Source organism: Anser cygnoides, chromosome 8 (assembly GCF_040182565.1).
Source record: "Anser cygnoides isolate HZ-2024a breed goose chromosome 8, Taihu_goose_T2T_genome, whole genome shotgun sequence".
Classification (NCBI taxonomy): Eukaryota; Metazoa; Chordata; class Aves; order Anseriformes; family Anatidae; genus Anser; species Anser cygnoides.
The window spans coordinates 15,023,684-15,145,579 of record NC_089880.1 but is presented as its reverse complement, the minus strand read 5'-3'; the positions used below and the strand labels follow the sequence as shown (position 1 = coordinate 15,145,579).

At 37.7% G+C, this 121,896-nt stretch overlaps 1 long non-coding RNA gene across 1 annotated transcript; it reads left to right on the top strand.

Annotated features, from left to right (window-relative positions):
- Nucleotides 1–1,351: 1,351 nt before the first annotated feature.
- LOC125183853 (uncharacterized) lies at nt 1,352–74,949 on the top strand. The gene is made up of 5 exons (XR_010833277.1): nt 1,352–1,700; nt 3,471–3,606; nt 4,478–4,601; nt 73,976–74,078; nt 74,331–74,949. It is a non-coding gene; the product is annotated as an uncharacterized lncRNA (long non-coding RNA).
- The last annotated feature ends 46,947 nt before the right edge of the window (nt 74,950–121,896 follow it).

Here is a 121,896-nt window from a genome sequence, read left to right as displayed (position 1 = left end):
ACAACAAATAAACACAAGTTGTTATTCTAATGTATCATGACTTGATATCAAGCCCCTGAGAAACTTGTTTCTGAGTATGACAGTGCTGGTGTAAGGCGAAAAGCTGGAACTGTATTCTGTATCTCAACCCAATATGCAGCAGTTTATAAACAGTTTCTTGTGACAGTCTTTCTTTCATGTGGACATTCATGACAAAGAAGTAGTGTAGAGGTTCCATCCAGATAATGTATGCCATAATATTGGGAAAATAATATCTACTACAAGTTGTCTCAGATTCTTGACTAAATAAACTCTACAAATTAGTTTAAGTTTGGATAGCTCTTAGGTCTCTGGTTCAGAATTGGAAAAAGATATTCAAAGGTTTGCATGGACTACCTGCATATCTAATGATATTGCAAGGACTCTTAATTTAGGTTTGTTTGATTATTTTTTTTTTCCATAAAATGTCTAACAACAGTTTATTAATTTCTGAATTAAACAAAAAGGGCTGGGAAAAAAAGAAAAGAAAAAAAAAAGAGTTGGACTTTCTAATTATTGCTTACCTTGTTAATATTTTGCTTTCCATCACTGAACTCTTGTCACTGATCTTTTTGATTAAAAAAAAAAAAAAAGAGAGAAAAAAAAAAAAGAAGTAAATATTGCTATGGAAAATAGTAACATATGTGTGAGAAGGATGGTTAATGCAACCAAACCCAAGGTAAGCAGTACCCACAGTAGAAAAGATCCCCTTTAAGAGAGAAACCAGCAGGATAGGAAATCAAGAATAAGCAAGGATGGATGGAATAGAAAGACAACCCATTTCTCTTCCAACTTTCCCAACTTTTCCAATCACCTTAATAGTGATGACTAATATGCGGTGACATATATATCAGTGCTACAGAGACATCAGTGCTAATTATACAGCATTAGCTCTGTGGTATTGTAAACACAGAGCTAATTTAGAATATGAGTGTCAAAAATAGTCATTTTTGTGTTTGTAGGGATGATCATTAAGAGCTAGTCACTCTTTTTTTTTTTTTTTTTTTATATATATTAAGTGGCTCGGTGAATTTAAATACTCCTATCACAGAGATCTCTAGCTGGTATGTATATGTGTATTATAGTTGCAACATCCTCTTAAAGTACTGCCAGTCATTTGTACTGGCTTTAATTCACAGCCCTTTTAATGGGAACAAACAATCTACTGTATGAGCAGACACTATAATTACCTGACCTAGCCTGTCTCTTTTGCTTAAATGACTTATTTCAGCAGCTGTAATATCTTCTTCCTAACAGGCAACCCTGTGACTTGGGCTGTAGTAGCCTGTAGGCCAGTGGTGGCTCTAATACATTAAAGATCATGGGATCGCATTGTATGGAGAAATATTGTCCAGATGCAGTGTACTGCCTGCTGCTGTCTGCTGAGGTGCTGAGCTCAGTGTTAGTATTTGCACTGTCAGTGTTTGGAGCAGAATGTAAATGTGATTTGAAAGACACATAGCTCTTCATAGTTCAATTCTGAAAGCAGTGGTATAGATCTGCAGATTCCTGTTTGCATATCTAACTATAGAAATCAGTTCTTTGTTCTGATGATTAGCGTGTATTTTTGTGTAAGGAATACCACTGCTGCACTGTCAGTTTGTCATTGCAGTTAGCTGGTGCAGAAAATGGCTCGTCAAAAATTTATGCAGCTTATCAGCTTTGAATAAATACTTGAAAAGGTATGTCATTAAAATAAATGTTTAATTTGATAGAAAAATAGGGGCTTTGTTTATTTGGTTTGGTTTGTTCTGGTTGTGTTTTTTGTTCGTTTCCTTGTGTCTTTGCTTTTAACATTTAGGTTGCCATATCATTATGATGAGACAAATAATTTAGAGCATAATGTAAGTGCAATTAGAAATAACAAACAAATTAACACATAGTATATATCTAAAATATTGCTTCTCCAATTCCTTTGCATTCTCTGGATTGTTTAATTTTGAAATACACATTTACATGTTCTTGATTTACATCTTAAAGACCAGTTAATATGAGAAATATGGATCATATTAGGAGCTTTTTCAGAACAAATCTTGTAGCTCATAAGAACTGGTGATGAGTGAAAAATGAATGTGGAAATTCTTTCTTTATTTTTATTTTTTTAACCATTTCAAAAGCCACATCATTGCTTATATTACACACTACATGGAAAGGGAAGGTTTAACACAAGAAATGCCAAACAAAACAGACGATCGGGCAAAGTCAACAGATTTACCAACAGCAAATCATGCCTGACTGAGCACATCACTTTCTTCTGTGGACATAGAGAGAGCAGTGGATATGGTTTACCTGAACTTCAGCAAAGCATTTGACACTGTTTCCCACAGACTGGCTGTGTGGTCTGTGAGACAGGCAGGAAGCTGACTGGCAGACTGCACTCAGGGTTTTTGCTCAGGCTGGCAGCCCATCCCCACACTGGGAGCCACACTGTTCAGCATCTTCATAAATGACCTGGATGGTGAGATTGAAAGCACCCTCACCAATTTTGCTGATGACACTGAAATGTGTGGTGAGGTAGACACATCAGAAATAAAGCCATTTTACAGGCAATTTAAATTGACACTTTTTACTTCTCAGCAATCGCACACAATAAAATGGGAGTGGTTGAAAGACAACTTACATACAAGCTAAGAGCACATAGCACATGACTAACAAAATTGTGCTTCTCATGACAAAATAAACCATTTTGGGGAAGGATAGCTGCTTGCTGTGCCTAAGGACTAGCTAGCCAATTAATGAATGTTTTAAGGTCACAACATTGTCAAGAAATGGTAGCCTTGGCAACAAGATGGTGCCTGCCATGGAAATGGCACCGTAAAATGGAGGCTGAAAGCAAATGGCAGCCTCTGAGAGGGGAGATGTGGGAGGGGATTTTTGGCCTTGATGTGCTTCCAGGGTGATCAGGAAGGCAGAGACCAAGCTGCTATCCAGTCCATGCTATTCCAGTCCCAGGGTGGCATAAGGACGTTGTTTGTGGCAGTGGCAGGAAAATTGTTCTGTGGGGTAAACGGAGGTGGGAAACTGGTCGTGTGACCAGCATGGGGCTTCCAGGTCCAGAAGCATGGGCAGCGAGGAGTGGGATAGTGAGTTGGGCCAGTCTGACCTGGGCAGGAAGTACACAACTGAGTGATTATTAATTCCTAAAAGTGATGTTCAGTGAAAGCTGTTTTTCCCATATATGTCAGTTAATTTTTTTGCTGATACCTATATAATAAGTCAAGTAACTCCAGTGAAGGATTTTATGTATGCACGAGTACATTGACTTCATTTATGAGAGAAAAAAAGAAATAATAAAAATCTAATTAACTGTTTGATATTGCTTTTGTTATTTCATTTATGATAGTCATAATTGCATTGCTGATTTTTAATTAAACGTGTATTTTCTGAAATATGTCACATAAATAATCCTACTGAGCCATACTTCTAATAACTATTCATCATTCATTTACTAGGTACAAGGGGCAGTGGGAACAATTACTGAAACGTGCTTCTACAAGGCAGAGCAGAGCACAGGAGACTTTATAGAACATCTCATTATCTGGTTAAATACATTGATGGGCTTACGGTGGATCCAATTTTAACAGATGGGTAAATTTAGTGTTGTCTTATTCCTTGTTTTTTAGAACAATGTCCTAATTCTTTCTAGTAGGCTATTTTCTTCCGTGTTACTTTGAATGTTGATAAACTAAACGTTTATATCCATGGTAACTTCTTTTCCTTATTTTTTTTCCCTTGTTTTGTGGTGGGAGATACTGGAATTCACTAAGAAAACAATAGTTGTAGTAAGTACATTTGACTGACCAGATCTTAAGATAGTTTATTAGAATCTATGCTTCTTGATGTCATGCAGAACCTTAAGATGGACAGATAAGTTATCTGTACTTAATGAGAACCAATTACTTTTTCAAATGAAGTGAGCAATTTCTGTATTCAATATAGTTGAATTAAATGTAACTTCATTCAGTGAAATGCTTCGTGCTTCAGTACTGTTCTGTTCAGCCCACAAAATCTATTGCGTAAAGAGGCCACAGAGGTGCCATAGGGTTGATTTTTCTTTAACTTCTAAAGTTTTACTTTTTAAAAATTTAACTATCAAATATTTTGTATTCAAAATCCTTTTTTAATTATTTTTTTTTTAAAGAAAAAATACGTTTGGATGTATTTTCAAACCTAAACATAGATTTAGCTCACATTCAAATCAAGAGTGTCATAGACATTCCTGAAGGCTTTTCTGAATAGAGAAGGACTTTAGATTAGCTTACACTTCACTCCTTTACCAAAGCCGTACTCATCATTAAATATTGGTTTTCACAGACATCTATGTACTTAAATTGATCATTACCCTTTTCTTGCTGGGATGAATAACAGTTTCATTCATTCTCAGTAAGGCTGCATAATCAATAATGAACATTGGAAGAATTCTCTGTTTATGATGAATTCAAATAGGATTTTTTTCCAGGGTGGTGCTGACAGATGATGCTGGACTAAAAGACCTGGGAGAAAGGGCTTCTCTTCACCTCTGTTTTCCTACTGACTGCAACTATTTCACTGGGACAAGGAAGAGACAGATGTACACTAAAGAGGTGACCAGTCTCTATTAAACAACCTATTTATAACATCCTGATTAATAACCTAGAACCAAATAGATCCTGTATTTTAGAAAATGCTCATGTTTTCATATATATCTTGGGTATTTGAAAATTAGTCTTTTGGCTTTCCAATTTGAGAGGAGAATTTGTGGTGAGTCTACTGTATATAACCTCTGTGAGAAACTTGTGTAAAATATACTTTCTGAGACGGAATTATTCCATATGTTAAATACTAATTCATTGAAATCTAAGCCTTAGGAACAAGTCATCTGGAAGGCATTTATAGAACCCTTCAAAAAAGAGTTTGGTGGAAAATCACCACAAGTGTTGGCAGAATTGTATGTGGACACCCAAAACTAAACATTCCTCTGCAAGTATTCTACTCTTGAATATTTTCGCCCATGCATTTTGTTTCCACAGCAAGTATTATTAAATAAGCTGAATGAACTAAAGCTCTTTTTTTTTTGCTGGGATTGATGGTTCTTCAACCTTTTGTTTGATTGCAGGTGTCTCTGGGAATAAAATGGTTCAGAATTAATTTCTTTTCCTTGCCTTTTCAGTACATTCTTAGCACCTGCTGATTTTATGGCCTGTCCCAAGCATACCTAAGCATCTGGCAGTTTTCCTTTTTGTCCTACTGTATAAAACTCTCCAAACTGCACTGAAAACTTTGTCTCAGGATCCCTTCCATTCCAGGCTTTTTAGAGCTAAGGTAGAATCTATTTTCATAGCACAGATGCTGCACTATGAAGCACTGGGTAGACTGCTCAAACCTATGTTCCATGTGGATCATTTATATTTATAAACAAGTATAGGTTCAGATTTAGAAGGTAGGTCCAAAATGGAATGACCCTTCCCCCCCTGAAAAAAATAAAAAAAAATAAATAATAAAAAAATCTCTGAATTTTACTTAGCCAACTAAACCAATTAATTTAGCTTAAAATAGCACAAGGATTAGGGGAAGAAATAAATTTCACTTTGAAAATCAAAGGGAGCTGAATCTCATTATGTTATAACACTATTCAATTAGTCATTTTGTTTTAAAGCACGACTATGTATGCAACTTGTATTCCAAAGTGACAGCCAGACAGTAAATCCCTATCCAATGATGAAGTACATGTTGTTGCTTATAGGGTGAAAGTAATGAAGAACATGCAGCCTTCTTGCTAATACTCATTCTTGCTGTCTTGACACCTGAACTCTTAAAGGTTGGGAGAAAATATTGATGTAAATGTTATGGATAATCCTTACTTGGAGTGAAATAAGAAAATGTACAGTTTGACAATGCTTTATTACTACTGTAAGATGCAAGAGCATCTGACAAAACTGTCAAAATAGCAATTAGACTCTTTAGTCCTATCCAGCTGAGGAAAAGATGTAATAAAGAAGCAAAATGATTTGCACAAGGAAAAAAAAAATATATATTTTTTCTACCTACCTCCTGTCAGTTTCCTACCTACCTCCTGTTAGTTTTAAAAATAACATTCCAGAGCTCTGAATCAAGCTGGAAATATAAAAGTTTCACCAGTTTAAATGAGTTCAGAGGGCAGTTGCTCTTTTGTCTTTGATCTTGTATTTACAACTTGAATACTGCCAGAACTGGCAGAGACAGTGCAGATAATTACACTGCTTTATCCTGGACGTTTGACTTCTTAGCACGGAGAAACACAGATTTTGAGTATGTGAACTGAAAAGTAGAAAACATCTGTAATTCAAGATGATCAAATAACTTTCTATTAAGTGATAGACTATAATGTGAAAAATATGTTTCTGAATGGAGACAGAGTGAATGTCCACATTTCTTACAAGAGTTATCTTTTAACCCTAGATAATATATCTCTGGACTTTTATTCAGAAATATTTCCAAGTGAATACAGAAATTTCCTTTCCAATAGAAGCATCAATACTATGATAGTCTGTAAATAAGTACAACTTTCTGCCTGATGTGGACCTGCCATTGGGTGAACTGTCATGTTAAAGGCATTCAGAATGTCATTTTTTAGTTGAATTTCTGTGTGAATGTAAGAAGTGAAATGAAGCTTGGAAAGGCAGATAGCAGGCTAGAGGAGACTGTTAGAGGCGTTTTTTTTTTTTTTTTTTTTAATTTATTTTTTAATTCAAGATTGACTGTGCCTTATGTGGTGGACATTGATCCAACTAATTAAAGATAAGTAGAGAGAGCTCTTAAGATATCAACAATCTATACTAGTTCATCACTATTACTATGTTCAAAATAAACGGATTCTTTTCTTTTTGTAGAAACTTTATGTACTTGCAGATCACAGTGTTCTTTCTTCTTTCTTCATCTGTGCTGTGCTGAGCAGCCCCAATTTATTCAATCTTTCTCAAAAAAATAATAATATATATATGTGTACTGGACAGGAACTAATGAGATAGGACAAAACATTAAGATCACAAATTAGGAAGGTAAGTGGGGCTCATGATAAAGAGTAACTACAAACAACAGTTCTTCCATTGTTTTCTCTTTAGAAATGAAACAGAAGGAGGAGAAGAGGAAGGAGAGAAATACTCAGAGTAAGGTCATGCCTAGCAACAATCTGGAGCTGCATGTCACTGACATCCTTTTTAGACTTTCATTAGATCTGAGTGGGACAAGATTTATAACTTCAAGTCTCAAAAATAACAGCACTAGGATTGAAGGCATGTCTTTCTTGCTGTGGGCATTAGGTGAGCCAGCTAGTGATGGTCTGTTGAACATTCTACACGCAAACAAGGAAGAACTTTATTTGAGATGGGTTGATGGCAATGCCGGTAGCAGCAATCATAGAACTGTGAGAGAAGTGAACAAGACAGAAAATTCATTGAGAGCAGCCAGCACTGACTGATCAATCTGACAGTGTTTCAAGATGAGATGACTTCCTCTATAGGTAAAGGAGAAAAACAGTTGTTAGATGCCTGGACTTTAGCAAGGTATTGACACGGTCACATATAGGGTACTTAAAGCCAATTTAGAGCAATGTGGTAAGCCAAATATACTATAAGGGGATGGAAACTTTCCTGAAATGCCAGACATAAAGAATGGTTATTTTGGTACAAAAATCTATCTGATGGTTGGTTATTAGAAACATCTCTCTGAAATAGATACTGCAGCCAATACCATTTAATATCTTTACTAACAACCTTGGTGATGGTATATGTTCACTTCTCACATGACACTGGTGAAGAGCAGTCAATATATTGCTGCAGCTGCAAGTCAGAGACACTGACAGGTTGGAGAAATGGGCTATCAGAGACCTTATGATGCTCAAGAAAATCAAATAAGCAAATAAAAAAATCATACAACAGCATACTTTGGGGGCTGCCTAATCAGAAAAACGTTTTAGAGAAAATGAGCTGAGGGTCCTGGAGGACAAATGGAATATAGATCAGCAGTGTGCCCTTGTGGCAAAGAACAACAACATCCTGGGCTATGTTAAAAAGAGTGTTAAATAGCAGGTCCAGCAAAGAGAGATCATTCCCTTCTATTCAGTTGTGAGACCATGTCAGAATGCTGTGTCCAGCTTTGGTCTTCCCATGCCAAGTATGATTTTGAGATACCAGAGTGAATCGAACTACCAATGTAGCTGGGTGTGTGGAACTCTTGATGTACAAGGACATGCTATTTCAGAGATTTTTTTACAAGAACTAGGCCATTTTAGCCTAAAGAAATAAAGGCAATGGAGAAGCAATCTTATTGCTGTCTAGAAAAAGAGTAGATGGAGACTGACTCTTTTTGAAGGTTTACTGTGACAACACAAGGGAGAACAGGAATCTGGAAATTATTCTTCCATTTATGAACAAATGATTGCATAGGTTGTGCAGATATCCAGGAGGTATTCAAAATTTGGCTAAATGTGTCCCAGGGCAATCTTGTCTAACTGGACAAATCAGGAGCCAGGGATTGGACTAGATGACTTTCAGAGTTTTTTTGTAATCCAAACTGTACTGTTTTTGTATCGCTGTTCATAAGAGGCTCATTGGAGCAATGTAAATTAGAAATCTGTTACATTCCTTTTCACTTTTTCTTTCTTTTTGCATCACATTAAAATACTTCTAGCTAAATTATAATGTTTTGCTGATCCTTAAATGAAGAATTTTATCTTAATCTGTGTTTTCACCTCCTGAATTCTTTAATTTTTGCTTCAATATTCTTAAAAGCAGATCAGAAAGAGCCATGTCAGGATGTGAAGACCTGTAATCTGTAAGATGCTTTTCTATTTTTTTCCCATGCAAAGCTAATAGTGAAATAGGGTTAGACTCATAAACAGCTTTGTTTCCGCTTAAGATTATTATGAAAAATTGCTGTTTGCTGAAACAGATTAAATGTAACATCATTGTACTCTAGGAAGAACTGAAATAACATAACTTGCCTATTAGAATTCATTTTCCAAAATTTGGAAATTTCATTTGGAGATGATATTGTGTGTTTTGACGTCAAGGGAGAAGGTGACCAAGCAAAGGCGGGTAATTGCTTCAAACATAGAAATGAAAATGGTGGGGAGAACCTACAAAGAGATTTTCACTGTTTTTAAAGCCTCCTGTTCTAGTGCCCCCTGATGGCATGATGCTTAGTATATGAATGTTGCATGATATGTAGCATATATAAAAATTCAGCTGCCCTTTAAATTTCAGGAGATTTTATTGTTAACTTATGAATAAAGGAATGTGTAAATTATCAAGTGGAATGAAAACCTCATTAACATAGTCCCTTGAGTTCTATGTGCTATATCCTTTCTTTATCCCAGTACAGTTGGCATGGAGTTTGTAGCAATGATTTTTTACAGGAGGGTGCTTTGCACACTGGTTAACAGGGAAAGGAAAAATCATATAAACAAGAATACTAAATGTCTGACAGTCTTTTAGTTCTTTGTATCAAATGTAACTATCTGTATAATGTCTGACTCTTGTTTTCTGTATCCTGATTTAAATTAGCTAAACATTTTAAAGATAGCTGTATCAACATAAATGAAATATCAAAGGAAAGAAGACCAAGTTCCAGCCATGTATAAATTTGATTATTTGATTATTTTATTTTATTTATTTTATTTTATTTTATTTATACATCCACAACATTTCTTGGTCCAGAATTTGAAATGATTGCCCATGCCTATAATAAACTAGAATACTTGAAGATTGTAAATTAGCTTTTACAATCTCTACTGACATACTTTTCAACTGAAAAATATATATATATCTATATTTGTTAGAATTTCTGCTAAGTTATGAAAAATTAAACTGCTTTTAGAACTGGATGAGCTCAATTATCTTCTTTAGGTGAACTAATGCACCTAAACAACCATATGTATAATCTCTGAACTGCTTTAAGCTCAGGCCCTTGTTCTTGATCTGTGTTCAAAGAATATTGTAGATACTCTGTGCCTACCCTTGCATTTTGTCACTTGTGGCCTTACCTTGCTGGCTTGATTTCAAAGCTTGACTTTGCACAGAATTATCTGGTGATCCCAGAACTTTTGGCTGAACTTCATTACCATCCTCAGACCTCTCTGTACACTTGCATGTATCTGGTGGGATGATACTTAGTCAATGGGACACTGACCTTCTGGTCTTGCTGTTACACCTATTCACCTTCCTGTTCCCTAAAATAAAAGTCTAGATTATGTCAGAAATTACTGTCTTTTGCTGCTGAAAGACAGTGTGTTGTTATTTCAGGAAGAAGTCTAAATCTAAACAGTTAAATAACAGATGAAAGCTGGGGAAACAAAACAAAACAAAACAAAACAAAACAAAACAAAACAAAAACCTGGAAACTGCTATCTTGAGAAGCACCAAAACTTCTAGAACAAAAATCACATTCTATAAAAAAGTGGCAAAAGAAGTTGCGGAGTCAATTCTTCCTACTCAAGTACTGAAGCCAGTTTCAGCATATCTTCCTCTTTTATGTCTTATAACAATGCAGTTCCAAACTGAATCCTGTTGATTAATGTGTGGAGGATCTAAACTGAAATTATGCATATGAAACAGAAACAAAGGACAAATAGAAGTAAGTATGTGGTATCACAGATAAAACAGGAAAACAGATAATTGGCAGATAGATATTACCTAAAATGAGGAATTGCACAAAAACAGCTCTTAAAAAAAAAAAAGTAAATAGTCATATATACAATTTATTGCAAGAAATAAGAAAGAAACAGCAACAGATTTATTTATTTATTTATTTATTTATTTATTTATTTATTTATTTATTTATGTGATTATGAAGGATAGTATAAGTGGCCTGGAGATTAGTCACTGAAATTCTCTGTAGAAGACAAGCTTATTTGGAGACATAGATTGTTCTAAAAAGCTGCAGTCTACTGCAGGATTAGGGGTTACTTAAACTATAGAGACATTTTATTCTTCTAAGAGCAAAAAAAAAACCCACCTCAGATCTAGCAGAGGTGAAGCTGTGACAGGTTTTATTTCTAAGTTCCATTTTAATTACTGGACAAAAGCAAGAATTGATGTCATGAGTGTTAAAATTTAATTTGTCAATGACTATTTTGTATTCATTTTTTCAACAAGTTATGATATTTTGAAATAAGATTAATTTGATATATGTTTTTTAATATAAAACTAAAATTTGTAAATACATAAAAAATGGTGGGAACCAGTTAGATCCTCATTTGTCATCAGTGGAAAAGCTGATCAATATTTTAGATGTTGATGGTGTCATTGATATTTGGAAGAATTTTATTCCAAAAATTAAAGAAAATACATGGTTTAGTAGTCTAGTGCTGTTTTTTTTTTTTAATCCTCTAATACTAAGTCTCACTTATGCCTTTATACACCATTGAAGATAACTACATGCTCTATTATTTTAAATAGCCTCTCTGACCATAAAATGTCTTTTATTTTTTTCTAGTATCATTTTTTTCCTCCAATTAAATACTTCCCATTTATTTTTAACTGTCACTTTGCATATAATATTTTTTTCTTTTTTCGCAAATGATGTATTTTTTATTTCATTTTCTTCCTGAGATATCTAATTTAAACTTATAATCTCACTGCATGGAGGAGGGTAAGAGGGTAAGCGTTAGGAATATTGACTGTGTTAAACTTTCATGTCACAGAGATTCCTTTTAGAAATTCTTTATGTGAGTGGTCAATTAAGGTGTTGAGGAACGTTCGTTTTTTTTGTTGTTGTTGTTTTTTTTTTTTAATAACCCATACTGCATAACTCCTAAAAAGAAAATAAAACAAGCAAACAAACAAAGAAAACCACTTCTCAATTTTCTACATCTATATAAGGCTGACATAGTCTAATCATAATCTAATTATTGTGACCTTTCAAAAAAAATACTGATACATCTGGTTTTTTTTCTCTTTTTGCTGTTCCCTGTAATTTTGATTTATTACAGCATCAGTTGTCATATTAAAAATTACAGATAAATGCATTGGGGAATAGCTAACATGGCAAATAAATTGCCGTGATCAAATTTCACAGCAAACTCAAGGTAGAAGACATTGGAAATATTAGTCAAGTAAGTCAGTTCAGTCATTCAGCCTTTTTAAGGTCATACACGTCCGTTCAAACTCTTATAATAAATACAATAATAAATAATAACTTAATTTCAATAAATAATAAATATAAACTACATTTTTCTTTCATGTCTTTCATGTCTTCAGGAAACTTTTCAGAGTATCTCTTGATAGACACCTGATAACAGTAAGCCTTCCAAAAACTTGCTAATTCACAATTCCTGTTCTGAAACTGAAGAGACAGGGGATGGGTCTGGATAGATGGTACATATGAACTAAACTGGTTATTCAGATCTTCTTAACAGACAAAAGGGATGGTGAATTGGATAAAATTAAATTCTATGTTTGTAATTGTTCTTTCTACCAATATTGCAATTAGGATCTATTTTCTGTTATTATTGCTCTTGCACAGAATTAGTGTTTAACAGTTATACGCTGTTACAGAAGACTCTGAATTCATATAACTTGCCACAATTCATTTAATATTATGTAAAAATTATGACATATCACCGTGCTTATAATTTATTTATTAATTTATTATTAAAATAAAAGGGTCATTTTAAATATAGATAGCCCAGAATTCAAACTACTGTATTGCAAGACTTTACCCTGGGAGGCTGACAGTGGCTTAATGAATTTTAAGCTATTACAGTTACATAAACATATAAATTCCCAGTCACTGAAGTCTTTCAAAGATTGTAGGAATGATTTGAGTTGATGGCTGTGGTAAATTGCTCTGTTAAAATTACTGTTTTATGAAAAAAGATTTTTTTTTTTTCCATGATATTACTTGAGATCTGCAAAAATAGGTAAAAAATAAAATGGCGAATTGGGGAATAGCTGGGCTTTCTTGTCATGTTTGTAAACTGTACTTACTGTGTTTTCCGGAGGAGGTGTGACTAGAACGCAATAAACTTGGCTCTTTGAGGCCTCACTTTCTTCATTCACATTTATACAAATATATCTCCTATACAAATATATCTCCTATACAAATACACTCTACACTCCTATACAAATACACTCTACAGTCTTACAAATAAAATAAATAAAATTATCTATCAATAGCCTGCTTTTCCTTCCATTGCTGTGTTCTGAAATTGACTAAGTAATTAGATGAGAACAGACAAAAGGCTTGTAATAGGCATAACAAGAAAACTCATCAAAGACTAGAAAAATTGGAGTATTTCTTTCCATTACTGATCAAGAGCAGTTAACTGAAGACATATCTAAAAACACATAATAGCTGATCCCTGTTGATTTTTTTTTTCCCAGTTTAATAATTCTAAGACATTATCAGCATTATGCCATTATGCTTTCAAGTCTCATTTCAGAAGAAGCAGCTGAATTTTTTGACTATACATTTTGTTTCACCCTTTTCACTACTAGTGAAAATTTTGTGAAATTTTCAACACTGTAGTCTTATTTTAAAAAATATTCAAAATAGTAAAATAATCTTTTTCAAGCTATTTCGGTCCTCTGAAACCTCCCCTTTCTTATATTTTCATTCAGTTCACGTTGATTTTACCTTTCAGAATACAATTACTTAATACCATTTCAAAGGGAGCAAATATCTCCAGGTTTATTGGCATCTTAAAGAAATAAGTTAATAATCAATATCTATTAGTAATCCTTTTGGAAGTAGTATAGGAATCCTTTTGGAATTAGTATCCCTTTGGAATAAACTTAAGTGGAATCACAAAATAAACTCACACAGTAAATTAACTTTCACTAAAAGCTGAAGGCTAGACAGAGCTATACTCCTTTACTCTTAGGATACTGTATCTTAAGTATCTACTGGGAAGAAGACATCAGAAGGAAAAATAACTACTTTACTCTGCAGTTACCTGTGCTATTTAACAAAGATGATATGTAGCAAACATTTGAAAGGCAGCTCTAAATAGTTATTATAGTATACTGATTAAATTCTCCTCTGGAAATGAATTTTATTTTCTGAGAGAAGATTTAAAGATCCCAGAACCTGAAAATCTTTTGAAATCCCTTGTTTCCTAAAATGTTTACAATGTAACTGTTCACAGAGTCCTTTCTTACATGCAGATTACAAGCCAAAAGAGAATTCTTAAATGAATGAATATTTGAAACGAAACAGATTTCAGCAAATAAAACAAATGAGCTATCTTCCTGAAAAAAAAATAATCTAAAAAGTAATGTAGGTGCATGGAAAGAAGTGAAATACCCCCAAATCAGCAGTGAAGTAAATACAGTGACAGAATTTGCCTCTGAAATTTGTCCTGTACCTGTTTCTTTAACATGGATAATGGAAACAATGTTGATAAAAACTCTGAATGCCAGCTACGGTTTCTCATCCATAAAGCTTCAAATGTAGTTTTATTTCATGCAGGTGTGATACACCATGGAAACACTCAGGTTAGACGTATAGTTATATTTATGCTACCAAATAGTGCAGTAAGATAAGAGCAGATATGTACGGCAAAGAAGTACTGATCAATAATAAACAGTCCTCTAGTATTTTGACAATTTTATTTTAGACTCACTCTAGTCTTGTGCCATTGATTGAATGCCTATTAGTGACTGTAATGCCTTAGACATAGTCCTGGCGAGCGTTTTATTATCATTATTATTATTTTCTAAAAAGAATCCAGTTCTTGTGCTCCAGAATTTCCAAAATGTGAACTGAATTGCTAAGTGGGGGTAAAGAATTACTTGTAATGCCCTGTCCTGACCAAACTTGAACCTAGTGTTGATATTCTCTAGATAAAGTCGTCACTATTAAATTACTGCGTAAGGAGTTTAAAGCTACCAGAATCTAGTCTTTAAGCACTATGCAGTATGGTGTAAGTAAAATTAAAATTATAAACTATGTAAGTAAAGCCATACTTACACTAAACATTGGTTACTACTTTTGTAGAATTTAATCTGAAGGAATTCACAAAATCATCTGTAGCAATTTTGCATGGATTAGGATAACAAAGTATATCTACACTTTTTATTTTTATTATTTTGGAGATTTAATATCTACTGTCAAAGCACATTGCACAGAATGACAGTAGATAGTGTGTGCAAAACAGCCTACAGGCATACACTGAAGAGCAAAGAAAAAGTAATTACAAACACTTCTCAAAGAACTAATAAATATTTCCCAAATCCATTTTAAAGGAAATTGGAAAAGGACTTCGTCAGCATTCAGACAGGCCTCCAGGAGAATGCAGCCTCTGACATTTTCATTGAACCGGGTTACCTTCAGGAAAAGGGAGTGTTTGATTCAAAATGTCAGATTTCTGATCACTGCATCAAAAATGTAGCTCCAGAAAATTCTTTTGCCACACTTTTTTCTCCTGAATTGAGGAGATTTTTTGAAATTTTGGGACTTTTGAAAAAATAGAAATGAGACCAAAAAAAAAAAAAAAAGTAACTGTCTATAGAACAGTGTAGCTTCTGTTGAGTTGGAAATAAGGTAGTATCATATATCTCAGGAATAAATTACACTGATGATATATTTTGTTTTCCAAATCTCTCCTGGTTGAAATGCAAATATCATCAAGTAAAGAAAAAGCTTGCACCAGTAGTCTAAAAGAAAAGTAATTAAATATGTTTGAAGTTCTAATATTATTCAAGAATAGAAAAAGTTCAAGTTCTATTCTTGTTCAAGATCTAAGTAACTAGTTCAAGTTATTGATGTGTTACTTGTATGGGATAATCAAATTTCAGCCTGTACTTTCAGATTGTACATCCTTCTGCACTAAATACTGTTACTGTGGTGTCAGTAGAGCTCTAACTTTTTAAAGTCAGTTACAGTGGTGCTAGATAGTGGGCAATAATATTAATTCACTGTTTCATCTAATGTGTGTTAACTAATGTTCTGAAAACCATAAAAACAGAATGATTGAGATCTGAAGGCACCTCTAGAGATCATCCAGTCCAACCCCCTTGCTCAAGCAGGGTCAACCCAGAGCCATGTCCAGATGGCTTTTAAATACCTCTAAGGTGAGGGACTCCACAGCCTCTCAGGGCAACTTGTTCCAGTGTTTGATCAGTATTACAGAAAATAAAAGCTTTTCATTATATCTAATTGGAATTTCCTGTATTTCTGTTTGTTCCCCTTGCTTTTTCACTGGATACCACTAAGGAAAGTATGTCTTCTTTACTCCTTCCCATCAGGTACTTATATAAATACATAAAATTCCCCCTGAGCCTTCTTGAGGCTAAACGGTCACGGCTCTCTCTTCCTCTCCTCTTACGAAAGATAGCTCCTTTAATCATCTTCATAATTCCTTGTTGGACTCATTCCAGTATGTCCATATCTCTCTTGTACTGAGGAGCACTGAACTGGACACAGCACTGCAGGTGGCTCTCACAAGTGCTGAGCAGACATGAAAGGTCACCTCCCTCAAGTTGCTGGCAATAGCCTTCCTAATGCAGCCCAGATAAAATTGGCCTTTTGCTGCAAGGGCACATTGCTGGCTTATATTTAACTTGGTGCCCAGTAGGACTCCTAAGTCCTTCTCTGCAGATCTGCTTCCTAGCCAGTTGGCCCACAGCCTTTACTGGAGCATGCTGTGCCCTCATCCACCAAGCTAGTAATCTCATTGAAGAATGTTACTGGACTGTCAAAGTATGAATTCCTGTTCATGAATCCAACCTGACTACTCCTAATCAGTTTCTGCTCCTTAGTATTGGTGGAAATGATTCCTGGATTATTTGCTCCATCACTCTCCTAGGGACTGAGGAGAGACTGGTTGTCCTGTACCTCACTTTTTGCTCTTCTTAGAAATTTCTTCCTTAGCAGATGGAAATGTGTACCTATTGTCTATCTTCAAATCCTACGCATCAGCTAATCATCTTTTAGGATCTGCTAAATATTGGAGATTCAACAATCACACAATTCTTGTTTTTCTTGGTTTTCTCATAAATCAAGTTGCTATTTTCAGAAACTACATGAGTATTTTTAAAATAACTTAAAATAAGTCTCTTGTTTTTATATACATTCAATATATTTGTCTCCTATTAATTTCTTTGCTTCTTTTTCCATTTCATGCAAATATGGTAGTTTCAATATTGTGCTTACTTAACTGCTGCTGAAAATGAAATTCATAGGCTGTTAGAAAGGGAATAAACCAACAGAATTGAGAAGGTACAAAGCATCTTTGTTTCACTGTAGAACCTGTTAAATAAGGATAAATGAGACAAAAGGATAAATGAGAGAAGGATTTGGAAAATAATAGCAGGTAAGAGATTTCCTCTTCTTTTGTGTTCTAAAGAGGAATGTGCTCTAGGTATTACACAAACCAACCAGAGGAGAAGTGTTACTAGACCTGGTGCTCACCAATGCAGAAAAGCTCATTAAAAAGCCCATTGGAGGAAGCCTAGGTAAAGTGACCATGCCCTGGTTGAGTTTGTGATCTCGAGGAATACAGGTCTGGCTAAGAGCAAAGTCAGGGCCCTGAACTTCAGAAGAGCCAACTTCCAGCTGTTCAAAGAATTAGTGGATGAGATCCCATGGGACACAGTCCTTAGGGACAGGTGGTCTTATCAGAGCTCATAACTCTTTAAGGATATTTTCCTTGGTGTGCAAGAGCTCTCTATTCCCATATGTAATAAATCAAGCAGGGAAGGTAGGAAACCAGCATGGTTGAACAAGGACCTGCTGATCAAACTTAGGCAAAAGAAGGAAATGTATAGACTGTAGAAACAGGGCCATGTGCCCTGGAAAGAGTACAGAAACGTTGTCCAGGTGTGCAGGGATGAGATCAGGAAAGCCAAGGCACTGACGGAGCTAAACTTGGCGACGGATGCGAAGAATAACAAGAAGGGGTTCTACAGGAATATTAGCCACAAATGAAAGACTAGGGAGAGTGTAGCGCCTCTGACAAATGAAGACAGAGAACTTGTAACAACAGATGATGAGAAGGCAGAAGTACCTAAGAACTTCTTTGCCTCAGTCTTCACTAGTGGTCTGGCATGCATTAAAAGGAGTGTGTCCAGCAGGTCAAGGGAGATGATCCTCCCCCTCTACTCTGCCCTGGTCAGGCCTCACCTGGGGTACTGTGTCCAGTTCTGGGCTCCCCGGTACAAAAAAAACAGGGATCTCCTGGAAGGAGTCCAGTGGAGGGCCACAAAGATGATACGGGGCCTGGAGCATCTTCCCTATGAGGAAAGGCTGAGAGACCTGGGTCTGTTCAGCCTGGAGAAAAGAAGGCTGAGAGGAGAGCTCATCAATATGTACAGATACCTGAAGTGTGGGAGACAGAGGGATTTGGCCAACCTCTTTTCAGTGGTTTGTGGGGACAGGACAAGGGGTAATGGCCACAAGATGGAGCACAGGAAGTTCTGCACCAACATGCGAAAGAACTTCTTCACAGTGAGGGTGACAGAGCACTGGAACAGGCTGCCCAAGGAGGTTGTGGAGTCTCCTTCTCTGGAGATATTCAAGGCCCATCTGGACGCCTACCTGGGCAGCCTGCTCTAAGGAACCTGCTTTGGCAGGGGGGTTGGACCCGATGATCTCTCGAGGTCCCTTCCAACCCCTACAACTCTGTGATTCTGTGATTCTTCCCACATCTCTCAAGTCCGTGAACCTCCAGGTGGGGGCTGGGGGAGCAGAGTCCCTCCCACTGTCAGTGAAGAGTAAGTTTGGGACCTCCTGATGCAATTTAACAACTACAAGTCTATGGGGCCTGATGACATGCATCCCAGAGTCCTGAGGGAATTGGCTGATGTAGTTGCCAAGCCACTCTCCATCATATTTGAAAAATGGCAGTCAGGCGAAATCCCTGGTGACTGGAAAAAGGGAAACATCACTCCCATTTTTAAAAAAGGGTAGAAAGGAAGACCCAGGGAAAAATATATTTGCAGAGAATGTGAGAGAGGAAGTACTACAGGAAGATGAATTTAACTTACACTGCTAAGTTTCTTCTGATCTTTCCACCTCACTTTTGAATACTTTGTATTCTTATCAGGAGCTTTCCAATACTTCTTTGTATAAAATATATAAGTCCATGAATAGCTCAATTAAAATAAAACATATATTGTGTTATTCAACATGAATAAGCACCTGGAATCCATCACTTTTTTTTTTTTTTTTTTTTGTAGAATACAGGGTGTGAGCTTTCACACTTATAAAATCCAGATAGATATATTTATGAAGTGAGTTGGCAGACACATTTTCAAAGAATGTCGGCTCAAAATTATTGCTCTGTCTCCAAGTATCCAAACAGAACACTAGAGGGATATTACTTGGGATATTATTATTATTATTATTATTATTATTAATTTTTTAAAGAAGTTGGACTCAATGATTCTCATGGGTACCTTTCAACTCAGGATATTCTATAATTCTGTGATGTTTTTTTAAATTCTTCATCAGTGTTAATCTTAGTCACAACAGAGTATGTAGTTGATGGGATTAAGTGTTCAAGTAACTGTTGATCTGCCTTAGCTTACTGATGCTGGACTGAGATATAAATTTATATGATATTATGATAAAGAGAGTAAATTCACCTTTCTGGTGCCACATTGCAGCAAAGAAGAATGTCTAGAAACTATAATGTTGCAATTAAAATTTTATTATTTACCTGTCTGGCTGTATTCCTTTCTAGAACACTGTTTTGGGCAGTCTGGTCTAGTCTTGTCCTCTTCCATCTGTTCAATGGGAGAATAGAAGCTTTATGTTCTAACAGTTTGGCAGGTTTGACAGTTTTCTTAATGTTGTATTTAGAACTTTAAAATATCAGTGCAAATCTTACAGCTGGAGGAAGGTCATAAACAAGCATGTTCTTATAATTAAATTACATGAAAAATAATGTAACAGTTTGTAGGCAAATTGTACTTCAGTGGGAAGCCAGACTTTAAAAAAATAATAATTATTAAAAAAATGATTTGATTATGTGAATTTGTAAGCAGGTGTCTAATGACCTTTAATCTCAAGAACTGCTGCCTGCATTTCCTGTTTCTGGAAGTAATAGGTAGAAATTCACTACCTAAAATCAAAAAATATATACTTGTAACATTTTATTCTTGTTTATTGCTTTCTATACACACACTTTCTACTGATTCTATGAAAAAGTTTCTTCATATCAGTCTCTGAAATCTTCCATCAGGAACTTTGCATTTTTTGATTTTGAGAACATTAAATAGTTAATTGACATAGCTCTCATTTTTGTTTGGTGTGAGACTGGGGCCAAGCCAAATTACGCTTGCATAATACTCTAAATTATTTTCCTTGTAATTTGTCCAATCTGTTCAAATAATATTGTGTCCTTTTCAAAATTAATCTATAAATAGTAAAATATCCCAGATGAAGTTTCCATCCCTTATTCTCCAGTACTCCTCTCAGTTTGGGGGAAATAAAATATTACATTAGCAGAATCTGTGTATATCCCTCCCAATTATTATATCATTTTGTAATTTATTTTAATTATGCAATATTTGAAGCAAAAAGATTCTTAATACTTGTTCTTGCTCCTTAAGTGAGTTAAATTCACACTCAGTGAAACTGAACGCTCTACCTAAGCAAGTTCTTTCAAACTTAAATTAATCAGATTAATCACTGGAGCAGTGTGAGGTTATAAGATGAGGGAAGATATGTGACTCTCATAATAAACTATAGATGGGCTATTATAAAAGCTAAAAAAATATCAGAGAAGGCATAGTTTACCAAGAAAATCTGGCCTTTGATGCTAGTGAACAAATGTCATTCCATTATGTCTATACTGTAGAAGTGCTACAGGCTGTTTTAGGCTAATGGTAAATAGCAACCAAAATGAAATATCTACCTGAAGGCCAAGCAATTTAAGAGAGCTACAGATAGGACAAATACAAGCAAAATCAAGGTTTCCCTTATTAATCACTCTTTGTACAAAAAATGTCCTCTTCTTCTCCCCCCATTCTGTTTATTTACAATGATAAATTTTATTCAAAACTTTTACATTTAGGTAAGACAGAAGGTAGGAAGGAGATGGAATTTTACTGATTAATATAAGCCCTATCTATTTTTCTTTCTCTCTCAAAAACAAACAAACAAACAAACAAACCTGCCATTTTTGTACTGTTTTATATCTTGCTCATATCTTTTTTAAAAAATCATATTTTAGAATTCTGACATTTGCTGAGTTTCTTCTGTCCATTATAAAGAAAGTGACAATAATTTTATTAGGCTGTTTTATTATATTAGAAAGCAAGAAGAAGATGGGGAGGTAATCGATTGAATGACCAATGAACCAATCCTAGAGAAACTGTGTGAAATATTACAGGGTTGCTTGTTTGTTGGTGTTGGTGTTTTGTTGTTGTTGTTTATTTGTTTTAGTCAATAGAATATGTCTGGAAGTAAACTGGACCACTTCTGATTAGCTTTAAAAATAATAGCTGTGATTTCTTCATGTTAATTGCTATATAGAGCATTGAATTATCACAATCACAGATGCATAAATAGTGCAATTGGCACTATAAATCCAGTCACATTAATCACAGTCACAAATTCACAAACAGTGCAACACACTTTCAGTCTAGTAAATGACTGGTGTAGTTTACTGAAGCAATGGGAGTAAAAGTTCTTTTGGTTTGCCTGTGATAAATATATTGTCTGCAAAGCATTCGCAAATACCAAGAATAAGGCAAACACAACAAACTACACATGTGCTAACTTTTGAAACAACTCTATAGAGAATGTTAGGTTTCTCAGGGAAGCACTTTGTATAACAGAGGGTTTGAATCTCACCCAATAGGTGTCCCTATGGAGGGGAAGAGAGGTTCAGCCTGCCAACTGATCCTAGAAGTCAGAAATGTCCTTCCAACTTGTCTATGATGGTGTCTTCCCTCACATTTTCCTTCTCTTGGGCCATTTTATACTATTTTCTTACATTTAGGTGGAGCTTGAGTGACTTCAGTCATAATTGTCTTTGTTGTGATTGGTATAATTTTTTCTCACCTTTATTTAAAAGTATAGGCTCAGAAAAATTCCGAGCGCATGCTAAGTGAGGGTGCACACTGGAGGCATGTAGCCTTTGGGTTGAAGGTGTGTTTTGGCATTATAATGCGATTATAAGGAGCAAGGTTCACCCAAGGGACAGGATTTGGTTATCAGTTAGAGTCAGGGCTGGCCATGCGATCTATCAGTTCAGCAACACCATCCAGTTCCCCATCCCTGAAGTGAGAGCACAGTCTGGCTGTGTTGTCTTCACTCCGCTTTACTCTCCGCGCTACCCTCCTCTCTTGAAATCAGCACACCAAGCTTCCCTGGTGTCAACAATATCTAAGGCTGCAGGCTATGTTGCCAAGGGTCTATTGGAACAGATTGCTTGCATATCTGCCACATCTCACCCTGGAATTTTCCTCAACGCTGAAGCTTCTTTTAAGATGTGGACAAATGCTTAGCCTCAGTAAGTGACCTCCAGCAATTATTCCAAAGAGAATAATTTAATGAAACTTCATTGTTTTATTATAAGTTGTTTCTTTAAAACTAGGTACCAGTCATCTTGCCTGAGAGAGGGCATCTTGAGAGAGGGCATTATTAAATGTCTTACTGGAGTGTCTGTAAGTTGTTGGAGCATTTTGTCATGTTGTGGGTCAATTGGAGGGAATCCTGCTGTGTAGCACACCCTGTCTGATAACCAAGCTCCACCCCCCCCCCCCCCCCAAATGCCTTTACATTTATTTCTCTTCTGTCACATGGGATGATATTTTGAGAATATATGTCTTCTGATGTATGGTGTTACTCCAACTACGGAACTTAAGTTATAATTCTGGTATGAGTTACAATGTTGACATAAGGATAAAGTCTTTATGGGATAGGTGACAAGACTGTCACAACTAGTTCAGGTATGGTTTGTACATAGATTAAGCTAATCAATACAAACTCATAAAGCACACATTTATGTAGGGCCATCGGCTAGATTAATGATATGAAAAGAATGGAACAACAGTATGGTGAGTGCCAGCTGACCCAGCAAAGGTGCAAAGATGCTTTTGTCAGAAACGGTGGAAAGCACAAACTGGAGCGGTCATCTTTCTTCCCTAGCTTTCCTTTCCCGACCTCGATGTTTTATGTTCTTCTCCCCAGAGAAAAAGTGATAATCTCATCTGCCCTTCACATAATTTGTATAATTTTGAAGAACAGGACCTTTTCTGTTTTTGCTGTACTCCTTCCCTTTTTATTCTTTTTCTAGCACACAACCCTCCTGGTTGTTCTCAGTTCTCTATTCTTACCTTGCTGATTTTACTGTTTACAAGTGTCTTCTTTCTACTTTCTCTTTGCAGCTCTACCACAGTTCTCTGATGCTCCCTTTGTTGTTACATATATTTATGTATTTATGTATATATATAAGTAAATTTATATATTTATGCCTAGCTGTGTTACAAAAGACTGAAGAACATTACACTCTTACAGACAAACAAGCAAGCAAACAAACAAACAAAAAAGCTAAAAGAATTTTGTAAGGTTACCAGTGGCACTATTTTAGTGTGCTTATGCCTTAAGGCAAGACAAGCAAATACTAATTAAGTTTTACTTAACCTGCTTCTGTTTTTGCATGAAGCAGGCCCTGTTTTGAATGACTCAGGAATTGCATTGTCACTTGGTAAAAGTGATGCTGATCTGTCACAATTGCACATTACATGGTTCTTATTTCAAAACAGAAAAGAATCAAGACAACTTACCACTGTTAAGAATTTTAAAACTCAGTGACCACAGTGAAGCCATTAAATTGTCAGCTTTGGAGATGACCTACCCACTTGAAATTATAATTATTTAGCAAGTACACCTCCAACTGTGACCATTACTATGGTCTGGTTCAGTATTTTAACCTCTTTTAACTGTCTAGATTAAATACAAAGACCTCTCAACCTTTTAAAAAGTTTACTTGGCTTTATCTTTAATGTCATGGAGAGGTGTGAGTCAGTGTTTTCTCTGCATCATGTATAGGTTTTCAGTTTGCTTTTCTTTCACTGCTGATTTTTTCACAGTAAGATATATTTTTGGAGATGCCTAAGTACTTCAGATTGTGTTTGTTTTAAATAAGTTTGTTTAAAAGAGTGATATGTTTCCAGAAGCTGTTTACTGTTTTGTTTGTTTGACTGGTATTCCATATAGTTCCTCTGGCAGTGAGACTGTTGGATAAGTAATCATTACTTTTAGGACTTTGAAGACAGTATGTTTTCACAGACTGTGTTAGCAGTGTTTTGGCTTGAAGGTTTTGTTTTTCAAATAGTGAACTTCATGTAAATTCCTCATTTCCAATGCGTTTCCCTGGCTGAAACTTCCTTTACTGTGTTTTTAAAAGAAACATTTCTAGTTTATTTTTTGTTGTTGTTATTCTGTTTTGTTTTGAGGTTTTGTTTCAGCAGCTTTTGCTTTTCTCCTTAGTTTAATTTTTGACACTGAACTTTTTCAATGATTTTTCCATGCCAGCACTGAAACATTAGTTTTTAAAACATTTTGGAAAACTTTGCTCAGTAGATGAAGGCTAGTTTTGCCTATCCTGTTTTGTGTTTTTGAGAAGAGTTACACCAAAGCATTACAGATATTTTCTGTTGTACAGATATTTGCTTCAGTAAACTGAAGCATAAGACCTCAGTGTCTCTTCAACTTTTTAATTAAAAGAATAGGCAAAAGTTTTGCTTTTTCTCGTGACAAGTTCTGTGCTTGATGGAACACATAAGGACCCTTTCACTTTATTCTTAATTTCTTTCTACTTGTAACAAGGTCTGGTTAATAATCAAAGATTAAGCTGGTTAATGTTCAAGGACCACCGCCTCCAAGCTCAAGAGAGGTCCATTACAACAAACATGGAAAAAATACCAGGAGGCCCACATGGATGGACAAGAAGCTCCTGGCCAAATTCAAACACAAAAAGGAATCATACAGAAGGTGGAAGCAAGGACGGGTAACCTGGGAGGAATACAGAGGCACTTTCCAAGGATCCAGGGCTGAAGTTAGGAAAGCTAAAGCCCAAATAGAACATTATCTGTCCAGGGATGTCCAAGACAACAAGAAGAGCTTCTATAAGTACAAAAGGAACAAAAGTACGTGACAAAAGGAAGACTACAGAAAAATGTGGACCCGCATCAAGATGGGACAAATGGATACATAGGAATGACTGAGGTACCAAATGTCTTATTTGCTTTGAATCATAGAATCATCGAATGGCTCAGGTTGTAAGGGACCTCATCTAGATCATCTAGTTCCAAGTCCCCTGCCATAGGCAGTGACACCACCCACTAGATGAGGTTGCTCAGGGCCTCATCTAAACTGGTCTTGAACACCTCCAGGGATGGGACATCCTCAGTCTCTCTGGGCAACCTGTTCCAGTCCCCACCACTCTCTGAGTGAAGAGTTTCCTCCTATCCTCTAATCTAAATCTCCACTCTCTTACTTTAAAACCGTCCCCCCTTGTCCTGTCATTATCTGATTGAGCAGTCTCCCTCCACCTTTTTTATAAGACCGCTTTAAGTACTGAAAAGCCACAATGAAGTCACCCCACAGCCTTCTCTTCTTTAGGCTGAACATCCCCAGCTCTCTCAGCTTTTCTTCCTAGGAGAGGTGCTCCAGCCCCTTGATCATCTTTGTGGCCCTCCTCTGGACCTCCTCTAACAGCCCCACATCCACATCCAAAAAAAACAAAAACAAAACAAAAAAAAACAAACTGGAGGAAAGCAAATGTCACTCCTACCTTCAGGAAGGGCAACAAGGAGGACACAGGGAACTACAGACCCATCAGCCTCACCTCAATACTGGGGAAGGTGATGGAGCAGCTCATCCTGGAAACCATTTCCAGGTACTTGAAGGACAAGAAAATAATCAGATGTAGTCAGCATGGATTCACCCAGGGGAAGTCATACCTGACCAACTCAATACACTTCTATGATGAAATGACCAGTCAGGTAGATGAGTGGAGAGCAGTGGACATTGTCTACGTGGACTTTGGGAAGGCCTTTGACACTGTCTCCCATTAGATTCTCATAGAAAAACTGCTGATATATATTGGCAGGGTGGGCTGAAAGTGAGGTCAATAGAAAACTGGCTGAATGGCTAGGCTCAGAGTGTAGTGCAAAGTCTGTTTGTCAGGAAGTAGTGGTTGACCCTAGGAGTCAATACTGTGTCCAGTCCTGTTTAACATCTTCATTAATGATCTGGATGATGGGGAAGAGTGTAACCTCAGCACATTTGCCAACAACACAAAACTATGAGTAGTGTCTGATACACTAGAGGTCTGTGCTGCCTTCCAGAGGCTGGCAGCACAGGAGAAATGGGCTGACTAGCAGGCTGGAGATATGGGCTGACTGGAAGCTCAAGAAGTTAAACATAGAGAGGTACAAAATTGTGCACTGCAAGAGGAACAACCTCATACACCAGGACATGCTGAAGGCCACCCAGCTGTGAAGCAGCCTGGCAGGAAAGGCCCTTGGGGTCCTTCTGGACAGCAAGTTGAACATGGTTCATCAATGTGCCCTTGCTGCTAAGAAAGCTAATGGTGTTCTTGGTTGGGTTAGGCAAAGTGTTGCAAGAAGGTCAAGAGAGGTGATACTACTCAGCACTGGCAAAACCCCACCTGGAGCACTGTGTCCAGTTCTGGTTTCTCCAGTACAAGACAGACATGAAGCTACTGGAGAAAATCCAACAAAAGTGATTAAGGGACTATAACACCTGTCTTATGGGGAAAGACCAAGAGAGCTGTGCCTGTCTAGCCTACAGAACAGAAGGTTTAGGTGGGATCTTGAAAATGTACATAAATACTTGAAAGGAGTCCAGGAGGAACCTGATGTTCCATCTGAAAGTCAAGAAACAATCTTTTGCTGTGTGACTGGCTGAGCAATGGAACAGATTGCCCAGATAGGTTATGGAACATTTCTATGGAAACGTTCACATCCAAGTTATGCTTTGCAGACTTATTGGAAATATAACGTTCAGCATCATGGCAGTATGTCTGTACCCATACTGAAGAAGCCTCCCTAAACTGTCCAGGATAGATATATGTGTAAGTACATACTTTAATATCAGATCATGAGGGAACAATATAGCAACGACAATTAAACTATTAAGAAATAAAGCAGTGAGGACACTGTTTCAAATAAACATTTTTCTCTACTCCTGGGGACACTGTGAAATTATATATCTAATATATAATCTGTAAAGTGTAACTGCTCAATATTAGATCAGTCAGCAGTGAAAAACACTTTTAAAATGCAACTATGTTAGCAAAATAAATCCCAATATGCTCCGATTAAAATATTCAGCTCTTTCACTGAAATATCCAGGTAACTGCCAAACTGTGAATATTTTACTTTGTAGGGACATTGTGGCGTGATCATACTTGGCTATACCTGGGTAAGATGACGTGAGAGCTCTAGAACTGAAATTTACATTGCTTTAACATGTTGTCTTGGGGGAAGCATGTTCTTGCAGTTGAGGTGTTTCTTTCTGACACATAATTCAGCTGAACATTATTCACAGATTTTTCAACACTACTGTGGAGTGCTTGAAGAAGTTATTTAAGAACCCAGGAGTGGAGAAAAATGTTTATTTGAAACATAATAGATATGCTGAGAAGGAAATAAAAAGTAGGTTAGATAATTCTTTTTTTTTTTTCCTTTTTAATAGATTTGGAATGAATGTTTTAATCTTCCCTTCCCTTCCCTTCCCTTCCCTTCCCTTCCCTTCCCTTCCCTTCCCTTCCCTTCCCTTCCCTTCCCTTCCCTTCCCTTCCCTTCCCTTCCCCCTTCCCTTCCCTTCCCTTCCCTTCCCTTCCCTTCCCTTCCCTTCCCTTCCCTTCCCTTCCCTTCCCTTCCCCCTTCCCTTCCCTTCCCTTCCCTTCCCTTCCCTGCATGGGAGCATGGAATTCAAGCAATAATTTTACAAAGTTCCTTATAGTAACTAGTTTAAATTGCTACTCAACTCTTTAAATAGGATATATTATTATTTTTAAATGTGAACATTTAACTGCATGACTAAATTCAAGGATATAAATTTCAACTAGAATTTCCAAATAGAAGGTATATATTTTCTGGTTCAAGAATATGTATAGAATATTTAATATTAAATATTAAGAATATTTAATTTTGTTTCTGCATAAGTGAGATATCAAACCAGTTTTCCATTTTATGTTGAAAAAGGAATCATAACATTAATTTGGTCCATAGTCTCCACAGGACTGAATATGGATAGTTAATATAGACACTTACTGCAATTAGTCATATTGATTGTATTTCCTATTCTCCACAATACTAATTAAGACATTTTAATCATATCTAGGTATCTGCTCATAACATACCAAAAGTACAGGTGTTTTCAGCTCACAATCAACATAGGTCTCCAATGGTTTTACCGGGAATCGTGGCAAAATTTGAAAAAAATAAAATCATTTAAATATTATCAATATTACAAGTTAAATGCCAAATAAAATATCTCATAAATCATAATGCAGAATATTCATTATATTCTTCTGCTATAAATTACTCTGAGCAGTGCTTCTCATCCCACCAAGCTTGTGCAGTACCCAAACCACAATGGTATATGACTAAACATAGGCAAATTAATGTGGGAATGTAGACAGCCCTTTCTACAGGTCTCTTATATTTTCCTGCAGAAGGTATGTAGTTCACTTATGGACCACTGAACAAGCAAGAGACTGGTTTCTATACTAGGCTTACAGTGTCACTGGATTGCAGCACTCTCCTTTGACATAACATTATTACATGTCTTTGTTATATCACGGTCAAACTACTTCAAATGTACACCAAACTATGCTGTTAAAAAAGCTCAGCAATTACCTCCAACTTGTGTAGAATACAGTAGGGCAATTACTATAAAGTTTGGGTGAATGTTTTTTGATCCTTCTCACTGCTTTACTGTGCACTAACTGCTTGTTGGCGTTTTGATGTAGTTCAAGGTTTTAGTCTTAACTTTTAAAGCCCTTAATAGAGTGGGTCACACTCTCTTGTAGGAATTCTGATCTTTAGGAATCTTTCATCTCATCTTTGGAGATCTGAGGGAAAAGGTTAATCGTTGAGAGGGGTGGAAAGAAAGCTTCATTGTGGCTTACATCTTAGTGGCTGTGCTCTCAGATCTGTGGAATTGCTCCTTCAAGAGCAATAAGTTGTATGGACTTGGCCTCTTGAAAGAGGCATAAAGACTTCATTTATCTTACAGATATTGGGGAGGCACTTCTGAATCCTCTTGTCATTTTTTTTTTTCCTTGACGTTAAAGATTGAAATAGAAAGAACTTAACACAGTTAGATCTACACATCTGTATGTTCAAGGTACATTCTTCGTGTGGACTTTACGGCAATTCATCTTCACACAGCTGACACCATGGTTGCTATCAAAACCAGAAGATCTCTATCTTGGGAAGAAAATGTCTCATAAATCTTTATGTGGCCCTACATCCATACCAACTATTTCTGCGACTTTCATACCTTCACAGTAGAAGAGGACTTCTATTATTAGCAGTTTTAGTAGTAGCAGTAGTAGTAATAGTATTTCCTCTAATAACTGAACTACTTAATTTCTCTTTGGTTCCTAGCATATGTTTTGATATGCTTTAGGCTAAGAAACCAATAGAGTAACCAACCAGCAGCATAACTTGAAATTTCTTCATTAAGATTTCCTTAAGGGGTAGAGTTCTATTTTTTATGCCCTGTGTTTTTGTTTTGTTTGCTCTTAAAATCTGGAGAGAAGAATTCTGTGTGAACCCACATACTTGGTGAACAGAGAAATTCTCCAGACAACTAAAAGCATGCATAAACTTAAAATAGAAGGCAATTTGACAAGGTTTTATTTTATTGGGCCAAATACCTAGAATTAAGATAATGAATTAAGCCTGACGGACTGAAGTTATTTCCATTCTCTTCTCCAAATTCTGTTGTAGGTTCAAGCCCCTGTGACAAAATATCCCCACTGCTAAATATAGAAATCAATATAGAAATCATGATGAACGTAGTATGTCAGCTTTAGGATTTGGTGTTGATTTTCAGATTAGAAATACAGTATCTAGCATTTAAAAGAATGAAAAGTCCTTTAAAAGTATTTTTTACAATACCAGTGCAAAACACAACCCTCAGGATTTGCATACTGTATAGACAGACTTTTATGGAAGCAGTTGTTATAATCACAATGAAGGTCTTTTCATTATAAACAGAATGCATAATAAATTAAAAAAAAAGTCAACTTACATACACCTTGTCTCCTTATATAAAATACACTTAATTTTAATATGGTGCAAATAATATCAAATTGAGATAGAATTGAATGAGGAATTTTGAGACTGTGCAGTATTTGCAATATGAACTGTCAGTAGCCACTGGCCATTGGCATTATGTGTACTATTTACATTAAAAGTTTGTTGAAATTCTTCTGTAAACTAGCTGTCACCACTAAAAATTTATTTAAAGTTTTTGCATGTACTTTATTTTTTTTAAATATGGTTAAAACAAAACAAAACAAAACAAAACATTGTTCTCTCAATTTAATATATTTTTTTTATTTCCAAACTATTATCCAATTTCCAAACTATTATCCAATTATAACTCAAACCTGTCTGTGTGAAACTTTCAAGGCTACATAAAAATCCATTCTGGCCCAATATGGCATGAAAACAAATGCACTGGATAATAAGCCAGGATATAAGAATTATTTTTATATATGCAAATGAGTATTTTATTGCAATGAATGCAATCTGTTTATGTTCTGTGTGGATTTAAATCAAATTTATTTCTGTTGGTATCAGGACATAAATTAAATCTTATAAGAAATAAAAGATCAGTATTCTCCCTAGTGGTAAGATTATGCGGGTTTTGAACAAATGAGCTGAAGACAGGATAATTTACAACTTCTCTGCACCAAGCAGTCTGTAAAGAGTGTGAAAGACACATTACTTCACTTAAAGGTCATCACAGAGCCTGATGTTAATAATATTTACATATGCACTCAAATGCCTAGTGACAGATGATTAAAGCAGTCATCTTAGAAATGTTAATCTATCTTGTTTAAATAATATTGCAGAAATTGTCTTAATCATTCTTAATATTATTATGTTATGGGAAACTTTCATTGGTGAAGGAGTATTCAGATAACTGCTAATGAATATGCAATATAATAAATAGATTAATATTTCTGTTACATGGTTACCATTTTAAAGACTATTTCTTTCAATTTTATAAGAAAATAAAAAAAAAAAAGCTGAAGAAATGGCTTCTTGAGAAGAGAGAGCCATATACACTTAAATATTATTTATTAAAGATACTTTAAAGAACTATATATTGGTTAAAAATGTTTTGGAGAAAGAATTTCTGATGAGAAAACATCTTGAAACCAAATGACTAGAAAAAAAATATTACTCAGATTCACTAAGGAAATTTGATGAAAGCTTCTGCTTTCATCAATCAGCAATAACTTCTAAGGGCATTTGAACAACTGTCTTAAGGTTATGGTAGTCTTATAGCTCCTTCATAGAATCACAGAATCACAGAATGGTTAGGGTTGGAAGGGACCTTAAAGATTGTCTAGTTCCAACCCCCTGCCATGGGCAGGGATGACACCCACTAGATCAGATTGCTCAGGGCCTTGTCCAACCTGGTCTTGAACTGCTCCAGGAATGGGGCATCCACAGCTTCTTTGGGCAACCTGTTCCTATGCCTTGTCCTATCATTGTCTGCCTGAGGAAAAAGTTGCTATACATCTTTTTGATAAGCCCTCCTTAAGTACTGAAAAGCCACAACAAGGTCTTCCCAGAGCCTTCTCTTCTTCAGACTGAACACGCCTGGCTCTCTCAGCCTTTCTTTCTAGGAGAGGTGCTCCAGCCCTCTTCTGGACCTGCTCTAACAGACCCACATCCTTATTGTGCTGGGGGCTTCCATCCTGGACACAGAACTCCAAGTTGGGCCTCACAAAGGCAGAGCAGAAGGGGACAATCACCTCCTTCTCCTGCTGGCCACTCCTCTGTTGATGCAGCCCAGGATGCAGTTGGCCTTCAGAGCTGCAAGCACACACTGCTGGCTCGTGTTAAACTTCTTGTCCATCCGAACCCTTAAGTCCTACTCCACAGAGCTGCTTTCCATGAGTTCTTCATCCAGATTGTACTCATGTCCGGGATTGCCCCGACCCAGGTGCAGTGCCTTGCACTTGTACTTGTTGAACCTCCTTAGTTCACTCCTTAACCTCTTTAATGAAGTCACCTCTGCATTGGTGAACACCAGGTCCAGTAATGATTATCTGCTTGGTTTGTCTAATACCTGGACCAGGAAGTCATCCTTGACGTACTCCAGGAGTCTCCTGGGCTGCACACAGCCTGCTGTGTAGTTTTCCCAGAAGACATCTGGGTGGTTGAAGTCCCCCATCAGGATGAGAGCATGTGAGCATGACACTTCTTGTATTTGAAGCAAGAATGCCTTACCCACAGGCTCCCCTTGATCAGGAGGCCTGTAGTAGACTCCAACAACAACTTGTCCTTTATTGGTGCGGTTTTTAACTCTCACGCACAAGCTTTCAACCTGTCCATGGCTGTTTCTCAGAGATATCGATCAATTCCTTCCCTAATGTAGAGGACAACACCCCATCTTCATACATGAATATATGTGTGTGAATACATATTTATATTAATCATGATATATACCAATATCATGATTTGTTAACTAGTTGTTATTACTATTTTCTTACAACAATATAAATGATACATTATCAAAATTGCTTACAAAGCATATAATCAATTCATTCAGTTCCATGAATAGATTTAGTAAGATAACTGATTTAGAAACCATTTTGAAACTTTACTCCTTTAAAAGTTATAAACTTTCAATTTCTGGTATAAGCTTTGTTCAGTTAGTTCCAATATTTTGTTCTGCTCATTTCTCATTATCATAACTGTTTTTCTTTTCTTTCTGTCTCAGTTTGAATATTCTTTCCTATTAAAAATTAATTGGGATAACTAGCAAGGGCCAAATGATTTATCTTCTCAAGTGGTAGAGATTTCTTTTTTACTTATTTCTGTTACTGAAGTAATGAAAAAGAAGTATGACACAACATTTTCTTTTTGTTAAAAATACCCCAAATTTATTCATAAACTGTTTTCAGACATTACTTACACATTGCACTATTTGAGAAAAGGTATATGGTCATTCATTGAAAATTCTTGTTTTCCACATCTTTTATTATTATTATTATTATTATTATTTACAATGAAGAGTCTAATGATTGAATATAACAAGTATTTTTTAAACCCTGAATGACTTTGTAAAAATGGAATAATAAATATGTTAACAAAATATACCAGTTAAACATAGCACTAAAATCAACACATTTGTAGGCATTTTTATACAATCACATAAAACTTCTAACATTGATTTAGTGTTACAGTGTATAAACATTCAAAGTTGAATCTTGACTGAATCTTGTAGGTTGAGACTTAAATTCTCCAAAATTTCTTTTGGAATTTTGAAATAGTGTTTTACAGCAGACAGTATATAACCCAGATACACTGGACATTTTCAAGTAAAAACACAGAGAACATCCTTTTAATAATTGATTTTGCAAGCAAGCATATTATTTGAAATCTGTGTAACAAGCATGTCCATTTGATTTGAATTCCATAGAAGTTTGTATGCGAATGGGTTAATGATGTAAAACAGCATTGTAATGAAAAAAAAAAGAAAAAAAAAGAAAAAAGAGAGAGAGAGAGAGAGAGAGATAAAACTTACTAGAAAAAATAGCATATACTTTACTTGCAGGAGAGAAAATAAATACTGATAAGAACAATCTGTTTTCCAAAGAACCTGATTTGATATTTAAAGGCTCTGGCAAAGAGTGAGGAGGCCTGTCCTTTTTTGATGACATTTTAAAAGAATCATAGACAACTTAATATAGAGACTGGCAAACTGTTTTCTCAGTGGAAGTAGCTTTTCTCAAAGAAAAATATGCTCATGAAACTATAGAAGAATTTAGCTGGTATCAGTAAATTATTCATTATATACATTTAAATATATAATATTAACACAGGATTCATGCTTTGATTTCATGATTTATTTAAAGTGAACCATATGTGAGTTATTCTCAATGGGAAAGGTTGTTCTCTTCATTTCAGCTCTGATCACATGAATTGTCCCCATCTATTGTGCTAGCAGTGTCACACATGCAGGAAGCTGTCTGAGAAAGTAGGTCTATCTGATAGCTAATGAGTTAGCGTACAAGTCTCAGGCAGATGTCCACATTTACATCAATATTCAGTCACTGGTGCATTGCACCCCCATCTGGAATTGTTGCTAGGCAATGATTTATGTAATTGTCTATGCGCTTTTGTGTACACATAAAGAATACGCTTATACCTGGAAATCAAAAATGTCCAAAATTCTGCAATGTAATTGTAGTGGTTTTTTTTAATGTTTAACTTTTTATTTTTTTTCGGGGGGGGGAGGGGGCAGGGGGGGAGGATGTTCCCAGGATGCTAAACTTTCTAGCTGGTGAAGAAATTGCTTGAACTAGCAGTACTTTTAGGAGAAGCTCAATAATTCAGTATTAACTAAGGCAAATTTTCTACAATTAAGCTCTAGAGACTTTTTAGTTACCAGACATTCCTTTATGGTAGAAATACACTTTTTCAAAGAATGTAATAATTTCTGATTAGTTTTTACTTTTAGCAATTCACTTAGTGGTCACAAATATATTTAATTGCAAAAGTTAAGAAAAGAGTAAAACAATAAAATTAAATAAAAATTAAAAATTAAATATAAATTAAAAATAAAAATTAAAACCAATACCATTTAACAGGCAATACCACACTGTTATCAAAAGCTAACCAAATGAAATACAAATTAGAGCTGAGCATGATCAGTTACTGAATCTGGAATGACATATGGAGGCTAAGGAAGATGATTCTCTAATTCTGAGACATACAGAGTGCTGCTATATGAACAGACAGATATAGCTGTGCATTGCATTGACAAATAGCCTGTCAACGACCCTCACACTATGACTTCAGATGTCAAACTCCTATCAGTATAAATTTCTTTATAGGTTGTATTCAGACTAATGAGTGACTCCTTTCCAGTTAGGCAGCAAGACTTCTACATAATTTACAGTGAAACATACGTATGGGAAAAAATGAAATTGTAAAAAAAAACAAACAAAAAAACATGATTATAACTTAAAGTCCATCTCTAGAATTCAATCTCTAAAACTTCTGGCTTAAATAAAAATTAAGTCTTCTCTACCTACAATTGTTAGCAGACTGTATTAAATTTTGTTGTTAGTGGTGGTTTTTACTATTATTATTGTTTTAAACTATTTTTAAACATGTAATTCATGACTTAAGGTTGCTTTTGAATGATATCTTTGGTAATAAGAAACTAGTATTCAATGGATTTCCATCCTTTAAAACCATTGAGTTGCAGTTACCATATGAAAAATGTAATTGATTTCCATTTAGCTGTAATGGAATTTATATCTACATTGTACTGAATGGGGTGAACAATGTGAAGAGTGCTGAATCACAATTCTGATACTCACTCCGCCTTGTGTGACACATGGAGGGATGCAAACCCCTTGGAAATAAAACTCCCGTATTTACCTTCAGTCAGTTTACTGCAAGTATTGTCTAGCAGAGTGAGTAAGACATGCTTTTTAAGCAGAAGTGAAATGTAGAGGATCAACCACAGAGCTCCTCTAATAAATTAATCTACACTAGTGATACTTTCTTATTGTTCCAGACAGTAGTGGCTGATATTCACTAGCCCATGGGCAATAATACTGAGCAACTGTCATGATCTCAGTTGATCTCAGTTATTGCTTTCCTATTTCCCACAACCTCAAAGGATTTGAGAGCCACAGATTGGGACTAGTCTCAAATCCATTTTAAGAGGTCAAGAGGAGTTATTGGAAGTCATCTGGGAAAGATTTCCCTCTCCTATCAAAGACAAGACAGATAAATCATTGCTTTATTTTAAAGTGTGTTTCCTTCTTTGTTCATTCAAAAAACAAATGTTTTAAAAAGGTCTGAAAGAAAATGTGAGCAACTTCTGTCATGTTACTGTTATTGTTAACTTGTTGTTATGTTATTGTTAGCTTTTGTTGTTGGGTTTTATTTGCGTACCACCAGCACTTTGCATATGACGTGGATCTAAGCTTTGAATTATGTTAACTGATTTGTTTATGATTTTTGTTTAATCTATTGAGTTTAAAGTATTAATCTATTGAGTTTAGTACTTCAACACTCCATCTAGAATTAGTTTGAAATTACTGAGTAGAAACCTTACTTTATATTAGTGTAGGTCCACCTTGGATACAGGCAACTGCATAGTAATATTACTTTATGTTTTTTTTTCATTTTTTTTCAATTTACGCACTAACAGTACAGAAGGTTTTACCCTAGCAATACGTATTTTCCATAGAATCATAGAATCATTAGGGTTGTAAAAGATCTTCAAGATCATCTGGTCCAACTATCACCCTACTACCAATGTCACCCACTAAACGATGTCCCTAAGTACCATGTCCAACCTTTCCTTAAATACCCACAGGGATGGTGACATGACCACCTCCCTGGACAACCCATTCCAATGTATGACTACTCTTTCTGAGAATAAATGTCTCCTAATTTCCAACCTAAACCTTCTCTGGAGAAACTTGAGGCCATTCCCTCTAGTCCTATCACTAGTTATCTGTGAGAAGGGGCTCACCGCCAGCTTCCTACAACTTCCTTTCAGGTAGTTGTAGAGAGCAATAAGGTCTCCCCTGAGCCTCCTCTTCTCCAGACTAAACAACCCCAGTTCCCTCAGCTGCTCCTCACAGGACTTGTGTTCCAGGTCCTTCACCAGCTTTGTAGCCCTTCTCTGGACATGCTCCAGGGCCTCCATGTCCTTCTTGTAGTGAGGGACCCAAAACTGAACCCAGTACTCGAGGTGCGGCCTGACCAGAGCATAGTACAGGGGGACGATCACCTCCCTGGTCCTGCTGGCTACACTATTCCTGATACAGGCCAGGATGCTGTTGGCCTTCTTGGCCACCTGGGCATGCTGCTGGCTTATGCTCAGGCAAAAGTCAGTCAGCACCCTTACATCCTTTTTCTCTGCACAGCTTTCAAGCCACTTTTTTTTTTTTTTTATAGATTTTTTGCTTTTAATTTTCAGTCCATGCTAATGCAGTTTCAGTTAACTTTCATTTCATTAATGAATCAGTCATTTTTATATTTTTGCATCTCCATGTTCAGGAAAACTATCTATCCGTAGACATGAGTCTTCAATTTTACACATTAAAAACAAACAAACAAACAAAAAACTATATTCCTTACCTATATTATAAAAGTAACAGCTGCGTGTGGTAAGAAGTTTTTTTACAAACTAGGATTTCTCAGATGCCTGGATAAACTGACATACAAACATTTTAGTTTTCCACAAGTTTCACATTTCCATAGGAAACATAAGCATTGTTTATAGGTCTCTCACACTAGATAATGACCTCACCTCCAAGCTACATACCTGTTTCATGCAAGTAAGGGTCTTCTAGAAGCCATATATATGCCTTCACTGGAAATCATAATGATATTCTGTTTGAGATCAACAGACTATGCAATTATTAGGGATTTGATGCTATTAAAAAAAAATAAATGCCAGAACACTTAGGATTTTTATTAAAAAAATATATTAAAAATGTATTCCATATGCTTAAAGTAATATAAAATCAAATATCATGATTTTATGTAATCTTATTTTTCTGGGACTTTCTACAAAATTATACTCTGTTTTGTATCAATAATCCTTTACTACTTGCTTTTCTGTGTCCATAGCTTTTAAATTTTATCCAAATTATTTCTGAGGAACACGTTGGATTTTCCCATTGTCAGGGTTATAATATACTTTTATAGAATCCCCAGTGCTCTTTTGTATCAACAATCTATTGCTTTGATGACATTTATGTTTGAGATTTTGACTTAGTTCTCATTTTTAAAAGTTCTTCTTGCATGAATGGTCCCATTAGTTTCATTATATTAAAGCAAAAGAGAGAAAATGAACATGATGGAAAGTACAGTTGTTTCCGATTACCAGTTATTCATTTGTACTGTATAATGTATTTTATTTTGAAAGGTGTTGTAAGAGGGAACGAAGGGAAGGTTGCCAGTTCTTCTCTTGGCTACCGCACACTGTTGGGTGGACCTTCAAGAAAGAGCTGGGGGGAAGTTTCAAATGCTCACTTTCTTTGTGAAACAATGTGACTTTGAACAGGAAGATCTGACAGTGATTTCCTTGTACTCTTAGCTTTTCTCCTATGGAATAGTGATTTGTATCTGAGGCTGATCAATGTTTCTAGTTAGCCTTACAACCTGAATTGTTAGGTACTTAGGCAGCCAAAGACAGAGAGCTTTGCTTCCCCCTTAATCAATGTGATTGTCCTTTGGATGCAGTCGGTGAACAGAAATTGCATCCTGGACCAGAGGAAAGAGAACTTGGTGTCATGTCCCACCTGCAGGAAGCTGAGGGGAGTGACTCAGATTCTCAAATCCCCTCGGTGTGGCCATAGCATTTTGTATGGTAATGCAGCATTCTGTAGCTGTATGGTTCAGCACTCCACATACGCCTTGTTCTTTGACTAACCGCATGTCCATAACCAAGTGGTTCCGTAAGGCCCTCTTTGACAGCTGTTGAACTTGCAAATTCAGTTCTCCAAAAGCACATGCAGTCAAATTATTCAAAACATGTCCCACAACCCTTTATTAACTCTTGGGTGTAAATGTCAGTCCTTAAGAGGGTTGTATTCTCCTAAGAGAGCATGGCATAGGCTGCTCATGAAAATAATGTGTTGCATAATTCCTTGGTTAGAGAACGCTGTCTGCTTACTGCTTCTTTGAACAGATCCTTGCTTCCCAAGTTTTGCCTCATTTTACATGCAACCATTCCAATAAATGCTCTTTTTTTTTTTTTTTTTTTTTTTTCCCTCACTCTCTACTGCCACCCCTGTCAAGCAGGTCAATAAATCCACCCGGTTAATGAAAAGGTGAGCTGGATGATTTCTTGTCTGGTGTGCAGCAACCCATCCTACTAGAAAGGAATTCTGTTTAATGACATTTAGGATTTCCTACCACTTTTCTTATTGCCACACCAATACTCAATTGACCTCCCATTGGTTTTGTTCCCAAAATGGGAGCCATTCAGTACATCTTTTGAACATGGCATATGAATGTATAAACAAACACTGGTTCTTTAGTCTCAGCTTCTCTAATTACCACTTTCCACACAGTTATCAATTCTCCCACCTGAGCACTTCCTTCTCCTTCTGTCATGATTTTGTCCCCTGAATTAATATGCAGGGCTACTGTTCAGTATTTCCATACCTTTCCCTCCCTTCTGGAAGACACATCAGTGAACCACATGTTCTTTAAGTGGGGTTGAACAGGAGGGGCAGGTTTTATGTAAGAAGGGGGAGGTCCCTGGTTCAGGTGTTTGCTGGGTGGTTCTTCAGGTTGCAAGGGCCTTCTGGGGCCATACATCCTCATACATACTGCTCATACATACCTCCTCATACATACTGCTCAAAAGAAAATCATATTAGATCAGGTTGCTCACGGATTTGTCCAGCTGTATCTTGAATACTTCCAAGGATGAAGACTCCACTCTGGGCATCTTTCAGCATTTGACCACTCTCACTGGCAATTTTTTTTTTTTCCATATATATGAACAGACTTTCCAATGTTCCAGTTTATGTCCATTGCTTCTCATCCTATTGCTATACATCTTGGGGAAAATTCTTACTCCATTTCTCTGTATCCTTTGGTTGGGCAGTTGTAGACAAGAAGTCTCCCCTAAATCTTCTCTTCTACTGAGTGAACTGAACTATCTCTTTCAGCCTACTTATGCATGACCTGCACTCCAAGGCCTGCTCTGGACTCACTCTAGTATGTCAATATCTCTCTTGCAATGGCAAGCCCCAAACTGGACACAGTATCCCAGATGTGGTTTCACAAAGATCAGATCATTTTATTTGACATTCTGACTACACTTTTACTACCACAGCCATGGGTATGGTTGGTCTTATTTGCTGCATGAGCACCTGGCTATCTCAGGTTTATTCTGTTGTCAAGAAGACCATCAGATACTTTTCTATAGAGCTGCTTCCAATATAGCCCCATCTTGCATTTATTTTTGTTGAACTTGATGATGTTCATGACAGACTTTTTACCAGCTTCCAGCATATTTAGTTATATTTAGCCTGAACAGCAGGCCTCTAGTATATTGGCCTCCTCCAAAGTTGGTGTTGTCCAATGGTGCCATTCTGGTACCTTCCAGAATGTACAGTTCTGGTAAATCCCAGACTGGGCTATGATCCAGGCCACAGAGACCAATACATGATCAAGAAGTGTCTATTCATACTGACCTATTATGTTGTAATGGAAGGTGTCCCTCCCCACGGCGGGGGGGGGTGGGGGTGGGGGTGGAGGTTGGAATTAAATGATCTTAAAGGTCCCTTTCAACCCAAACCATTTTATGATTCTACGATTTGCTGCTGCTTACTTCTAAGAGTACAAGTATTAAAATACTTTTCATGTATGAAATATATAATATCAAAGATAAAATCTTTTTACCATTCTCGACACTCACCCTTTTAATTGACCTTGCACTTTTAATTGATGAGGTTTTATAAAATCCTAATGGAATTTGATGCATGCCTTGTTGATACTAGGGTAAATCTGGGATAAATTGTGTACTTTCAATGGAACAGATTCCAGTGTAGAGGTCTGCAGTGGGGAGGAGTAATAGCATTTCAATCACTGTCAGAAGTTAAGAGTGGTTAGTCCAATCACTGCCTCATAGTAATTACATTGAGAATTGGGCTAATTTTTGATTGGTCTCTCATTTACTCTAAGACACACTATTTTAATGTACACACTGACACATTGAGACAGACTGTTTATGAGGGGTGATGGACTCTACTGCCATTAAATTTTAATACATCATTAATTTTCTAGGCAGATGTAAAACAAGGACTGATATTCTGTTCTTCATTCCCAAGTTTGACTTAAAGTCGGTGACCTCTCGTGATTGAGTGGTCATTAAAATAGTCTATACTGCAGTCATTTTAATTTTCAGAGCATATAAATATTAAGTTTAATTAAAAAAAAAATTGCAAATTCTGTGTGAGACTCCAGCCTATTAATTTCTACATTGAAACAATGCATAGAATTCTCTTCAAATGTACCTGAGAGAATCTTTGGATTTCTTTGTCCCCTTTGCACAAGGTGAAATTCTATAAAAATGACTGTGTGATTGGAAGATTGTTTCAGGCACTCAATCTGCAAAGATTTAAGCATATTCATTTTTCAGGTATTTAAATTATGCCCCTCAGCTGGAAATTTTTGTGGAAGCAAGAAAAAACTTGTGCTTGACCATAATAGGATTATATGTGGGGTAAAATGATAATGTACTCACATATATAAGAACCTAGAAAGTATGATACTGTGGTGCAAAGCTGAGGATTGTGTTTCCTGTCACTTTTCTTTACTCTGAGTACAGCTTCTATTATGGTGTTTCTTGGACAGACACTCACAGATGGAGGGTTGACTAGAAAAACCCACACAATTAATTTATTAGGATCATCTGTACAAGATTAACTTTCACAAAGGGAATCTAATGAACAGAATAGCCAGGTGCTCTCAAGATGGTGACAGAATCTCCACCACCAACATCCTTGCAGTGATATTTTCGTCGGAGTCATCTGAGACTCTCTAGGTTGTTGTCCTAGTCCAATCCAGGGATTAAGGACTATGTGTGTTGGGTGTGCATTTAAGTACAACCCTCACACTCTACTACATCACAATTGTAACTACACTGCAAATTAAAAACTCCACAGGTTTTGCTACAATGTACGTTTAAATGACCCAGATTTTGCCACATCTCTTAAACAAAAGAATCTCTATCCAAGGCAATAAACTGCAATGCATGCAATAGGTGCTTAAATGATCAGTTTAATTTCAGATCCTTAAGAAAAAAATTAAAAAAAGTTTAATTGTACACATTTATTTACAATAAATAATTTTTTTTCATTAGCTACCTAGAAAGTAATTATTAACATCTGTATACTATAGCAATCTACCATAAATACTTCTGAATATTTTTTTTCTAGCGCACCCATCTGTTCTTAGAAACTGTGGTTGGATTTGGATAATGTAGAATAATGTGTTGGAATATATTTAGAATAAATAATAGAGAAGAGGAAAAGGTAGATCAGCTTTTACCATTGGAGAAAGAATCCAAGATTCTTTCAGTGAGAAGAAATAAAGGGAGGTGTAGAGTGCTTTGTTTTAGTTCTCCCCTCCCCATCCCCCCATCACCCCCATTCCCCCTGTTCTCCTCCTCCTCCTCCCCCCCCCCCCCCATTTCAGGGCAATAATATTGTTATTTTACAAAGACAAATTTAATAGAAATGTAAGGAGCAAAAACAGAAGGTCTTGTGACTGTTTACAAAAAAACTAATAAAATATTGCTTTCTTATTCTGGACATGTGTTTACCAATTTAGTTTCTACTTTTTTTCCTCTTCCTGAAATGCATTAGAATTAGAAATGCATTAGAATGCATTTCAAAGTACTATTGGCTGCTGTCCTCTGAAATTTGAAATTTACTTGTTTGGTTTTTGTTGTTAGTACTCCCTTTTTACTCTTTTGTGATATAAAAATCAAGTAGATCTTGTTTGAAATGCATAGGGCTAGGGAATCAATGCTTCCCTGAAGGCTATGTTGTATTTTAATAGTATTTTAATAGAGGATGAACATCACTTCTACAAGTGTCAGGTAATTGCCTATAGGCTTGTGTTAGGGATTCTTTCCCATGCTTATGTTTATAGAGCAATTTCTAAATTTACTTATTGGTATGTAACTTTGGCTGTTGTGAAATTACTCATTTGTATCTATGTATTGTGTGTTCTTGTGAAAATTTCAGCAATGGAGGGGTTAGAGGGGAACATTTGAAAAAGATATGGGGGCCTGGACACAGCAGGTTCCAGTCAGCTCTGCAATGGCCTCACTGTAAGCACAGCTGAGGCCATCAGTGAAGCCACTGAAGACTTTGGGAAAATACATTTAAGAAAGGGAAAAACAATGAATGTCATTAAAGAGTGAGGGAGGAAAAAAAAAAAAAAGTGAGAAACAGCTCTGCAACTCCAAGGAGGGGAAGGATGTGCTCCAGACACCAGAGCAGAGATTTCCCTGCATCCTATGGAATAGAACCAAGGTGAAGCAGGTTGTCCCCCTACAGCCCAAGGAGGGTCTCGCGCTGGAGCAGGTGGATAAGCCCTGAAGGACAGGAACCATGGGCAAGACCCACAGTGGAGCAGGGGAAAATTGTTAAGAGGAAGAAGTGAAAGAAAGGAGCTGTTATGGGCTGACCATAGCCCCCATTCTCTATGCCCCTGCCCTTCTCAGGGAGAGGGTCAGGCAGACAAGCTGGGAATGAAGGAGAGTGTAAGGGTATGTAGAAGGAGGGCATCTGCTCTAATGGTGCCTTGTCAAGGACTTTTTCCAATGCAAGAAGGAATAATGATAAAGGGTGGTAGTGATGGAAAACAGATATGGTCAGTCACACTAACTTACAAGAGCATGTGAGACTGTTTATTCCAGCAGGGTTACTTGATGGAGGACTTCTCATGTGGATGACAACCACAAGAAACAAACATTTCTGTCATACTAACTGGTGGGCTAACAAGCTGCAGGTGCCACTTCCAGGAAGGATAAATCTTGCAGCAGATAAAATTGTAAACCAAGGGCCTTGGAGGATGAAGAAATTGCAGAGCTCTGCAAAACCATGAAGGGTGTGTAGGGGAAGCAGGAGGAATAAAGAAGGAGATAAGCAGAAAAGGGAATGAAAGGTCTGGTTGTGTGTAAAACAGGACAGGTCAATATGTGTGTCTGTCTGAACCCTGTGCTCAATCACTGCAGTCTGTCCTATCGCTTATATCTCTTTTCTTATTAAATATTTTCTCAGCTCTCTGTTTGCATATTTGCACTCTCTCCAATGTGTGTGCATGCTGCAAGGCAGGCCTGGGATCTGGGCAGGGGTGCTGGGCAGACAAAGGGGTTGTGCTGGTACTCAAAGGATCCATGAATGTGTGTTTGTGAACCTGGAGAGTGCTGTGTGTCTGCCTTCACCAGTGAACTTCTATCTCTGCTAGAAAGAGAGGAGGAAGAGGTCTCCGTTGTCCGTGTTTATGTTTATGTGAGTCCTGTGTGTAAGTGCTGTTGAAGCCCCTGGCTGGGACAGCCTGTGTCACTGCTCGTGTCAGTGTCCTGTCTCTGTGTGTCTCTGGGATACCTGCTCAACTTTGCTACCAGTTGAACCTGCCGAGGGAAAGCAGCAGCTGCAGCCCCCAGCATGGGCAGAGACCATGGGCGCTGGGTAGCAACCCAGCAGCTGGACAGGGGCAGTCCTGAACCAGAGTGGTTAGAGGAGGTGCCTGTGTGCCGTCTGTTTTTTACCTCCGTTAACAGAGTGAGATTGAACCTGGGAAAAGGAGAAAAGGAAAATGTTGTTTTAACTTATTTTTGTTTTTCACTATCCAAACCTCATCAATCAACTAAATTAACTTTCTTCAAGTCATATCTCTTTTGCCTGCGACAGTAGTTGATATCTCTGTCTTTCCTTTGACCCATGAGGTTTGTCATCCCAGTCCAAGAGGTAAAATGAGAGAGCAGCATAGGAGTCTGGCAGCCAGCCAAAGTCAGCCCACCAGGGTATCATATCTTTATGCTGATATATCAATATTGATGTAGGAAAAAGTACCACTTTGAAATAAGCTTTCAAAAAGTATCAAGTCTTACAGCATTGTCAGTGCAGAAGAAGATGATGGGAGTATTGCAGTAGAGGAATTAGAGGAGGGTGATACAAAGGGAATTTGTTCTTATTCCATTCTTTCATGAGCATAAAATGGCACTGAATCATATTAGAATCATAGAATGGCTTGGGTTGGAAGGGACTTTAAAGATCATCTAGTTCCACCCCTCCGCCCCCCCCCCCCCCCCCCCCCCCCTTAGTTTTGAGATTACACAAAGGTCTCTGGTAATTGAGGCAGGTGGATTTTTGAACAGCCTTATAAAATTGTGGGCAAAAACTTGGTTAGTTTTAGAGCATTATATGATTTCATTAACTGCAATTGCATTAGACTCGATCAGTGATCCACAACAGGAGCAACATGAGCTCCCATGGACTGTTAGGATGTTATCTCCATACATGTTATCTCCATACATATTATCACATCAGATTGTTGATACATAAAGTAGAACAGATATTGATATTTGGAACAGTACTAGCATAAGGACTCCAACTGTTATCAGACCATTTTCTGCATTAAGTAAATGGGGAGCTAGAGACTATTAATTCCTTGGACTAGGTTTAGTTATAATATTACTTTTTCAATAATTATTGCATTAGATAAAGAAGATGTTATTTGGATGCATAACGTTCATTCTAAATTAAACAAAACAATACATCATTAAAATTTGCAACAGCTATTAAATTTAAAATTCAAGTCTCAAAAATTATTAAGGAGTCCATAAACCAACCCACTTGTTTAACCAATAGACTTGGTATGTAGATTTGCTAACACAGCAGTTTTGTGCAAGTGGGACCCATCTTAGTAATTATTAAAATGTATTTGGGTTGATCAATGAGACTTTTTTATTGTGTGCTCACATAACAGAAGGACATACAAAGCTTCTGTTCACAGGCTGTATAGATGGTGGTGGATAGAATTTACAATGTATGTAGAGTAATTGCCTAAAGTAACTAGGAAAATTAAACTAATATTCATATTTTAAAGAAAATATATAGTACTGAAGAAGCTTCCAGGGTGGAATGTATCTGCACTACCTAAGTATTCCCTAGGCATCCAACCTTAGATATTAATCACACTGGGGGAACCTGGTGTGCTGACTCTAAGGAATACCATGGAGCATAGAGCGGAGTGGAGACACCACGGCTAGGCTCTCTGACAAGATGGGGACTCGATTGTTCTTGTGCACACCGAGACTGGTAGGTTGCACATTTGCTACCCTGAGCCAACAACCTGTCATGTTTTTGACAAAATGCTGTACTCTAGTGAACTTTGCTCATTATAATATCATTATAATACCAAAACACACCTCCATCCCAAAAGCCACCCACCTCCAGGTGCGACCACCCCTCACTGAGCACATGCTCTGAATTTCTAAGAGCCTGTACCTTTGAACAAAAGTGAGAAAACTTTTCACCAGTCATAACCATGATATGCATGATTAGAGTCACTCAAGCTCCACCTAAAGGGTAGAAAATAATATAAATTGCCTTAAGAGAGAGGGGATGTTAGGGAAGATACCATCACGAAGGATACCTTCTGACCTCTGGGATCAGTCAATGGGCTGAGCCTCTATTCTCCCCCCATTGGGACGCCTTTGGGTGAGATTTGAACACTTGGTTATACTGAGCATCTCTGCGGAAACTTAGAAAACTCTGTAGAGTCTTTGTGCCTTTTAATGCGTTAATAGCCAGGCTGTGTACCTGTGTATTTCCTGCATGTTAGCTTGCTTTTGCAGACAGTAATTATCACTGGCAATCCAAAGAACCTGTGTACCTGTTGCTGTAATAAATTGCACTTAATTACATTGTTTATAGCCATGATAGTTCTCATTGAACACAACTAGAGTGAGGGCATGCTACGTTGTTGGTGAATCCGTGACCGTGATAGTTCAGTACCCTGAATCCGACCAGACCCATAACAGTTAACTGGCTACACCCCTTAACGTGACAATGTACTAACCAAATTTCATTATGAGGGAGAAATCATAATCAATAATATTCCTGAAAAGGAATTGAATTGTGTTAGCTTTGACTGGTTTGCTTTTCAAGGATGTAACCTTAAATATAATATCAAAAAGGAAAAACACGGGGTTATAATAATAATTAAAAAATCATTATTTTTAGATCCAGCCAAGCAGAGATGAGAACTTTGCCTTGCACTTTGACAGCATAAAATAATTGCTGTTTTTTCATATTCAGTTTGCTTTTAAAGGAAATTCTAAAGAAGTAGCAGTTAGAAAAACATAAGAAAAAAGGTATTTCAGTTTATTCAAAATACTAAAATTTGGAATTGAATTTTTAAATATGAAATTTGACTGAAATTAAATGGTCCATTATGAGAATATTGAAATGGAATTAGTGAATTTACCAAGATGTTCATGTACTTTTCTGAAGTTCAGTTTTGCTGAAGCGACAAGAAATTATGACAAATGTTCTATTAAGGAATATTTTCTGTGTCTGTTTGGCACTATTCACCTGGGATACTAACTTGATTCTTAACCTCACTGCCTCTATGTTCCTAATCTGTATTTATAACAGCTACTTCAGGCAATCACAAACTTATTTGTCATAGTTGAAAAAATGTGTTCAAACTACCAAAGGGATTAATGACATGAGCAATTTCAATAACTGATTACCTAAATCAAAGAAATATTAATTAAAGATTAGTTAAACTCAACGTTTTTTTCTTGGTAAAATGAAAACACAGCAACTGATCTGACCAAATATAAAACATTAAATTTTCAAGAAGTGTTCTCTTTAGAAAGTAGTCTGGCTTCAGTTTTTCTTCTTTTATTCTATTTTTCTCCCTTTTTTATTTATTTTTTATTTTTTTTTGCTTTCAGGAAAATTTATTCAATAATAAATTCTTAGTCTAGTGGATGCTCCAAAGAGGAACTTAAGAACAGGGTAAGACAGGGTACTTTTTACAGTTATGGTCAATTAAATAATAAATAAAAAAGGATATATATAAATTAATTAAGATGTAGCAGTAAATAACAGTAACTATTCTGACTGATAATATTCTCGATACAGAGAATAAAGAAGACATAAAGGGAAATAAGAAAGGGAATAAGAAGACAAAGGGAAAACATACATTTATAGGTCATCAAATCTTTGTACACTATGACTACTGTTTCTTTGTATTCAGTTCTGAGGCTCAGATAATGATAATTTGGTAATGGTTTACTCCCTTAAAATTAAAAATTAAAAAAAAAAAAAAGAGAGAGAGAGAGGTTTTTAATATCATTTTTCTTTTTCCCAGATTTCCTTCAGATATCAGAAGGCTGCTATAAGGTCTCCATAGATCCTTCTCTTCTCCAGGCTGAACAATACAAACTATCTCAGCCTGTTTTTATAGGAGAGGTGTTCCAGCCCCCTCATCATTTTTGTGGCCCTCCTCTGGACTCGTGGTAACAGGTCCATGTCATTCTTGTGTTGGGGGCACCAGAGCTGAATGCAGGGCTCCAGGTGGGGTCTCATGAGAGCAGAGCAAAGGAAGAAAATCACCTCCCTCTCCCTGCTGGCCACATTGCTTTTGGTTCAGCCCAAGATATGGCTTTCCAGCTCATGCTGAGTTTTTCATAAACTAGCACTCACAGGTCCTTCTCTTCAGGGCTATATTCAATCTACTCTCTGCCCAGCCTGTATTTGTGCTTGGGATTGCCCAAATCTAGTTTCTAGAGGCTGGAAAGATTCTGGGTAGGTAGATCCTACACTAGTGCCCTTGGCATCACTAGATGAAGAGTTTATAGACTTAATTACCATACTCTGAAGCTATTGACTGTGATTTCTTGAAGAATATTGTGTACATACTGAAGAGAATCCCTGTAATAGAAAGACTTCTCAGGAAAATTTTAAAATTATGTGAACGGGGAAAAATTGCATTTTTGCCTACAGTAATTTCTCATGCAATAGCTGTCTTGTGATTCCAGAGAACTGTAGTTCAAGTGATGTAGCACATATACTGCTGTGTCTATTACATGTCCTGTGTTGCTAATGTACGTGACACAGATGGACACGCTTTGCTGATATTTCCAAATCACTGCATTTGGATTTGTTAACTTTTGTTTGTTGTTGTTGTTGTTTGTTGTTTTGAAAGAAAACTGTAAAAATGTTAAACTTATAGAAATCAAAGAATATAATCATAATGTGAATAGGTGTGGTTGTCCAAATTAACGCATGCATATACAAATTGTTGTTAAAATTACAGCACACAAGTACCACTGGAGAGGGAAGGAATATGACCTGGTCATGCTCTACCTGAGTACTAACAATGACTGCATGCTACTAAAACCCTTTTTTCTTTGTGCAGTGTGGCATAGTTTTGTCAGTGGAGTAAGCTCCAGAAATATTCAATGATTTTTTATATTTAAGTCAAGACTTAAGACTTAGGTGTATACTTTCCTGTTTTCCTGAACTTCATATGTACCTCTGATAGGGAGAGACAGAAATATGAGAAATTACACCTCTCTCAACCAAGAAGAATGCAACAATGCTCCACAGATATGTTCATTTGCCTAAAATAATACATATTTTTAAAATATATTTATGAAGCACGATACAAATAAGTTATTTTATATTTTCTTGGGTGTATAGTTTGTGGAAAATGCTATTAATTTGTGCCTATAACAGCCCAAAGCAGTAGTAAGTATGCTGAACTTTAAACATGGCGGGCACCAATAACCTATGCAGATATTGTCTCTTGTACAAGATATCATTTGCCAGGACAGGTTATAACTCCTTATAGTCTACTTGGTCAAATATGGGTTTGGTAATATACATGGCTTGAATGAGATAGGAAAGTAATTTTTAAGCAAATATGGTTTAATATAGAATTCTATAGGAAAAGCATCTTCTGTATGTATTTTCCAGTCAAATAGTGAAACATACTGGAAAACTAGATATTTATAGGCATTTGCAAGTTCTAATTGGACAGAAAGCAGAGAAGGATGTGGTTTTGAATGTATGAGTCAACATTCATTTGCATGAAAAAAAACTGAATACATTGCTTATACTTACACATAACTATATAATTTTGAACTTATTCAAGTAGTTGTAAGTAATTAATAAATATTGTAAGCAGTACTTAACCAATTCGGTAAGGGGTCCTTGTGAAGTTGAGGATAAATCTACTGAGGGTTTAGTTGAGATATTTCCATAGTTAGATTCTAGCTGATCGATTTTACTATTGAATACTTGAGTATGAAGAGCATAATGTAAAACCGAATACTTCAGTTTTAAGAGCAGGTTAGGAAAATGTTTGTTAAAAATAACCTGACTACAACTGATATTGCCTTGCAATGTAAAAATTGAAATAGATTACTAGTTACAGTCTCTTCTAGCTTTGTTTTGTGTGATTGCACATCTCTGTGATGGTCTTAGAAAACAAAACAATGCTACCCAGCTCTGGAGATCTTGGCTTGGACGAGTGCCAATTGGCACATAAATTAATACCCCATAGTCTCATTTATATTTGCATTTACACATCAAAGAGAAATATGCCTGATGATGACAACCTCTGCAATAATTCACCTATGGAAAGTCTGAAAAAGGCTTCAAACTTTGGCCATCCTCCTCCCCCTCTCTCTCTCCCCTGCCCCCCCCCCCCCCCCCCCAAAGGGGTTATGCAATTTCCTGACTTGCAGGTACTCCAAATCTGAGTGGGCAAAAGTTGCCCTGAGCAACTTGATCTCTTCTGACCCTGCACAGAGCAGGGAGGTGATTTCCAGAGATTCATTCCAACCTTTATCATTCTGTGATGCTATAATTTGAAAGTGCATAGTAAAGTAATCCTCACCTTGTTTCATCTTCTAATGTCTTAGTATGGAAGTTGTATTAAGTCAGACACTCTTATGCTTCAAAGAATGGAGATAATACAACTGTATATTTCCTTTCTAAATCTAAAGTATTGAGTCATACAAAGTATATACAGGATCCTTGACTAAAGTAGCTTGACTATGTGTCAGTGTAGGTGTATTGACATTAAAATATTTTAGACAGAATTTCATGGCCATGTTATTAGTTATTGTTAGTAAACTGATTTTTGTTTTTTCAAAAAGCAATTTATTGACAAATTACTGTATTGTACTTTAGACTTCCTAAAATAAGCAATTTGTAATGTAGCTGAAAAATTGCTTATTTCAGGTAAGTTTTCATCACAGGCATCAGCAGTTCTCATTTGTATGTGGTTTTGTGGTTTAATGATTTTTTTTTTTTTTTTTTTTTTTTTGTGGGTGAATAAAACCCTTCTGTGAACCACAGCTAGAGATAGCAGCTAAACCAGCACTGCAGTTCTAATTTGGTGGAGAGACAACTAGAGAGTTATAAATGAGAACTTGGACAGAAAGTTCAAGTCCAAACTATGCATGTGAGGCAATCAGGACAAAGAAAATAATTCAGGTGGCCTGGCTCTTGGTTCATATCTTTAGGGTGTTTTTCTCCTCTGATGGTATATGCTCTGTAAAAATGTTTTGTTCTAGGACCAAAGTTCATTACAATTGAAGATATTTTTTATATTGTTTTACATAGGATTAAGGTATAACACAATATCCTGTGTTGTCAGTCATACGTAGATATACATAATATACATAATGTCTCATATTGATGACTTAAAATGTGCTCCTATGACTGTGAGCATTGATGCAGGTTAACTTACAAAATGGGAAATCATAACACGGAAGGAGGTGTAGGGGCCTTTGTAAGAACTTAAGTGTGAGCGTCCAAGTCAGATTTTTGAATGACTTGTTAGGAGAACTAATTTAATCCATCTGTCCATACAGGAGGATGAATAGGAGAGGACAGTATTTGATGGGTCATTTTCATCTGAAAGTACAGTTTCAGCTAACTTCCTGTTGAAATACACTATACAAGTACATTTTCTACAATGCAAAGAAAAAAATGTGGAAAATATGAAGAACGTGTAGAACCACAGAAAACATTAAAAAACAAACAAAAAAATTAACATGAGACTTTAAAAATGTGATCACTTCAGCTTATCTGAAAGACAGCTGAAATGTGACTCGATCAAAAAGCCAAATCCCTTTCAATAATATTTATAGGGACTCTTAACTTAGTAGAGAAATTCACATTGAAAAGGGTGCTGAATGCTCAGGTCTGACAGTCAAATTGGAACTGTATTGGGATTGGGAAAGGAAATAAGAGCAAAAAATACTTAAAAAGGAAAAGATCTATTAAGAAAAATAGTAGAGTCACAGCTATTTTTCATTTCAAAATTTCTTCAGAACTAGTTTTCCAGGAACATACGGTTCAGTTGAACACAATATTAGACTCAAAGAAATATTCAGTCAAAGTTAATGGCCTGTGGTTTAGGTAGAAAGTGATTTCCCCTCTCCTCTAATCATTATATAGAACAACAAGGACTGTATCCACCTCATGCAAGAAGTTTATGTGGCTTCTGTCTTTAATATATTTTCAAAATGATATTATTCCTGTTCCAGAAAATCTACCATGGGGGGTGGGTGGGAGAGACAAGACAAAACAGACCCTGAAACTCTGAAAAACTGTAGAAATATCAGGGAAAATAAATGTCAATTTCTACCAGAATACACATGAAGAAATAATTTTGCTAGGCAAATTTTGAAAACATTTCACACTTGCTTTTTACTTTCTTTCTCTCTTTAAAACACATAACTGTCTAGAAGATAATGATTATCTGCTTGGTTTGTCTAATACCTGGACCAGGAAGTTATCCTCGATGTACTCCAGGAGTCTCCTGGGTTGCTCACAGCCTGCTGTGTAGTTTTCCCAGAAGACATCTGGGTGGTTGAAGTCCCCCATCAGGATGAGAGTCTGCAAGCATGACGCTTCTTGTAGTTGAAACCAGAGTGCCTCATCTACAGGCTCCCCTTAATCAGATGACTTGTAGTAGACCCCAACCACAAGCTGGCCTTTATTGGTGTGTTTTTTAACTCTCACCCACAAGCTCTCAACCTGTCCATGGCTGTTTCTCAGAGGCAACTCTTCACAGTCAATCACTTCCCTAATGTAGAGGGCAACACCCTGTCCCTTCCTTCCCTGTCTATCCTTTCTGAAGAGTTTGTAGCCCTCTGTTCCAATATTCCACTTATATGATCCATCCCACCACGTTTTGGTGATGGCAATCAGGTCATATCTGTCTAATTGCAACATGGTTTCCAATTCTTCTTGCTTGTTTCCCATGCTGTATGCGTTGTTGTAGAGACATTTCAGCTGCCCAATCAGTTGTATTGCCATTCTAGAATCCTTCTTGATCGTACTGGGACAATTCAGAAGTATTTCCCTGCCATTACTTAGAGTGATAGTGTTCTCAGGTATGCTTTCTTCACTCAGACATACATCCTCTTCCCCCACCACACCTAGTTTAAAGCCCTCCACACAAGCTCAGACAGGTTACTGCTCAGAACACTATTGCCCCACTTGGACATCTGCGCTCCATCTGGCGTCAACGTGCCTGGTCCCTCAAAAGTGCATCCAAGGTCGTAGAACACACTTTTCTCGTGAAAATGTGGATAATAGGGAAATGGCCATCTTTGCATAGTATCATTGCAGTGGACATCCAAATGTTGGCTCTACTTTTCACATTGTATTATAAGAGAATACAAAAATTGCTTTTTGGCATGAAGAGAAAAAGGTATGTTTCTAACAACAGTCCTAGATAATGATCTGTCAACAACATTATGAATTCTATCATTCCTGAAATGGGTTTTACCTTTAAAAAGGCAAAGTAAAAAGTAAAAGTAAAAAAGTAAAAGGCCCGAGGCTTTGTAAAGACTGCATAATTCAGGGTCTTGGGACTTTTTCAGTTCTGTCTCAGTCTGAGCAGATTTTAGCTTTGATAACAGTTGTTTAGCAAGCAGATAATTTTGCCTTTCATATATTTATTTTTCAGTTTTATTTTAGAGGAAAAAAAAAAAAAGTTATTCTGTGTATATTGAGTTGTCTCTTTCTTCCAGAATAAAATGTTGTGCAGAAGATTTTAGGTATGGAGTGATCCCAAGGATCTCACAAAAGAAATGTAAATCACAATGTACCGTCATTGGTTACAGGGAGGAAGCCTCATATTGCTCAGGTAAAACCAGTTTTAGAGATAACAATGAGAACAGAACAGCTGAAGAATAGATAGCAAATAAATAGAAGGAGCGTGTTGGCAGACTCTGCTAGGAAAATGTATAAAAAAATAAACAAAATGGATCTCAAGAATGAGGAAGGAAATGAAAACATCATCTTCCTCCTTGCAAAGAGGAAGATACCATGAATATCCCAATCCTCCCAGTCAAGGCTTCAGGGTGTTGAAATCTCCCAACACTATCTGAACAGAAACCATCAACCTTAAACCCAGAGGACCTTTGGGTGACCATAATATTCAAGAATGTAGGTCAGTCTTAGGAGGTTGATGTTTTGTATAACACCTTAAATTGTGTTATTAAGTCATTCTTAATTAATTTGGGCTGTAAATCTTTATTTAAATGGACTAGAACAGGCATTTTTTGTAATTTGAATTATGATTTTAATTAACTATATTCTTGGCTTTCCATACTGCATTTAGCCCATAAGTGTGAAAACCTTTGCAAAATTCAAATGTCTATGTCAGGAACTTTCCACTTATATACTATTAATAAGGTTCAAAGAAGCATTTAACTACTTATAATTCTATAGTGAAACAATGGTAGGACTGTGGATTAATATTGGTATGTCTCATCAGATTCCGCTTTTAATGATTTGCACTTGTTTACATTATTTTATGATGCATCTATTTCACACAGTTGTTTGTTTTGTTGTTTGTTTTATTATTTATTTAATAAAGTTATATTATGCTTTGCAAATATGTGTCACTGGTGAGCTGCTATATGGTAGCTAAAGCTGAATGACTAAACCAAATGTCATTAGAAATAATCCATTTGTAATTCTTCAATCCCCTACAATAAGGAAAGTATTTAATTTCCTCCCTCCCTCTAACCTCATTGCCAAAGGAAATCCACATTAAAGGGAGAACAAGAAGAATATTGACCTTTTCTCTTCAAGTAATACCTACTAATTATGACACATTCTGACCACTTTATCAGTGTATTGTAAGATAATTGGTCCCTGCAAGGGACAACGATGTATTTTGCTGCAGGCGACATTATTCAGCAACCATCGACTGCTTAAACTGTGACATTTTATGTTCTTGATGTGCATTCAAGGACTGAAAAACGACTAACCTACATAGGAGTGTTAAGTCTGTGACCAAGTAGCAGTACAGTATTTGTGTCATATATAAAATCATCAGGAAGCAGCAAAAGTGGGACTGCCCCTCAAAGGAAGGGGACACAAGTTAAGGGAGATTGCAACACTGTCAGGGCAGTGTTTTCCCTGATCAAGGCACAGTCCTGCTGTGCCCAATCAGGGCAAGAAGAACAGGTTTGGTGACAGGTCCAACGTTCATCTGACAAATGAAGGATAATGAGTTAGGTCTGAGCAGAGCCCAACCAATAAGTGAAGACAAGAAGGTGCCAGGGCTTGACATAGGCTTTCCAACAAGCATAGCTCAGGTGAAGGTGGGGATTAGGGGGCTGAGCTGCAATGGAGATCTTGGGCCACAGGCAGAGAGTTGAGGTGAGGGGTCCCATGAGAGGCTGGTCATGTCAATTACAGACTATTGATGCAGTCAGGGCCATGATGTACATTTAAGTTGTCAAAAAATATGCCAAGTAATTGTAGAATCACAGGATGGTTGAGGTTGGAAGGGACCTCTGGAGATCATCTGGAAGGATCCTCTGGAGTAGAGGATGAGGATTACCTCCGTTTACGTGCTGGCAATGCTCCTCCTGATGCGCCCCAGGATACCATTGCCCGTCTTGGTCACAGGGGCACATTGCTGGGTCATGGTCAACTTGCTGTCCACCAGGACCCCCAGATCCTTCTCTGAAGAGATACTTTTCCTGCAGGTCAGCCCCCAACCTTAACTGGTGCATAGCATTATTCCTCCCTAGGAGAAGGATCCTCTTTAAGATGAGGAAATGGACTTAAGTTGTGCCAGGGGAAGTTTAGGTTAGATATTAGGAAAAAATTCTTCACTGAAATTGTTGTGGAGTGCTGGAACAAGCTGCCCAGGGAAGTGGTTGAGTCACCCTCCTTGAAGGTCTTTAACAAACGTGTAGATGTAGAACTTAGTGACATGGTTTAATGGTGGGTTTGGCAGTGAAAGATTAAAGGTTGGGCTAGATGACCTTAGAATTCTTTTCCAACATAAATGATTTTATGATTCTATGATCCTGCACTTGCCTTCATTGATTTTCAAGAAGTTCCTCTTTGCCCATTTCTCCAGCCTGTCAAGATAGTTTTGAATGGCAGCATAGCCCTCTGGGGTATCAGCCACTCCCAGTTTTGTATCATCAGCAAACTTGTTGAGGGTGCACTCTCCTCCATCATCAAGGTCATTTATGAATATTTTGACCCCCAGGAGACACTGCTAGCTACAGGCCTCCAACTAGACTCTGTGCCACTGAGCATAATCCTTTGAGATCTGCCATTCAGCCAGTTCTCAGGCAAAATCTAATTCTTAAACTGTTTTGACATTTTTATTATTGGAACTGTATTTCTTTTACTAGCATGGTAATCTAGGTTCCATTTAAAATAATCTTTTATATTTTCTCATTGTTCTTTTTTTCTGAATTTAATTACAGTGTTGCCAGGATTGAAAAAAAGTTGGGTTTGAGGGGGAACTTGTAAGACAAGTTGTAGCATAGTGGAGAGATTATAACCTTGGGCTGTTTTAAATTAAATGAAAGTGAAGGGTAAAAATTAAAAGTATGGTGTGCAAGTAATAATCTCACTTCAAGCACAGAAATCCATAAACTGAAATATTATGCAAGTCTTGTTAAAAGTTATAACAGAGTTGTGTAGAGTTATTATTTCTACTTCAGTGTACTGTCCTTCAGCTATTCCAGTAATACGATTGAGCATTTTGTGTCTGCAGAGTGTTTTGAATTAGAAAGCTAATAACCAAGCAAAATATGTAATGGTAAAACTTCTTTCTGTGTTAAAAGTACTGCTAGGAATCCTTTCAAATTCGCTCTTGACTTTCTGAGCTGTTACCCTCTATACTGGAGGGAAAAATAGCATTAAATATATATATATATATATATTTTTTTTTTTTTCCCTGACAATCTCCACTTTTATCTTTGCAGTAGCTTTTTATGGGGTTTTGGTTTTTATTTGTAATTACTGCATGGAGTCCAAATGCACCACAGAAATGGAAAATTATTTGTATAAGCATGTTTATCATTCCCCTGAGGTGTCTCAATAATGCATCAGTTGAGTTTGGTCTTGAAATTCAAAGCAGACTGTCCTAAATTCACTTTCCAAAATTTTATTCTCACCAGTATACATCCATGGTAAATTCCCCCATTTTTCCAGCACCACTGAAATAAAAATTATGTAGACCCTTTTCAATTGGAATGCTACTATGGTGAAGTCAACCTGATGCTCAAAGAGAAAAAAAAAATAAAAAATCAAACAAGCAAACAAAACACTTGGCATGTCACACAATCAACCAGAAGATTTTGGCCTGTAGAAGGAACCACATTATAGTTACTAAGAAGATGTGACAATTTAAAGAGAGGACTGAAGATCATGCAAAAAGGACATTATGGTGATTATGCATTGTTCATTTTTTGTTAAAGATGGGGAAAAATATTGAAATCTGTCATAAGCTATAAGGCAGTGAATATCAAGTGGGGGCCTATTTCTTGGACAGCTGTACAGTAATTGATAAGTTGCAGCTTTTAAATTCAACCAGTGACTTTTCCAGATCAGTGTTGGATAGTCACTGGAATCCTCTGGCAGGTGCCACCTCTGGATATTTGACACAACAAACTGTGGGTTACCTGAAAAGACAGGGCTTTAATATCATCTATATATGGGAGCATGAATGGGCTGTAATGGCAAAATCAGACAGGGAGCTTCCAAAGCTCTTAGCCACGACCAAAATGTGTGCAATGCTTATTCCCATAGACACTCCTTTCTGTGACAGGAAAATGCCTGTGATTTTAGTAGTTACTATTCCTTCATTAATAATTAAATAACTAAATAAATAAATAAAGCCCACCTTCTTGGACTTCCCAAATTTATATTTGAGAATTTCAACAGTGGCAGTCTATTTTGAGATTGTCAAAGTCAAAGCAGACTCTTTTTACCCAAGCTTCCTGCTATGGTGAAAGGCAAGCTCATTTCTCCTTCATGCTGATCTTGTACTGCAATATTCCAGGCTGTCTAAACCAACAGTAATGAAGAAGGAGCCCTTGTGGGCACCTGGTGTTTCCTGTGACTGGACTCATTTGTGAAAAAGGAGTACTGTGTCTGTGATACTTCTGGGTTATGACATTTTGAAGAGAGGGACAACAGCCTTTCCTCAGATTCTATAAAAATATACTACCACCAGAAATGGAAGTTTCAGGCTACCCAAAACAGATAGTGATGAAACAATATCAGAGATTACAGACAGAAATAATATTCTTTTTATGCTCATAGCTTTTTAAGAAGACAAACAAGCAAACAAACAAAATATAACACACAAAACACAGAATGCAAAATAGCCAGCTAGCTTTTAAATTGTCAATGAAATAAACTAGTCAGTGGTCCAGTTTTCCAATATCACCACTGTAAAATCCATTGTCACAATTTCAGATAGAATGAATAATTAATACTTGCACCTACTCATAAACTTGCAGAAATCTCTTTGTTCTATCACCACTAACACCACCAACTGTATTAGTGTCCCCCTTTCTGTGCAGAGGCACTAATACACTTCCAAACACCATCATATTTTTTTTCTAGTAGGTCTATCACAGTGAGAACAGAACTGAACAGACTATATTGTCAAAACACTGATTTATGTTTAAAATGGTTTGTAAGATGAATCACTCTAAACCGTTATATACATAAATTAGCACAAGAGCTTGGTAGTCCAATGCTTAGATGATCCTTAGTTAGTCATTTACACCTCAGTTTTTTTTTTCCTCAGTGTATGTGAGACCTCTTCAAAAGCTGGCAGACATGAAAGTGGACCAATGGGAAACTTACAGAGTCCAATGGGAATTCCTTACAGAGTGACAATTACAGACAAGTCATTGCCTTGTCCACTGCAGTCTGTATACATTGAAATAGTTAAATTATGTGTGTTTGGTGAAACTCACCATTTTCTTCTTTGGAAATACAACTGTAAAAATTAGGAAAATTGTCAGTTATTAATAGCATTAGTAAGAAAGTGAATTAATGGAAAATATTTTAAAGGTTTCTTGGAAGGCTAAAATTGTTGAGCTCTGTGCCACTTTTAAACACAGAAAATGGAGAATTAGCATAAGACAGTGTCCTTATAAGGACAGTAAAAATTAAGATCTAGGTATTTGTCTAGGAAATGGAGAGCTCCCCTCTCATTGAGGAGGGAGAGGTTCAGGAGCATCCGAGTGGGATTAACGCACACAAATCCATGGGCCCTGACAGGATGCATCCAAGTGTGCTGAGGGAGCTGGCGGAGGTGATCGCAGAACCACTCTCTATCATCTTGTAAAGGTCTTGGAGAACAGTAGAGGTGCCTGAAGACTGGTGGATAGCCAATGTCACTCCAGTCTTCAAGAAGGGCAAGAAGGAGGATCCAGGAAACTACAGGCCAGTCAGTCTCACCTCTGTCCCTGGAAAGGTGTTGGAACAGCTTGTTCTGGATGCCATCTCCAAGCAATTGGAAGAGAAGAAGGTTATGAGGAGTGGTCAGCATGGATTCACCAAGGGGAAATCATGCTTGACCAACCTCATTGCCTTCTATGATGACCTCACCAGCTGGGTAGATGGGGGTAAAGCAGTGGATGTCATCTACCTTGATTTTAGCGAGGCTTTTGATACTGTTTCCCACAACATCCTGCTAGCAAAGCTGTGAAAGTGTGGGACAGACGAGTGGACAGTAAGGTGGGTTGAGAACTGGCTGACTGGCTGACCTCAGAGGTTGGTGATCAGTGGCGCAGAGTCCGGCTGGAGACCTGTGACTAGCGCTGTTCCCCAGGGGTCAGTGCTGGGTCCAGTCCTGTTCAACATCTTCATCGACAACCTTGACGAGGGAATAGTGTCTGCCCTCAGCAAGTACGCTGATGATACAAAGCTGGGAGGAGTAGCCAACATGCCAGAAGGCTGTGCTGCCATTCAGCAAGACCTGGACAGACTGGAGAGCTGGGCAGGACCAAATGAGGTTTAAACCAAATGAGGTTTAACAGGAGCAAGTGTAGAGTCCTGCACCCGGGAAGGAACAACCAGACGTATCAGTACAGGCTGGGGGATGACCTGCTAGACAGTAGCTCTGCGGAGGAGGACCTGGAGGTCCTGGTGGACGGCAGGTTGACCATGAGCCAGCAGTGCACCCTGGTGGCCAAGAGGGCCAATGGTGTGCATTAAAAGGAGTGTGTCCAGCAGGTCAAGGGAGGCGATCCTCCCCCTCTACTCTGCCCTGGTCAGGCCTCACCTGGGGTACTGTGTCCAGTTCTGGGCTCCCCAGTACAAAACAAATAAACAAACAAACAAACAAACAAAAAACAGGGATCTCCTGGAAAGAGTCTAGCAGAGGGCCACAAAGATGATAAGGGGCCTGGAGCATCTTCCCTATGAGGAAGGCTGAGGGACCTGGGTCTGCTCAGCCTTGAGAAAAGAAGACCGAGAGGGGATCTTATTAATGTTTACAAATACCTTAAGTGTGGGAGACAGAGGGGTTTGGCTAACCTCTCTTCAGTGGTTTGTGGGGACAGGAAATGGGGCAATGGCCACAAGATAGAGCACAGGAAGTTCTGCACCAACATGCAAAAGAACTCCTTCACGGTGAGGGTGATGGAGCACTGGAACAGGCTGCCCAGGGAGGTTGTGGAGTCTCCTTCTCTGGAGATATTCAAGGCCCGTCTGGATGCCTACCTGGGAAGCCTGCTCTAGGGAATCTGCTTTGGCAGGGGGGTTGGATCCGATGAGCTCTTGAGGTCCCTTCCAACCCCTACAATTCTGTGATTTTTATTTATTTATTGTTTTTTTTCAGTTGCTGAAATCCTTTCTTTATTACTTTAATATTTTAATGTGCAATGGGAAAGCTTCAGGTTTTTAGTCCAGCATATGTTACTCACGTCTCCAATTATTCACCAAAGCATAAACCATCTGAAGTTAGAGCTGACTGCATTCTTTTCTGTTGTAATAAAATTTAAATGTGACAATGACAAGTTCCTGGAATCAAATTGTCTTCCAGAACCATGTTTTGGTAAGTTGTTTCTGATATGGTGTCAGAGACACGAATTATGTTACTATCCCGAAAGGTTTCTTGTGAGCCTACAGCATGAAAAGAGCTCTGCTATATAGCTTCCACTTGGATACCAAAGTATGGTCATCTGTGCTCAACTTCATGCCAGTTTTCAGAGACAGAAACTTAGAATCATAGAATCGCAGAATGGTTTGTGTTGGAAGGAACTTTAAAGATCATCTGATTCCAATCCCCCTGCAAAGGACAGGGACACCTCCTATTACTTCAGGTTGCTCAAAGCTGCATCCAACCTGGCCTTAAAAACTTCCAGGGATGGGGTGAGCATAGTGGAATGGTATTTTAATATTCCCAACTAGAAAGGGACTTCTACACACTGCAGTAGAAAAACAACATATTAGTGACAGATTTCTAGTTTTTTCTTTATTCTTTCTGTTTCTGTTTCTGACATTCTGACATTTCTGTTTCTGTATTCTGACAATATACCTTGTCAGAGCCTTGATGGAAAATAGAAATGCCATCTATTGTCATGTCCAGACTAGAAATGCTTGAAGACTTCTGTCATATTGTTTTCTAAAAATTACTCTGAAGCATTAGCTAGCTTAGTGTGAGCTATTTTTATCAGTCTAAAAGCTACAAAATGAATAGCAAAGAATTTATAAAACATACAAAAAATCTGACCCCATTCATTTAAATTGGTGTATTTTAACCAAGTCATTCAAGAGTTCAGTTTATATATGCTACAATCACGGGAGAACATAAAATTATATATGAGAACCTTTAAAAGGGGATATACATATATCCAATAAAAATTCAGTCTTAGGTTCAGTGGAAAATCGTATTATCTCAAGATGTGCAGGGAGAGGAAAACTAAAGGAAACTATTAGTTCCTTGGCACTACAGGTGTTTCCTAAGTATTGCAGACTCATCTACTACTTAAATGAAAAGTGCATAGAAACAATTTGAGATTTGATTGTCTTCTGGTGCATTTTAGATCCCCTGGGTTTTTAAACCATAATCTGGTTTGTTTTGTTTGTTTGTTTGTTTGTTTTTCTTTTACTTTTCTTACTATCCCTCTCTTGCCACTTAAAATGATTATTGAAATTACTCTACATTACTAAATATTTTTTTCTGCTGTTTATAAGCTTGTGGCAAAGGGGAAAATATAATTAATAATTCCAACTGATGTATAGAAAGAAAGTACACTTTTTAAACCCAGATTAAGATGGGCATGAGTTTTCAGAGGTGCTATGAATTCCCATTTTTTATCATATGCAACACGTTCCATTGAAGGAACACCCTCCTAAGAACCTACCTTTCAAAAGGTCTCTATTGATCGTTTCCTTTATTATTATTAGTATTATTATTATTGTTGTTGTTGTTGTTGTTGTTATTGTTATTATCGCTATTATTTGTTAAGGATTCACAGTTTACCTTCTGCTTGCTAGAGAGCTTTTCTTCTTCAAGGAAAAAAGCTCTAATTAACAATTAGAAATATCAATTGTCATGGTTTTGTCTGGGATAGAGTTAGTATTCTTTGTAGAGGCTCACATGCTGCTGTGCTTTGTTTTGCTTTTTGTTTGTTTGTTTTCATGAGAATGGTGGTGCTACACCAATGTTTTTAGTAGTTGCAGAAAACTGCTTACACAGGAGCCTGTGGATGCATGAGAAACTGGGAGGCGACACATCCAGGACTGCGGACCTAAATGGACCAAGGGGATAGGCCGTGCTGTATGAGGTCATGCTCAGCAATGAAAGCTGGGGTAAAAAAGTAGAAAGAGGGGGGTGGGGGTGAGGGATGGATGGATGTTTGGAGTGATGGTGTTTGTCTTCTGAAGAAACTGTTAGGTGTGATGAGCCCCCTGTTCCTGGAAGTTGCCAAACACATGCCTGCCGATGGGTAGAAGCGAATTAATTCCTTGTTTTGTTTTGCTTGTGTGAGCTAATTTCTTTTAAATACTAAATTGTTTTTCATAGAATCACAGAATGGCTCAGATTGGAAGGGACCTTAAAGATCATAGAATCATAGAATCATAGAATATCCCAAGTTGGAAGGGACCCATAAGGATCATTGAATCCAACTCCTGGCACCACACAGGTCTACCCAAAAATTCAGACCATGTGACTAAGTACACAGTCCAAACGCTTCTTAAACTCTGACAGATCATCCAGTTCCAACCCCCCTGCCATGGGCAGGGATGCCACCGACTAGATCAGGTTTCCCAGGGCATCATCCAATCTGGCCTTGAACACCTCCAGGGATGGGGAATCTGTAGCTTCTCTGGGCAACCTGTTCCAGTGCATCACCACCCTCTGAGTAAAAATTGATTTTTTATATCTAATCTAACTATCCCCTCTTTTAGTTTAAAGCCATTACCCCTTGTCCTGTCACTGCACTCTCTGACAAAGAATCCCTCCCCAGTTTCCCTATAGGCCCCCTGTAGGTACTATAAGGCCACTATAAGGTCTTCCTGAAGCCTTCTTTTCTTTAAGTTGAACATCTCCAGCTCTCTCAGCCTGTCTTCATAGGAGTGGTGCTTCAGCCCTCTGATCATCTTCGTGGCCCTAATCTGGACTTTCTCCACCAGGTCTGATTCTTTCCTATGTTAGGGACCTCAAAGATAAAGACAATACTCCAGGTGGAGTCTCATGAAAATCCCTTGCTGTTGGCTTTGAGTCGTTGGCTTGATTGTCTGAGTTCTTGATAGCTTGTCTTTCACATTTGCCCTAGAAATATGGGGCATTTCAGTTCTGTGTAGTTAATGAGTCTGTTCCAGATTTGTGATTTCCACGCACTTTCTTTGAAGAACAGTGATAACTAGTGAGTAATTTCCTACTGACTTTCAATGAAACTGCAAATTATCACAAAGCTCTAAAAGTTTAGACTTGCAGATCTTCATGACATTTGACTGATACAGACACCTGACCTGAAAGACTTATGAATGTTTTTGTAAACCTATCCTTCATTAACTCTCATTCCTGAAATTTCATATATTACCTAATAAAACTGCCTTCTGATTGAGAACAGGAAGCTAGATAAGCTTTCTTATACACAAACTCATTCCATGGAAATTATTTTTCTTTTGTAAGTTAATAATAGAAAAGTGTTTTTTTTTTTTTTTTAAATATGACAGTTGCATAGTATTTTAACCCCTTACCTCTTAATAAAACATCATACCTGCCTTAAAATTATTGTAGTGGGTTTATGTGGCAAGGTTTTGGTAGCAGGGGGCTGCAGGAGTGGCTTCTGTGAGAAGAATCCAGAAACTGCCTCACGTTAGATAACGGCCAGCTTCAGCTGTCTCCAAAGTGACATGCATCTGGCCAGAGCCGAGCTAATAAGTGATGTTGTTTGTGCCTCTGGGAGAGCAGACTTAAGAAAGGGGAAAAAAAATGCTGCTCAACAGCAGCTGGGAGAGCGAGGAGTGAGAAACAGCCTTGCATGCACCAAGGTCAGTGAAGAAGGAGGGGCATGAGGTACTCCAGATGCTGGAGCCGAAGTTCCCCTGCAGCCTGTGGAGAGGCCCCTGGTGGAGCAGGCTGTCCGCCTGCAGCACATGGGTCCCATGACAGAGCAGATCTCCATGCTGCAGCCCATGGAGGAGCCCCTGGTGGAGCAGGTGGATGTGGCCTGAAGGAGGCTGCAGCCTGTGGAAAGCCCCTGATGGAGCAGATTCTGGGCCAGATCCGCAGCCCATGGAGAGGAGTCCACGCAGGAGCAGGGGGTCTGGGGGTCTGTCTTGAAACTGGAGGTATCACATTAAAATATTATGTTTTTCATATTTTAGGAATGGCATTTGGTATTCTCTCCGTATTCACCAAGGTTTTTTTTTTTTTTTTTTTTTTTTTTTTTTTTTTTCAAACAGAGCTAGAGCTTCCTCTGAGCTGGGCTTTGTCACAGCTTTCTGTGTAACATTACTTATGAAGGCAACTTCCAGTGACATAGTGAAGGATTCAGACTTGCCACTCCCCTGGAAAATTGTTGTGGATTTGGTCTAATAACTGACTTGGACCTTCAAAGGCCTACACTGTCACTAATACTTGGGAAAGAACAGGTTTCTGATTTATGCAAACACAGAAAAATTGATAGCAGCAACCCTGCTGTTTTCTCCCAATGTCATAGTGAAATAAATCCTCTTACATTCAAAAACTTGTTACAGGAAAAAGGGATACACCATATACATATCCTAGAGTGAAAAATTTATATTTAGTCTGATTAATGTTTTAGCTGTTTAACAAAGTTTAGATAATCTAAATTTTTTAATAGTCCAGAAGGTCTAATCAGTACAGAAAAGCAAAATTAGTAACACAGTGAAAATCGTTAGATAAAAAGCCTTCCTATATACAAAACTTTTTTTTGTGTGTGTGGTGTGTCTGTGTGTGTGGGTTGGTATGTGGGTGCGGGTGTGTGTGCACACGCACACGTTATTATCACAGCTTATACTTCAGCTTTCCTTAGGAAGAAAGTGTTGGGATAGATTGTGATCAGTCTTCATCATCATCCCAATGTCTCTGACAGAATGAATGCAATGTTAATATTAGGTGTATGAAGGGAGTTTCTTGTCATGTAAACTGGAAATTGTTTTTATAACTTCTTTCAATACAGTCTACCTCCTTTTCACTGTTTTCTCCCTGAAAATGTAATGACAAACACTAGCTTCTCAAGCCTTCATTGGCATCAAGGGCTTACATTTTGCAGTGATTAGTCAGATCTGTTCTTTACAAGCCATTCCCTAAGTTTGACAGAAACATTTAGACAAGTGGCACTTGACCACTAGAAAGTTCATAGAATCATAGAATCATAGAATATCCCAAGTTGGAAGGGACCCATAAGGATCATCGAGTCCAACTCCTGGCACCGCACAGGTCTGCCCAAAATTTTAGACCATGTGACTAAGTGCACAGTCCAAACGCTTGTTAAACTCCGACAGGCTTGGTGCAGTGACTACTTCCCTGGGGAGCCTGTTCCAGTGTGCAACCACCCTCTCAGTGAAGAACCTCTTCCTGATGTCTAGCCCAAACCTCCCCTGTCTCAGCTTGACACCATTCCCGTGGGTCCTATCACTGGTGATTAAGGAGAATAGATAGGCACCTGCCCCTCCACTCCCCCTTGTAAGGAAGCTGTAGACTGCGATGAGGTCTCCCCTCAGCCTCCTCTTTTCCAGGCTGAACAGGACAAGTGACCTCAGCCACTCCTCATACGTTTTCCCCCCTAGTCCCTTCACCATCTTCGTTGCCCTCCTCTGGACATTCTCCAACAGTTTTACATCTTTTTTGTACTGTGGTGCCCAGAACTGCACACAGTACTTGAGGTGAGGCCGCACTAGCGCAGAGTAGAGTGGGACAATCACTTCCCTCGACTGACTAGCAATGCCATGCTTGATGCATCCCAGGATACAGTTGGCCCTCCTGGCTGCCAGGGCACACTTCTGGCTCAAAACAGTTGAGGTAAAGGCCAGCACACAAACTACTAAGACTTTGTACTTGTCATATCAATACAAAACCCTTTCATAGTAACATCAAAAATCTTGTTTAGTGTGCTACAGTAGCAGATTGGGTTTACATGGCAAAGTTTTTGTATCTGGAGTGGGAGAAGCTGCAGGAGTGGCCTCCGTGAAGAGAGCCCCATGTCATACCAGAGCCAGCTCCAGCCAGCTCCAAAGGGACCCACCGCTGAACAGGACCGAGCCAGTAAGCGATGCTGGTTGTGCGTCTGGGAGAGCAGAGTTAAGAAAGGGAAAAAAATAAAATAAAAATGCTGCACGACAGCAGCTGGGAGAGAGGAGTGAGAACCAGCCCTGCAGCCATCAAGGTTGAGTGCAGAAGGAGGGCAGCAGGTGCTCCAGGCATGCAGTAGAAGTTACCCTGCGGCCTGTGGAGAGGACCCTGGTGGAGCAGGTAGATGTGGCCTGGAGGAGGCTGCAGCCCATGGAGAGCCCCCGCAGGAGCAGGCCCCAGGCCGGAGCTGCAGCCTGTGGAGAGGAGCCCACACAGGAGCAGGTGAACTAAGTGTTGCTGCCACCTGTGGAGGACCCGTGCTGGAGTAGTTTGCTCCCGACAGATGGACCCCGGGGTACAGTGCCATGTTTGGAGCAGTTCCTGAAGAGCTGCTGCCTGTGGGCAGTCCACACAGGATCAGTTTGGGAAGGGCGGCATCCCGTGGGAGGGACCCCACGTGGAGCAGGGGCAGAGAGTGACCATGAAGCAGGTGCAGCAGAGACCAAAAGTTAGGGACTGACAGTAAACCCCATTTCCTGTTCCCCTGTGCTTCTCAGAAGGAGGAGGTAGAAGAGGGTTGATGTAGGGGGGGAAGGAAGGTGGTTTTAGTATGCTTTTAACTGCTCTAGTTTTTTAGCATTGCTCTAGTTTTTTATCAGTAGGCAATAAATTCTGTTACACTCCCTTATGCTGAGTCTGTTTTACCTGTGATGATAATTAGTGAGTGATCTCTGTCATTATCTCAACCCATGAGCTTTTCTTTAATTGTATTTTTTCTCCCTTTCCTTATGAGGAGGGGAAGTAAGAGAGCAGCATGGTGGTGCTAAGCTGCCCATCGGTTGCTAAACCACCACAGACAGGTGCCTGGCAGTGGTAGTAGTGATTTTTATTTATTTTATCTATTTTTTTTTTCTTGAGTGCAAGCTAAGCGTTGCAGATGCTGCTGGATCTGCTTCTGGAAAAGGCAGTGGTGTTTGAAAAGCAGTGAAGGAACCTTTCACTAGGAAAGAGCAGTTGTTTAAGAACATTGTCCTGGTCCAATCTCATTGCTTCTCCTTGAGTTTTAATCCAAGACTTACTGCTGGTAGCACAGAGGCAGTGTGACAACAAGGACGGTGTGTAATAGGCTACAGGTATCTCTGAGGCATTTTGAAGAACTGACTCTCAAAGGGAGAGATCTTGAAATGCTTTAAGATCATATATTCACGGTGAAAATGTCTTTTTTTTTTTTTTTAAAGTTCTGTTTCATTAGCTCTATGGTCACCTGAATATATTTCTTTCTGAAGTCAAACACAGAAAAAAAATAGACAAGGGTTCTGTAAATTGGACTTTCAAACTACTTTCACCAAGATAACTAAAGTAGAAAATATCAATTTTTGTGCATAGGAGGTCTTTTCTAAGCTATGAAGGTGGAGGAGTGTCATTTTATGTATAAGCATATTTCCATCAAAAATATTCCAGAAAACAAAAACAAACACAAAAACATCATTTTGATTTTCCATATGAAAATTTGATATATTTTTTTTTCTTATGAAAAGCTTAGGTTTTGTAAAAAACGTGCTTTAGCCCCTGTAGCTACTACATGTTTTTCTTGCTGAATTTTTTCCTTGGACAGTAGAACTTAGATTAGAGCACAGAAAACAGTTAAGCGGAAAACATAAATTCCTTATCACCTTGTCTACCCATATAAATTTCAAAAATATAGTGTCTTTGTCATTATTTGTAAATAGTAGTATTTTCTGCAGCAGTATCTTGCTGAATATTTGCCGAGCTTTTTCTAATTTTATAGTAATTAAAATAAAATTTAAGGAGTTCATAGGTATGAGTTAAATCAATAGATAATAAAAAGCTATTCATCTTCTGCCCCTTGAAATAATTGAACGCTTTTCCTTTTACTTCCCCAAATTCCTACAGCAGAATTGAGCACACAAAGGAGACTCATTGAATTAAATTGTGGTTGACTGAAGAAAAGGGCTTATGTTGTTTAAGCTGAAGTAGGTATTTGGGGAGAAATGGGACACTTAGAAAATCCCATTATTGTTGTATTTATTAAAAACAACAGGTGACAGCCCTCACAGCTAATCACATTTATGTCATGCATACGCTGATACACAATATACTTGCATATTTTGTTAATAGGTTTGCAATTAGGATAGTTACAGACATTTATAATACCCAGAGATAAAATTTAAAAATCCAACAGGTTTAACAGCCATTAGGTTTTTCTAAATATGTGATTCAGCAGTAAGTAGTTTAGAGAGTTGTAATTTATAACAATATCTATATGATTGGTCTAGATGTGACAATTTTAGACTGTCTTGCATTATTCATTTTCATGTTATCTGTTACAAAGCATAGTGCACTTCAGTTTTCTTATGCAGCATATTTACTTCTTGTGTACAGTACTCTAGTTTTTAATATTGTCATTTTAGCTCCAGTAGAACTGAAAATAAAAAAAATGCAAGAATTTTAAACTTACAGGTACTTACAGGATAAGTTAAGAACTGAATTTGTTTAATTTAGATTAGATAAATAACTGACTTTGCAGGTTATTTGTAAGTTTTCACATTCTTTCTTTTTCTGCTGTTCTGCAGTGGAAATGACTGTCTGCAGTATTTCAAGGTGTGACCTTACTTTTGTCACCTTTGAGAAAATTAGCTTTTTATTGAACACACTTCTTTCCAGTGAATTAACGGTATTGATTTTTTCACTTCTTTTATCCTGTCAGTATCACAGAGTCACAGAATCACAGAATGGTTGAGGTTTGAAGGGATCTCTGGAGGTCATCTGGTCCAACCCCCTTGCTCAAGGAGAGCCATTAGGGCAGGTTGCTGAGGACTACATCCAGATGACTTCTGAAGATCTTCACGGAGAGAGACTCCACAACTTCTTCAGGCACTATGTGCCAGTTCTTGGTCACCATCCCAGTAAAAATTTTCCTGAGGTTCTGATGGAACCTCCCATTACTTCTTCTCGTATCACTGGGCACCACTGAAAAGAGCCCGGCACCATTCTCCTTGCACCTTCCCTTCAGGCATTTATATACATTCATAAGATCATAGAATCATAATCATAGAATGGCTTGGGTTGGAAGGGACCTCAAGGGATCATCTAGTTCCAAGCCCCCTGCCATAGGTAGGAATGCCACCCACTAGATCAGGTTGCCCAGAGCCTCATCTAACCTGATCTTGAACACCTCCAAAGATGGGGTCCACAACCTCTCTGGGCAACCTGTTCCAGTGCCTCACCACCCTCTGAGTGAAAAATTTCCTTCTAATCTCTAATCTAAATCTCTCCTCTTTTAGTTTAAAACCATCCCCCCTTGTCCTGTCATTATCTATCTATCTATTTAAAGAGTCCTTCTCCATCGTTTTTATAAGACCCCTTTAAGTATTGATAGGCTGTGATGAGGTCACCCTGGACCCTTCTCTTCTGTAGGCTGAACATCCCCAGTTCCCTCAGCCTTTCTTTCTAGGAGAGGTGCTCCAGCCCCTTGATCATCTTTGTGGCCCTCCTCTGGACCTGCTCTAACAGCCCCACATCCTTCTTGTGCTGGGGGCTACAGACCTGGATTCAGTAGTCCAGGTAGGGCCTCACAAGGGCAGAGCACAGGGGGACAATCGCTTCCCTCTACCTTCTGGCCACTCTTTTAATGCAGCCCAGGGTGCAGTTGGTCTTCTGGGCTGCAAGATTCCCTCATGATCCTTCAGTCCCAGCTCTTTCAGCCCTGAATCATAGAATCATAGAATCACAGAATATCCCAAGCTGAAAGGGGCTTACAGGCATCACTGAGTCCAACTCCTGGCCCCACACAGGACTACCTAAAAATTAAACTGTATGTCTATGTCGTCTTCTTGAACTATGGCAGGATTTCATAAGAGAAAGGCTTCAGTCCCTTCATCATCTTAGTTGTGATTTGCTTGATTCTCTCCAGCATGTCCACTTGTCTCTTGTACTGGAGAGCCCAAAACTAGACGTAACCCAATGCAGCCTCATTAGTGCTGAGTGGAGGGGAAGGTTCACCTCCTTCAACATGCCTGCAAGACTTTGCCTAAGGCAGCCCAGAATACCATGAACCTTTCTTTTGCAGCAAGAACACATTGCTGTCTCATGTATGTGCCTTCTTTTGTGGGGGGAAATGTTCCAGAAGCTGCCATCAAAAAGTTGCTTGAATTGATTACTACATAGGGAATTCATCCTGCTTGACTAGTTTGGAAATGTAGTTATTTTGGTAGCTTGATCACATGTAACTAGAGAGTAGGAGAAATCTACATATTTGTAGAGGAGTGGCCTTGTTTCAGCAAAAGTCTTATCTACAGATCACATATGAGATCATTATCAGTTGTACATTGTACAGGTTAATACTAAGTGTATAATCAGATTATTTTAACTCTGAAAATCATTTAACTGTGAAAATCTTACCTACCCAGTTTTTGGTTTTCATCGTTTTCTAGAAATACCTGCAAAAAAATCAGAATTGGTCGAGACTCAGCCTAAAAAACAGTAACTGCTCCTTCCCAATATTAATCTATTTTTAGAATTGGCATTACAGATTAATGACTTTCAATAATTATAAGAAAAAAATGCTGTAAGATAAGCTTTTTTTTTTTTTTAACCAGAACAGTGATATGTATTCAAATAAATAAAATAATAAATATATTAGCACGATACCTAACTCATAATTCCCATCTGAGACTTTATAAAGAGGTTAAAAGCAGATTAATTTTGAAACTCATAAAATAGAATCTCATCTCTGATCAGAAATAGACCTAGCAAGTCAAACCGAATTTCAGCATTTGTAGGCCAAAACTCGTCCCTTCTGTCTATAGCTACTATTAAAGATAAAAAATTTTACTTGCAGTTTTCTGGGGAGAGAAACTGGAGTGATTGCTTTTAAAGATGAAGCTCTGATTAGCTTCTGACACAGCTACTTCCAGATATAGGAGGCAGAAATACTTGCACATGTCTATAAACACATGCATAAATAAGGCAGTTGAGAAATAAATGAAGTATATTTGAGTCTAATGTGTCTCAGTGAGTTACTGATTGGGCTATGCAGGTGACATATTGTTGCAGAGCACAGTTAAAAATAAAGCCTTTTCCCTAGTTACAAGATGGAATACAAAAGGTGAATGTAAGTCTTGCTTCCAGGCGCGTCTTAGAATTTAGAAATAGCAGATTGTGCTGGAAGAGCTCCAGCCAGGAAATTTAACCCTTGTCCCATTCAACGATCTGACCTTACTGAACACATTGTTGCAAGATGTGTCCTTGGTTCAGTTTTAGAAAGCATGCTGAAAGAGCTTTAGTCAGGCCATAAAACTTCACTAGAAAATATCCTTCAAGTGATGTTCAGGGCAGACAGAATAATGTACAGCAGGTCATTTGAAATTCTGCCTTGAAATAAGTCTCCCATGGATACACAACTTACGTTGCAGGGCAGTATTTATATTTGAAACTACAGTCACTGGCTTCCTGACTGCTCCAGACACAGACAGAAGAAGAAAGTAAAAACCTAAAATAATGCTATCTGAAATTAGTTTTTGCAAGAGCAACTACATTAGGTTAAACGATAGGGAGAACATTTTTAACTAATCTATAACATATTCATCTATGAATATGATAAAAGTTTGCATTTTGCATCAACAAATTCATTTCTAAGAGGCATGCTTTTACTCTTCTAGTGTGGATGTTTTTACTAGTTAGCTGGAAATACAGAACACCAGCTTGATCTTGTGAGATCCTTAAGAAGGTCAGTTTCAAAGTCCACTAATGAGAAGGCTCACTGAAGACTTTCTTTCAGCAAGGTTTGAAATGTGATCACAAATCTGGCCCATTCAGCTTACTCCATCAAAGTTGGTCATATTTCAGTACCCTGTGTTATTTTGCACTAATTTGTAAGTGAGTCTTGGACAAGAAATTCCCAAACTGCTCAAAAGTGTTAGCATTATCATCTGATCATTCTAGGAGGCTCTTTAACTGTGTGGTAATTTGGTATTGTGGGTTAAACCCGGCATAGCTGTAAGAGCAAGATTTTATTTGTTACAGTTGTAAATCATGGAAATAATGGTCTTCCATGACAGCTGTGAGCTATTGCTATATTCAGTTCTCTGTATTGCTCAAAGACTTATTTTTGGCTGGTTATCAGTCTTATCCACCTTAATTCTGTAATGAATGTAATAAAACACTCGTATTTCTTCTTGTGGCAGTGGCAAATTAGGTTTGAAATATAAAACATTTAAAAAAACAAAGCCACAAACTTATTTTTATTGTCTTTTTATTTTAATATGAAAGTTTTAATATTTTTAAATCATCTAATTAGAGATACCAAGTTTGCAGGATAGAAAGATCATATGCAATAATTATGTAAAAAGGATAATTTCTTGCAAAAATATTTTTACTTTCTAATCAGATTTTTTTTTTCCCATGCTTTTCTTGAGTCTTTACAAAGACTGCGCAGATACCACTGTAAAGTAGAAAGTCTTTAGGAAGCAGAGTGCAGGGAACAGTGGTCTCCATGCAAACTATTCCATTACCAGGACATTTTTCAGAGGTCAAATTAATGGATAAAAAGCAGGGAACTTCAATGCCAGCTGGTCTGTAGATCGTAAGAAAAACCAGACAAACAGCTTAGGTTACTAACTGGTGGTAATACAGAGAAACACTATATGTTGCAAAAATCAGACCTTTTAATAGGATGAAATAATGTGTTGAATTTGTTTATAAATTGCAAATTTCTTTACATATTAAAAACCTGTATATATAAGTAATATAGGCTTATTAATATCTGGAAAGGGATATTTCCTAATTATTATGGTTTTATTTTAATTGTTACATCTCACAATGATATCATGGTGGATTTCATGTTGGGGAAGAGGAAGAAGAACAAGAAAAAGAACAATAAGAACAAGAATAAAAATAAGATGAATGCTATTTGTTTTTATCTTTTTTTAACCCTCAGCGCAAAGAAAAAATTGTGTTGGTCTTTTTGTCAAATACTTCATCAAGTATACTTCAGGTTTAGAGAGAAAAATGTAATTTTCTTCCCAGCATTTCAGTGGGTTTTGCTTCAATATAGTTTGCTTTTATTTTATATGACATGTATGTGTTATATTTGAACAATAAGTAGTATTTCTATTTTTTCCCAATAGCTTCATAGGATTCTGTGCTTCTTTTAAAGTAAATGGTACACAAGTGGAGAGTACCCACCCTGAAAATTATAGACTGCAACAGGAAGATAAATCAACAGAGGAGGTAAGATATAATAATAATATGTACTTTTATATTTTAAAAATACTAAAAAACAAATAATAATTTTCTAATGCTTATGAAAGATATTCCATCAGAATTAGTAAAGAAGGACATTCACTCTTCATTCATAGAAGGGCACTGTCCTGGTTCCAGTTAGGACAGAGTTAATTTTCCTCATAGTAGCTGGTAGGGTGCTATGTTTTGGATTAGGATGAGAAGAGCGCTGATAACATGCTGATGTTTTAATTGTTGCAGAGCAGTGTTTACACCAGGCCAAGGACTTTTCGGCTTCTCGCTCTGTCCTGCCAGTGGGCAGGCTAGGGGTGCAGCTGGAGCTGGGAGGGGACAGACCCAGGACAGGTGACCCCAACTGCCCAAAGGGGTATTCCATACCATCTGACGTCATGCTGAATAATTAATATGGGGGTGCTGGCCGGGATGGGGGGACCGGCTGCTCGGGGATAGACTGGGCATTGGTCAGCGGGTGGTGAGCAATTGCATTGTGCATCACTTGTTTTTTACACATTATTATTATTAATACTATTATCATTATCACTATTATTATTATTGTTGTTATTATATTCCTGTCTTAATAAACTGTCTTTATCTCAACTCACAGGCTTCACTTTCCCGTTTCTCTCCCCCATCCCAGAGAGGGAGGGGTGAGGGTGAGCGAACGGCTGTGTGGTGTTTAGCTGCCAGCCGGGTTAAACCACAACAGGCACCTATTGGAAAACCTGTACAAATTTATTTCTGCCTTATAGAGAAGTACCTCAGGAGATATTTCAAGGGTTAAGAAAATAGAATCATATTATAGAATCATAGAATGGTCTTCATTGAAAAGGACCTTACAGATCATCTAGTTTCAAACCCCCTGCTCTGGGCAGGGTTGCCAACCAATAGAGCAGGCTGCCCAGAGCCGCATCCAGCCTGGCCTTGAATGCCTCCAGGGATGGGACATCCACAACCTCTCTCAGCAACCTGTTCCACTGCCTCACCACCCTCTGAGTGAAAAACCTTCTCCTAATTTCTAACCCAAATTTCCCCTGTCTCAGTTTAAAACCATTCTCCCTTGTCCTATCACTACCAACACATGTAAACAGGTGTTCCCCCTCCTGTTTATACACTCCCTTCAAGTACTGGAAGGCTGCAATGAGGTCTCCCCAGAGCCTTCTCTTCTCCAAGCTAAACAGGCCTAGTTCCCTCAACCTTTCTTCAGAGGGGAGGTGTTCCAGCCTTTGATCATCTTAGTGACCCTCCTCTGGACCCATTCCAAGAGCTCCACATCCTTCTTGTGCTGGGGGCCCCAGGCCTGCATGCAGTATTCCAGATGGGGTCTCACAAGAGCAGAGTAGAGGGGGACAATCACCTCCCTCTCCCTCCTGGACTTTTTTAGTGCAGCCCAGGACATAGTTGGCCTTCCGGGCTGCAAGAGCACACTGCCAGCTCATGTCCAGCTTCTTGTCCATCAGGACTCCCAAGTCTTTCTCCGCAGGGCCGTTCTTCTTCACCCAGTCTATATAAATACCTGGGATTGCCCCAGCCCAAGTGCAACACCTTGCACTTGAACTTGTTTAACCTCATTAGTTTCTCATGGGCCCTTCTTCTCCAGCCTGTCCAGGTCCCTCTGGATGGCATCCCTTCCCTCTACTGCATCAACTGCACCGCTCAGCTTGGTGTCATCTGCAAACTTGCTGAGGGTACACCTGATTCCGTCTATGTCATCGATAAAGATGTTGAAGAGCACCGGTCCCAAGACCGACCCCTAAGGGACACCACTTGTGACCGGCCTCTACCCAGACATAGAACTGTTGACCACAACCCTTTGGCTGCGACCAGCCAACCAATTCTTTATCCACCTAACAGTCCATACTTCAAATCCATACCTGTCCAGTTTAGAGAGAAGAATGTGGTGAGGGACAGGCTTTGCTCAAGTCCAGGTAGATGATATCCATCTCTTTCCTTTGTCTACCGATGCCGTCACTCCATCATAGAAGGCCACCAGATTGGTTTGGCAAGATCTGCCTTTGGTGAAGCCATGCTGGCTGTCTCGGATCATGTCTTTATCTCATGCATGCCTTAACATGTCTTCCAGGAGGATCTGCTCCATGATCTTCCCAGGCACAGACATGAGGCTCACCGGCCTGTAGTTTTCTGGGTCTTCCTTTCTCCCTTTCTTAAAAATGAGAGTAATGTTCCCCTTTTTCCAGTCACCGGGGACTTCACCCAACAGCCATGATTTTTCAAATACGATGGGGAGCGTCTCAGCAACCATGTCAGCCATCTCTCTCAGCACCCTGGGATGTATACCATCTGGCCCCATGGACTTATACACATCCAATTACCTTAGGCGGTCCCAGACTCGTTCCACTGTCACAGTGGGACAGAATCCGCTCTTCTCACCCTCTTCTCCATGTTCAGAGTCCTGACAGACATAGGAAACTTGACCACCAGTGAAGACTGAGGCAAAGCACTTATTGAGTACCTCAGCTTTTTCCATGTCTGAGGAAGCCATTTCTCCCATCTCATTTATCAGAGGGGAAAAAGACACTCCTTGGCCTGTCTCCTCCTGCCTATGTATCTGTAGAACCCCTTCTTGTTATTCCTCACATCCCTTGCCAAGTTCAGCTCTATCTGTGCCTTGGCTTTCCTGATCCCATCTCTACACACCCAGACGACACCCCTCTATTCCTCCCTGGCTACACAACCTTGCTTCCACTTGCTGTACATTTCCCTCTTTTCCCTCAGTTTAAGCTGCAATTCCTTGCTCAGCCATGCTGGTCACCCGCCTCCTCTGCTCGATTTCTTCTGCTGGGGGATGGAGAGCTCTTGCGCTCCCAGAAGGGTGTCCTTAAAGAGCTGCCATCTCTGTTCTGTTCCTATGCCCTTAGGGACAGTTTCCCAGGGGATCCCAGCCAGTAATTCCTTGAGCAGCCGGAAGTTTGCTCTCCTGAAGTTCAAGGTCCTGACTCTGCTTTTTGCCAGACCCATATTCTTCAAGATCATAAACTCCACCAGGGCATGGTCGCTACAGCCCAGGCAGCCTCCTGTCTTAATCTTAACCTGTCTAATTCGTGAGCACCAGGTCTAGTAAGGCTTCACCTCGGGTCGGTCCACCTATTACTTGGACCAGGAAGTTATCCTCAAGAGACTCCAGGAATCTCCTGGATTGCCTGGAAACCGCTGCTACCCCAGAAGATACCTGGGTGGTTGAAATCCCCCATCAGGACAAGAGCTTGTGAGCATGACAGTTCTTGCAGCTGAAGCAAAAAGGCCTTGTCAACAGACTCCCCATGATCAGGTGATTAGTAGCTGACCCCAACCACTAGATGTCCTTTACCAGACCAATCCTTGATTTTCACCCACAAGCTCTCAGCCTGGTCACGCCTGTTTCTCCGGCACAGCTCTTCACAATCTACCCATTTCCTAACATAGAAGGCAACTCCTCCTCCCCTCCTTTCTCGCCTATCCCTTCTGAACAGTTTGTAGCCATCGACGGCCACACTCCAGTCGTGGGAATCATCCCAGCAGGTTTCCGTGAAGGCAACTACATCATAGTTCCCTACTAGCATGGTGGCCTCCAGCTCCTCCTGTTTGTTACCCATACTGTGTGCATTATGGTAAATGCACCTCAGCTGGGCCACCTTTTGGGAGGGAGAAGCCCTAATACCCTCTTCACCACACTCAGGTGATTCCATAGTTACCAACCTCCCACCAATCCTTGTGTCCTTCCTGCAAAAGGATATGTCATCCTCATCCTTCACCAAGACACAAGACTGCGAGGTCTTGCTAGCACATTCCTCACCCACAAGAACTGGCATGTTACATTCAGGCTCCTTTATAGTGTCGCCGGTTCCACCTCCACCCCCCCTTCATACCTAGTTTAAAGCTCTATCAATTAACCCTGCAAGTTCCCATTCTAAAAGCCTTTTCTGCTGGAGGAATAAGCTATTCCTGTCTGTTGTCAGTAGGCCTGGTCTCATGTAAATCTACCCAAGGTCAAAAAAAAAAAACAAAACCCTGCCGGTGACACCAGGCTCGGAGCCAATTATTAACCCGCTGGCTCATGTCCAGTCCCTCATTATTTTCTATAACTGGAGGGATAGAGGAGAACACGACTTGTGCTCCTGAATCCTTGACCAGTTTCCTCAAGGCTCTGAAGTCCTTCTTCATAGTCCTTAGAGGAGTTCTTCCTATTTCATCACTGCCTACTTGAAACAACAAAAGAGGGTAATAGTCCAAGGGCCATACTGGTGAAGGAAGTTTCTTCCTTACATCTTTAACCCAGGCCCCTGGGAGGCAGCGGACCTCACTGTGTAGCAGGTCTGGTCTGTGTATCGGGCCCTCCACTCCCTTCAGCATTGTCACCAATGACAATGACCCATCTTATACTCTTTACTGAGGAGGTTTTAATACAGTGGGTAGTCTGATTAGACTTTGGTGACACCTCCAAGTAGGAAGAACCGTCACCACTGTCTAGTTGTCCTCACAGAGCAGTGTACCTGTTCTGCAGGGGCAGCTGGGGAGGTAGGGGAATCACCGGGCAGATGCACCTGCTGTGCTTGTAACGCCGAGCAGAGACCTTTTGCCATGGCCCCCTGTCCCCAATTCATCGGCTGCCTCGAGTGGCCTCGATGCCGGAAAAAAAGCCCTGCCTGCCTCGATCTCCCGCTCCGCTGCAGAGCGCGTCTGCCCTCGGAGCCGATCACCTTGGTGAGTCGGCAAGTCGATAAGTCTCAATAAGTCGAGAAAATAAACTAAATAGAGTCATAAGTTGTTGACCTGGTTCAAAGATTTTGTGTACCTTTAATGAGAGGTAGTTATAACATTGTATTAGATAATTGCATCTGGTAGATATCACTGTTCATTGTAATCCTTAGGACCAGAATATATTTGGCACCTGAAGGTGGTGAAAGATTTCTTTCTTTTAAAAATATATTAATGAAAATGAAGCAATGACTTTTTGAAGATGAGGGGACCAAAAAGCTTAAATCTCCATAGAAGATTTTGGAAGCAGAATATTGATGTGAGTGTCAAATGTAATTATGTTTTACTATATGATAAAATTATCAATATAGATATGTCTGCTCTGTCTTATAGTGTAATTGTTTAGCTCTAAATACAGACTTGTTCTTATGTTATCTTTATGAATTCATATGCATTTGGTATGACATTTTCCAATTAAAATAGAGCTGAGTCTTTTCTTTATTCTTCAGAGATGGAGGGGGCAAACAACCTAAACTATAGATTTACTTAGAATGTATTAATTCTTTCCGTCACAATCACTAAATAGCAGAAGAGACGAATGCTATAAATCTGACAAAATCAGTTCGCAGGTGTGTTTTTGAAAGCTTAATACGGTATATTTGTGCAATGTTTTAAAAAATATCACAGTAAAATAAATAATGAAATTCCAGTTACAGGATTTAATGTATTACACAACTTCTCTTCAGACTTTCCTGCACATCTTCATATTGAAATTTTATTTCTATTCTAAAAGTAAAAGATGATGAGAAAAAGAACAATTGAAAAAGAAGAAAATTGAAAAAAAAGAACTTTTTAACAATATCATATTGGAGTATCTTTTGATAACCATATTACAAATCCACAACACCGGTATACACATTGAGCGCAGTATTTTGAAATATACTTCCAAAAATCTCAGCCTGAAGTATTATAAAGCATTTTGATTATGAAGCTGCTCTAAAAAAAGCTGGTTTAGTGTAGGGGCGAGAGAAACAAATCATATGAAAATATGTCTTTATTAGTATTTGGTTACTGATGTGTACAGGGGTTGCTTGTATAACAGAATTTCTTGTGAACCCACATCTAACAAGCTGAATTGAAGCCTTACTGGATCTCTCATTAGCTTCAATCCCATTCCTGTTAGATGTGCTCTGAGTTCCATACATCATGATTTTCCTCTTTATGTTTAGTTTGAGAGGTTAACTTTTTTTTTTTTTTTCTCATTGTACTAGAAATGTTGTTAACTACTGCATGAAGTTACCATTACTCCTTTCTATACTTTTTGAGTGTGTAGGAACACCCCCTAATAGCTTTACTAGTCCTACATTTTTTTTATTATTTTTTTTTTCATTGAGGTAGTTTGGTAAATATCTGATTAAAACAATTCATTCATTACTCAATGATATCTCCTCCTTTAGACTAAGAAAATATTTGTACTGGATTTGGAGATGGCTAACCCCTGCTTGTTTGGGTTGTTTGTGAACTAATGTTTCTTTCCTGAGTACATCATCAGGCTTTTGCATATCATCATATGAAAACCTGTTGCTGCATATGTATTAGACTTATTCAGCACTTCCAAAAGAACCTTGTGTTGTATTGTATATGTCTTAAAACATACACAAAATAACACTCATGAATACTGCTGTAAATGATAGCTTAGTAGGAGAATGTAGATTCAGAAAAGATCTTGCTGCATATCAGGCTGGTTAGTTCTTGAGTTCTTGCAACAATTTGCAAAAACATATGAGGTTGTATGCTCTGTTAATAGAATAGCCTGTTTTGGGGAAACTGGAATGTAGATGTAGAAGAAGTAACACATTTCAGACATGGAACTAATGTCTGAAAGTAACATATGCAGTTGCCGAGTTTGATCAAATTGAGGGGCTTGACCTTTGTGCCCCCCTTCATATGGGATAAAATCTTGTAAATTGGACCAAATGTTCTCTTTTAAAACTGTTATAACTTATATATATATATATATATATTTTAGAAGATTTGTTATTTTTTATCTCCAGCAGTTCCTACAGTTCCTAGTTCTTAAAAACTAGACAAAGTACCTCTGTGTTTTAGCAGGAGAAATAAGAAACAGTTTTTCAATCCATAAGAAGTATTGTTTGGAAGATGCACCCATAGGAGCTGAGAAAAAAAACAACACATCAGTAATAGAGCCATCCAAGGAATATCAGATTTTATCACCTTTTCAGTGAGATCAATGTCCTCACAGAGTGATATCTAATTAGACTGACTTTCTAACACAGGAGGATGCTCATTGTCACCAATTTCAGTCTTCAGAAATGTTCAGTTAAAAAATACAGTCAGCAGTCCAAATAATGTTCTAAAATATTGGAATAAAAATATTGGGAGTTGGAATTAGATGATCTTTATGCTCCCTTCCAACCCAAGCCATTCTATGATTCTATGAATCTGTTATGTACAATTACAATACATAAGTTTCTGTAGGACATTGCAGGTTTTCAAATATTTTAGAGATTTTACAGGATAGTGGTTTATCTATTTTATATTGTAATTTTTTCTCTGTCTAAGTATTGCTGTTTTTACTGTACACAATTCAAATAATCTGTATGAATATTATAATTTTACTAATTTTCTTGTTTCATTCACATCTCAAAACCTTAATGAAATCTACAAATGAATGCATATTATATCATTTCAGAAATAATTATGTTAATCATATTTCTCACTAAAATATGATTCTGTAATTTTATAGAAAAAATAAATTTTACCTAATTTCCACTATCTTTTATGTATATATATAAATATAAATATATATAGCAATATATATATATATATATATATTGCTAGTGGACAGAGGTTTTCATAAATTTTGACAACGAGATGTTTGTCATAAAGAAACATGACCACAGTCTTTTACATAAGACTGAAAATGCTGAAAACATGTAGCTCAATGCTTATAGTCTTTCTTTGATACATTTTTATTAGTTTCCCAGTGTCTTTATTTCAATTATCTGTGCAAGGAATGATTCTGTTGATGTTAAGGACTGGTTCTGCTGTTAACACATTATTCATAAACCTATATTGTATCCCTGTAGGATGTGGACATCACCAGTGCTCCTTCCAGAAATTTTGAAATGAAAGTTTGTTCACTTTACTCAGTGTTCTTTTTATATGCATGTTGGATTAATTCATTAAAGTACACGTGAGGAATTGGAGATGTCTTATTCTAATATGGTAATTTTTCAGTCATATTTCTTTAGTATTTTAGAATTTCAGTTTTAAATAGATGGTCCCCAAGGTGTCTTATTTTTGAGCTCTGGCACTGCCTACTGCTCTACAGATTTGTCATCACATATTTTTTTTTTCCCCATTCTGTAAATAGTCCTGCAAATGCAGAATAGCAGATAATGGTGAATGGACAGTGTAGTCAGGAAACTTGTTCTGCTGCCTTAGGAAGTCTTAGGAAGTAATTTATCTTTCACTTAGATGTCACTATAATTTGTCACTTTTTAATGTTTCATCTACATCTACCTGAAGTCTTATTTTCCCAGTTCACTCCCAGTGCTTATTTACCCATAAAGAAGACCTCACTATAAAAGAAACAGAAAAAGATAAATTCAGTAATAAATATACTTTACTTCAGACTCAACTTTTATTGGTCTGTACAGTATCCAAGACAGCAAAGGATGAAAGGGCAACTGGCTGCTGCTTTGAGAGGAGAGTTCTGTTCATATGAAGAAAGGGGAACAGCAATATTAGTGGAAAAACATAGGCAGAAAGTGCAGAAAGCATGCTGACGTCACATGGCTATCTTCCTGTAGTCCCTTTGCTATAGCATTGGGAATATTTAAAGCTATAGGATAGCTGAATTATTTACAGGTCTCATTACAAATGAAACATGCTCATTAGCAGTAAAAACCATGAAAACTGTCTTTCTGATCTGCATATTCCAAACTGGTCTGCTGCTAGTGTTTTTGCAATGGCCAGAGTGACTGAGAAAGCTGTGTGTAGTACTGCTCCAAAGGAAAGCAAATGGAAGGAATTCAATTTCAATTAAGCTAGATATAGAGTATAAATCTGCTGTGACATTTAAACTGAGAATTTTCTGGGTTACTGATGTGAGGTAACCCTCACATCAAGGAAACACCTGTGCTACACAGATATTATGAGGAAAAGATCTTGCTCACTACAATCATCATTAAATTAGGTATGTCAGAAACGACATTTAGTTGTATCTGGAGAGCAAGTAGAGAGAGAATTAAGACTTTATATCAGATTTCAGCATCTGTGTGGAATGAAAAATAGGGAACTGTTTCTCAGCTTACCAAAATTTTTAATTTGCTAGAGAATAGCAAAATGAAGTTGGGGACTGGCCTACCCTGCAAACCAACTGAGCTGAGGTGATATTTTGAATGTCTGTGCACATATGTTAAGAGAAAAACAATGATTTCCTCCAATGGTTTAAAAATGTTTTTAAAGTGATTTCTCAAGGTACTTGTTTAGATAAATTATTGTAAGACCGATTTTATTTTTATTTTAAGACTTGTTTAGATAAACTATTGTAAGAGTGATCTTATTTTTATTGTAAGACTTGTTTAGTTAAATTATTGTAAGACTGATTAGTTCTCTGAAGAAAGTCTCACATAATGGATGATGAACTGTGTGTATGTTTTATTTGCACATTTTGCACTAGCAGAACCATGTGTTATTTACCATAGTCCTTTACTTCATTTATAGTTTTCATCTGGGTGAGTTGGAAGCACCCTGTATTTTGAGGGAAAGATATCTTATTTCCTTCCTTACTATGTGTTCATGTTCCATTCATGATTCTGATTGTCAGATTCCTCTTGAAGTTGCTAGGCTGTCTGTTTCTACAGAGAGAACTGGTAAGCTGCCCAATTTAAGCATTCAAACACTTCGTTCAAAAGTTATCAGTAAATATCAGTAATTTTTGTTTATCTTTTTAACTGAGAAAGTTTTGTAAGACTAGATTGATTTAAAAGTCTTTTGTCCTCATTTTACTCTTCTGTACTTGAATAATTTTCAGTCCACGTTTTTTGTTTACTGATGCAAAATTTCTCTAGAAATTTTCCATTAAGCTACCATTAAGACATGTTTCCTGACCATAACAGTCTCTTTGGGAGAAGTTTCAGTTATTGATTTAATTAATTTTCACTATGAAGTATGAATTTAGGGATTAAGTGCAATTGACATCTCGAGCCATTTTTTTTATGAGAAAGGTAGTTTGCGGGATGTTGAAGACCCAGCACACCCAATTACAAGTGCCTAAGGACTAATTATTAAATCAGTAACTCATTTTATGCCTGAGGTTCAGCAGCTTGTCCTTATGGTATCTGAGTTACTTGAATTATTTATAATTAAAAACCAAAACCAACAAAAACAACACTAAGATATATAAAGGGACTACTGAAAACATCCATTCTCCATTTAACAATTCTTCAGTGATTTTAAATGAAATGTAAATATTATGTAATTGTTGTTGTTGTTATTGTTGTTATTATTATTATTATTATGTAATCATATGCATGTAAACAAATCTCTCTAATATCTGTTGGACTGGATGATTTTTGAAGGTCCCTTCCAATTGAACTATTCTATCTCTGGATGAAAAGTGTTCACTCTGTACATTGGTAGAGATATGAAGATATGATGTTCTTACCTGAACTAAGGGGCTATTTGAAGCTGTTGAAAACAGGTAGCGTGGTGTTACAAGGTATGGTTCCAGCACTGGAGAAGAACAACCTCCCTGGACAGAGCCCTGGATGGGGACATGGGCCCATGGGTCTCTTGGTACAGGGTCTGCCCAGTGCCTCTGTCAGAGGGGAGAAGGAAAATCTGTCCTCTTGAGAAGAGTTTTACTCCTAACTTCCCAGGGGACTAAGGAAAGGGTAAGTAAACTTTAGTTACTTGGATCTCCTTTTCTCTTGTTAGAAATGAGTGTTTCCTTTTGATGTTTCTTCACGTGTATTTTGTTAAGAAATTCTGATAAATTGCTCTTCAGCTTGTGTAAGTCAAGAATTTGTTTTCAAGAAAAAAAAAAGTCATAGACAAGGTGGAAAATAGTATTTCAGAGAAAAACAATGCATTTCTTCACAATTTTCAGTAATGTACTGGTAAGGCAAAAACAAACAAACGAACAAAAATAGTCCTATGTGAAATATGTCTTTTTAGCATGTTTACAGAAATATTTTATACTGCTGTTGACACAAATGTCTCAGTGTCTGTCAGGGTGTACCTTTAAGAATTTCTAGTTTCATTTGAAAATTGACCCTTTTACTTCTATTAATATAGGCTTGGGATATATACATATATTTTTCATTCCTTTCTACTAATATATACCTGAAAATGCTCTTAAATTCTGTCTTGTGTTTTAAATAGTCTGCTAAGGAAAAAGACTGATGGCTGGACTGTCTGGAGATTGTTTTTAGAATTAGTATTAGGTGGGGAAAAATAACACTGTTTTTTAATATGACAGTAATTCATAAAAGTCTCTTATTTTCAAAGGAATGAGTCATGCTCTGACTTACAAAATGTAGTTGAGTTTCTGTTGAGGGTGAATATGAGAAGCTGTTACAGTTATCTTCAGTGTTGGATGAAATAACATGTAATAAATTTTCAGGACATCCAAAATGCTTTCAGTATCATATTTCTTGCAATGTGAAGCTATCAGAATACTTACCAGATATAATGTTTTTGTTTAAAGTGCTTTCAATCAACTGAATGGCTTAACCAAAGAAATGATATCTCTAAGGTTTTCAGCAACATCAATCACGCGGATCATTTTGCTGTAACTTCCAAAAAATAATAATAATAAAAAAATGCATATTTAAGAATGCATAATAGCCTGTCTGTCAACCCATGCAGTGCAGCATCTGGCAGAAGAATTTCTGGGATTGTCTGAAATTCCCATCAGGATAGGTCCTAGAGCATTTAATCAAATGCTTTGTTGTGAAGGTGGCAGGACTTCAATCAACCACTTTTCTCAAGTTGGTTTATTGTTTCAAAGCTGTTCACCGTCTCAAATCAGCCTGTTATCTCATTTATGCAGAGACTCATTGTGGAGTCCCAGGATCACCCACGGAACTGGTGACTAAGGATGTTATATATGTACACAGACTGAAGTTATAACTATAACAAAATCTTGAAATTCATCCTTATTACGTAGTTTTAACTTAAATGCATGGATCCTGAAATCCATGAAAAGCTAACAAGAAGTCTATTGCCTACTTGATATCCATAGCCTGAGGTTAGAACTCTGCCTGTGTTTCCAAAGACTAGAAGAAGCTTGTTCATATCTACCACAAGTGAAGGCAGTTCAGATAGTAATGCTATCTCACTCACTTGTTGTAGCTTTCCTGAAAACTTGGTTCATATCTTCCCTTGCCTGAGGAGATCAACCTGCATTCCTCAGGAGGAATGACCAAAGCACAGGCTATAAATTTGTCTCAGATAGGAGCATATATATATTTTTTTTCATTCTTGACAGTTCATATAAAAAACTTTGAACTGTTTTTTATGTAGAAATCAATGTCAGAGAGTTACTGGGTCAGAGTGGGAAGGCAGCAAATGGGAATGATGAAATTTAGAAAAGAAGAAATCTGTCTTCTTTCAGTTTCAGGCTGCCTGATGAAATTTACATGAAACATTTATGGCGTAAGTATGCACGCATTCCTGGGAGGCAGCACCACAGTTACCTGTGCTCTTTGTATAAGGCACGTGTCAAGCTACTGAGCACTGTGCAACATACCAAATGGAAACAGAGAACCACATTTAATGAAGGACAACTTTAAAATGCAGTTCACTAGCAACAAACTAATTTCATTAGGTAACTGAATAAGTAAGAGCCATGGAGATTTTCAGAATTTTTTTTTTTGTTTGTTTTGTTTTTGGTTGGTTTGTTTTGTTTTAATTTGGAAGACTTTGTTCTACTTATGTGCTCTTATGTGTCTTTGACTTTAACTGAATAGGAAAAAGAGTGCTCAGTAGGAGATTGTTTCACTGATTTTCTTTCAATGTTCTTTAACAGTAAATGAGCTAGGTAACTCATTAGACCACGTGGAATTGGCTGGGGGACAGTCATCCAGATTGTGAAAGAAGGCCAATCGAGATTGAAAAAAATATTCCACCAAATTGTTTTCACATAAATTTAACTTCTATTTACTTATTTATTTGTTATTTTATTTATTTAATCTAGTGCTTTCCCTCTCACCTTTCTGTTTGTACCAGCTCCACATAGCTTGAATGGAAAGATCTAAAAATCTCCTAAAATCTCTCAAGTTATTATGAATGAATATCTAGAAGAGAGATTTTTTTTTTTTTTGGTGCCTATGAATTTTTTATAAGTACATAGATTTCACTGTTGCTTCTTTTCAAAGTCCTAATTGTTTGGCTCTTTTGCATTTGCAGTGCTTTAAGAGAACTAGTATGTCTTTCATACAATCTATTTTATATTTGGCCCCTTCAGCGCATCTTTTTTTGATTGTATGAGGTCAAACTCATTTTGATTGTATGAGGATATCAATGCATAGATATTTTTGGACTATCAGTCAGAGTACTTATCACCTGGGGAATTGCTGATCTGACAATTTTTTTTTTTCCATTTTTAATTTTGTATTTTCTGACACAGTAAAACCACGGCCAAGGGCAGCTTGATTTTCATTGAGCTTAAACACACACTTTGCTGTATACATATATGTATATGTACATGTATGTATACATATATATATATGTACATATATACATATGTACATTTGCAACATGTTCTCATTTTCTTCTTCTTCAACATGATAAACAAACTGAGAATTACAGGCCTGAACTATTGCTGTTTTGTTCCCTAGTTACCTCATCCAGCTATCCTAAAAAGTGGTAGCAAAACAAGGCCACAGGCCTGTGTGTAATTTTATTAGTAAATAGAACAATATTGATAACTTATGGTATAAAAATTTTTGGAAGACTGCCTTAGAAGCATGTCATTTAATGTGATGTATTTATGTATGTAATGTAATACATAAATAAATAAATAAATAAATAACCATCTTCAATAGATAGTAAGTGGTACAAGGTTTCAGTATGTGAGAATGTAAGGTATCACATTCTTCTCTTACTGATTTAGGTCTCAAATTACAAGGGTGGTTGCCTAAAAAAAACAACCAACCAACCAAACAAACAAACAAAAAACAGAAAAAAATATCTTGAACAGAACTTTTCTTAGTACTTTATTTATCCACTTGAAATTGATTCAAAACTCGACAAAATCTGGCATATGCATTTAAATTCCTAGCTGTACTACACCACTAGACAGGACTTGCAAAAATGCCTCAAGATATTTATATTACCATTATTGGAAATAAATATGGAACTTCAGTTTGTGGCATTATTTGCTGAAGACTACTAGAAAAATTATAATGAAAATAGAGTAAGCAATTTTCTCTGAAACTTATTGCCATGGAATAATGTTAGTATAATAAATTTTTAACTTTCAAGAAAAAGCAATTCATGACATGACTTTTATTCTATTTCTGGGAAAGAATTTAATAGTCTAAGTTATGTGGCAGCAGTTGTTAATACTTGTTTTCATTATGCATCAACTTCGATTTAGTCATATACTTCAAGGTAACAATATGTATATATGTAGTGTAGGCAGTGATACAGTTCACATTTGATAGTGAATAAGAAAATTAGCACATTCTGTAACAGACAGAAACTTGTTATTTATATGACCAACAAAATGCAGTGTAAAAAAAAAATAAATTATTCTAATCTTATGACAATTCTTGCCAAATATTTCAAATATAACTTTATCTAGAACCAGATATTATTACAATTTTTGATAATTTTTCTCCTATGCAGTGAAGCATGTTTTAAAAATATTATGACTTTTTTCTCTTGTAGATACCACTATCGCTGGTTCTGTGATTCTGTAATGGTGAAGTAGAATAAGGTCTCCCCTGAGTTCCTTTTCTCCAGGTTAAACAAGTTCCCTCAGACACTCCTCATAAAACTTGTTCTCCAGACACTTCGCTGGCCTCATTGCCCTTCTTTGGACACACTCCAGCGCACCTTGATGTCCTTCTCGTAGTGAGGGACCCAAAAACTGAGCGCACTATTCAAGGTGTGGCCTTGTGTCAAGGTGTGTCGCTGGAGCCAGTGACAGGGGGACAATCACTTCCCTAGTCCTCCTGGCAACACCATTTCTGATCCAAGCCAGGATGCTATTGGACTGCTTGGCCACGTGAGCACACTGCTGGCTCATATTCAGCCTGCTATCGACCAATACCCCACATCCCTTTCCAATGGGCAGCTTTCCAACCACTCTTCCCCTGCCACTAGCATTGCATTAGGTTTTTGTGCCTTAAGTGCAGGACCCAGCACTTGGCCTTGTTGAAGCTCATACAGTTGGCTTCAACCCATCAGTCCAGCCTACCCAGATTCCTCTGCAGAGCCCTCCTACCCTGGAGCAGATCAACACTTGTGCCTAACCATTATTGCTGATATAACTGCTGGTTTTCTTTTAAGATAGACAGAAAAACAAATAAATAAATAAATAAATATGTAAATAAAATTTGTCTGTTGCTATCACATAACAGTTGTAGGCTTCTCTAAAATTTTAAATGAAGGAAGTTTGTTTAGGGGAAAATGTACTTTAAAAAGTCAGAGAACCATGAAAAATACAGCTAAACTTGAATGAAAAAGAAAACCATTGTGCTACCATATAGAAATTTGAGACTTGGAATATTTATTCCAGTATCCACTGCAGGATAAGGAAACTTTATCCCATTTTTGTTGCCCCTTGAATTCAAGAGAAACAGATATTCCACAGTGGAGAGAAAGCTGAAAAAATTTTTCCTTCAAGTGGCAATTGCCTTAGAAGTTATAAACTAGATTTTAAGTTGACTGTTAACAAGATTTGGAGATGTCCAAAGGAGACACTTCCACTGAAAATTCTTTCTTTCTTCTGCTAATAATGGGCTTAAGGTATTGCATCAACGTGAAACCTACATTATACTTAAATAAAAAGATAGCTTCACTGGGAAAAATTTTACAGGGAAGTGATATCAGCTAAATTTGCTGAAGATCCCAGATCACTGAGCAAGAAAAAATGGGCCATGAGAATGATGTTCATATGTTTTAATATACATCTGTATGTTTTCAGTATCTAAATGAGCTTATTCCAGAAGACCTGTATTATGTTTCCAGCCTTGATGACTTTTTGTTGCTCTTGAACAGTTGACATTTTACTACTGGTTATTTTGCTGTTTTTCACAGAGATTAATCTTCTGGGAAATCTTTATTCAAATTTTGGTTTCTTTTCCTCTCTTTCTCCCTCTCTCTCTCTCTTTTTCTTTTGCATAGGGATCTACCAGATCTGTCCACCTTCATTATTTTTATGATGAGAAATAAGTAATTATAAATAAAAATAAACAGTCATATTGTTGTTATTGATATTATAAACATGTTTATTTATATCGTTTATATTATAAATTAATTATAAATGTATTTTAAATAAATATTTATTTACTTGGTTATAAATAAATAAATAATAATGAACAGGAATTACACATGTTCATGGTCACTAAAAATCCGTGTCTTCCCTTTTGAGAACATGACCCGTGTGCTGTGAAAATTAATATGTGTTAGGCAAATGCCTGACAAATTTAGTGGCTTTTTACAATGGGGTTATAGCACTGGTAGATAAGGGAAGAGTAACTGACATCATTGACTGGGACTTAAACAAATCATTTGACACTGTCCTGCACAACATTCTTGTCTGTCTCCCAGTGGAAGAGACATGGATTTGATAGCTGGACCACTTGGTGTATATGGAATTGGCTATATGGTTGCATTCAGAGTTGTGGTCAACAAATCAATGTCCAGGTAGAGATCAGTAATAAATGGTGTTCCTTAGGGGTCACTGTTGGGACTGGCACTGTTTAACATTTTTGTCAGTGACATAGACAGTGAGATTGAGTGCACCCTCAACATGTTTGCTGATAACACCAAGCTGCGTGGTACAGCTGACACGCTGGAGGGAAGGGATGCCATCCAGAAGGATTTGGACAGGCTTGAAAGGTGGGCCTCTATGAACTTCATGAGGTTCAACAGGACCAAGTGCAAGGTCCCACATCTGGGCAGGCAATCCCAAGCAGAAATACATGCTGGGTGGAGAATGGATTGAAAGCAGCCCTGAGGGGAGGGACCTGGGGGTGTAGGTTGATGAGAAGTTCAACATGAGCCAGCAATGTGCGCTTGCAGCCCAGAAAGCCAACTGTACGCTGGACTGCATCAAAAGGAGAATGGACAGCAGGGCAAGGGAGGTGATTCTCCCCCTCTGCTCTGCTCTTGTGAGACCTCACCTGGAGCACCATATTCAGTTCTGGGGCACAAAGTACAAGAAGGACACAGAAGTATTAAAACAAGTCTAGAGACCACAAAGCCAGTCAAGGGACTTGAGGTCCTCTCCTATGAAGACAGGCTGAGGAGGTTGGGTTTCTTCAGCCTGGAGAAAAAAAGGCTCTGGGGAGACATTATAGCGGCCTTCCAGTACCTAAAGGGGACTACAGAAAAGCTGGAATTGAACTTTTTGTCAGGGATTGTCATGACAGAACAAGGAGATATGGCTTTAACCTAAGAAAGGGGAGAGTTAGATTAGATATAACGAAACAATTCTTTACTCAGAGGGTGTTGAGGCACTGGAACAGGTTGCCCGGAGAAATTATGGATGACCCATCCCAGCTAATGTTCAAGACCAGGCAGAATCAGGCTTGGAGCAATCTGATGTAGTGGGAGGTGTCCCTGTCCATGGCCAGGGGTTGGAACAGAATGATCTTTAAGGTCCCTTCCAGCCCAAACCATTCTATGATTCTATAATTCCATGATTTTACTTATCTGAAGTGGTGATAACTACAATCCTGTTCAACCTTTCCAGCTTATATTGGAGTCTATTTCAATTTTCAGTACTTCATTGAGAGTATGGTCTCATGTTTTTTGACATTGTGGATTCTCATCTGAGGGTCTTCCAGCTCTCACAGTAGAAAACATAGCCTATTTTTGCCCTGAAGAGAGTAGCAGCCTCAGTAGTTTAAGATATTATTATGTTGATGAGCTTTCCAAATGGACTTGTTTTGCTTCCTCAAGACACTTATCTGAAGTGTGTCTTTTTAAAGATGATTAATAACCTGCAGGTGACAGTAATTCCAATAAAAATCCCTGAAGATCTTCTATTCTTTTCACATAAAAATACGTAAGAGATTATTTTAGCAATTAGGTCTGTCAGATCAGAAATATATCAAATTCCTAGTTAATTAACATCTTCCTCCTTAAACAATTTTTTGACAATTCTCCAGAAATAAATTAGTAAAATACTAATTTATAATAATTTGGTTTAATAAAAATCACACTTCTCTGATTACTACACTTTAACCTGTAAAAATGTCAAAATCATAAAATTATTATCTAGTTGCTTTTGCTTATCCTACACAGAGTTGACCTTCGTAGAAAGCAAAAGATTTTTATAACACTTTATGTCTAAAGCACTGGGTATAATAATGGTGACCATATTAGTTTCTCTTTAGAAAAACTTCCTTCTGCTACTATTCTTTAGCTACTGTTAGCTAGAAATATAAGTATACAAATTAAATTTCTGCTCATAATTGCAGCTCTCTAGCTACAATATATGAGATCTCAAATGTTTACTTCTACTACTTCAATGACATCTATGTCTCTTCCTTGCTTGGTGGCCAAGCACATTTGATATGTTGGGATAATAATTTTTAAGATGTGTTTGAGCCCTCCAGTGGCCACTATTGTTTTCTGTATTTTGGAAACTGCCAATTAGAGCAGTGTTTATTTACTTAGACCCTGAGTTTTTGTGTTTGCTTAGCAATATGTTCTTGTGAACCCAATATGTCAAAATATTTTCTTACTGAGCCTGAACAAGCAAAGAAGTCATTTGCCTTAATGGCAGAACCACACTTCCAATCCTCCCAGAGCATCACTGTCTATACCACCACTGTGTATCTAAGTTTCTTCCTCTTAACACTCTCAGTATTTATTTTCTATGGGTTCTTTGTGTTTCTAGGTTTTCCTTGACTATGTTAAGGAAAACTATATGTTACCATCAGCAGCTCAAATACAAAGTCAGGAGCTACAGCTATCAGGGCACTGTGGAATATGTAGGTGACTACAGTGACATGTTGAAAGGTACTGCAAAAATCATAGCCTTGAAGAAATAAGAGAGGAGAGACAGTATCTCAGCATAGGCGCAACATCACTCCTATACTTGCTTGAAGGGTTTTCTGTGTATCTTCTTTTTTCCCTGGTAACTTACAGTGCTGTGGTTGTCAAAAACCTTCCACAGCCCAGTAACAAGAACCTCTGGTCCCTCTGTCCTCCATCCAGGCCGCTGGACCTGAGGAGGATGCAGGATGCTGCAGGCTGGCTGCTCTCCCTGTGTAAGGATTGCTGACAGTCAGCAAGGGTCAATTATTTATGAACAACACTAGTGTACTTTCCATTCCCAGCAGAGGTCTTTTGCTTTCTAATCACAGAGAACTTCAAAGCCTCATCCAGTCAGTAGATCTCTTCTTGTTTTTATGGAAGCTGTGTAGGTAGCAGTGCTGTTCTTGCAGCTTTGTAGTGCTGATGTTCTTTATGTCGTTCCTGTTCCCTGAGAAAGCACTTTTCTAAATCCCTAATAACAAACTGCTTGGCCGCAGAAGTAATTGTCAAAGTGTAACATACTGACTGCATGTGCATCCCCAGAGGCCTGGTCAGCTGCAATTTGCTGCTGTTTTATTGCTACTTTATCAACGTGCTGAGCACCTTCCAAGCTTTTGGTGGAGAAGCACTTTTTCTACAAAAGTGGCAGGATATCACAATGCTGTCAGTATTGAAAAACCTGTCCCCTCCACCCCTGACCCCCATCCCCTCACAATGACTAGGGGCTCCTCTATTTATTTCATTCTAATACTTTAAAATGGAACATTTTACTTGTTTTCCTTTTTTTTTTTTTTCTTTTTTCCCCTTCTTGTTGTTCATCTGTTCAAGAGGCAAAAATGTATTTCAAAGGCTACAAAAAATTTTATATACATTTAGTGATCTTTGACTTGTTGACTTATTTTCCTATTTTGTTTGTGCTTGAGTACAGAAGCTTGCATTTCTTAGTGTTATACCTTTGGGCCACAGTAGTCTTTATTTTTCATATTTGCACTTTCTGCTTTGTGATATCCAGTTAACCTTTTCTCTTTCTTCTTTAATGGGATAAATGAAAAAATGCTAACTTAACAAGTTTTAGAATATTAAATATTTGAACTCTGATTTGTTGTTGTTGTTGCAAATTCAATTTGAAATTAATACAGAAACTTTTATGGAAGGAAATTTTTAAGTATTGTTCAAATAACATTTTTTTTAGCGGAAGATCTATGGCCTTTTTTTAAAGAATACATTCCTTGTTCTTATGGCATATATTTTTTAGTTAAGGTAAATGTTGGCATTTATAGACTTGCCTTGGATTTGATTGTGATAAGTTCTTTGTTGCCTGGAAACCTCCACTCTATTTATCCAAAGTCACTTCTGGAATATATGCCCACTATTATATTATGGGAATCAAATTTTACAGCAGGCAAGTTTCACATTATATGTAGGATGCTTAAAATCAAGGAAAAAAATACAAATACATGGAGATTTTGCTCATAGTATTTATGGACAAATTAGAATTTTCAAAGGAAAACTAGGATTGTAGTGTGTACAAGAACAAAATGACAAAACTTGGTTTCAAAGAATCTCAAATTTATTTACTGAACAGTGGGGATATAGCACATGGTCAGTGATTTCTAGCTGAAGATTTCTATTCTGTGGTATCTGCACACTTCACACTCAAGCCAGCCAGACTATGCTAGACTAGCCATGCACTCAGGAGAAGAGGACACCGTTTAAGACTGGCAAGGAACTTGATCCTTTTTTGTTTGTTTTTTTTTTGTTTGCTTCAAACAACTCTGAGCAGGAGAATGATGAACCAAGCCCCATGGACACAGGACTTCAGGCTGCCTTTCTCTGCTCCCCCTTTCCAATTGGGAACATCGGTTTGGGCAAATTGCTGGGAGCAGGATGTGGAATCATCGAGAACTGTCCCGAAGCTTCCAGAATACCAGACCACTTATGCATGAGACAGTTTCTGCCCCAAGGCTGGTCCTGGACCAACAAGACTATATACGGGTGAGCACATATGTGTGCCAGTGTCAACCCTACACCTACAGATCAAGACCATGACTCGAGCCAACAGTGATGGATCTAAGGGTGGTGAAACCTCACTTGAGGTGAGGCCACAACAGAGCAGAGTAGAGTGGGACAATTGCTTCCCTTGACCATCTAGCAATGCTGTGCTTGATGCACCTCAGGATATGGTTGGCGCTCCTGGCCACCAAGTCACACTACTGGCTCATGTTCATCTTGCTGTAGATCAAAACCACTGGATTCCTTTCTGTGGGGCTGCTCTCCAGCATCTTGTCATCCAGTCTGTACATATAGCCAGGGTTGCCCGTTGCCAGGTGCAGAAACTGGCACTTGCTCTTGTTAAACTTCATGTTATTGGTGATTGTCCAGATCTCTGATTTGTCCAGATCTCTCTGCAAGGCCTCACCACCCTTGACAGAGTTAACAGCTCCAGCCAATTTGGTGGGTGCGAACTTGCTCAAAAAACCTTCAAGTCCTACATCCAAATCATTTATGAAAACATGAAAGAGGACTGGTCCTAAAATGGAGCCCTGGGGAACTGCACTAGTGACAGCTCACCAGCCTGATGTAACCCCATTTACAGGAACACTCTGGGCCTGACCCATCAGTCAATTGTTCACCTATCTTCTTATTCTTTTATCTAACTGTAGTCTAGTCATTTTGTCCAGAAGAATACTGTGAGAGACAGTATCAAAAGCTTTATTGTCATTGGGCACAGCCAAGCTTTGCCATAAAGCAATTGGTGAGGGATTAACACCTGTGCCAAACACCTTTATCTGCACTTTTGTTGATTGCTGTCAGAAAGAACCAACAAATTGTCATGTTCCTCTGAGTCATTGTCATTACTCCACTGCCTCCGCGGCCCTGCCAATCAGGGCTAGCCCTTTTGTTGGGGGATTATAAAGATCCACCTCCCTTGCCACCCACTGAGTGGGACAAGATGGACACTGATAGTTGCATTCTTGGGGTCATGGGCTTGTGGCCCAGCATCCACGTGTAGCTGTTCTACCAGAATCTCAGCCATTCCACTACCCAACACGGTGTTATATGTCCATGGATGTGTTTCCCCCAGAGAATGTTTTCACTGTTTATTACTTTATTAGTCTGTCAGCATATGCCACAAATGGCCTTGCTAGTCACATAACTAGGTCAATCTCCTTGATGTCCTCCATATCCAAGGCTAATTAGCAGTTTTCTATCACCTTCTGGTCTGCAAATGTGCTACAAAAATCATGAATATGGAAATTGTTAAATGAGTAAGTTAATCTGTTACTTCTCTGAAAGCAATTAATGGATTAATCTAGACAATTAAAGCTAGTAGTCAAGGATTCACTTATCTGCAAGGTGTTCTTAAGTAGGTTTTACTTCAAGATCCACATGGATCCACGTCTTTACTGATCTATATGGTGTTGTTTCTGCTGCTCTAAAAACTTTTTAAAAGTTTTATTTATCCTTTTTATCTACTTAAAATTGGAGTGGGAATAAATATATCCAAAAGCGACACCTTGTATTTACATGAGGTCTTCAGTAAGGTCATATCTGAAGAACTGAGGTATTGTATGATGTACTTTATGCATTGTTTGTTATTTCGAACAGATCCAGAAGACATATAATTCTCAAAAGTGTTAGCTGAAAAAATGTCCAAGGCAAAGCACAGTTAACAAAGGAAATGCCTCTGTGATGCTAGATACTTTTCACCTTTGCATGTACTTTTGTTGTAATTCAAAGACCAAGTGACTGGGTCCAACCCATGACAGATGGACACTCAACATACTTCCAACCCCAGATCCAAGAACTAAAGGAATAAAAGTACGATTTAGGGAAGTTTGGTGATCTCTTTATTTCCCTTGAGGTTCCTTTCAGAACTATAAACATTGGATATTTCTATTTTTATTTTTATTTGTAAAAGAGATAAATCTTCCTTATAATCATCAAACTTAGTATTTGGTGTCTTAAGAAAAAAAAGATCAGATTTGAAAACTGGTAATAAAAACAGTGAGACTTGGCAGTGATTCAGTCAATAAAGGTAGCAGAACTGGAACATTATATTATCCTAATTCTAACATTATGCAATAACAATAATATTATGCTCTATTATTCAAAATGAGTTTCCCATTGAAATTGGTATTATAAGTAAATCTATCTACTACTGCGGTCCAGAGTATATCTGCATAATTTCAGTTTTCACATCCCTTTCTGTAGTTAATGGGTATCAGCCAAGCATAACACAGGAATCTGAACATGCACCAGGTGATATTTCTTTAAGAATATTTTATGAATATTCATTGTTCTTTTTAGAATCAGGGGGAATTGCTCTGCTTTGATGGGCTTCAATGCCAAGAATTTTAAACACTATGCCAGATGTAGCCAAAACAGAGGCCACGTATAAATTAGAAATGCATCAATCAGGATATAATTAATACTACTTTGCCTGAAGCCGAATATTAACATACTAAAACAGTATAGCAAACAAATTGTTTTTAAATGATGTTATGGCATGGCTCCACAATGTATACACATTTCAAAAATTTATGTGAGTAATATAACAACCAAAGGAGCTTATGTGTGTTGCCGCAGAGTGTCTGGAAAGCTGTGCAGAAGAAAAGGATCCAAAAAGGATCTGATTGATGCTCGCCTGAACATGAGCCAGCAGTGTGCCCAGGTGGCCAAGAAGGCCAACGGCATCCTGGCTTGGATCAGGAATAGTGTAGCCAGCAGGACCAGGGAGGTGATCGTCCCCCTGTACTCTGCTCTGGTCAGGCCACACCTTGAATACTGAGTTCAGTTTGGAGCCTTCACTACAAGAAGGACATGGAGGCCCTGGAGCATGTCCAGAGAAGGGTTACGGAGCTGGTGAAGGGCCTGGAACACAAGTCCTGTGAGGAGCAGCTGAGGGAACTGGGGTTGTTTAGTCTGGAGAAGAGGAGGCTCAGGGGAGACCTCATTGCTCTCTACAGCTCCCTGAAAGGAACTTGTGGCCAACCGGGCTGGGGGTGTCAGCCTCTTCTCACAGATAACTAGTGATAGGACTAGAACGAATGGCCTCAAGTTGTACCAGCGGAGGATTAGGTTTGAAATTAGGAGAAATTTCTTGTCAGAAAGAGCAATCAGGCATTGGAATGTGTTGTCCAGGGAAGTGGTGGCATCACTGTCCCTGGGGGTATTCAAGGAAAGGCTGGATTGTGGTGCTTAGGGACATCGTTTAGTGGGTGACATTGGTAGTAGGGTGATGGTTGGACCAGATGATCTTGAAGGTCTTTTCCAACATCAATGATTCTATGATTTCATATATATAGTGGAAATCTATATATACACATATAAGTATACAGCCATATACACAGGTATACAACTGCAGCATAGTCACATAGTGACATTACCCATGTGACTATCCACGCACCCAGACTGTAATATCACAATTTGATTGGAAGGATATTATAGGATACTGGACCAAACCTTAGTAAAATCAAAATAAATGACATCCACTGATCTCCCTTCATCCCCAGACACAAGCATTTTGACTTAAATACAATTAGATTGATCAAGCATAATTTAGCCTTGATAAATCCATGCTGTCTACTTCCAGTCACCTTTTTCTCTCTCTGGTGTCCATAAACATGTCCATGAGGATTTGTTCCATGATTTTCCCAGAGAACAAAGTGAGGTTGACTGGCTTATCCAGTCTGAATTATCCTTTTGACCCTTTTTGAAGGCAAGTATAACATTTGTTTCTCTTCAGGCATTGGGAGACCTCCCCTGATCTCCAAAACCTAACAAAGATCATAGTGAGTGGTCTTGCAAGGACATCCCTCAGTAGCTTGCAGGCCAACCCTCTCAGTAACTTCAAATGAACCTGTGTTGATTACATGACCTTGTTTGAGTCAAATTATCTCAAGTAACTCCTGACACATCCCTCATTCACTGTTGGTAGGTCTTCTCATCCTTGAAAACCTTTACTAAGCTCTGGCATCTGGGAGACCTCATTAGTGATTGGAAAATCAAGAAATCACTGAGTACTACTTCCTTATGTGTGTCCCCTTTCACTAAATACATGTTACATCTGTCATTTCTTAGATATGGTAATGCCACACTCTGGAATACCAGCTGAATTTTGAAAGTGGAAAAAAAGATGAACAGCCTGATCTGAACTTAAAAAGGAATATTACAAAATATATGCAAATATCAAAGTACTGGTTTTGTTGTCACTTGAGTCTCCCAGAAAATCTGCAGAGGTAACATCCTACTTAGAGATTCAGGAACTGCAGATTCATGAGCTCTTGTATAATCAGAGTCTGGAACCTCTTTCACTGACTTACATAACATAGACTTTACAATGAAAATGCACTTGAGTTGATATACCAAATTCCCACTGCGGAATGGATAGTCCTTTTACCTTTTCTTAGACTCTTGGCTGCAATTTCTCTCCGTGTCCCTTGCTTGGAGTGATTCAGTTTGATACACCAATCACTTAATTTTACCAGGTCAGATATTTTTATTTATTTTTTAACCAGTCCAGAAAGTTATACTGATTTTGCAGAGCATCTGATGATTACTGACATTGTGGAAAGAGTAAAAGAAGGAAAGAAACTGCCCTCTTTTAGTAGTACCAAGCTGTTAGATCAACAGAACTGTAATGGACAACTTTGACTTTAATATTCTAATTACATCTACAGGTTGTCTGCCTTCAAAGAGAAGAATTCTAGTATGTAACAATAGAATTTTAAGTAACTAGTGTTATCCACAAATATTTATAAATATTATTATTTCAGGCAAGTTAGCTAGCCCTTCCTGAATTGTTAGTTAACTGCTTGGAAATGTTGTAACTAGATGAGATGAAAAAGGCTTCTAACTGACACATTTTGCAGCACGTTGATAAATACTGCAGTTATGTTCTAAAAATGCTTATTGTGTTGTAAACAGTGCTGCATCATTTATTAAAACATGAATTAATGAAGTCATAGACTTTCCGATGCATTAGGTAATACTTGACTGTACCAGAGAAAACTACTGAGCATTCTACAGAAATCATTTAAGACTTTTTTACTAGCAGCTTTAGCTCCACCTTCTCTTCCTTGCTGAGGGAATTGGTATTCCTCAGCGTCATCACTCTCACCTGAATTCCAGTCCATTTTCTCGACTTTTGCTTCTACTTGAACTATTTCTGTAGAAGGGTCTTATGAATGCACAGATTAATTCTGGGCCTTGTATTTTAAGTCATCTGCATAAAAGTTTGGTTTAATATGTTATAGTCTTCTCCAAAATTCATAATTTCATTTAGCTTTTTCAATGTCAAAATAGCCAAGGTATTATGTTTCGATCCAGGTGAATACTGAACACCCACTCATCCAACTGAATGTCTTCAGCTGGCAGTGGGGAAATTCAGGTTTACATTTTTGATCCTCTGATTTTTTCTTGTGTGACTCTGGCATGTCACTTAAGGCAAAAAGCCTTTTCTTTTTCCATCTGTAAAATCTGGACTAGCAGTATTTACCCACAGACAGGGATATGACAGGCACAGAGACAGTAAAACTCTCAGAAACACATAGGTCCCCACCTTCTACCATTAACAGTGCGTGTAGATCTGGGTAAAGATCTGCCTAGCTTCTACACATATGTGAAGACTGGTCTGCTTTTACTTTCACATTGCTACAAAAATGTGAAGCCATAAGAAAATCCATATTTTTCTCATGGATTTCAAAATTGGTTAAATTCCCTTATTCCCCACTTCAAAATTTTATGGGTGCTGTGATATGCTAGGTCAAACACTACCAAACAACATTTGAACGTGCATTGTAGAAAGATTTTACAAAGGCTACTGAACCCCTGCTGGCACATTTGAAAATTGGAGACAGAATTACTAGTGCAGAACTGCTGTACGCTTGCTTTAAAGTAATTTATATAAGATTATAAATATATATATATATATTTTTATATATATATATATATATATATATTATATATTTTTTTTTTTCCCATGGAAGAGATAGTTGGGAAAAACTACTAAACAATAAAAATTAAAATAAAACAATAAAAATTAAAAACTTGAGACTGGACTGAGCAGCAATTTTTTGTGGTCTACTGCACAATTGAAGATTGGAATAACTAGATGCACTGAATTCAGTAATGGATGCACAGGTTTGCTCCCAAAAGTGATTAACAAATCGCATTTAACTAATTAGAAAATTCTGCCATCTAGTGACTGGACTTGCTCTTTGAAGATTTTGCACATCCCTGCAGCTGAGGTTTGAGGACATCCTCATAGTCTATAAGCAACTCAATTTGAGCTAGAAATTTTTGTCTCAGTAAACATTACTTTTCCTAACTGGAAATCATCTGGTTTCTGACCAGTATTTATCTGTTATGATTCCTGACAGAAATCCCAATTCGGAATATTTATTTATTTATTTCCCCAGTAATATACTTCTGGAAAATAACCAACAGCTCTTTGCTGTACCTTTATTTTTAACATGACTTGCTATTTTTTATGCTTTAAAATACTGGTTTGCTAGGATAGCTCCTGATAGACAGGTACCTATATAATACTACTAATATAACTCTATGGCTGTAACATATTATTCTTTCCCTCATGGTATATTCAAATAAAAGATTAGATGACAGGCAGTTTTGGATGATCACCCACTCTCCATTTACAGCCTTTTCTCCCATTTACAGCTTTTTTCACAGCAAGCTATGCAGTTTGAAAGTTGGACATTTCTAAAAATAATTTTCCATCTCTGATTTCAATTTTTTTTTTCCTTCCTGGTTTTGGGCTTAAAAGTCAATGATAGCAGCACCAAATTTGTTTCTCTGAGGACAACTTGGGACATGAAGCAATTCTCTCCTAGGAGATATTTCTTGTTTTGCTGTTGTCGCCCCTAAGAAAAGGGTACTTTGATCCTCGTTTCCTGCTAAATGAAAACACCTTTCTTTTTTATAAAGTGTAGAATAAAACTAGTAGGAAAAAGTACTTCTGTACTATTTTTACATAACACCCGTATTTAAAGTTATTATTAGAAAAAAATATTTTAACAAAAATATTGCTAACTTCATCTTGATTTTCTAAATGTATTGATTGCTAAAATGAACTCATGGAAATTATGTCTCACAATATTCAAAAAAAATGTTACTTATCTTTTATGACAAATAAACTGATCTAGACAATTAGTACGTATAGAGAAATAACATCTTTTTTTAACCAACCTAATCCGATTTTTTTGAGGTTATTAGACTTTTTGTTCCTAAAGAAACGAGTGGGGATGCAGAGCAAAACTTGATGTGGTGCTCCCAGATCTGGACAGTGAGCAGCTTTGCATATTGCCCACATTTCAGTAGGATTGCAGTTTCATTGGCAACACATTTTCCTTCTCCAACTTGTTTGCTGTATATCCTACCCTAATACTGGATTCAGACAGGTGACTGTCATTAAGATGCCTGATTCATTTTCTCAAGATGAGGAAGAATGTACAAGATAAAAATACAAGGTAGATTTCCCGTGCACATAAAAGTAACAGTGTTTAAAAAGGCATTAACCAACAACATTCCTCTACGCTTTTATGTTTTATACTTCAAAGAAATTAGTTATCTCTTAATTCAATCCTAATTCAAGATACTGAAAAGATACAATAAGATTTTTTACTGAAATTTAATAAGCAATTAGTTGAATGTGATTGAATAACTATCATTTTCAGGTAGTACATCCTCGTTTGTACTATAAAACTTTATTCCTAACCTCTCAAAAAGTAGTAGTGCATCAGCCAATATCAAAAAGCTGTGAGGAATGTGAGGAAAGGTACCTTTGTGAAATGTTCAGGTTGGACTGTAAAAACTGTAGAAGCTGTAGAAACTAAAGAAAACAAACAAACAAAAAAAAAAAAAACTTGTACAAACTTCATATTGAACAATGATAATGGAAATATGTAAGTTTGTAAACTTTATGTCAGAGGAAGCTCAAGTCAGGGAACCAGGTCCCTAGTGTACACTTCCACTGTAAAACAGGCACAGACCTGATCATGTTTGGAGAGGAAGACAAATCATGATCCCTGTACTATATTAACAATGTTATGCTAATTTCTTTTGTGAGATGAATTTCCAAGAATAAAAATTACAGCTAGACATCTGATTGTCTGTGTTATATGTATTTTGCTTTCCCCTTGACACAGAAGTGTCAATTAGTGGGTTGCAGTCTATTGTGCCTGAGTTTAAGCAGTTTGCTCTGATGAACCACTAGGGTTTTGTTCCTGTTCTGACATGCTGGTTGAGAACTGTAAAAATAATAAAGTACCCTTGAAAGGAGTAAGAATCATATTTGCTTTTAACCTGTTAAACTAAACAACAGTACTGAAATGAGGCACGAATTTTCACCTCAGACTTTTGCTGAAAATAAAGTCAAAAGAATGCATTCAGAATTAGATTTTTATGCTAATTTCTGGAGAACTGTGCACGTGTTATTATTATTTGATTTTCCAAAAGGTGACCTTGCTCTTTGAAATCTTTCATTTTGACTACTTAAAATGTTAAACTGTTTGCAAACAACAGTGGTTCTGCGCCAAATAGTTTAATGGTACTGTTAAGATTGTTATTTCAGGAAATGAATACTTAGGAGGAATAAAAATAAAAATAAAAAAATCTTTCCTTTGGGTCCTAGAGGCGATGAAGTTGAAACTTACATAGACAAAATAAGAAAAGGCAATGATACTGTAGAGCACCTGTAGAGCCTTTGAATTAGACCTTCTGGTCCACTCAGGAGTTGCTTATCAATTGTAGTGCAAATGCATCCATACTTTAAAATGCAGCGCCAGAGGAAAACAAGTCAAAACAAAAAACTCTAATGAATGCTAGAGGTTTATAGCTAATATTTAGCACTCAGAACTGAAATAGCATCAGTAGCATGATTTGTGTCAAACTCTCTAGCACTGAACAATATATTGTCTACATATAACTTCCAATATACGGTCAGGCTACTCACATTTTACTTGCTTAAAAGTTATCTTTCTACATACTTGCATCACTATGGGTAAGAATTCACATTGTTAATAAAAAAAAATATATATATACATATGCATATACCCTTTCTGTGATATTCTGGGTGTTTTTCCTCCAGTATTGTTCTCCATTTGTTTGATAGAATGCACTTAGTAAATCCTGAAAGTGTTCACAATGTATGTGTATGTACACGATTTGTTCCAAATCCTTTCTCAAAACCAAAACCCTCTCCCTCCTCTCATGTTTTAGACTGCAGACATGTAAAAGATTAGTCAATCAAAATTATTTGAACTTGTTCATGTATAGAGCTATTTGCTCAGTCTGTTCAGGTTGTTTCAGTACTGTTTGTTTGTTTGTTTATTTATTTATTTATTATTTATTTAATTTTCTTAGCCCTTATAAAGAGCAATTGTCAAAAATAAAATGTTGAAAATAGTTCTGTATAATCTTGGCTTAATGATCATGACTCATTTTCAAATCAACAGAGAAATGTTTAGCAAGTGTTGGTCACCTTTTCACTGAAATGGATTTAAAAAAAAAAAAAAAAAGTAATTCTGACTATTAAGCTGTCATCTCTTTTCAAGTACAGATCAACCAATATTCATTAGCTAGAGTGGGAAAAAAAAAAAAAGCAAACAAACACAGAACAACAAAACAACAACAATAGAATGTCCTTTTTAGTACTGCAAATGTTTAATAGCATAATCTTCCAACCTTCTAACAAAAGAATATTGCAAATATGAAATCAGAGGTGTTGCAAATACCAGGTTAGTCTTGCAGCACTAATCAGAGAAGATTGTATTACAAATTAATGAAAGAGAGAATTATCTGCCAGCTTAGAGTAAGAATATAAACAGAAACCTGGAAGTCAAATAAGTGCACATGTACATGCATTCAATTAGTTTTTTTTTTTTTCCAGTTCTATTATATTGTAAATATCTATTGCTTTAGACAGATCTTTTCCTGTAAACTCAATTGTGTAATCACTGACTGGGATTCTGTATTGGTCATTTCCACCAAGAAACCATATAATCAGATCATTATGTATCTACTCCTACGTTCATCATATTCCCAATGTCCGAGGATTATGACTCCTTAACTGTCCCACCCCTTCTTCTGTCTTCTTTTCCCAGACATGTTTGTACCTTTTAGACTAGTCAACAATATTGTCATTGGTAGCAAGAAGCCACAGGTTTTTACTGATTTCCCAAGAACTCCAGACTGATGATTGTTGGGCTTACCTTGCCTGAACTTGTCTTAATTTTCCTGGAGCTTTGTTTCAACTTGCTGAGCTGACAGCAATATTTCTGATGAGTATATACCTCTAACTTTCTTGTTTTGCTTATGTTTCTTTGGTATAGCCATCATTTTAGTATAGGTCATAGTGACAAGTAGTTATTCTACAGAATATTTATGAATAAGATAATATTGTGGTGCAGAGGGATATAGACACAATATAACAGAGAATATTTTCAAAATAGGAACATAGGATGGTATGTAGAAGGGCAAAGGGATGGGGTAATTAAAAATGGGACATAGACTAGCCTGGAGTCCTCAGGGCTTTAAGCATCTCTCCAAGTAGTCAGGTGAAGAAATGCTGTCATATAAGCTGAGCAAAAACAGTTTAAGGGGAAAATAAAATAAAATAAAATAAAACAAAACAAAACGTATTCAACCTACTTAAGGCACACTGCATATCATGATTTTTGTTGTAATATAGTACTGCAGATTAGTGAAAAAAAGAACAATACTAAAGGCCCATGCTGAATACTCTGTAATACAGAGGCAATAATATGTAAGTATAAACTGTGGTATATAACTGGTGGAGTATAAGCTTCAAGGACAAGACTTCAACTAAGAAATCAATCCATGAAGAGTATGTGGACACCTTGAATTTTGTGTTTAATTTTGGTCCCTTCACTACAAGAAGGATATTAAGTTGCTGAAGCAAAGTGATTCAGCAACTGCTTTACTTTTTCAGAATGCTTTAATGGAAAACCTGGTTTGGACTGTAGAAATTTCAAATAAAAATCTGTCTTCTTCCTCAGATCTCATATTAGATTGTATTCCATCTACTGTGCAAAATACCCTACATAACATGTGATGTGGAGTCTGACTATAAATGAAGTTCCAATCTGGCAGCAGAAAGCCAGTCTAGTTGTTAAAATACCTTCTTTATTCCAGTTTTCTTCTGTATCACTTAAAAGAAAAAAAAAAAAATCCACACTAATCTGATAAACATTCTCTAGCGTAAACTTTGAGGACAAATGCTATCATTAGAAAAGAGAAATTAAGAGTAACATACCCCTTTTTTTCCAAATTCAGACTATAAAACCATCTGTAAAGTAGATTAAATGAAAGTAGATTAAATGAAAGGACTGGATATGTTCACAAGCCTATTTTTACCATGTCAACAATTTATATCCTCCTAAATCTAAACTACTTATTACTTACCTGGTAAAAAGATGCATGTTACAGAGTTCCACACTGTGTTTGCTGTTGTGGGAATCAAGGCAGCAGTATGTTTCAGGAGAGGCCTAGGACTGATGACTCATAAACCAACTTTTTCTCTGTACTACTTTCATGGCAAGTCTGAGATGAGGAACACTAGGCAAGAAGTGAAGACTAGAGCAGATTTCATTTCTCTGTCACATTTTCAAGTGTTCTGGGTTTAGCTGGGATAGAGTTAATTTTCTTCCTAGTAGCTAATATGTACTGTGTTTTGGGTTGAGGATGAGAATAATTCTGATAAAAGGATGATGTCTTAGTTGTTTCAGAGCAGTGCTTACACTAAGCCAAGAAATTTTCAGCTTCTCACACTGCCCTGCCATTGAGGAGGTTGGAGGTGCACAAGGCGCTGGGAGGGGAAAGAAGGAGGACAGCTGGCCGAAGGGATATTCCATACCATCTGATGTCATGCTGAACAATTAGATGGGGCTGCTGGCTGGAGGGGGGGGAATCGCTGCTCTTGGATGGGCTGTGCATTGGTCAGTGGATGGTGAGCAATAGCATTGTGCATCACTTGCATTGTATATTGTTCTATTATTATTATTATTGTTAGTTTTATTATTTTCCCTTCCTTTTAAAAACACTATTAACTGTTTATCTTGACCCATGAACTTTTACTATTTTGTTTCAGTTCTCTCCCCCAGCCCACCTGGGTGGGGCAGGGGTGTGAGAGAGTGGCTATTTGGTGCTTAGCTGTCACCCTGGTTAAACTACAACATAAAGTTATTCAGAGTTCAGACTTAGAAGTTAAAAGTGCTCAGTGATAATGTATATTGGCATAGTTATGCTCACTTATGTAATAATGATTTCTACCTGAATTTTGTCACTGTAATGTTCAAAGAAAAAGGTTATTTCTGCAGGAGCTATCAAAAAATGTCTTTTAAGCAAAATTATCCTAGCATTATTTTGCAATAAAATAGTTCCTAAAGGGTGTGAAAATGTTCGGGTGGGGACAGAACTTAATATCTGTTAAGAACAAAATCTTTGTTGGTGCAAGTAAAAATATACATGCTTTTCCAGAATGTTACTTTTGTATTACTTCTGCCAAATTTGTCTATGACTACGGGACAATAAGGAAACCTTATCTGAAATGAGGTACAAGTTTTCAGGCAAAATACATTGAGACAGTATGATAAATAGTGAGGGAAAAATATTTACTACCAATGTGTATTGGGTTTATGTGGCAAGGTTTTGATAGCAGGGGGCTGCAGGGGTTGCTTCTGTGAGAAGAATCCAGAACCTGCCCCATGTTAGATAAGGGCCTTGCTGCTGCCCAGAGGTGAGCCAATAAGCGATGTTATTTGCACCTCTGTGAGAGCATATTTGAGAATGGGAAAAAAAAAAAAAATCTTTGTTTCTCACGTATTAGTTATTTGTTTCTCACTTGTTAGTTTTATATAATACATTTCCTTAAAATCCTCTTAAAGACTCTATGCTGAGTCTGTTTTGCCTGTCATGATAACTGTTGTGTGATCTCCCCATCCTTATCTCAACCCTTGGGCCCTTTTCATTGTATTTTCTCCCCCTTCTCCTTCAAGGAGGGGGAGTGAGAGAGTGGTTGTGGAGCTCAGCTGCCCACCTGAGTAAAACCACCACACTATGTTTAAACGACAAAGAAAAATATTCCTCCTAAGTGTTTATTTACAATTATTCATCATTATAAGATAGCGGTTTTTCTATAAGTCTTGAAATATGAAAACAGATTCAGTTAATGTGTATGTTCTGATAACCTTGCTTTTAGTTGTATAGTATTCCTTTAAAATTTCTATGTATTTCCAGGAAGAAGAATATAATATTTAGAGTGAGAAATAGTAAAATCATCTTGCCTATCACTAAGAAACAAATTCTTACTGCCTTTGGTGTCACACCTCAACCAGTTTTGCCTCCACTTTAAAGACCATGGCCATCACACAGCTGTGCACCAAAAAAATGACACTAGACTGTCTTTCTCCTTTTTCATCAGTGTGAGAATCACTTGTGCTAAATCAGACCAGCTGCTGAAAGGATAGGTCAGGTAAACGTTGTTAAGGAATAGTGGAAATTAGTTTATAATTCACACCAGCCACAGTTACACTGCTAGCATAGAAAATAGACTGATAACAGCAATCAACTTTTTCATGTAATGATATGATTTGATTTGTTAAATCTGACAGGAGGAGTAATTTCCTGTTTGTCAACATTCATTAGTGTAAAAGCTGACGATAAAATCTAATTGTGTTTCCTTAGGTACTGTAAGGATGTGTTTGAATAGAAATAAAAAATTGCACTATGAGCCTGGTGTTTCAGAGTCCTCTGAGGGAACCACATATTTGGAATGCTGAGATTTTGGCATTTGTGGCTGAAGGCCACACAGAAGTGTGTGGTTATGTGTACATCTAGTGTTTCAATGTAGACACAAACCAGTGTAGACACTGAAATATATTGGGACCACTCCCATGACTGGAGTGCTGTGATGGATGGCTACAAGCACTTCAGAAGAGACAGGCAACTCAGGAGGGGCCATGGCATGGCTCTCTGTATTAGAGAGTGTTTCAATGCTGTTGAGCTCGGGGTTGGGAATTATAAAGTAGAGGCCTTGTGGATAAGGATCAGGGGGTTGGCCAACAAGGTGGTGGGAGTCTGTTATAGACCGCCAAACTAGGATGATGAGATGGATGAGGTGTTCTATAAGCAGCTGGCGGAAATCGCTCAATTGCCAGCGCTTGTCCTCATGGGGGACTTCAACATCCCAGACATATGCTGGAAATACAGTACAGCCCTGAGGAAGCAGTCTAGAAGTTTCCTGGATTGTGTAGAAGACAGCTTCCTGACTCAGCTAGTTAGTGAGCCTACCAGAAGTGTTTCCCGCTAGAACTGCTGTTCATGAACAGAGAAGGACTGGTGGGATATGTGGTGGTAGGGAGTTGTCTTGGGCAGAGTGACCAGGAAATGGTAGTCCTCTGTTCTTGGTGAAGTCAGGAGGGGGGTCAGTAAAATTTCTGTCTTGGACTTCTGGAGGGCAGACTTTGAATTGTTCAGGATGCTGGTAGTGAGGGTCCCTTGGGAGTCAGTCCTGCAGGGTAGAGGGGTCCAGGAAGGCTGGATGCTTCTCAAGAAGGAAGTCTTAAAGGGTCAGGAGCAGGCTGTTCCTGTGTGCCATGAGATGAGCTGGCGGGGAAGAAGACTGGTATAGCTGAACAGTGAAATTTTTCTGAGTCTCTGATAGAAAAAGAGAGTTTATGTCTGGTGGAAGAAGGGACAGGCAACTCAGAGAGAGTACAAGGATGTTGCCAGGATATGCAGAGGAAAAATCAGGAAGGCCAAAGCCCAGTACAAGTTCAACCTGGCCACTATGGTTAAGGATTATAAAAAATGTTTTTATAACTACATTAACGGCAAGAGGAGAGCCAAGGAGAATCTTAATCCTTCACTGGATGCAAGGGGAACATGACTACTGAGGATAAGGAAAAGGCTGAGGTTCTATCAATGCCTTCTTTACATCTGTATTTACTGTTTGCCGATCTATAAAAGGGGTCAGAAGGAGGATGTAAGGAACTACAGGCCTTTCAGTTTGACCTCAGTGCCAGGGAAGATGATGGAACAGGTCATCCTGAATGCAGTCACAGCACATGCGGGACAGCCAGGGGATCAGGCCCAGTCAGCATGGATTCATGAAAGGCAAGGCCTGCCTGACTAACCTAATCTCCTTCTATGACTGGGTGACCAGTCTGGTGGATGAGAGAAAGGCTGTTGATGTAGTGCACCTGTATTTCAGTAAAGTCTTTACAGTGGTCTCCCACAGTATTTTCCTGGAGAAGCTGGCAGCCCTTGGCTTGGACAGGTACTTGTTTCGATGGGTTAAAAACTGGCTGGTTGGCCAGGCCCAGAGAGTGGTGGTGAATGGAGTGAAATCCAGCTGGTGACCGGTCACCAGTGGTGTTCCCCAGGGGTCGGTGCTGGGGCCCATCCTCTTTAGTATCTCTATTGATGACTTGGATGAGGGAATAGAATGCACCCTTAGTAAGCTTGCAGATGACACCAAGCTGGGGGGAAATGTCGATCTGCTGGAGGGTAGGGAGGCCCTGCAGAGGGACCTGGGCAGGATGAGTAAATGGGCAGAGGCCAATGGGATGAGGTTCTACATGGCTAAGTTCCAGGTCCTGCACTTCTGCCACAAAAACCCCATGCAGCGCTACAGGCTTGGGGCAGAGTGTCTGGAAAACCATGCAGAGGAAAAGGATCCAAAAAGGATCTGATTGATGCTCGCCTGAACATGAGCCAGCAGTGTGCCCAGGTGGCCAAGAAGGCCAACAGCATCCTGGCTTGGATCAGGAATAGTGTAGCCCGCAGGACCAGGGAGGTGATCGTCCCCCTGTACTCTGCTCTGGTCAGGCCACACCTTGAATACTAAGTTCAGTTTGGAGCCGTTCACTACAAGAAGGACATGGAGGCCCTGGAGCATGTCCAGAGAAGGGCTACAGAGCTGGTGAAGGGCCTGGAGCACAAGTCCTGTGAGGAGCAGCTGAGGCAACTGGGGTTGTTTAGTCTGGAGAAGAGGAGGCTCAGGGGAGACCTTATTGCTCTCTACAACTACCTGAAAGGAAGGTGTGGGGATATGGGGATCAGCCTCTTCTCACAGATAACTAGTGATAGGACTAGAACGAATGGCCTCAAGTTGCACCAGGGGAGGTTTAGGTTTGAAATTAGGAGAAATTTCTTCTCAGAAAGAGCAATCAGGCATTGGAACCAGTTGCTCAGGGAAGTGGTGGAGTCACCACCTCTGGGCGTGCTTAAGGAAAGGTCGTACATGGTGGTTAAGGACATGGTTTAGTGGGTGATACTGGTAGTAGGGTGATGGTTGGACCAGATGATCTTGAAGGTCTTTTCCAACCTTAAACATTCTATGATTTATAATTTTGTGATTCTCAGTGAAATGGGGCTTCTCAAAGTCATCTCTTCAAAACATATGTCGAAAAGAATACCATCTCTGAGACTATATCAGGATGCTCAGGGTCATATTCAGCTGAGTTTTGAATATTACCTAAAAAATATTTTCCTTACATGCTGGTGGGAATTGGTGGTACTAAAATGAAGAGAACCCAACCTAATCCAAATCATATTGAAGTCAATTGTGCCCTTCCTGGTTAACAGAAGATTTATTTTCTTCTTGCCCTGAACTCCACTACAGTTTGCTTTTTGTTTTCATAAGAAATGGAAAACAATAGAAATGAAGATAAAATGAAAGGAATTATACCAGCAAATCTTTCAACAGCACTTATATCCCTTCCTTAATTGGCCCAGGGTGTTAGCTGGTTTTCTTGTAATTAGTAAGCAAGCATTACAACTAGCAATTAAATAGATTTCCTGTGACGATTTAGTTGCACCGTGACTTCCTGAGACTAACTAACCTCATAGTATATTCCTTTGCCTTACATACATTTTTTTTTCCATTTTAATTACTTAAGCTCTAACAAGCATAAAATGAAGCATATCCGATATGATTTTCTGATTCCTTGGTATTATATTTCTATATGGTATGCAGTCCTCTATGAAGGTAGTTGCTTTTTTACAAAATGTAGAAAAAAAAAAAAAAAAAAAAAAAAAAACCGGAAAAGAATTACCTAAGAAAAAGAACACACAAGCTTAAATCTTATTATGGAAGGATAGAGATTGCTTGAAAATTAAAAGTAGTTGTTTGTTTGTTTGTTTGTTTGTTTTTTCCCCTATGGGTATGCACACACAAAATGCCACAGGTTCTTGAGACAGAAAGGTTTTCCACTGGACTGATAAAACTACTTCTAATGAATTGAGACGTTTGTCTACCTCCCTTGTGAAACTTTTGGAGAAAGAAGTGGTTTTGATTTTAAATTATCTGGGCATAGTAACATTTTTTAATTTGTTATGGCTTAATTGAGTTTTAACATCATAATTATTCACTTTTAGGAGTTAGACATTTTAATGGAAATTAGGCCAAAAAAAATGTAAGTGAGTGAATAGATTGTATATATTGTCATACCATTTGGAGGCCACAACAAGAAAGGGGGATAAGAATTGTCTTCCAGAACTCTCAGTACAAATAACTGAGTGACAACAACAAGTGGAAGGATGGAATGTGAAATGATCCCTGCTTTTTAGGAAGTGAATGACAAGAAAGAATCTGATAACTGTTTACAGTAATGCAGAAAGTTCATGGTCATTCTGAAACATACAGATGCTAAGACATCATAAAATCTGATATATGGGAAAGGGGCTGCAGGATCTTCTGAGGGAAGGAATACAAATATACTCACTCACAGTGTTTTAAAAGTTTTTTTTTTTTATTCTGTGACCACTCTTTCAGTTGCTAGTGTCAATTGTTCATACCTGCTTGGACAGATTCAGTGACCAGAGTCCAATCCAGCAGCTTTCTGTAAATCCATCACTTTTCAGCATGTTGCACACTGTTCACAAAACATTGTTCCTTCCTGACCGGGAAACTGGCAGGTGTGCTGGGAGTCTTGAAACAGGAATGGAAAGGGAGAGAAGGAAAATAGTGGAGGGAACAGACATTTAGGTGCAAAAGAAGAAGAGAAACAATAAATTGGAAGAAAAGGGAAATATTACAGAAGTAAAGAGATGGACCAAAAGAAGTAGTATCAGGAAAAATAAATAAAGGAAAGATTTTTACTGAGCAAAACTTCTGGTATGTCAAAGCTTCATGTAAAGGTTATCACTGAAATATTTTTCTGAACAGGTCTATAAGATGCAGTTTTACTGGAGATGTCACACAAGACCTTTCAAGTGAAGGGAATGGGACATGAATACATGACAAAAGACAAATGGTGAAAGAATTAACTGCACCATTATTAGGATAGCTGTTTGTGAGAAGGGAAGTCTTCCTGATTTGGGGACTTTGTAAATTTGTGTAGGGATAGCAGCAACATGAAAGGAAAATGTTTTTTTCAACGTGATAATCAGATTGTACAGCTTGTTTTAAAATGGAGAATACAGAAGAAAACTACATTGGGAATATGATGAGAAACAACAGGACAAGGTTACTCTTTTACAGAGTAGATGGAAGCCAGGTATGAAGTGATCATCAGGCAGAGCAAAAGAATTATTTCTTGCCAATCATCAAATCAGACAGAACATTTCCAGTGTCACAAATGGAAGTAATGGTGCAACTAAAATAATTGCTGGGATTTGCAATTCAACTCTGCTGATAAATTTTACTTAAAAAATGAATACAGGTGGCTGTGTGTTGGTTTTATGTCACAAGGCTTTGGTAGCTGTGGGGGGCTGCAAGGGTAACCTCTGTGAGAAAAGACCAGGATCTGACCCAAAGATAAGAGCCAATTCCAGCCATCTCAAAAAAAGGACCAGCTGCTGGCCAAGGCTGAGCTGAGCCATCAGCAATGCTAATGGCACTTCTGTGATAACATATTTAAGAAAGGGTCAAAATACCATGCATCAGCTGTGAGAGAGATGCAAAATGTGAGAGAAAAAACTCTACAGACACTGTAGTCCCAAAGCTGGGGAGTTGAAACTGGGAAGAAAGAGGAGCTGGGCAGAAAGGTGTTTTTAGTTTTATCTTTCTTTTTTTTTTTTTTTTTTTAAATCTTTTTCTTCCTTAAAATTCTATGTTATCTTTAATTGGTAATTAATTAAATTAATCTTTCCCAAGTTGAGTCTGTTTTGCCAGTGACAGTAATCAAAAAGTGATCTCCCTGTCCTTTTCTCCATGAGAATTTTCATCTTTTTTTCTACCCACTCTGGGGAGTGGGAGTGAGACAGCAGCCTGGTGGGCACCTGGCAGCCACACAATGTCACCACAATCCTCTTGCAAATCAGATGAACATTAATGGAGTTAGTCTCCATTTATGATAATGAAATTGACAGGAAAAATCTACATCAGCCTTTTTCCCACTTAAATTTTGTATTTTTTCACTCTACTTCCTTAATAGTGCAACAGAAATATTTCCGCATAGAGCAATATAAAAGAGCTAGGTAACAGATCTCTTATTTACCTGCTACAATGAAAACCCAGTTCATACATCTTTTACTGTTATTATTTCTTCTTTATATGCCACAGAATCACAGAATAGTTAACGTCTAACCTTAATCTCTGGGGGGTCCTCTCAGGGACCTCTGGAGGTCATCTGGTCCAACCCCAATGCTCCAGCAGGCTCTCCTAGTGCAGATAGCCTTGGACCATGTCCACGTGGCTTTTTAATATCTCCAAGGAGAGAGACTCAGCTACCTCTCTGGGCAACCAATCTAATGCTTCATTACCCACACAGCACAGAAATGTGTCCTAATACACTAATTTAGACAGAACACTAGAGTGCTCCAGTTTGGGCCCATTGTCTCTTGTCCAGGCAAGAACAGCACTGAACACCACTGAAAATAGCCTGGCTCTGTCTTTTCACCCTCTCCTCAAGTATTTACTCACTGTTGTAAGATTCCCCCCTGAGCCTTTTTCTTTATGGAAAAATACTGACTAAAGCCAATCAATTTGTGGTCCTATAAATACTTTTCCTGAGCAAACAGCCTCTTTGAGCTCTCCTGGACCACAGTGTGCTGTGATCTGGGATCTCCCCCTGAGGTGTGATGCCTCTCAGAGCAAGACTCCTCAAGGTTCAAAGATTGTCTGCTGAATACACCAATGTAGAGAAGAGTGAGTAATTCATTGAAGGCCTGACTTCTCAAGGTTCAGTGATCATCGGCAGAATATGCCAACACAGAGAAGGGTAAGTAAGGCACCAAAAGAGAAGTTCTTGAGCATACAACTGATTTTAGAAATCCCCAATACCTTGCTGTGTAGAAATCCCCTATACCTTGCTGTAAGTCTTGTGTGTGAACTTTGCACTTATGACTCTTTAAATAAGTTACTGTTTTGATAGTAGCAAACTACTGAATTACTGTTAAATAGGCTAATGATTAACTGATGATTAAGTGCTGCTAAGGAAAAAAAAATCATACAGTCTAATTTGTGATTTATCATAAAGGTATTAATAAATCTTAATTTGCTGCTAAATCAACCCTGTGTAAAACTTTAATCCACAACAACACATCTCTCTTGTACTGGGGAGCCCAGAACTGGACATAGTACTCCAGGTGTAGCCTTACCAATGCTGAGTCGAGCAGAAGGATCACCTCTCTTGACCTGCTGGAGATATTTTGCCTGATGTAGCCCAGAATATCATTAGCCTTCTTTGTGGCAAGGACACATTACTGGCTCATGTTAACTTGATGTCCAACAGGACTCCTAGGTCTATTTCTGCAAATCTGCTTTCCAGGTGGGTGGCCCCCAGCATGTCCTGATGCCTGGAGTTGTCCCTCTCCATGTGCAGGACACTGCACTTCTCTTTATTGAAGTTCATGAGATTCTTGTCAGCCCACCTCTTCTGCCTGTCAAAGTCCCTCTTGATGGCTGTGTGGCTTTATGGTGAGTCAGATTTCTCCCCAGTTTCATGACATCCATAAATTTACTGAAGGTACACTCTACTCCTTCATCCAGATTGTTAATGAAGATGTCAAACAATACTGTAACCAGTATTGACTCCTGGGGCATGCCACTCATTACAGTTTGCTCGAGTATTCCCTGACCTGATCCTCTTCTATAAAGGTATATGCCATTCAGCCTGGCCTCTGCAACCTGGTATTTCTGGAGCCAGTCTCACTGGTAAAGACTGAGGCATCCAGTACCTTGGCCTTTTCATGGTCCCAGGTAGCCAGGTCTCCTGTTTCCTTTAGGAGAGGGTCCATATTTTCTCATCTTCCTTTTGTCACTGAGGTACTTGCTGTAGAAGCCCTTCTTGTTGCCTTTGATGCCCTTGGCCAGATTCAATTCTATCTGGGAGTTAGTTTTCCTAATTTGATCCCTGGCTGCTCAATGTGTCTATATTCCTCCCAGGTTACCTGTCTTTGCTTCCACAAAGACCATGTAGTAAGAAAAAGGACTTTATCTGAATATTCCTTTTCTTCTAATAAGTTGTTGGCTGTATAAGTAAAATTATTCTGATGTTCATAACATATAAAAGTTTTCTGGTCAATGAATTTTTATTAAAAACTTAACACAGCCAGTGTAACTTGTATTAACCCCCCTGAATAGTAAGAGATTCTCAGCTTCAAAGATATTATTATTCCTTTTTGTTTTTTCTTTTTCTTTCGCCAGCCATTCACTTCTATTTCTTTTGTACTCAGTCTAATATTCTTCATACCAGTACGACAGCTACATTCAAGTTTTGAACAAATTAGAGCTTAAGAATTTGCCCTATAATATATTCATGTGATAGAAATTGTATTGAAACAATTGATTGCTACTGACTTTTTTTTTTTTTTCATTAAAAATACTTGTGCATCTCTTTAATAACAATGCTGGACAAATGTTCTTTCTTCCCTCCATTTGACTCTTGCTCTGTAGAAAGTGCTTGGCTATGTCTCTGTAAAGATGTAGATTCCAGGTAAAGACAGAAAGAAACAATGCTAAACAGAACCGTTTGGTTCTTAAAAGGGAAAGGTGATCAGGGAACTCGGCATTACCTGAGTGAAGTCCTCCTTTAAAATTCAATTGTCCTTGGATCAAGCCCATATTTCATGTAAAGATAAGTGTATAGATAATTCATTGTTCCTTAAAGCTTATAAATACAGATTCTCTAAAAGACTTACTAGGATCCTATATATATACCTTACAGGAATTAAATTTGTAAGCTTTAAGGAACATGGAATTATATGCACTTGTCTTTGAACATATATATATATATATATATGTGAAGATAAATATACATTCTTTTTGAAACAAGGAGTTTGTAATACATGGACAAAGACATCAGAAAAAAGACAGTAAACTTGAAGTACATTCCCTGAAGGAAGATTCTTTGTGAAAATGCAATTTCCTTTATTGTTTTTAAGGTGCTGAAATTTAAGATGTAATAAAACATGAATACCAATTTGGAAACATTAGTTGCTCCTGGCAACCTTGAGAATGCATTATGCTTTATTTTTCCTCTCCATCATCTCTGCAAAAACTGAGCAAGAGAACAAGTAACGGCGCATGCTCACTGAACCAGTTGACAGATTTGACCTCCTTTTCCCCTTCTCAGTAGTAATAAATTATCGTTAAAAATATGGCTGTAGGTATGATAGTATGCAGTGCATCTCAGATTAGTAAAAAATTCACCCTCATGCCACCTTTTGACATTATAAAGCAGTCTATTTTAGCCTTGGGCCAGCTGAGTGTATTTCCCAGGGGACAGTTCTGTTTGCATTTTGAAAGCCTTGAATAAAGATTACCAAATTAATAAAATATTTTTAACATAAATCAGTATCAGTTTAAAGAAAACCCAGATCCCTTTGAGCTAAAGGGAATATAGCAAATGTCAAATAATGGAAAGGTAAGTTAAGAAAAGATTATTTTCTGGTGGAGATGTGGAAAAATATTAAACTAACATTTTTAATTGTACTTGAAAATTTTGCCTTTTTTTTTTTAATGCAGATATTTTTTTCTTCTGTTTTTTTTTTTTCTCTAGCATTCAGAGCTGCTGCAACTAGTCATAACATTCTTATAGATGTGTACATTTGAAGAAATATTTAATAAACTCTACTGCAACATTCAGTCATCAATTCGTGTTGTATCATTCATCAGACATCCAGAGAGAACAACTGAAGGAAAAGAAGTGGAAACCTGCATTAGCTCTACTTTTGCTTCTAAAAATTCACACCTGGAAATCTGTCTCTACAGGAAAAAAAAAATGGAAAAGGAAATAAAGCAATGTTACCGTTGACACAGTGACTGTTTTAGGGTTGGTGTTTCACTAAAGATATTTACGGAGAATTTTGGAACGTGGACCAGAATATCTTACTTTCAATGTGTTTAGCAGCCTACTGATGTCTGTGAGCTCTGACTTGTACAGGGCTGTCTTAGGTCAGCGAAAGAAAATGTCTTGCACACATTTAGAACAAGCTGGAGTTTTTAATTCTATGGATTTACTTAGCAGCCAGGACATTTGGACTTTAGGTACTAAAACCTCTTGAGTGAAGAGATTTTTGTTGCCAGAACTTACAACTTCATTTAAGACTTACCATATTTTAGGCTACTTGATGGTTAAGAAATTGTAGATACTTTTTTTTTTTTCCTGTTATGTTTACTGGAGAATAAACGAGCAATGGAAGAGTCTATCTCTTTTTAAAAACAAAACAAAACTTGCAGAAATTCTGCCTGATATATGCAATGCTTTACCTTGTCATATTTACATTATGCAATACTACTATGGACATTTATGAAATAAAAGTATATATTTATACAATTTCTGGGTAACACAACCATATTATAATTATTTTTAAATAATTTTATATGAGCAGCAAAGCTGAAAGTACATCTGCAAGACTTAGATTGCCAAGATTCAACCATACTTTTTACTTCTAAGTTTTACAAACACTATCTAAACACTATTTGCAGATATGCGCTAAACATGTTAAATATGCTAAATTATTAAATTTCCCTCTGTACAAATTTCTGAAGAAATAAAGAAATATAAAATTGCCCTTTTTACTGTATATCGGCATGTAGAGTCAAAAATATTGATAACTATTATGTCAGGGAATGAGCCACAGGACACACAGAGATCTTTGAAGCAGAAATTAGAGACAGGGACCAATAAATTGAGACAATAATATTTGGGAGCTTTGTCAAAGACACAAGATGACACAAGGAAGACTAGATGATCCTGATTTGGGGTAGGAAGGGAAACAATACCCTCTAGAAATCAACATGTTATGCTTGTGATTAATTGTATATAAGAAAGCAGCAAGAGGAGGCTTCACAAAGGAAGGACATTCAGGCACTGAGTGTGACAGCAAGATGTTTTGTTTTTAAGGATATCTATTTAATGGCTTTCAGCATAAAAGACAAATGCAAAAGACTATGAAAGTAATTAATTAAATGCAGAGATATACAAAACCTGGCAAGCTGTAGATAAGGAACACAATGAAGACTGGAATCCTCAGGACACTGATGGATGGGCCAGGGAAGGAGCTGCTCATGCACTGCCTTGCAGAACTTCAGCCAGAACAAAATAACTGACTAAAAGAAGGGAAACAAGCTAATTATAAGTGTCATAGGAAAAAGCAAGCTGAAGGGATGTTTTGAGGGGATGGCAGGAATTTGCAGAGTCTTTTGAAGAAGAGCCAAAGGTGTGGAAAATGGGAAAATAGCACTAAGGTGTAATCAAAATGGAAAGAAAAGAAAAAAAATAAGAAGATGGTTAAAAGTTTCTTGTTATATATAAGCAAACTGATAACCGGGTGCATGTTTGGTCTGTGGGCATGATACTGGAAGGATCACAGAATCAGCTGATGGAGAGATCACAGATCTACACCAGTTACCAGAGAGATCTATTGTGTGGGATAGTATGGAGATGTAGGATCTGCTTATGGGCTTTAAACCTGATGTGCCACTAAGTAGGAGCAAGATAAGATGTTGTTATGTTTACATGAGCATCACTTTTGTCTGCAAAGGTACTGCTCTTTGTGTTGATCTATTGGTATGTTGGGGCTATGTGTTCATTCTCACTACTGATTGGACCTAGAACCAGGAAAGCACTGCTGCCTGGCCTTAGCAGTCTGGGAAAGAAGCAAGCTCTGTGTCTGAGGGCCCATGGGCTTTGGGTTAGCAAGATGAGGAGAACTTCCCTTGATCCTAAACTGCCATGATTTCACATTCGTTGAACAAATGGGAGGAAGTGTTGCCATTTGCACATTTAACAATACTTTCTTTATGCTAAGGTACTGTCAATCTAAACAGATTTGCACTTTAAACATGGTTTTAAACACACACCTACACATACAAAGTGCATACAAGCATGTGCTGTTTTTACAAAAAGGCCTAAAACTGTTCATTTACAAGGCAGGACATATACTTTCCACCAAGGGCATAATAAACATTTACATTGCTTTATCAAGTAAATGTTATGGAAAACAAAATAACTTTCTAGTAACATATTAAATCTCAACTAAAATCAGTGAAAAACTTTTATGTACTCTTCACCATTCTGCATCAAGACAGACATAGACATGTCAATATGCCACAAAGGTTTTCTTCAAGCTAACTAGCTAATGAAACAGAACTGGCTAGCATAACTCCTGGGGGAGACATCATCCTTACAACATTTCTAGTTCAATTTTGCAGATTTGAAGAGCTTGGAATCTTAAAACTGTAACTTGTGAGATGTTATTTAAGCTTGGTTTCTGAAGGTATTAAAGGTTTGTGGGAAAAAAAAAATAATGCAAAGAAGGAGAAATACTTCAATATTAAGAGGAATACTATTTGTTATTATTCCTTTGACTGTGGCACTGATTCCTCCATCCTTTTACTCTTCTCCCTGTACTCTCTTGGGAAAGAAGTAGGGGGAAGGAATAAACAGAGGTGCTGACCTGTTAAAATGAATGCTTTCTATTCATTTAATTTATAGCAGGTTCCATAAAAACTAAGCATTTAAAATATAGAATATGATACTAATACAAGTGATAATCTGAAGTTTATTCATGCTATCATTTTTAGTAGATACTAAAAGCTGAGCTACTCTTATGCTTATCATTTTGAATTTTCTCAGTGGATTTTGCTGTGTGTGATGACAATGAATGGCAGAGCTGCTATACAGGCGACTTGTTAAACCTGCAGTCCTTGCGACACTGAGAAAGACAAGGAAAGCTAAGTCTGACAGCTTGTGCTCTATTGAAGCTATCATTAAATAGTGGAAATCAGACAAGGTTTCTAGTTCTAACAGAAGGTGAAAGTGAAAATGAAATTGCCTTTTGTAAGTTTCAAGTAATTATCAAGATTATACTATGGATGCTAAGGATTTAATGGTTTGGTAGGTGACAACAAAATTCCAAACTGTGCCTAGAACAATAAAAAATGTGGACTTCATTATTTCCACATATATTTATATGTGGAATATTAGTACATCTTTGATTTCTTAGAATCACTAAAAGAAGGAGATGGGGAGGGACCTGTATAGATCATCTGGTAACTGCCAGCTCAAAGAAGGAAAAGCTAGAGGAGGCTGCTGATGACCTTATACAGTTTGGTTTTGAATATTTCCATGTATTGACAACCTTTCTGAGCAACCTCTATCAATGCTTGATCATCCTTACCTTAAGAAACTTTTCTTATGTTTAAATTATTATTTTTTTATTTTTATTTCTTTTTCTGTCCATTACCGCTTTTCCATTCACTGGGTATCACTGACAAGAGTGTAGCTTAGTCTTCTTCTCTCCCCCCTTTAGAAGTTTATATGAATTGATACCACCCCACACCAAGCCTTTTCTTGAGGCTAATCAATACCAGGTCTCTCAACCTGTCCTCATATGAGAGATGTTTCAGTGCCTTAAACATCTTTGT